Source organism: Amblyomma maculatum, chromosome 6, assembly GCF_055883805.1.
Source record: "Amblyomma maculatum isolate TAMU_Amacu chromosome 6, ASM5588380v1, whole genome shotgun sequence".
In the NCBI taxonomy this organism is placed as follows: Eukaryota; Metazoa; Arthropoda; class Arachnida; order Ixodida; family Ixodidae; genus Amblyomma; species Amblyomma maculatum.
In genome coordinates, this window is record NC_139349.1 from 19,293,104 (window position 1) to 19,437,282 (window position 144,179).

Consider the following 144,179-nt stretch of genomic DNA (forward strand, 5'->3'; position numbering starts at 1 on the left):
ACGTGAGCAGTCATCTGCTTTTCTTTAAAATTCTTTGAACTTCAAGGCCCTTGTCATGCAACTGATGACAATAGCAAGATAAGAAAAGATTGTACAGTATGATCGAGAAATTTCAGAGGACTAATGATGGCTGAATGCTCTATAACGAGTGAAATCACTAGTATGGCGTAGTTTAATTTGGTGTATAGGCGATATAACTGAAGTTGTCGCTGTCGTCTCGTGAGGCACACTTGTGAAGAGGACAAAAACGCTCAGCATCGAAGGGGTTAAACTTGGCGGCACAAACCACACTTTTTTGGGACAAAGGGAGAGGCTAATTTTTGTAGTATGACTACAGGCTCGCACATTGCGATAGACGACGAAAGAAAGCGTATGATTCGTTAACGGTGTGCTATTCGTCCATGATATCTCGGCTGTGTCGGTACTTGAAGCGCACACAGGAACGAACACATAATCGTGCACGCAGATGTCCACATACTGGCCAATAGAAAGCCTGCTCGGAATATATTGCACTTAGAACACTCCGACATACTGGATGAGATGTATAGCGTATAGGCCATGGGTTCCGCTAGGCACTATAATTGTTAAGTCGCAAGTATGCTAAACACGGAGGCAAACAATCTGCGGCCTGAAAAGAGCACCTGCAATATTATCCGAATTTCATTAGCAGCCTGAGAAAATTAGCGGAAGCTTAAAGGGATCGATATTTTGACGAAAGTGGAGGCAGCTAATCTTGACACAGCTAATTAGTCGGGGACCCGTATTTCTATATTTTGTTTGAAAACGGCTTGTGCCTAAAATACGTGGTTTCATCTTACACCAAACGAAACCTCCTGCGTGCGGAGTGTGGGCGACGCTATTTGTTCCACCGTCTGTCTTACAGGATTTAAAAGAAAGCCAGAGATAATTGAAAAAGTTGCTTGCTCGTTGGCAGCACGTGGTAAATTACATGAAGAAAAACCTTTGGCACTTTGACTAGAAAGACAGTGTAAGCATACATACCGAAGGCTTAACGCTCGTTTTCGTACTTAGCACCGTAAAAATGACAAAGTAAAATGAGGGGACAAGAAACCGATGTCAAAATAAATATTGTCTTTATTATCTTGTTAATTTCACAAATATATCAGAAACTATTTTTTTTTTCTTTGTTCCTTGGACCGTGTATAAGAGGAGTCCAAGGATAATGCTAAAAGCTTGACGAATTCTTGGTCCCTTGTACGAGGTTCACAGTAATGTACAAAACACACCGTTCCATCAGCAGTACCGGCACAGAAAACAGCTATCCAAAATACAGAGCGCAAAGTTGGATGACAATTTACATAAGACATATTGATCCAAGGTAGTAAAAACAAATTAAGACTTCCGGTAAATCTAGGTCAGTCAACATAGAGCAAAGGCAACAATATTCAACAGGTGCTAAACCAGCATAGCATGCATCAAAACAAAAAGCAGTATATTAAAGGTCTCACCTAAGAACTGAGAAAACAATTTTGGACCTGATGGCAAGCATTAAATGCTTTCCATGTGCACCTGCTGAAGTAGCAGATGTGGCTACAAAATTATACATGTCATTCAGTCATGAACAAAATGGTTGTATTAAACAGGCTATTTCTACATTTACCTCTAAAACACTGAAGTATTTGTTGAAGTTGAGAACCATTTCAGATGGATTCAATAGTTTAGTGCACTGAAACGTTAGCGTTTGTCGACCATAATTCGCTCGTATGACAGGTACTCTCCTCATAGTAGTGTGGATCTAGTATGTGCTCTGTTCTGTCTGTGTGGCATGCTGTTCAGTTTTATAAATCCGCTGCAGTAGCTTGAAAAAACAGACGCTGGTTTTTTTAGCATAATGCATTTATTAAAGTGGCCCGGTTGAGAAGTTGCGCCAGTCGCCTCTGTAATTCTCGCACAAGCGTGGTACCTTTTCTTGTGCGATTATTAATTTGATATTTGTTATAATTGTGGCCTGTCGTGGTTCCCCAAAATAATATTCCCTAGTTTAACCATAACTAAAAAAAACAAACCGTACATTTCCTGTTTCAGGCAGGTAGGTATCAGATTTCGGATTATACATATTCTTTCAGTGGCTTCTGCTAATTCGGCTTTGAAGTTATTCACATGCGTGGTCCATGAAAGCTGTTCGGTTACCGTATGCCCAAGAATGTTTGTTATTTTACCTGTTCGAAGAGAGTTTCATTTTAGGTAATATTTATGGCTGCATTCCCTCGCCTAATAATGGGCTTGAAAATTATGCATTTTGATTTATTTAAACACAAAATTTGTTATCCAAAAGCCAGTGCGGTAATGTCAGTAGATATTCATTCGCAGCTCTTTGCAAGCTTACTTTGGTATAGTGAAGAATACGTTGGCATCATCAGCATATAAATATATGATACCAGGACCACTTCCTGAAATAATATCATTAATATATACTAGGAATAAAAACGCCCCAAACATGAACCCCGGATGCACACCATAAAGAATTATTTTACTAGACAATACGCCTTTGATGCATACATACTGGTAGCGGTAATACTGATAATTTTCAATCAAACGAAATGCAATTCCTCGTACGCCATATATATTGTTTCGGAGCACACTCCGGTGTAGCCGCAACAGTTCGCCTTCAGGAACACACTCTTCTTCTTCTTCTCCCTCGTTATAATTGCACATAACCCACACTGGGGGATTGGCCAGAATTCAGTGTAGGTGACATAATATAATTGATAATGTCGATTTGACTGTATGATAGATAACCTAATAATTAGGGGTTAGTGTTGCTGAAATAATTTGAAAATTTGAGGCGATAGTAATAGAGAACCATAAATAAAGGATTAAAATTGTAAAATAATAAAAATAATAATAAAAAGAAAAAAGTACAATTCAGACAGATCAGCGCTAAGACACAAATGTTCCAGTAGCAATATTATAATTGTGAAGTAACTCACACACCGGTTTTAAGACATACCCTTCGACGGTTGCACCAAAGGAGAGGAGGACCGGAACTGTAAATGGCTATCCTAGGCGAGCAAGAGGTATTTCTAAATAATTTCTTCTCTGAGTAGCATACCTGCGGCAAAGGAGGATGTAATGTTCAATTGTATCCACGTCATCACATGACGCAGAAAAATTTGACGGCGTGAATCCGGAGTGACATAAATAAAGATTGAGGGAAGGAATTCCACAACGTATTGCATGAGCGTCATGGAGACCTCACATTGCCTCGAGGTACAACATCGGACATTCCAATAGAAATTTAAATGGTTAAAATACGTAGTCGCAAGGAGTAGCTCATGGCTCAATGAGTTTAACGTTTGAAACCGTCCAAAATGGGATATATTTAGCAAAATAATATTGGGTACAACATCGGCAACAAGCCCGTTGAGAGCCGAATTTGCTAAATAATCCGCTATTCCATTAGAAACGATGCCGCAGGACCAACAGAGCCTAGCTTCAGCATCGTCTTTGTTCACTGCTCCAGATCTTCGTCGTCGTCTCCGAGACTGCGTACTGTAAAAATACCCCCCCCCCCCCCCCCCCCCCGTCCTGAAGCATATACTACACAGGTGAACGCGAAATGTACGGTACAATATCAAGATATTTTAGCACAATATTTTGCGACAGAGTATTGCAGGCTATTCTTATGTCTAAAAATAAAGCAAAGGTGAAAAGTTTGCTATCGGAATTTTTCTCTATCTTTTCTTATATATTAATCTGGGACATTTATGCCGATTTCGTTTTTGGAACCCATATTGGGAGGGGTTTATATTATGATGTTTCGTTGAAATGGAAACCTGTCAGTCACTAATAACTCTTATGAACATTTTCGAAAAAATCAATATTTGTCAGTGTCAGCGTCGGTATAAGTAGATGCAAATGTCAACATGTCTCAGCAAAACTTGCAAATTCATACCTTTTATACAGGGAAGAAGACGTATTGGCAAAGTTTACCTGGAGGTATAATATTAAGGTGCTATTTTTGAACTACGGAATTTTGGGAAGTCTTAAGCCAAAATGTACTCACATGCGGCTGATTACAAGCGTTTGAGCTTTGCTCTGGGACTTAAGTGAGGATTTTTGTTTAATATAAACAAGTATTTCATGACGGATATAGATTCGTGCAGGGCAGGAAACTGTAACAGAAAGGTGATTGTCATCACGCTGGATAAGTTCGCTGCCTTCAAGTTTCAGAAATTATTGTATACCAAATCCAAGTAGTTGCCTCCTGTTTATATGGTACTCTGGTAGCTGCTCCTGGTCAAAGTGTTTCAGAAATGATGACAAACTGTAGCTTCATATCTTATCGCGCACATCTCTACTGAACGATTGTTCACTTACTTCGTGACCCCTGACAGCTTCTGCTAAACTTGTACTCAATGCAGTAGCAGCGAACTTAATGGTTTTTACAGTCGCAGCATGCCAGCGATTATGATGCATTTGTACTAAAACCCTTGTGTAAGGCAATGAAAGCAAGCGGACCGACTGGTACGCAGCGAAAGCGAGATAAATTCGCAGCTCCATGGTCGAAGAAACTAGGAATAAAAAGGAAAAAAAAAAGAGCAACGGCACTGATTCCGAAAATAGAAAAATCTACCAAAGAGGCTGCGATGCCAGGCCAGTAACCAATTACGGATGCCACTGTTACCGTGCACAGCGAATTGTTTGCGCAGACAGCCATGCAGGCAGCTGCCAAATGAACAGGAAACTGGCTCTCGGGAAAAGATAAGGTTATCAGAACAGCCATTAGGCGTTCGTTTCTCGTATTTACAGGGGAAAGGTTCAGCCAGAGATGCGACGCGGACGTGGGCACACTCGTAATTATGACTACGAATCGTTTTCATTTATTTGCGCCTGCTAATTTAGTTTCCAACTGGCAGGAAACGGGCGATGCGTGGAGCGCTGTTTGGCTTTCAGGAATGCTCGGAAATGCGCAGGCAATTAGCGATGCACGCGCCTAATGCGGCTAGGCGGGTGCTTTCAATTAGGCATGCATCCCGCCTGTGATGCTCATTAACGGCCCGGTAATGCCGGGAAAACCTGAACGCTTGCTCCCAATGAAATGATACTTGGAGCGACCGCGAATTGCCTGCTCGCGCGGCTTTCCCCGCTTTTTGGTTTCCTTGCGGTGCCTGTTGTGTCGATAGGACATCGCTTGCAGATGCAGATAATGGAGGCACTGCCTTGTAGCACCCTGTGGATTATTCAGGCCTTCATTGCAAACTCAATCAAGTAAATGAAGGAGTATGATGGTAACATGACCTCTTTCTAACATTTTTTTCTTGTCGTTTTTGTTAATTCTGCAGTTACCTCCAAATAATACCCAGGAGCATCCTGTGGCTGTTTAGTAACTTACATGCCTGCCTTGATGTTTAATTATCTCAGCTAATTTGTGAGCATCAAAAATGCACGTACGCAACGTTTCAATAATCTTAAACTTCGCCAATATGTTCAGGTATGGGTGCAGTACCGAGTGATAATATTCCTGACTCATTCAGAGCATACGCTGCTAAATTTTGTAATAACTGTTTATATTTGCCATTTGACTTGTCATGGCTCATTTAATTTTAAACACCCTTCTTAGTAACGCGACCCTGTTATACAGGCAGACGCATGGGTTGAATTAATGCATGAAACCTATCCAGGGCCTAAAACATGATTATTCGATAAACACTGTAGGGGGGTTTACAATGATCTCATTGTTGTTGATTATAAACTCGGAATTGCATTTGCTGCAACCATTCTTAAAAGGAGACGAGAACATATGAGATATTTTAGTTGAAGGCAAGAGTTCATATCGAAGGCACATGTTCTGCTGGCTTTTTACTGAAACCTCTTGTTGAATAGCTGCACAACTAAAGGTGAGAAATATGCTACTAATTTAATCCGTGGCCTTTTGACGCATATATATGTACCATAGTAACATCGGAGGTGTATATTCGCAACTGATGAAAATTTAGAAAATATCTCTGGCTTAAACGAAATGGCGGCAAAAACAGTCTATAGAAACAACATATCAATGTCAATTATTCGCGTTTTATTTTGGTGCTCATTCATTTTCATTTCAGTTCCTTATTGAGCGCTTTTATTAGCGTTATTTCCAGCACTAAATCAGAGCAGAAATGTTAGTTGGAAAGCGCTCTATTTAAGTGGGAAGCAATTATGCTTCAAAATTTTCATGTTCCATGGATCATTGTTGCCAAGCTCAATCGACTTATAAAAAGGCTCCGATTTCTTGTGCCAGAGTACAGCTTAACAAAAAATTAAAGCTGTTTGCTGTACATAATGCCTCCTATAATTTTTATCTACTTATTAAGTACAGTACCACAGCAATGCATTACCTGATGACTATGCATGAGCCTTAACACCCATGAGCACAGGCGTATCTAAAGAAGGAATCGTACGAGCCCTTCATTTCTAATTTTGTAAAAGGGTTTATAAAATTTAATAATAAGATTAAAAGTATTAAATATCTGCTACCTAGATATTGCCGCTTTGTTACAACATTCTAAAGACGTGAAAATAATATGTGAAGAAACGTCTCCCATGTTGTTAGTTTGACAAAAGCCAATTTTGTGCCAATAAATCTTAATGTAACAAAACTTGACAGAATTGTTATTGAAGGTGCAGGAACTCATGGAGCAAGAGGTGAGAAATATGCTCGAGTCACTTGAAGTTCTTAATGAGAACTTCTCAAGCAATTTAACTTTGGACTACTGTATAACTGAATCAGCAAACCGAGTAGAACCGTAGGTGGCATGCCTAAAAACACGCTACCAGACCGCTTAGAATGACTGTGTTTAACTTTACATGACTCGATTTGCTCATGTTATGCGTTGGGATCTTTTACCAAGAAAGAGATTAGGATAAGTTACTTTTCCTGTGAATAAATATCCGCGAACGCTCCATTTTACTGTCAGACTGCAGAACGTTTTCATAGGTACATTGTAACTGAGGTACACTGTTTTTATCAATATGGCATAACGCGGTTATTTTGCTTGCCCATGAGGAATAATACTCATTTCAAAATAACTATCTATCTTACGATTCAGCTGGAGTGAAGATTGCTGGAAAACGTATCTACAACCTTAGATATGCGGTTGATACCACTTTAATGGCAGAAAGTGAAGTGGAACTCAAGATACTTCTGATCCGCGTACAAGAAGAGAGTGAGAAGTTTGGGCTTAAACTGAACATTAAAAAGACAAAGATCATGGCATCTTGCCCTATCAAGTCCTGGAGCATCAATGGACAAGAAGTGGAAGCTGTGACAGATTTTCTGTTCTTGGGCTCCAAGATTACCTCGGAAGGAGACTGCAGCCATGAAATTAGGAGACGCCTGCTTCTGGGAAAGAGAGCAATGGTTAGCCTTGATCGCCTAGTAAAGAGCAGAGACATTAGTCTGCCAACCAAGATCCGTATAACTCGTGCTATGGTCTTCCCAGTTGTGATGTATGGATGCGAGAGTTGGACTGTGAAAAAGGCTGACCGCCGAAGAATTGACACGTTTGAATTGTGGTGCTGGCGAAGACTCTTGAGAGTTCCTTGGACTGCCAGAAGATCAAATCAGTCGATATTGTCGACCATAAACCCTGACTGCTCATTGGAGGGTCAAATTTTAAAGTTAAAGCTCAGCTACTTTGGTCATCTGATGAGAAGAGAGGAGTCGCTGGAGAAAGATCTGATGTTGGGAAAGGTTGAGGGTCGCCGGAGAAGGGGTAGGCAGCGAACGCGTTGGTTAGATGGCATCCTCGAGGCACTGCAGATGAAGTTATGTGATGTTAGGAAGATAGTGAGAGACCGGAAAGCGTGGCGTGACATGGTCCATAGGGTCACGAAGAGTCGGACACGACTGAACGACTAAACTGAACTGAATCTATCTTACAAGACAGAAAACGAAAGCCTCATAGGTGGTTTGTACCCGGAGCCCAAAGGAGCTGTATTCTAAAATTTATCGCTAACACTATTCAGACGCTATTAAAATCCAGGAAACAATTCTGATGAAGGCCATAACCGCCCCTTCCCACCAGAAAAAAATGCGAACGGATTTTATTTTTATTACATGTGATCTCATACGTGCCTCATATATTGTACTTTGATTTATTTCTGTTTTTTTTTTATTTACCAGTGTTCTCAGTCCGTACCTACACATTTCCATATTTCATGTACAAGCAATTTTCAGCTACTGAGGAACGAAATTTGTTTATCAGTATTAGTTGTACATGTATAGTTTCGAATTTCCTGTAAAATTGTTTTAATGGAGTGTGCAGGCGATAATTTCCAAATGAGAAACTTGGCGTACGCAGAAGCTCATGATGAGGAAACAGGTTCACATGGCCTATCAAAGCTGTCTTGGCAAGAATGTTTCACGAGGGTGTCTTCTTTTCTAAAAAAGAACAAGAGAAAAGAAAAGAGCGATGATACGTTGTTTGATTTTTATTTGATTGAAATCTCATTACGTTGTGACGAAACAAATTACCGAACTTGATTGCCTCCGCTTCTCTCTCGATTCCTCTGATGCTCTTGACGTATGAATGCAGGCTTCATCTCTACGCCATGGCCCTCGTTCTGTACAAGACAACAGATAATAAAGTTTATTGGGTTTCTGAAATGGTGTAAGCGGTCCCCCTTAGTCTAAATCTCCAAAGGCCTGGGCTGCATCTCGGGCTATCTTCCTCATGTGGCTCTACCTATCATTTTCTTCCTGACTTGAAGTATGCCATTACCTACCTGTTACGAGGGCTGTTCACGGCTGCTGGCATCCGGTGCAGGTGCCAGTATACAATTTACAAGATAAGGCTTGTCAGAATCAAAATATTACACCAAATGTTTAAATCAGAATTTTTTTAAGCCACCGCATGAACATTTATTTATTCTTTGATATATGATCTTAATACTGATGGGGGCAAATGGCGCATAGGAAAGGAAAGACTGAGTTTACTGTTCGTTAAAACCGAGGCGAAACTTTGTTTAAACATTTTGATTTTGCTACACTCACGAAGCTTATTGTAAAGTCTTGTTCCAACTCAAGAGAAGAAATAGTACATCCACTCGTGAAGCCACGTTGCTTCCTTATAATGTGTTGTTTGGCAAGTTTCGTACTACGCTGGAGGAACTAAAGCAGTGACGGTTAGTGCGATAATATTCTGCCATTTTCTATTTGGTTGGGCACAGAAAATTGTAAACGTCTGTCAGTGATATACTCATGCGTTGGTTGCTCTTATAGATATACAGAACAGTTTGCCACCCTAAGTTGCTTAATTCAGAACCGAAATATGCAATCATAATTGTGAATGCGTCTTTGTGATTAACGAGAATGATGACGTCGAACAGAAAGTCAGTGATGATGCAGGCTAGAATGTTACTGGCACTTAAGTGCTTTGTTTTGTTTTGGAATGCCGAAAGATGCATACAGTGTAAACAGAGCTTCTATTGCATCATTCTTTTGCCTCCTGGTTAAATGCACCGAACAGCATCTTCCACAGTGCTGAAAAAAATAAACTACACTGATAAACGAATTCTACATTCGCAAAATCTACGAAGTTTGAATCTTCTTTATATTCCAGCCAGGGCGGAACTTCATTGTAGCGGTGAATTCCCAACTTACACGCTCCAACGTTTCTCCAAGTAATAAAACACAGATTTAGAGCAAGAGGCATATTTAGCGTGTGTCCCTGTTCAAATCTAGCTTCTCTCATCTTGATTAAACGTGCACGAAAGCGCATCCAAGTAAAAAATAAAAATAAAGAAAAAACACCACAAGGAAACGCGAAAGTGCTCATTAACAGGACCAAACCTCCGCTGAAGAATATCTTTCCTTTCTTCCCTCCAGCCTCCTGGACTATAGCATATACTGCATAAATGTATCAGAAGAATATGATAATTTAATTACAAAAGCCGCGCACGAACCAATATTGGGGCACTCCGTCAGAGCCGCTGGCTGAAGTAAAAGTAAGCGTGACAGAAAAACAATTACGCTTAAAACTTCGCGCGCTTTAGAGCGCGCGCGCCTGCAGCTTAGGTTTGTCCGCTGCTAACTCAATCATGGCCTCTTTCACACACCAAATACGACCCTGATAAGTAGATTACAAATAGAGCTTTCGTTTTCGAGCCTAGCTTAAGCGACTAGACTGAATCTTAATGTCGTGGAAAGTCAGAAAAAGGAATATTATTTATTCAAAAGTAAAAAAAAAACAAGGCAAAAGCAGTAATTCTTTTCATTCATTCCTTTTTATTTCGCTTCAAGTAATGAGACGGCGGAAGGCTGATCTGATCTAAACATAAAAACAAAGTTCCAGCCTAGTCTGAAGTAACTCGAAATCTGCGCCGTAGCTTCTTGATTGAAGAGCGCTCTTTAAAATTAAAGATTAATTCTTGCTGTGTAGACGGAAGTTATAATCAAGGCGCGAAGGAAAAATGTGGATTTTGCATTTCTAAAATTTGGTAATCCTCTATGTCGCTAAGTTTTAAGCACCGCTTAACAAGCTGGGATTGTTCCATGTTATCTGCAATAAGTAAGGGTTTTCAATCTAAAAATTGTAGAAAGGGATTGAACTTTTGGTGAAGTCGTTATATATAAAATGTAGCCGGCGCAAAACTAGAGCAGTAAGATCAAGGCCTCTCAGGAAGCATCCACCCGATTGCTATATGTGAAAATAATAATTATTTTTGTTGTGCCTGGTATCATTTGAAGCAAGTGAATTTCTTCGAGGAAGCATTCTGTTTGTTTAACTGCAAAATAAAAAAAAAAAAGCAGAATACAAGCTTTGCACAAATGTCAAGCACGTTGTTGCAACGTAAATTGCTTAAATATATGCATTTGATAAAAGCAATACATTAGGCAACTTATCGCGCGAAGTCACTTTTTTGCTATAGAGGCTTAACAACACCAGCGCATTGTTAATCGAATGGTATTTCTTTACTTGGTCACAATGATTCGAATGATGCCTTAACTTATTATTTTCCGAATTACCTCCCCTACAAAAAATTATGGTTTATTTCGCGCAAATGAGTTTTCAAGGTTTATTTCAATCCCTAATCAATGACACATGTTTACATTATTTTAAATTAACACATAGTAAACCAGAAAGCCTGACACATAAACAAATGCCAAATACCACCTTAGCCTGGCTATGTTGATCAAGCTGCAGCTTATAGCTTTTAAGTTGCATTACCCACTTCAGATGATCATTTAAATTCTTGCCTCAAAGTACTGTGCTTGTATGCATCTAAGCGGGGCTCATTACTCTCAGGTCTTATATATACCGCAAGTAGTAAGGCGAAAGCCTTTAATGTTTCATCGTTGTCGACAGAAGGCTGTCAGCTGAAGTGTCATGCTTTCGAGAGCGAGAGTTAAAGATAAATAGTAAACCTTATCTTTACCGAGAAACGAACCTTCATTCTTTGGATCCCCAGCCTAGCGTTTACCAACTGCGCCACGCCTCGGATTTTTTTTTTCTTTATTGCGTGGGGAGTACTTCGAGTCCAATTAACCAGGTCGCGCCACGCAACCTGTCATACACAGTTACACTAGCATCGAGCTCTCACTTTGGCCACACATCAAAATTCCGGGAGACGTATACATGCATCTAGTAAAAGTAACCAGGCAGGAGGTCGATCCTGCGCAGCATATACTCCCCGCACCATAGCACATTGTTCTCTGAACAGACACTTCGATGAACATGGTGGCTCTGCGTGGCGATCGGTCATGCGCCTCTTCCACAGGCTAAAAAGTTCCATAAGCACAAAAAGGTCACATGGCGCCTCAGAAGCTTCCATTGTAGGCACAAATCGTATAGTATAGGGCGTAATATCGATGCCAGTTTTGAGAGTCTGTTGAAGAATGTCCCCCCCCCCCCCCCAAAAAAAAAAAAAAAAAAAAAAAAAAAACACTGCATCAAAGCAATACACAAACAATGATCTATAGTTTCTGGCTGCTGAAACAGGCGACCGCTAACGGCACAAAAGTTGTTTTTGCACGAATCCACGTTTTGACAGGTAAGGTTGATGTGTGAAGTTTAAAAAGAAAGTATTTGCGGCTGATTGTATATAGATCCGTTGAACCCGCTTTAATATACTGTTGTCTAGAAAGGGGAAGCAAGGAGGACAATACATCGGTGCAGGAAAGAATGTCTCAGTAAGAAATTTGTCATCTGTCTTCTGGATAGACTGTATAGGTATTCCAAGGAAAACCTTAGAGGGAGGAAATGGAATGTGTCGGCAACTTCCTTAAGAAAACACCACAAAGGACTCTCACTCCTATAACCAGTGGGCGCAAACAAATTAGACAAATGGGCACTTATACGTCTAATAAACACAGCTAGGAGGAAGGAATGGCTCGCTGTTTTAAAAAAGGAAAACCTTGAAACAAGCTGATGAACAAACAAGAGCTGAAGGCCAGCTCAAGCAGCCTCCAGAAGGAGAAACAAATTGTCTCGGCGCATAGGCTCCTATTGAGAGCGCCACACAAAAGTAGCAAAAATTCTATGCATGGACTGTACTTTTTTCATGTACAGTGCAACACCTGCAATGCATAGATATCTTCGAAATCAAGCAGACATTGCAAACTTGTGCCCTTGCAAATAGACAGCTTCCTACCTACCCATGCTTGGGTTTGTCGCCTAACTGATGAGACCTGAGAATTTCAGTGGGGCCCATTATTGCGACATTGATGCAAATGAACCCCGAAGTAATGTAAGTCTTCGGAGTCTCACCTGATGTCGGAAAAAATTAGGCTCTGTATCCCAGTGACCTAACCAGAGCCACCTTGATTTATCTAGGCAAAGAGACGCCCACGAACTATCACAAAAACTCTCAGTTACGCGCAAAACCACGATCCCGCTCTTTTTATCAGTGCAGAAAAGGGAAATGTCATCAGCGTATCACAAAATCTTAATTTAACTTGATCAAAATAGCTGTTTGGGCCAGTTGGCTCATACTAGCTCATAAAAAGATCAGCGCAAAACACGGGGACAAAGGAACAGAAAACGACAGGATGGGCGCCCATCCTGTGGTTTTCTGTTCCTTTGTCCCCGTGTGTTGCACTGGTCTTTTTATGAACCTAATTTCACACTGCGATAGTGAAAAGCCATTAAACACCTTGTTCTTTATTATACTAGGACATAGGGGTTCAAGATATAACGCGAATAACAAAGGCGCTAGCGGACAGCCCTGTCTAAGAGATGATTTAAGCGGAAAAGGTTTGGTAAAGTTTTGATTAACATTCAGTCTTGTAGTGGCCACTCTATAACATAGTGCAATGCCTTTAAGCAAGACATCACCAAATTTTGCACTCTCTAATACAGCAAACAAAAAATCTTGACACACCTTGCCAAAAGCTTTTGCCAGATCAATCTGAATTAGGGCCACTTGATTGACCTCATCTAACACTAGTGAAACGCTCTTCATAATTCCCCTTGTCTACCGTGAAGATGCTAGCGGCATTCCGTGAATGATAGATACTGTGTCTTCCCTTTCCTCTAAAATAATTACAGAAATGCAGGTTGTGTTCAACTAGGGGCGCGTGATGTACCGTCACGACAGGTCATGCCGTCACCAAGTGATTCAGGAACGGAAGTAAATTTCATAATTAGCGACAGCGAAATTGCCATATAAAATTTTGGTAAGGGTAGGATATCGCCGGAGGCAGTCAAAATCCTCACCCAAAGAAGGCTGAATAGGAAAATTCAGTTCATTTGGACAGCCGCTCAAGCTGCCGTCCCTGGAGCGGCTCACGAGCTAGCCAGAGCTCTCCATCCGGGGTAGCCGTCGAGCTCCCCGAACACTGGGCATACGAAGAGCGTCTACAAAATTACAGTGAAATCATCGACCATTATAAATTTGGGTGGGAATTGTTACTCCCGCCAGGTGTTAGTCTAAATAATAAAGAAGCTGTCGCGTGGAGGCGGCTACAAACTAATACCTTCATGAATCCGGTCTGGCCGTTTCATGCGCTACCAGCTGGACCATAGGGAAAATGATCAGTCCAAACACTGTGGGAAATAAAAGTTGTCCAACCAATGCATATACGAAGCCGACCCCGCCGGACATCTGATCCAGACGTCCGGGTGGCACCTTTCATTTGCCGCTTCCTCGAACGCCGCACCACACAGCAAACAGAAGCGGACCTAGATGTCTAAAAGGCGTTAGTACAGCAGGCATCAGCGGCGTGTGAAATTAGTTTACAGGATTGAAAAGGCACATTATCTGTCACACTTCTTCGCGGACATACGTACCACGCCGTAAAAGAAGGCAGGAAGGTGGCAGTGAAAGAAGGGAGGGAGATAGAGGTGCTGTAGTGGAGGGCAACGATCCATCGCGCTATAATGGCTTTCGCCTCATCGCACTTGTGGTCCAAAGTGCCCCCTAAAAGCTTTTTTTTTTTTTTTTTTTTTTTTTTTTTTTTTTTTTTTTTCAGTGTGCAACCAGGCAAATATTGCTGCTCTCTAGCATTGCGTAATGATTTCGAAAGAAAAATCTCGTGAACGAAAATTATAAACACGAGAAAGCGCATTATCAAACTATACGCCAGCCTTAGAGAAGTAAATAGTTTCAATACTCGCAATTGACAAGATGTGTTTAATAAGTTCAGAGGAATCATCAGAGGCCAGACGGAGTATGATAATAAATGCGCAAGAAATTTGTTATCAGCATTCACCCAAGCGCATCCATATGGCTGTCAAAGTAAACTACGCTACTTACGCAGAAATTTTGTAGTTGAAAAAATTGTCCTCATCCGAGGATCGAACCCAGGACCTTCACCTACCCGGGCAGTCGTTCTACCAACAGTTAATCAGAGCGGCTAGCATTTGTTAGCAATACGTCGAATCAAGGACTGAATGTTGGACAGCTAAAAAATAAATACTCCGTTATTTCAAATCGCACTCTACTTTGAGAAATTTTTTCTCAAAATAATTAACTAAAGGCCCTTCCCATTGTGGATTACTCAGACTACTAGCCGCCAATACTCAACACAAACACCAGTGGTGGCAGCCCTGGATAAGTCAGATAAGTTAATTGTAGACCCACTGCATTGGGCCCTAAGGTGGCGGGCAGTGGCTTCGCACTGGTATCCGAACGAAACTTAAAATTACTGCTTCGTGAAATCTATTTTCTTTGCAGCATGCTGATGCACTTTGGTGGATGCTAATAGATGAATTACTTCCTGATTTCGTATCACACAGTATGTCAATAATGTACATGATTTTATGAACACAAAGCTCCTTAACGAAATTATTCTGTATGATTACCTCTGCGAATAAATCTGCCCCACTACTACACACGCTAATCAAGGCCTACCCCCAATTAAAGCATAAGATAGCCCAAAACACCTAGTTAGTAATGACACGTGAAGCAAATCGTGATGTCTGAATAGATGAACAGAAGAAAAATGACTTGCTATAGTATTTGATGACAGTGACGAGAGAATCGAGAATACAATTCAATATTTCAAATTATTTTTCCAATCGATGAGGAAAGTGCTGCGCTGTCCAATGTTTGCATTCTGTAAAGATAAATGACTTCCACTCTTACTCTCAAACTGGACTGCAGTACAGAATGTAAGGCGCAGTGTCCAAGCTCGCCCAAATCCAAGACCCTCGAGATGCTGGGAACATAAAAGCGGAGAAACAAGCCAAGAGGGAAGAAACTGAACAACCATAGGAGGAGCATCGAGCCGTAAGCTGAGAGTGGCAAGCGAAGGATAAAGTTGATAAACAAATTTCGTTACGATGGGGCGAGGAGCACGGGGAGAGGTTCTAAAACGCAGCGGGACGGCAGGAGGCGCGTGGTAACAAAGACGCGTTCGACGGCGCCTGAAATCGCGGGCTCGCTGAGGAAAATGAGAAACAAACTAAAACTGCCTTACACGATCCTTGAAGCAAATACATACAAGATGCTCTGAAGTAACTGTCCTATATGCCTGCACTTGGCTTGGAAGCGTCGCCCCCGGCCGCATTTTCTTTACTTTTATTTTCGCCTTCTGTGCGGCGGCGTTCAAGGAAACACGCCAGCGCCGCACACAAGGCATGCTGTGGCAGACCGGGAAAAGCCGATTTCCCTCAAGGGCCATTTTCTTCCGACAGAGCGACTTTTATTGCATCATTGGCAGCCAGAACAAAAGAGTGGTTGTGGGGCTCTTTTTTTGTTTCCTTTTATGACAACGGTGCTTCAGCGACGGTCGTTTGCAAAAGCAAAGTAATCAAAGAAAGGAAATGAAACCGTAGTGTATATTGCGGAAGGAAGGAAGCAAAAATGCGCGAAAGGGTCGCTCTTAGGGCATTGGGGGTGCGACGGCAAGCCAGATGAATGAAAAAAAAAGAAAATAAAAGCAGGCTAGCGAAGCATTCTACCACTAGAGACAGGGGTGATTTCTCTTGTGCTCACTCATGCATGGCGATGTTCTGCACTTAAACAAAAAATGAAAAAAAAAGATACGTGAATGGAATCTAACTTGTAGGCTCCCGTTTTTCCTTTACTTCCAATCGTGTGCATACAAGTTGTTCGCTCTCACCACTTTAACATTTTTTTTTATTTCACTCTGCACACCATCGACATCAAGTAGGCAATGCGAACGCTAGCAATATGAATTGGACACTGTATAGACTGCAAAACTGCTTCAGTTGGGGCCTTTTTTATCCTCATAAAACTTAATATATTGTGATCTGCTTCCCTGAAAACATGTCTCAAGTACTTTTGTCTCAAACAGGGTGTGCTTGCTGAAACAGACGTCCTGGTGATGGAACTGTCAGACTGGTTTGAGCCACAACAACATGGTGAGAGATCGTTTTTGACAGGATACGGCGACCGACACAATGCTTATTAGATGTGCGGTATTCAGGTGCTATCACGTCAAGAATTCTTTACCACGGAGGCGTTAAGGTTAGGTGCATAGTAAAAAAACGAATGGATACCGGGTGTCCAAAGTCAATGTTTTAAGGGGTCTGTAACACTGTTACTCTTTCTTGTTTATAAACTTCGCCATCCATCCAGAGCGGCATACGTGGAACGTCCTTTGTACCGCGAGTGTCCATCCTCTCCTGTTGATCACGTTCCATGTGAAACTCGTAAGAGAAGAACCACACTATGGAAGACGGTGCAAGGAACTATCGCGGCGGGTATTGCCCACATCGGTTGACCAAGATATGAACAGCACTTTCTTTGGTTTTATTGCCGCCTGTAACCGAACCTTCGAGAGTGTTCACTAGTGCCACCCATCTACAGCGGCGGATGTGGAACGCCTTTTGTACCTGGAGTGCCCGCCCACCCTTCTTGATCCTGTTTCACGCGACACTCGAAGTATAAAGGATGTTCCAAGTTCGCCGCTATGGATGGGTGGCACTGGATTTATTTATTTATTGCAGTTTGTAGCAAAAATACAATTTTTGCCGTGGGACCGAGGCTAAAGGTGACGTACAAGTCACCTGACTGGGCCTTCGGCACCACAATTGACATGTGCAACACATCGCAGCAGGCACAGAGCAGCACAAAATAGTCAGTCATATGTGAGAATGTACTACAAACACAAACCAGGGGCAAAACACATAAAATTCAATCTTTAGCATACATCAAGATAACAGTGTCAACAGTAATTGGTATTACAAAACGGAAATAGGAAACAAATAATCACGTATGTTCCAAAAAGTACATCTTAATTTTTTTTTTAATGTTAACAAGGAGGATGATTCTTCAAGTAGATAAAATATGTCAGGATAGCAGTTCAAGAGGTTAGGGATTTGCTAGTGAATTAACTGCATACCATATCCGGTCCTTATGCGAGGTTTTATAAGGTTCCCATTTCTAAGGACGTAATGTGGATCTGTGTTGATAAACGTAGTTAAAAACGCATTACTGTCAGTTTTGTGTTGTCGATATATAAATTCGGATAATCGTTGTTTATAGAGGGCTTAATACTTAATATATTACTTAGTTTAAAGTATGCAGACGCAGAATCATATCTAGACAAGTTGTGAATAAACCGGAGGCCTTTCTATTGCAAAATATAAATCTTTTCCATGTTGATTTTTGTACCCACTCCCCATACCAACAGACAGTACTGAACACGAGACTGGACAGTGGAAAAATATAGTTGCTTCCTCAAGTGCATTGGCAGAAGCGGGCGAAATTTATTCAGTATGCCTATGTATCGGGCTGTTTTGCTGGATACAAAGTCTACATGATAAGACCAGCGGAGGTTTTCGTGAAATAGTACACCTAAATACTCATGCACTGAAACACGTTCTAAGGAGACAGATTGGAACGAAAGTGTGATATTTTTATTTATTGGTTTATTGACAGCGGAAAAAATTATATATTTTGTTTTATTAACATTTAACATCAGCTGGTTTGCACAAAGCCAACTCGACAGATCTTCAAGCCATTTGTTAGCTGCAGACACTAGAGAGGGTAAGCTTGGCGAGGAAAAAAAGGCGCTCGTGTCATCGGCATAGAGCAAGATTTTGGAAGTTCCAGGGATAGTAATTATATCATTTATATATAAAAGAAATAATAGAGGGCCTAGGATGGAACCTTGAGGAACACCGTATTTTATGAATTCAGGATCGGAGGCAAAATCATTTATAACGACAAACTGAGAACGGTTTGACAAGTAGCTTTGGAGCAGTTGAAGTGCGACGCCTCTTATTCCGTAGTGTGGCAGTTTTTCAAAAAAAGTATTTCATGCTTAATTGAGTGGAACACTCTCAAGGTTCGGTTATAGGCGACATTAATACCCGATAAAGTATTGTCTGTATCTTGGTCAACCAAGATGTGGACGATATCGGCAGCGGTAGTTCGTTGCACTGTCTTTACAATGTAGTTCTTCTCTCTTGCGACTTCAAATTCTTACTCCCGCCGGGGTGGCGTAGTGGTTACGGCGCTCGACTACTGTGCCCAAGGACGCGGGATCGAATCTCGACCTCTGTGGCCGCTTTTCGATTGAGTCGAAAAGCAAGGCGCCCGTGTGCTGTGCGATGTCAGTGCACGTTAAATAACCCCAGGTGGTCGAAATTTCCAGAGTCCTCCAGTAAGGCGTCCCTCATAGCCTGTGTTGCTTTAGGACGTTTAACCCACAAACCAAACCAAACCAGTTCCGTTCTTGCCCACATCCTAACAGATACACCGACAGTTAGAAAGAAAACATGAGCTAGGCTGTTCAACGCGTGGGGACCCAGCTGGAGTATACAAGAGGGGCTCCGACCTCTTACACAGAGAAGGTGGTACAGCCTCCTAAAGTTGTCCACACTGACCAACAGAAAACTGATATTGCTAAAACAAATAATTGCTTAGTCGGATCGGGGAATAGCAACGCCGTCGGAAACACAGTATCCGCATTGCGCGGTAAGACAGCACAGTGGTATTTTTTTTGTTTTGGCTCAACGTTACATGAATGGAGGTGCATCACGACTTATCCAAGATTGCGCTGGTGCCCCAACCTGCCCGGTAGGTGGCAACCGTAGTGCCAAAAATGAAGTTCGAAATTTCTAATTAAACCATTCTGCTTTTTGGGAGCCATTGAAGAACGGGACGTGCTGCTCTCAAACAGTGGGATTTCATATTGTCAGCTTCTATTGGGATCAGAGGCTCTTCGACTATGCAAAGCAAACCAATAGACGCCCGTCGAAGATGTTGGCATTCTTCATGCAAAGAAACACTGCACATTTTCGGGGAAACAGCTCTCAAATATACTCTCTAACATATTTATTACATCACAATGACATTAAAACTAGCTTAAGATTTTTTTTTCTCAGCGCGCTTCCATATTTTGCTGTTATTAAAAAAAAAACGTGCTCCATATGATGTTTGTGGTAGCCTAACATACCATTGCGAACTCACGGAAAATTCAGAAGCAAAGGTTTGGTATAACCATGAAAGCCTAGATTATTTTTATGAGTGTGTTTCTGAAGGCACATTACAATTTCTCATTGTTAAGTCACGGGTATTTAAACACGCATCCAATTCGTTTTCTATGGAAAGTCAAACTCGTTCTGAGGACAGAATGAACTTCAGAAGCGAAATTTCGCGACACATCTGAAGCTTAAACAATTTATGTAAAATATGACTTGAAATATTTCACAGCTGGTTCCATTATTTTGCGAATTGCAGCGTATTGCTGTTTTATAGCAACTCTAACTACCGGCTGTGAGAGCAGATAAACCGACAAAATCAAACGTTTGCACACAAATGAACCTTAGACCATTTCCATCTATGTGTACACAATACTATCTTGCAATATTTCACATTTGCCTTACAGTTAAAGGTTCTTCAAAATTCTGCACGCGGCAAGCTCTACATTCTGATTATAAAGTGGAATATAGAAGTTCCAGCGAGAACAACCGCCAAGTGAAGTTGATAAAGCGGTATCACTAGCCATCTTTGCATTCTGAGGTGGTCGAGCTTATATGCTCGCTCAGATATAACTCCTAGAACGGTTTTCATACTCTCTTCCAAGTACGCAACCCTTGCAAGCCGAGGCCCAACTATGGGACCCTTGAAAACATCCTGGCCGGTAAGTGACCTGGAGGATTAAAACAGTACAGATTAACTCAAGTCGAGTGAGGTTCTTTATCGTGCTCTAACTCACACAGTAGAGCTAGCGATGTACTTGAAGTTCGCTCCCACAGATGCTGCCGCTATGGCCCGGATTTCTTCATGCATATGTCGGCGCAGTAACCGACAGCTTTAGCCAATAAGCAAATGCGGTGGGCACAACACGTGTAGCTCTAATCAGTGTGATCTAATAAGCGTGCCGTCTTGCGCAGTTGCTGCCTGTTTAAAATAAACAACAAGTTTGTAGGCCCAACTAGACATAGTTCTTGATCTTCTGATTTAGACCTCATTTCTTATTATCGCGACAGCGATAAATTCATACAGAAAAAACATATGCGGTATCTTTCTGCGCCTAAGTACTCTCGTGGGATTGCGTTAAGCAGGACACGTTCCCGTCCATAAGAACAGGATTACTGATAGTGCGGCATTTGAAGGTAAGCCGATTACTTTTCCTTGCAATTAGCAGCCCGCTAAATATCCGCTTGAAGGCTTGCTTTTTTTTCTGCTTACGTCTATTCCATAACATTTGGACCTATCAGATTGCCAAGGCACATGAGCACGAACGCATAAGCAGGCTTATCGTGCTCGCATAGCTGAGTAAAATGGCGTCCTAGCTTTTTCTCGCTAATGCTTCATAACATCATGACTCTAATATCGCTTGCTGTCTTTGGGACCGTTGCAGGTTTAGCGGAAAGTGTCCAAATATTGGGAAATTCTGAAATTAGAGTTAGCATGCATAACAACCACGGCTACGGATCACATCACATCATCACATCACTTTATTTACCTTAAAGACCCCTTTTCGGGTCTTTGAATTGTCGTGAATGAAACGTTGAGGCCATATTCCGGGCCACTGAGTAATGTTTTCCGTCCCCAAGTTGCCCGTCAGACTCCTAAGGCGGTAGATGGCCTACATTCTCACCAAGGCGTTCACTCAAGAACAGCCGATATGTTCTGTTTTCTTTCGACGAAATGGGGCACGAATTTACACCGCTTGATATTTCAGGTATTGAAAGCTTCCATTTATTGCTTTCGAGGAGCTCAATCGGTATTAGATGAGCGGGAAATAAAAGTTAACCGGGTTCTTCCGAGTGGGTGATAATAAATGCTTGTTCGGTTGATGTTAAAGACTAGGTTTTGGTTAAAGTGTCTGCTCCTCAGCTAGTTGTTTACGCATGGTAAAACTGAAGAATCAAAGCGCTACGCTGCAAAATAAAAAGAGGATGGGTGACTATTCAGGCGCCTGTACCATCCTTTCTCTTCTTTTGTGTCAATATGAAGTGCCTGGACTAAATTTAATGTGTAGCAGCAGAGCCATCCAGCCGCGAAGCGAAAACGAGGAGCAACCGAACCTAGCTAGTGTCTCTCGTCAGTGTAACTATTACCTTCTTTCCAGCTGAAAGTAAGAGCACGCCCGCTGGCATAATGGCCGTTCAAAAGGTTGGTGTTCTTAATTTTTTTATCGGCATCTTATTACGGACGCCTCGAACAATTGAACTCGGACGGGATCCCGAACACCGCTCACGGCATGGATAGTGTAGCCCAAACGTTCGCTGACAAGCCTGATGCAATGCTCTCATTTGTCGATCTCCAACTATGGCTAGCTGAAGTCGCAAGTTGATCTAGCATTGCGGAAGTTACCTCGTAGACAGAAACGCTTCATTAGGTCACTGCTTACCTCCCACCGAAGACCGCCGCTGCTCTCCGTGACGTCATATTAGCTCTGCCAGTATCAGCCCCTTTTGGCCATCTAGTGGCTGAACAGGTCAAGGTGTGACATCAATGTACAGCCACTGACAAAAGCTCATGTTTGTCCAAACACTGGGGCCCCACATATCTAAAGATCGACTGCGGCGACAAGGCAGCCACTTTCGTCAAGGCCTTACCCAGCTAGTCTTTTCTTCAAAGCTCCTTATACTTGCTTTCCGTAGTGCTCGTTGTCACTTACGAATTGTTCTTGCGGATGACCCGAGGTTGGGGCGCCACAGAAGCTTTGCACGAACATAGGTATGCTTAATATGACCATTATTCCCTCAGTGATTTCTACCAATAGGCAGCTGAAAACGGGTGGCGAAATAAACACTATGTAATTCATATTCAGGCCCTATTTGGTTCTCTAGTGTTTTAAAACAAAACTAAATAACGATAGAAGAAGAGCACTTGAAACAGGCACTACCACATCCAGCTTTATGTTTTTGTTATTTTTTTGCCTTTTATGCACCTTCTGTCGTAGCTTTGTATCTGTTGGGCATGTAAAACATAAATTACGCCTTCTGAAGAAGGGGGGAGAATACTCACAATACGGTGCTGTGCAGACACGTTGGTATAGGCAAGACGACACTTCGATCGGATTAAAGCTAGCCGGTAATGGCAAGCAGCCGCCCACGCCTGCGTGGGCAGCAGCTCAGAGTGGAGTCGGGATCAATACTCATCAGCATCAGGGGTAACCGGCTGCTTTCTTCTCTGCGTGGTTCTTCTTCCACTTATTTCCCACACCCGAAGCAGCCAGAGCTATTAGGAGGGCGTGTAAAACGTAAACATTTGCAGTCATGTTTCCTTGTGGCGTAGTCATGACTGGTCAGTTGTGCCAAGCCCTATGTGAGGCCGTGGTCGCTTCATCTCCGAATCGGGCTTGAAAGACGAATTACGCGGGCGTAAACAGGGATGGAACTTGCCGAATGGGAAGCCGAAGAAAGGGCTGAGTATGGAACATGTACAGGGATCAGCTTTTGGAGTCCTCACGGCGCTCTCAATTCACTCATGGTTTAATCAAAAGAACCGAAAGAGGGAGCGAAACTTAAAGGCACACCGGAAAACAGCCTCGAGATTTCGTTCGTCCGTTTTTAAATGCGAAATATGAGATGAGAACTCTTAGAAAAAACGAGCGCGGAAAACACATGCGGCTACTATTGAGAAATGTTGCTGTAAATACGACACGTGTGGTTGCACGCTATCTTCAGGACTATGGGGTGTCTCGATGCCTTTGCCTCTGCTTTTAGGGCGATGCCACAGTTTGTAGCATCCCGCAACGCCGTTTACTCCTCGTGGAGGAATGTCTTGGCCCACTGAACAGTCGCGTGCAGCGAGTAGTGTGCGTCGTGGGCTCTCTGCGCTAGTCTTCCAACTACAATAACCCGACTGAACATGAAAAAGAGCGTGGATTTTGTTTTCTTAGTGGCAGTAATTTGGCCTGGAGGTTCGAGGTCTGTTTTGTGCGTAATTGAGCTGATGCGACTGGAATTAAATCGTCAAGGTATCGCGATTATATGTGCTCAAACGTGGGCTTGCTGCACTGAAAATTGACCACGGCTGTTTGAACATATAGGTCTCTGATGCGCATAGAATAAGGCTATACTTATTTTACGGTAGTGTAGTGTTCACGCAAAGTGATTCCCGTGGAGTATCATTAGCAGGAAATATTAGCAACAAATTAGAATCATTTTTCTGCGCTTATTGTGTACGATCTTTTTTAAATTTCTTTTTCGTACAAATAGCAAATACAATTCATTAGAGGTAGACTCATAATAGAATACGATGGTGCCTTCATCCTTCGTAACTAGCAGTCGTGTTACTCTAGCATAAATTCCATCTAGAGGTTATTTTTAATCACTCCTACGAAATAAAAACAAGGGGAAAATTATTACAAGCGACAGATGCACAGATAAAGTTGACGAAATCGTCGTACACTATGAAGAACAACAATTAGTTTTCTTCGATATTATGCGCTTTATAACTAAGGGTTGGATGTTTAGGTTGAAAAAAAAAGAAAGGCTATAAAATATAGTGGAATCTAGTTTTCCCTATTCGGTTATAATCAAGAAAGCTAAGTATTCTAGGAAAGCAAACAATAGCTAACTCAGTGCTTAGTGCGGCTCAACGCTCAGTGAACGTTGGAAATTAACAAAGCAAGCCAGATCTGTCAACTGGTCAGTAGGTTTATCAGCTGTATGTAGGCCATAATTATGAAATCGCAACGGGGTGTCAGGGAAAATGTGTCCTTGCTGACGTGATGATTGAGAGGTTCCATAACTGCCTTAAAAAGAGAAGTAGATCATGCGATACTGGCCTCCTACTCAATATAGCGTGGAAAGAAACACAACCACTTTTAATTACGATATAAATTTCTTCTACTAACAAAGGTTCAAGATCTATCATGTGCACCTTAAATACTAGTATATCAACTGTGAGCGTTAAAACACACACAAAAAAATACTCTGAGATAACCTTTGAAACAGAGAGGATCGCCGCACTAATTTGCTGAAAAGAGCCAGTAACGCAATAATCGAGGTATATAATGAAAAAGAAATGACGTTACTTTCTGTAATAAACATCTATAAAATTTGTGCAATTTACAGAAATAACCCCCAAAACTCCAACCGCTATTAGCCCAGTAAGTCCATGAGGGTGTAACAGAAAGCATTTCGTCCAAACCGGTTAGGTAGCCATACTTTATCCTAATGGTTCTGGAATTTTTTTGCCTCGCTTTCCTTGAAAACATGCCGTCGAGCTTTGTAAAATAACTCGCTTACCCATGTGGCGCAAATAGGGCAGGGCTGGGAAAATGCGGCTAATTAGTTTAACCTCACTCAAAGAAAAGCTAAACCATTATTGGCAACTATACGATGCTGATATCTTAGTATTTAACGGGTTTTTGTTGAAATATAAATATTTACAACGCTGCATATAGAAAACATCTTACGTAATTACGTGCCTGCTTTGAAAAATAAATAAAGAAAGAAAGTTTGAACAGCTAAGACCAGCATCCCAGCAAACGTCATAGCTGGTTACCAGTAAATTACGCAAAGAAACACCTAAACCAGTAAAGGCCGAGAATGATGTGCTACCCGAGGCCCCCCCTTTTGGGATATTCGCAAGCAGGTGCGTTAGAACATCAAATGGTATTTTTACTGCAAAAGAAGCGCCTTGCTAGCTTCCGACGAACAGCTAGCTTCCGGCATTGAGCATATACAGTGAGGTAAGCACAATTCCCAAAACGCTCCCAAATGCGTAATGCTTCCGGCATTGAGCATATACAGTGAGGTAAGCACAATTCCCAAAACGCTCCCAAATGCGTAATAAACAGTTCCTGTCGTATCAAAGAAACGTTTGGATTATGTTACAGGGGAGCCACTGATAAATGCTGTGTTTTAAACCGTAGGTATTTTTACTTAAGAAACTTGCGCATTGGAGTAATGCACACGTTATTCAGAAAAATACGACCCAAAAACAAACAGTGGCTGCACGGAAAAAGTGCGTCGCGGCTCATATTTTATACTACACGGGCAAATTACGTTCACGCAGCACAACAAACAACTTTCTAACAGCCTTCTCAGCTCAAGAAACACCAAAATTCATTCTACAGACAAGCGAAACGTTATCAGCAAAGCGAGACGGCGCGTTGAAAAGCACTGTGAGGTGGGCGTACCAGGTGGCACATGCCCGGCGCCACATCAGCGTTTATATGGAAACGAAACGCTTAGATGCTGCCCAGCGTGCATACGTATAATATGTTGTGTACCTATGTGGTGAAGTGGAAGCGCACATCGGCTCGCCGCCTCGCGGGTGGTCAGACCCTTATTTGCTCGGCCGCGAAACGGCTCTAGTGTCCGCTCTTTACGTAAGTATGTTTCTCTATGGTCTCCCCTCCGGCCTCTATGACTAACCCGTGGGTCACTGCTATATTCAGAGGTGTGAGGTCAGCAGGACACTCCTTTGAGCTGAAAAAAAGGTTTTCTGCATGCAAGGTGCGGGCTTGTTCAGAATGCTAAGTTTGGTGATACCAGTGAAATGCAAATTTAATGGGGGCGATTCGGTTTCATCGTCTGCAATGGATGCGGCGCAGTCTAGCTAGTCCGTAGAACTATTTCATAGCAAGCGAGTAGATATAGATGTGAAAACATTAGGGTCTTTGTCTTGGATGACACAGTCTGTAACTTAATTAATTGGAGAGGTCTGCTTCAGCCAGCTTTTCTGGCCAGCTACTACTGCTCATGTAGCAGTGGACAATTCCTTGAAGTGCATGGTGGGCTCTTGACGGCGTGACTTGTATTTTTATTTTGAGCACACACAACGTACTCACCATGATTTCAGACCTTGTAAAGCTTTCAGATCAAAACTAGAAGTAGCGCCGAGCTCAACTGCGCATATCTTGCATTGAGGCATTATTAAAGCATCTTGACAGACGCATAAATAACTTGCCGCTGCTCTTGCAGCGCCACGCCATCGTTATGTGCGACACAGAAATGCCCTAACACGGAGAAATGAAACAAGTAATGATATCTTTTTAACATGCAAAAATTATCCGTTCTCTGAGTAGCTAGCCAGGAGCCGCAAATGAAGTAAAAAAAGAAACGATTTAGAAATCTTGCTCGAAATGAGTAGAGATTGCTGTAAGCAGCAAGTAGAGCCTTTCTCAACTTCTCGCGCCCCAGGATTTCCTAAGCGTCTGTAAGGAAAGCGGCACTTAAGCGACTGGGATTTCCGTAGAGGTAATCATTGCGATTAAAAAACTAATTTTTGGTCTCTCCTGGTTGCATAAGTTAGAAAGGCCATTTCCCTGGGCAAAAACGCACGTGTTCCTTCTCCTCCTTGCCCTTCTCGTATGCGCCACATGTTAAGTGCAGCAAAAACTTATTATAATTAGCTTTAGAACCAAGTGGGTCTGATTCGGAGTCGACAATTTTTTTTTTATCCGGACGAAGAAAAAAATATTCGAGAAAAAAAGAAATGAACTAAGCAAGTACTCTCGAATACAACAGCAAGAAAGACGGGAAGAAGACAAGGAATTCAGTTCGTGCTCGCGGACACCTGCTACCGGAAAAATTCAGATTCGTTTCGGCTTACAAGCAGCTGCCGCACGTGAACGCCTCGTTTCTGTCCACAAGCAGCAAAGATAAAAGTTGAAAGTGAGACTACTTCTTTCTCGCTCACAAGTAATTCGTTGCCGGAAATGAAAGTTCTGTTTTTAGTTTTTCCGCAGTAAGTATGCATGCCACATGCCGTCGAGCAATCAATAATGCAAATATCTTGATCCAGGCGCTCAAGTTTTCCTTCGCCTGTATGTGAACGCTAGAAGTTAAGGCTCGTTTACTATTGCTTATAGTTTGAGCAGCTATACTTACTCGGGCTGATTATAGTTAATTTTCCCATAATTCTAGTGAAATCAATAATAATTATGAATGCTGGAGAGCAGGCGGCACTTCTATATTTAGCCCCTGGCAAAGTCACTGTCACAAAAAACTGGAGAGATCGTTGTTATATACCTGAAACACTTCTGTTCCGACATGTTATCTTCTTTAGTGCCGACCATAAGCACGCAGATGAGGGAGTGCGTTCAATTTAGCCTCGATACTTCTGGCTTGGCTTCATTTGCTATTGTAACAGTCGCCGCGAAGTTCCCAACAGCCCCCCCTCCATTCTCTTTATTTTTTATTTTCTTTTTTTTGCACCTGCCGCACTTCGAGGCTTTTGAACAGTGGGATTACTCCCCTTTAAGAATCACTGTGGAGCGTCAGAAGAGCCCCATTATGGCTCGGCGAAATTTCGCCAATAATTAAGCGTAACTAATATCCCTTGAAGGTAACACTGCATTTCCGCGGAGTGAAAAGTGCAGTGCGGCATGCTACTTTGGGCAGCTTTACCTAGATAACCAGCTTTTAGCACCATTTTGTGTATTTATGGGGGTAGCATGGATATGGACATGATCATCCTTTTTGTCAAGAATTTGTTTATAGCCTCTGGCACTCCGCTAATAACTGATGGTTTTCTTCGAGCTGCTAAGAAGCAAAAAAAAAAAAAAAACAACAACAACACCATAATTTCATAACAAGCAGCCGTTTTGTGGTTGAGTCCACGTCTAGTTTTAGTTTTACCAACAGCGCCGGTTCATAGCCAAACTGCTTTCCACCTTTCTTTTTTCACCATGGTAATTTATTGATTATTTTACAGTATTCTTCTCAATTATCCGCTTTGAACGAATCTGAGTTATAATACTAGTTCATGCGTGTTTTACTTGACAAAAGTGATACACAGGGATAAAAGTAAGTAGCACGATTAATGATTGAAAATAATTGGCTGTGAAAAAAACAAAACGCTGGACTTATTGCATAGACACCACAACACTGATGGATTATGTGTAGACAGTCAAAAATGTACCACAATAAGAAAGCCATACAATTACACACAGCAACTAACAACATAATTCTGAGGGAACACCAGGAATGAAATGATGCAAGGACGACGCGCAAGTTACAGATCAGACTAAGGGGTATATATTTGTGTCGAGAAAAAAGACAGTTCATGGTTATTTGAAAAAAGTATCAGTAGCATAAAGGTGGCTAAACCAGCGCAAGAGCAATTGACTACAAAGAACGTAGAAAAACCCAACAATACAAACGAAAAGAAATCACACAGGAAGCATGCTCTCAACCGTCTTGCCCAAAGCGTTCATGACACCGTCGTTTAAACTGAAGTGCCGACCTATTTACAAGTTGTGCCGAGTCGGCTTACCAATGCGCTGGATCCTGCTGGTCTAGCGTGCGCTGGCACCCAGTGACAACAAAGCGGAGCGTTCTTCTTATCGAAAGCATTATTTACGATCGCGTGTAGAAATTTGCAGCCGTGCCCGATATGCAAACCTTGCGTTTTCACTAGATCGTGAGAATCGCTCGGTCTATTGCTTTTCGCAGAGACCAAGGACGAATGGCAAGATCTTAACCAGACTGCACGGCTTAGCGTTTTGAATGAGGGTAGGTACTCGGAATCGTTAGGTCGTGATTGAATAAAAAAATAGCCAAAAAAGACAAAGCTAGGAAGGACGGAGACAAACGGTGCCACAGATAAAGCTTTTGTGCGCTTGGGAAGGCGCCAGCAAAGCGGCGTGGACACTTACCTTGAGTATGTATGCGCGCATGTGGTAAGCTGGGGCGCGCATAGCTACCGTTTGAAGAATTCTTTGCTACTCGTAACCGTTGCGTCTAAATTTCAAACGTTACCTTTTTTTTTTTTCATTTCATACCACCTGTTTCTGGCAGCTTAGAAAGGAGAGAATCATTTCTTGGTGAGAATCACCGTTGCTTCAGAGTTCTTATATCTGGCGATATATTCTCCAAATAGGATGGACTGTGAAAGTATGCCCATGAGCAAGCATAACTCTCACATCTCGTTGAAACATTCATCATAATAGATAACATTCATCAAGCTCAGATATGTCCGCGTAAGCTAAGGAGCACCCCATTAAATAGTCCCGCCTTACGCACCTGAGACGTGGACTTTTATAGCATATAACATATTTCTGCTGGCTTTGTAGAGCAAATTTAATGCTTAACATATTTGCAATCCTGTCCTATTCGACTGGTTTCGATATCTTTTAGATTGTGGTTATTATTAAGAAGTATGAGCGCAAGAAGGCCGGTTTTCGATCTTCGTGTTCTCGTGCTCGAATGTCGGGAAGAATTTGAAAGTGAAGCAAATGATTGTGCTAATATTTAGACACTCTTATATTCTATAAAGAATTACACGGTTCCATTTGAGCCCCTAGTAACCTACTGATGCTTACACTGTGAGCCTCCACCACTTGTTAGCCTCTGCTTGAACAGACTGGAATTTGGCGATTGAAGCTTCGATCAGAGGCGAGCGATGACGACCATGGGTATATACAGGTGAAAGAGGCGACAAATCGCGCACTACGCTCACAGTCTTATTTATTTATAATTGGAGGGACAAAACGGCACAAACCGTTCCATCTCCAATGCTTTTGAAAAATGCAGCCAGAGGACATTGAGCGATTGCATGCGCTGAATTGAGAGCCGCAAAATAAGGTTTCTGATAAAGTACCCCCATGGAAATCGAATGTATTGCGGGCGCAGCTACAGCTAGCACATTGGACTTCAGACCGTTCTGTGCACACCTTTGACGGGCTATATTCAGTTATGCAGTAGTATATGAGAGGGAGGCAGGTATTGAAGCACCAGTTACCGTTCATCCTTATGGCACCAGCTATTTGAATATTGGCGAAAGGAGAGCGCTATTTATTCTCTACTGTATACGGTTCTTCTTGCAGGCGTGTTCTGTAAAGCGTTCTTTCCTGTACGAGGGCGTTGGCTTTAATTCTACTAATGGGCCAGGAAGTTAGCGAAATCAATATCTAGCTTGCGGCGTGTCCCGTCTCATTCTACTTGCATAGCACAATGCAGTGACTAATCTCGACGTTTCCTTCCGGCACTTACGCAAATTGGATTTATCCGTAGTAATACCATTTTTAAGAAACGCAGAAACAGATACGAGTTGTTGTTGCTAATGAAAATTTAATAAGAAAAAGGTGTCTCATCAAGTATTTGCAATACTAACTGCAGGGTAGGTCGAGGAGGCGGGCGCCGCTTTCACTTGAAAATATTATTATATTTGTCATGAGTTCTGTTGCCGTCTCAGTTTTTTCATTTAATTTATTCACTCAGCATTTTTCGAAACTTATTTTCATTTTTTTGCACTTTAAGCCGTTTTCGTATGAGGTGCCACCACCCTCGTTTTTGCGAAACAAATTTCTGAATTAGTCTACCTTGTAATTTGTATGAGGGTGATAATTAGCCTCTTGCGCTCGCATAAATTAGGGGTCAGGAATACCGAAAGCGAGCACTTTGTACTTCACAGAAAAGAACATGTTGCTTGCCATTGGTCTATTCCTCGTGAAAGAAAAAAAAGACACAGTATAATTTTTTATCAATTTGCGATAACAAACAGAAGCATATTCTTTTCGAGTTCAGGATTTTTTTTTTTTTGTCATCTCGGAAGATTGTTTAAGGTCGAAAGAACTACTGAATAACATTGTAGCTGTTGTCCCGGCAGTAAAGGAAGATAATAGCCTTTCACCGATTTTTCTTTCTTGCGACGCGACGGATGTCCACGAAAAAATTCCCTATACGAACATAAATCAAACTGGGGTAGTACTGAAGAAAACAGAAGGAGAGAAAGAAATGGAGTTAACCAGAGGAACATCCAGTATGCCATTCAGAGAGAGTATACACATTGATAGCATAGACAGGAAATAAAGCAAACATACGGTGCACTCCTGAAGCCTACAGCTTTTCTGAAATACCTGTAAAAGGGGGAAAGCTATGCAGATGTGTATGCGACCGCAGAAGATATGCGCTGTTGTTTTTGCAATGACGCGCACGAAACGGAACACCGCCACAGTCTTTATTACGATGCAGAGTAGTATGAGCGGTGTTAGTTTTGCCACACGAGAAGAGATACACGTAGCGCTGACCGCAGCGCAAGAAGGGCCGCCCTGGCCCGCGGCGGACTCATTCATTCGCACCACCGAGCACGTAACTGCTCGGGCCGCGGGGGCGACGGAGCGTTTCTTCTTCCGCATGTCGCCTGGTACGCGTCGTCGCGTTTGCCTCCGCTTGCCCTGACGATACAATGTGGTACACACGCACAAACACATCTTCAAATCAAGCAACACATTAAAGCAGGCCTAGCCAGTTTGCCTTACACGCCAGAATCCGAACATCTGCCACACGAGTGATTGAGAGAGGGAGCAGTATTGAGATAGAATGACACGAAGCCATTCGCGGCATTGGCTTGGCTTCGGGAAACGACCGCTAAGGGGCGTTACAAAGAACCTATTTTAGTTGAATGCAGAGAAGAAAAATCAGTATTGAGGAATTTAAAGTTGTAAACTTTTTTGAATAGAGATGACACCCGTCAGAAGGAGTACCCTGAGGACGCACACCCGCTCTGTATAGTGCATGAATATACTACTATTACTTTCTCGCGTACCTGAGATGGGCGTTCACATCCCTTGCTATTGAAGCCGTTGGTCAATGATGACATTGAAGCGAAAGCAGAAACAAAGTCAGATCGTATGCAACGGAGACTGGAAAGGCTGCCTTCGAAGCTCTTTTCTCAGCATGGTGGGGTTGAAGAACACAATCTAGAAAAATTTCTTTGAACAAGGGGGTGTCTCTCCAAACACCTTATGACGGCTGAATTATCCTCGGAGGTTATATAAATGTGGACTTGTTGACGTTACTACTTCATTTAGGAACTATCGAGAACCCTAGTGATTACTTGCGTCTGTTCTAAATGCGTTGTTAATTTAGCACATCGGTACGCACAGACCTGCGAGAGCGTCATACGTGAAAAAGATGCTTCTTGTTCTGAGTTCTGTCAGTGGAGCAGAGCCTCACGTGAAAGCTAGAGAAGTGAACGCAACTTCAACAACAAGAAGGTTCTTGGTCGAAATCGAGGCTGAAACCGTATGCGGTGCTCACTGGGCGTAACCTATAGATAGGATTATTTGTTTTCAGGTTCTATATTTTTGAAATGGGGGGGGGGGGGGGGAGAGGAAATATGGCGTTATTTTTCGACCTAATAATAGGGGGGAAATCGGGTTTTTCGCAGAGGCATTCCGCGATTAGGGTTTTATCGGGTTACATTTACGAAATAATATGTTATTCGATTTCTTGTAATGGGTGGATAACTATTAGGGCTATGTTTTGGATTGCTTTCAAGAAAGAATATCATAAATTGGCGTTTCTGTCGTAATTATTACTTTAAGTGATGTGCAAAGGACAGTATTTGGACAAGAAACATTTTATTCACGTGAGCTGGTCATCGACGTTTTATACACCTTTGTTAACATGCATAATCATCTGTAATTCGCAACATTTCGGTTTTCATCCGACACCTGTCTAGTCTTTGAAGGTATCTTAGCTGAGAGAACGTTCGCTCAACGTCACAGCTGTCATTAGCAAAACCATGTAAACGCTGCATTTGCTAGCCTGGGGTAGCGCACAGTTGCGTCGTTCCAATATTTCATCACTTCAACACTTTCATTTGTGGGGCTTGCTTCCAGCAAGTACTGGCTAACTCCTCGTGAAACGAGCCTACGTTGCCCGTCGTGGAAGTAAGGAGAGGTTGGTAGTCATCAAACGACCGACTTTCCGGCCGCTCCTGGAATGGATTGAGTATAAGGCACCCAGTTTCCACATTGTTAACTGATTTTGTTCTTTGTCTGAGACGTTGGGTTTCAGAGTGCAGCCTCATTTTGAGGAGGTTTTCGCGCAAAACGCTTTACAAGTTTTTATAATGTGGCACTGCTCTTAGGTAACATAGAGAAAAACACCTTTTGCCCGATCTCTTTTACCTGTCATAGTGGGAAACTCGCTGACAGTCTGCTGTAGTTTTGCGTTTACGAGGTGTTAGAAGCTTGGCATCAAGAGTTTTCCGCTTTCCAGCGTTTTCTGGACATCTAAAAGTGGCTCGAGCGCATCTCTCATTAAGACTGCCTTCGCATAAACAACCTCTTCTATCAGAAAGTATCGCTCGAAAACTTCCGTTTTGGTGCTTTCATGCGAGTTTTCAACACGTTCCGTGGGCATAGTCGCCCCAGTAACCGGAAAAAGTTGGGTTTTACCCAATATTTTAGGAACATGTTCGGGGTGCAAAAACGGTTTAATATAGGGTTTCACCCGAAAACGAATACACCTAGCTATAGACACAACGCTATGGTTGCAGAAGGAAAACAAATTTAGCCCTCCTGATTTCTGATCATTTCATATTGTCTGATACGACTCTTAAATAAGACGTCTTTTTGAGTCATACTAACTCGTAGTGGCTCAGGTTAAGGCTGGACTGCGTAAGCGGGGCAAATAAGTAAAGTGGTATTTTAGCAAGCATACATTGCCTCACCTGAACCCATACAATTGTTGGCTCACATTACGGCCGCAGATCCCTCGCTCAAAGGTTCGTTATAACAGCTTTAAGGCGAGGTGTATGGCAAGGAAAGCTTCGGATAAGATTGAAGGCCAGCCAGCTCCAGTAAGCTATTCTTTGAGGCAGTAGTTTCTTGGAAGTTTTTTTTTTTTTTTTTGTTTTGCTCTATTTTAGCCTTGCGTTTTATCTGGGCAATATAACCCGCCCCAGTACCTTCCGATAACAGCTCACCTCTTGAAAGTCTGCTGACACAGACATTGATTATTTGTTTGTTTATTATTCAGCGCAGCTAAAAACTATTAAGGCATGACTGTTCAAAAGCGTTTCATAATTGGCAAAAACACAAAGCGATTTTACTAGTATTTTAAACAGGCAATTATTATAGTTTTAGTAACGATAGGCAAAGCGGTATTCGTTACCTAGAAATTCACCCCATTCTAATTAGGAAACGGGCGTGTAATAACAACGTGATGAAGGCCTGAAACAATTTTCAAAGGCATTTTTTTTATTCAATACCTGAGAAAAGGCGTGCTTTCGCTACACCCCCTTGCAATTTCGCATGCAAAGAATGCTTTGCTAACTTTCATAATCGCAAGATATTTCTTCCAGTTTGAAAACCTAATTACCATCAACACGATCTACCGTTACGGTTAACTTCGTGCTGTTGCAATAAACGTTCGTGTTTTACTCACTGATGCAAAAACGCCCGTTCTTACGCCCGTAGAAAATCAATGCATATGAGCGGATGGTGCATGCCGTACATGTATAATCTTGTTTCCATTGTGTAACCTGATTTCGTGACAAACTTACGCAGCCGAAACTACTACGCAAAGCATGGCAAGGGCTTCTGTACACAACATGGAGGCTTATGTTCACCTTCTACATATATTGCAAGAAAAAAGCTTAAGCGTAAACTTTCCGCTTCGACGCCGAAGAGGTAAAAGCAGCAAAAGCAGAGGAAACCCGGCCTCGCGGAGCTCGCATTAAGTGCCGAACCGATCGAACGATATAGAATCACTTCGCTCCAAGCACAGCGGATGTCCGTGGGATTGCGCGCAACGGGGTGGAAGGGGTGTTTGCCGCGTACAACTCGCGAAGCCCGGACGTGTCAACACGCAAGAACAGCATCAACGGCCTTGTCGGGGCCACCACGGGCTTCAAGACATGAAGACCGGCGCATGAAAAACGAATGCATACAAAGGCCTCGAACTGCGACCAAGTGGCGGCGAACAAAGGAAGACGCCGCGTCTGGTGTAATTCGCAGGGCACACAGAGCTTTTCCACCATCTGAACAGCGGAGCGTAACGATCAATAATGCGCTTTCATCACTGGCAGGAGGGACTACCGTCTGCGAGCCTCATTGTTGTGCATAACGTGCAGAAACCCGACAGCCACGTGCCTATCCTATCGACAAGTGTAAAGTGGAACAAGCATAGGGAAGGGGGGAGCGGGTGTTTGAGCATCGGAAAAGCATGGCACTGGGCCGTTGCATGAAGCGGCTACCCGCTACGCCCAAAGCCTAGACTGTGGTGCTGTGAAACGTGCCATAACATCGGACTCCAGATGAAGCCTTTTCCTTAACTGAAATTTCTTACCGTGCTTTTGAATCATAATTCTGTGAGCCCGTAAGGGGCCTTGTGTCATGTAACAAAAGTAGCGATTTACGACGCAGGTCTCCCTTCCTGCGCAGCGAACGGCAATCAACCGTTATGTCAATAATTTACCACGACAGCGTTGAAGGCTCCGTTTTCCAAAAAATCCCACATCGGCGTTGCCGTTTTGAACTTTGGCTTCACCGTTGTGAAGGAGGAATCGCGCGCACTTCTCTGGCAGGTGGCAGGTGACATGGCCACGCCCTGCTGAACACTCATTGGTCGGCGGGATCACGAGACTACGATCACGAATGACCTACTCGTGTAACTATTTAAGATGAGAGGGGGAGATATCAATCCAAGCCGGTATCCTTGAATCCTTAGTCAGACACTCGACCCGTGGGACGGCAAGCACGCTAGTACGGCTTGATTGTCTAGTGGGGTAGCCTTTCGCATAATGTGGTTGGTTACGATTCGATGATAATAGGTTTCTGTAAAATTAAATAGTCAAAAATTAGACGATTAGCGATTAAGCATGTAGCGAAGAGAATGTACGCGAACGAAGGTCCGCAATTGGTGCTGCAGAAGGGAGAAATTAGAGATAACGCGTCATAGCCTTAAATCCTTAGCAAGTGGTCCCCGATGCTTTTGTAGGCGCACAGTGGGAGCTTTTTTTTTTTTCTTTCTTTTTTGAAGCGGAAGCTTCACTACGCCAGCCAGCTAGAGCCTTCAGTGCCAGTATCGATTTACCCTTGAGCAACTTGAAGGTCAAGCCTTAGAGCGAAGTCACGTAGGCCATAGATGTAACTATGGTTGACACTTAATAGGCCAAAGGTCAACCAGAAAGTCAAAGGTCAAGTTAAAAGTCACCTACTGGGTTTGCGGCGCCGATAATTGAACAAGGTTTAACAATGGGAAGGGACTACATACACAAGTTGATCGATAGTGCCCTGACGTCATGATTGCCGCCAGGAGAAGAATATAAGCGAGTAGAAAAATATGACCGGGCCAGAATCACGAGCCTGGCGTCGGCATGCGGTAGTTGGCAGCTGACATGACCTAGCACTATCTGTACGTCGGGTTGTCAGAGTTGTCAGGAGCTGCTAACTGCGACCTACACCCTTTCACTTGGAAGAGTGATATCAGAATGGGCCTGCCAGGACTCTTGAATTCACGTTACCCTTAGGCCAAGCAGGCACATTCATAAGGCTTTGTTAGAGCCGAGCTTTATATGCGGGCTGGTAGCCTATGCTATCGCGTCATACTCTTAAGGCCGCTGCTTAAGTGCCGCCATAATTTTGAAGAGGAAGATTCACGAAACCACAAATTAAGCCACTGCTTAATCGTGTGTTTAATCAAAAGTTCGACCACAGGCGTAGCCAGGCAAAAGAAGCTTCCGCTTCCATCCAGGTTTAACCAGGGCTAAACCGCAGCTAAGTTTTTGTGCGCCCATAGGTGCGTGTGTGCGTGCGTGTGCTTATCAAGCTTGATACTTCCTAACTGTGACAGATGAAGGGTAGTCGTGTGTGGCTTCACATTCCAGCCGTGGGACAGAATTGTCTGTGCGGTAGCCGCTTTCAAATAGAGAGGAAATGCCACAAAAAAGGGGGAGGGGAGTTCCTTGACATATATTGACAGCTGTTAAGATTCTTTGCGGTAAAAAAAAATAATCTTGTGAACCCCTAGTTTAAAGAATTATGGCTTCATTACATAACATGCCTCGTGGTATGCAAACTTACTTGGGAATATATTTCAACGCTACCGAATTCTCCGCGCGACTAACGGGAGAGTTGCTGACTTCATCTGAATGTTTTTCAGATAATAGCTAGATTTCCTCGTAGGGAAAACGAAGTGCGCTGGTGTCATGATTAGAGAGCCCCAACTGCTTTCGGAAACTTTCACCACGCCGTCTGCACCCATCCAAACAATTAAGGTTTGCCTAATCTTTCATCAGAATGCAGTTGTTCTCCACCCGCTCAGAGCTTCGCGGCCTTCGTCGATCCGCGCTCCTCCACGGGGACTAATTCTCGTTTCCAGGGAAACTCAATTGACTCAGGAAGTCGTCGCAGGGCTATTGGAACGAGGCAGTTAGGCCCCACGACCGTGTCGGTATACTTCCAGACTTTGATGACGGAGAGGAAATTGGAGCCGTTTCCGATTGCGAAAGTTTGTAGTTGTTGGGTAACTGAAGCAACCATGTTCATGCATTCCTGTCTAGTAAAGACTGCGTAATTTTCACTTGCATTGGAATACCTAAATATGCGTGTTTCACTTGACCAGCTGGCAGACCATCTTCTTCCCCAAGGCAGATATATGGGGCTGAGAGCCAAAGGCATAGGATGGTTTCTTTCCTCTGCCTCGTTGTTTTTGCATTAATGTTGTTAAAGTGTTGTTCGCACCGCACAGACTAAAGAGGAGGGTAGGAATATGAGGGCATGCAACGACCAAATACTGCAACTAACATTTGTAGGGTTTACTGGTTCCTGGAGCAGGTGGATGTTGCCATGACGTTTTGCGTCGTCGTCGCCATCGGCGTCGCCGCTGTCCCTCGTAACCAGCTCCGTAGCTACTTGAGGGGACCAGATTGTCCAAACAAATTGTTTTGAAGTTGGACGCCGATATGCTTATCTCCTCTTCTAGAGTGCCAACCGTCACAACTACATAAGATCTTCTGGGGACGCTTTGGGTTACAGGCTATGCAGTATTCTTCTCTTTTTTTTTTTTTTTTGAGGGCGAGGAGAAAGGGCGAGGGAGGGGCATGGACGCCTAAGACGAACAACTGAACGCTTCTCGTGGTTTGAAGCAATGCCAACATTACTCTTCTGCTCGTCTGCACCGCATACGAAAGCGAGAAGGAACTAGAGAAAAAAAAGCAGCACATTTACGTTGCAAAGAAAAACAAAACTGACTGTTTACCCCACCTCGAAACAACCGTAAACAAAGTAGACAAAGAATAGAAAATAAGTCGAGTTTAATGCCTTGCCGTTCGTCGCCTAAAAAACATCACTGTAGCATTGGCAGTTCTTCGACAGTGTCTTGAAGAGCTGCTTTGTACGGGTGTATACTTCAGCGAAACATTTTCATCCCGCATAAAAGTAAATAGAGAGGAGAAAATACGTGTTCTTAATAAAAAAGTGCGTGTTTGATATGCAAATACTTCAGCACCCTTTGGAAACCGTGCATGCTTTCAGGCTCACTTCAGTCTTTCCAGCTGCAGACTGCGGCCAGGCCTTCTCTGCTGAATCTCGCTGTCAAATGTTAAGCTTAATCCCGGCAGATGTCCAACGTGATCGGAGTACTGGTTACGAAACCAGCAGAGCCTGCGGTGCTGTTGAGAAGCAGTGCACGCTCGCTGCCGATGCTTGGAAGGCGCGAAGAAAGACGATAGTTGAAGAGATTGGCAGAAAAGAAACCTCTGTGATTTTCGTCCTCTTTTTCGCCTTTCTTCAGACGCCGCTAAGAGCCCAAACTTTCGTGCCACAGCGCTCGCGCTTTTACTAGTTGAAAGAAGACCCTAAAGCAAGGAATTGGGAGGAAGACGTCGCGTTTGAGTTATTCCGTCACGTCGTCGCGAACAGATGGAGTATCTTTGGGTCTCTGCTTGAAAGGACAACTTCAGCAACAGAAGCTTGATGTGCATTGCCAAATAGAAAGCGAAACTTTTCCTTTATTTATTAAGTACAGTTATTGTGCTATAGTTTCGTTTTGTAGCATATACGAATATTGCATGAAACACACCTCTGAACCTTGTTGAGGCAATAGATGTACACTAACACAGTGGGAGAAATAATTGGTGGCAAATGTAATTTGGCCATACTCCCTTTGAAAGAGGATTGATGCAGTGACTATGTATGCACCAAACCATGAAATGGTTTTGCGGCGTCCACGCACCGCAAGTCAAACTATGCAGGAAACATGACACTATAATATAGACCCAAGTGATGCACTGTATCAGAATAGTTTTGGTATTTTTTGTCTTTGTAGAGAATTCAAGGTGTCGCTCATCGACCTAATTTCGCCTAACTTGCAAGAGCAATGGATGGTTTAAGGTTCCAGATAATTCTTTTGTGGAGTCTTAATTTCACGATCTTATCAGATGACCTCGAATGATTTTGAAGATGTGCTTTATGGGAATACTTTCAGAGATGCACTGTGGCGTGTGTCAGTAGCGACCTCGCGGTTTTGTAACCAGCGCTCTTCCAATGCAATGAAGGACGTTAAATTAAGCACAAAAAGGAAGAAACGAACTGACAGTCATGCAACAATTAATGTCTTGGATTCCATTTTTTTTTAGTTGCATATTTCAACGTTACACGGATTGTGCTAACAAACTGAATGCAAGCTGCGCACCATTCACAACATTTGCGATTACAAAGCTAGCGATCTTAGTGCCGAACGTGCATGCAGTCAATTTCTGGCAAATGAGAGGGGAGCGTTAGCTGTGCCGGCTCATAGTGCTTCAAAGCCGCGGCCATATAATTACGTATCTCTTTGTTTGGAAGAATTGCTTCTACAGAAGCTCCCTGCTTGCTTATTATTTTGAAGCAGAGATTTGTGAAATAGTTAATTTGGCATCAAATTCGTTAGTAGACGGGTGTATATGGGCTACTCATCACTGCTTACAATTAACCCGCTGTGCCGAGTGAGAGTACAGGCGCGAGCTCAAGAGCGCGTGTCCTGACTGGCCGCTGTTTGTGCGAGGCTGCACAACTGCATATGTGTAAGGCACCCCTAGGAAGGCTACTTAAAGTTACTTTCACTTTGTTATACAACAAGTGTCGGTACATCCATAGTGCATAGTCGTGCTTGAACCCCTTTTCAAGAGTGTAAATTGCTTTTAATTCAAATTCTTTATTATGCGTTGTAAGCATTATTGAACCCTTTTTAACGCACGCCGCCTCTCAAGAGAGCGCCTCGTTGTTAATCGAGCCACGGCAACAGTGAATCTTTAGTGGCTTGTCCTCACGTTCGCTCCAGGATATTTTTGTTGTTCTTCATGCCCCTTTTTTTGAACGATATTACACCGTCTCTGAGCCTCTGATTTCTTTATAAAGCAAAGTCGGTAGCTGAGAGGTGAGAGTAATGTAGGCTTAAAGGAAATCGTCTTCATTGGAGCCAAAGGTTAAATACAAAATGTTAAGTACATTTACCAATAATAAATTATTGAAGCGCCTTCAAACACCTGAGGAGTCCAGAACCAGCTCCATCCTTTTGTTTCATAATCCCATCAGCTTATGCAGAATCGGCGACCTCATAAGTTTGTGCAGCATATGACTGCCGTCATGTTCGTCAAACATGCCCATCCTGCTCGGCAAACGTGTTGCCACACAATGTTTACCGCCTGCCTTGTGCTACAGTCAAGATTACATAATGTTCTTGGTTCATCATATTTTAATTACCAATATTGTAGCGACCAGGAAATAACTCTGACAGGTGAGGAATCAAACTATTATGCTTAACTACAATAAAGTAAGCCATGCCAGGCTCACTGCATAATTTCTTTATTGACTTGAACGCTTACGTCCCACAAAATGCATAAGGAAAATAAGGCTTAGCAGGCCATCACCTCAATTTCGTTGCTTTCAGCATTCTAAGGTCAAGCTACTGGTAACGAAAACTAATTAGGTACGTACTCGAGAAATGCGCATCTCCTTTCTAAATAATTAAGGGCGTCTTTGCACTTGTATGTGTGCACATGCAACAGTTCGAATTTCTGCTTGCCTTGCATCTCTCCTATATTTTGGTACTAATGCCAACTTCGAGTATCGAATCCCGGCCGACGCTGCGATGTTTCGATGGAAGCGAAATAAATGAACACGGTTGTGATGTGGACGACATCCGCGAGCGTTGCAAGATTTTAGGTGATGCAAATAATGAGGTGCGCTGCTGTCGCGAAATCGGCAAATATTTTCGTTGAGTCAGCGCAGTGCGAAGGAAGCGTGCTCGTGATGTCGCGTGGAGGGTTCTAGAATACAGAAGAAACGTCTCCTTTTCCATCCAAGGAGAGCTTGTAGCCTTACGCTCACCGGCGTCACCCCCTTCTTAGCACTTGGCGGCAACGGTAATTCAACCGGCCCGAGAAGCAACCGGATTTCTCTAGAAGGTTCACTCGAAGCTGACCAATGACGACGCTCGTTTTGGCGGGAGGGAGAACGCTTGCAGAGTGAAGGCTACATGTACGTGCGCGCGCACCTCCATTGGCGCGTTGTAACAGAGAAACGCGACGCGCTATTTATTGTTTTCGCGTCGCCTCGGCAGGTTAGTCAATATTAGAGGCATTGCAGAGAGTGTTGCGCTGATTCGTCAAGTGCTACCGTTCGGCTCCCGGGGTTGATCCGCTGTTCGGCAAGCGCGAGATAGCGGCGCTCGTCCACAGGACGGCCACATCGTGAATCTCCAGACGTCGGTCTGCGACAGTGCCCGGTGAGCAATTCGGTGTTGATTTTTCCTGACTCTCTCGTGCATTGCTATTGGTTTGAAGCCTCTGTATTTATTATTAGAGCCCCTTTAGTTGCATGCTTTGCATTCCTTTTCTGCGAACCTCTTGTCTGTGTATTCTTATTAGGGTGAGTTGCTCTGTATCGTCTCTTGCTGTTTAAAGTTTCTTTTTTCCTTGCTCAACGTGGACGCTGATCCTGCGCCTTCTTCTCTGCGATATATGCGTGCTGTTCATTTGGCTCCAGCGAGACGGAGAGAGAAACAATCATAGTCCCTTCTGCATCAGTAACGGCACGCGTATCTTCGGCTCGCCGGGTTAGCCACCTCTAAGCACGCAAGCTCATGCTCTGTTTGAGCAATCGCGTGCTCAATATTCCTGTCTGGCGGGTTGCGGAGAATCAGACGGGCCATTAATCAGCGTCTCGGCCCCCGCCTCACGGGTCGTCTCTTCTGGTTCTTTTTCTCACGCACTATTCTATTCTTTCGTTCTGAGGGACTTCTTACTTGTTACTTTGCGGATTGACCGCGATAATGTTTTTCTTTTGGCTTCTCATTTTATTAGCTTGGTCTTCTAGTGGAATCACCCTGCTGGGATAAGGCTCTTGGCTGGTCTTCTAGCCTAATGTTCGCACAGATGAAATGCAGAGATACTGATGTGCTAAAATTTCGGACACGGCTGTAACTCGAGGGGGTGAAAATAAGTACGCACTTCACAGCTACAGCGTGAGTAGCACCCCCTGCTGTAAATTACACACTCTGAAATTAATTTATTTTATCGACACGTAAGAACATTGTGATAATCCGCTTCCAATGTCACTGCTCAGCGCTTGTCGCACACACGGGACACACCGATAAGGCAGGTGTGTCCCGCCAGTCCACTACACGATACCAGGCTATTACTGCCTACAATAGGATATTTGGAATATAAGTGCAAATGGTTAGCAGATACTGACATGCCCAAAAGGACATACCGAATGAACTTCGGCCGCACAGTGTATGTTTGCTTCTCCCTCTCGCTCCATTTCAGCATTACTTTAAGCAGAATAAACATTCCCAGGGTTATCATACTCGATCTGAGTTGGTGCTCCTGCTCAGCTACCACAAGTGCAGTCAGCCTAAACGCTACAGGACCACGGCAAACGTTTTCAGTATGCGCTGATATCTAGTCCTTTGTATTCGCATTCACGTACGTTGGGTACCCCCTACACTTTAAATCGGACAGGGCAGTGGGCTCACTGCCTCCTGAGCTCTAACGGGATCCTCAGAATGTCAGCGTGGACACAACCAAACGGGCGACGAAATAAAGAACCTCAGTTTATATGATAAACGTTTCTCTCTGCACGTAACAACCAGGTTAACGAGGCATGCGTAGCCCTTCGTACGCAATTGTTTTACACAGGACATATTTAAAGGGAGTCGATCGTTTTTAAAAATTATGCTGGTAACTTGACGGAAACCTGTTCTTCAATCGCGAACTGCTGCGAAAAAAGCCGCTGTAAGCAAACAAGATTGCCGATAGGCGTACGTGTTGGTTCGCTTGTGTTTTATTTTCTATTTTCTTTTTGCTGTCGAACCCTACTTATTGACACTGTAGTTGTTATAACTAAAGAATAAGGGCTCTGCGCAAGTATCGATCTCACCTAGCTATTTGGAGTTTACGGTAAAGAACGTCTTCCACCATCCTTCCTATGGGGTCTCTTCTCAAGACGAATAAATGATAACAAACAATGAATAAGAACTATACCCCTCCGTAGCAACCGCATCTCGTTTGTTGACCGAATGATTTTACCAATCAACGTATATTAACTCACTAATACGGCGATAGCAAAAAAAAGACTCTGACCACGCCTTAGTGCGGACGCGCGCCTTTGCGGCAGGGCTCGTCTCTCCACAACTACTTACCCCCCCCCCCCCCCCCCCCCCCGACAGATTAGCAGCACTGTGGAAGCTGTGGCGCACATTTTTATTGCATGTATATTGTGTGTCGTGTTTGTCGCTTCAGGAAGAGAGTGCTTATTTGGCAGCCAGGCGACAAAAGAGATCGCCATGTTCGCCCGTCGTCGGAGTCCTGTATGTTCGTGATGGTGACAGTGGTGCTTGAGAGCATACGCATGGCCCTTACTTGGGAAACTTGTGTAAAGTACTTCAGGGCTTTTAATGGCGTTTTGACCTCTTTTTTATTGTATTTCTTTATCTTTTATCTTTATATTGTTACGGTGAAATAACAAAGGGGCATTTAGAGTGCTGCTGGAAGCGGGACAAGGTGAGGCCTACTAGCTCTAAACACCACCGCCTCTTTCTTCTCTTGCGCTACCTAATACGTCGCCGTCGTCACTAGCGTTAAATATCCCCCTAATCATCCCAAGCACACGGAGCGTGTTCATGAGTCGTGCGAGGCTGACACGGCGTGAAACAGGTAAATGAGGCACAGTTCGGCTTTCGCCGACCTACAACCCGATGCGGTCAGGCGATGCGGCGGGCTATATCATAAGTCAAATCACTGATCTGTTTGGCCACTACATATGGAACGTCATAGTGGGCCAAGTGTTCTTGATGTTGGCCGTGGCGCCCAACTGGGCGCCACCCCTAGACTAAATCTCCTGTTGGGTTGTGACACGCCAGTGACTGGCATCATAACGTGCTTTGAAGCGTTCCGGTGAAGCACCAGGCCATAAGTGGCCAATTCTCCGAGCTTCTTTGAGAAGGAAGAGGATCTCAGACAGGCAGGGAGGTTCACAGTTTGAGAAGGGCGCGACGGTATCATGGGAGAAGTGTGGGAGTGTGGCATACAGCAGAAAAAATGGGCTGTATGTAGCCAGTCGTCTCATGCGTGGTGGTATTATACCCCTCTCAGATGGGCAGTTTCAATCTCCACTGAGTCGATGGAAATGGAATTCAATGGGGACCGGCCACTGACATACGGCGATTTTCAATGACGATTGAACTCGGTAGGCACTGACTCAGTGAGGTTCGCAAACGACTATTGGAATACCTAGACGCATTAAAAGCAGCCCTGCATTCACCATAAGGTGAAACGCAAGACGTAAACTTAATGGAAACAAACAGGGTTCTGGATTAAATTATTTAGAAAACATTAAATTGCTCGTACCCCGCTTTGCGACAATTGAGACCAAGAAGAGCCTCGCATGTGCTTCTTACATAGCAACTACGAACGCAACGAAGACTACTGCCGAGCTGTGGCAGCATCGCTGGCGCGGATGGGGCTGGGGCAGGTAGGCCTGCCACCGAATTTTTATCTGTTGTGGGCCGTCGTTGCACCCGCAGCCGCTTCGGTGGTGGACGACAGCTGTTGTTGCGGCGCGCGTCTTTTTCTCTCTCTTCCTTTTCGTTCTTTTCTACTTTCTCTTTTGTCTGCACGAGGCAGCGGAGGTCGCTCGGCTGCAAAGCCAGTGGCGGGCCCATGCATTTTCTTTTTCTTCTTCCTACAGCCACAACAACAACAAAATCGCTGGCGCATAACCAATGCGGATATTGCACATCGTTCGTTGTCGCTCCGCCGTCCTAGCCTGTGGTGCCCCTGGGTTATGCTGAGCTGTGAGGTATTTGAATACGCGAGCGGACTTTCATCTAAATATAGCATTAAGTGCGATATCCTCCTCGTGTTATCCTTTTTCACTCCATATTTTTCTGGATGATGATGATGTCCTGGGTCATATCGTTTGAAACGGGTCGTCACTAGAACTGGCGCAAAGGCCAAAACTGAAATAGGAGATAAGAAAAGTTACAGAAAAATTTTACCCGTGACGCGATCTGTCGGATCACGCGCTCACTATTTCAATGGTCATTGAAATTTGCCGTGTGGCAGTGGTGCACCTCGATGACACTCGAAAATTTTAATGGACGTTTATTCAATGGACATTCAGATTGCCCGTGTGAGAGAGGTATTAAACACATATGTAATGAAGGGTAGTATGGTGTCCAGTTTTTAAGCCCTGCATCCCCATACATGGCTAACCTGTTGGTAAAAGTTTTGTTAATGCGCTTTGTGAAGTCATTTTTATCAGGATAATATGGGCGTAATGCCATAGCGTTAAAGGCTCCGCTCTTCAAAAACTCCGGCATCGGCCGGCGTTGGCGGTCTGAGAAAAGAATTACAGGAATGGCTCTGACAGAGGGCTAGTTGGCAGTTGACATGGACGTGCGCTGAACTGTCATCGGTTTGTATAACGCCTGTTTAGCAGAGGCTACAAATTCAGGCTTCCCATTTGAGACGGGCCGGGAGGCGGGGGGGGGGGGGGGGGGGGGGAAGGGGTAGATTACAACTTTCCAGGTCCCTTAATTGGACCGAGTTCGAAACGTGGGATCTAGTCGCGTAGGCACGTTCGTGTGGCTTGAATAAGGCAGGGATGTGAATCGAAGTCGGGGTTTTTCTCGTATAATGTATGAAAGCTTAATAGTCGTGCAAAGGTTTTGCAAAAGAGTGGTGTCGCGTAACTTGATTCCCACCCTTGGTGACTAATGGTGTTAGCAGGTTTTGTGAATGCGTTTTCTTTAATGTCCTGCTTTATTGCGATTAAATAAAGAAATTCTTAGATTATTCAATAACTCATCTGGCTCACATTAGCCATAGAATGCGCTTCATGATGGCCGTAATTTCGTTCCTGCTTCTTTTTTGCTTTGGTGCAATGATGAAGCAATAGCATTCTGCGATGTGATTCGTTATAGCCTTGAGTGTTTATCAGGCTGCAGTTGAGAAAGAGGTGAATTTGATTTGAAGAGTAAAAGCAGGTTTATGTCAAGAAACGTACTTTCTTTGACAAAAAAAAAATGATGAAGCAACGGGGTTTAGTTCGTCATGAAAAATAGCGCAAGACGTACACGAAGGACGGATAGACGACAAGGACAAGCGCCACCCTAGCCACGTAATGAAGCATTTGAGCCATTCTGGCAGCTGAATGTAGGTGTACTGTAATGCTGTCGGTTGACATCACCTTTCGATCTCTTTTCTTAGTCTTTCGGGATACCATAATAGCTGCATTAGAGAAGCAAACCCCTCTGCTTCTGTCTGGCTACGTTTGACACAGGACATGATAAGTCCCAATTGACCGCGTAACGATGTTTAAGAACGTTCAGCGACTGCCGCCGGCCAACGGCTTCTTCTGCCTTCCGAATTTCAGCTACTGTGCATGCAAAAGAAAAACAAAGTACTGGGGAGACACTTATAACCTCAGGTTATGTGTGGCAGCGTGATATTATAGAACCTCGTTGTGCGTTCCCATGCATTATACTAAACCACACATTGTACTGATACACTTCACTCATTTCATTGAACCTAAAAGCATAGCTCTACGTCGGCTCCACGTTTAGCTGGTTTCACTTCAGCTGCACTTCTCATCTCGGTGTCGGTTTGCGATTTCAATAGTTTTGCTTCCTCCTCGTTGTCTATCATTTCAGCGCTGCTTTGTCGCTTTAACCGTTTGGCTTCAGCTTCATTGGTGAGCATTTCTGACTTCCACGTGAGCGGAGCTTTCGCTCCGCAGCACCAGCGCTTTCCTTTTCTTCATGGGACATGGACGGAATAAAGTTTAGCGGAGTCTACATAATCTGAGACGCACGACGGGCCTTCCGCCTTGTCGGTGCTTTTGGCAGCCGACTCCAATTTTTTCAGACACATATGGACGCAAACAAGCGCAGCTACCAACAATTCTAATATACAGCCAACTGATGCTGAATCCGCCACCGCACTCGGCCATGCGATGTGCCCAGTGCACTTGTAAACAGAATATTGCCATGCCAGCCGTGTTCGACGATGTCATAACGTCCCATACCTAGTTATCTAATCAGTGCTCAGCTGTAGCGCGGTCTCATGGCGTCGGAGGCAGACAACGTCAGAGCAGGCTGGCCGGGTATCTGCTAAAACGACGCTTCCATGCTGAGGTTATGCACTCAACGGCGAACCCTTCACCTTTCCCTTTTGTAGGCAAAAAGGCGTAAAAGACATTGCAATTTGAGATCGCCTACAGGACCTCAAGTGGAGGAAAATTGCGTCACCGGCTGCCAGAGAAGTGCAACATGGTGCGAATGCCCCTTAGACGTAGCGGTTTGGAATTTGCTGCGCGGTACAGTGTCTTTGCGGTGGTTAAAGTCTAGCTGTTTGGGCAGTAAAAATGCTAAGCGAAGTACTTTTCGCTTTCTCGGCTTAGCTCGCCGCGAGGTGTTCTTACTTCCGACGGTGCCAGAAGGCGCCCTTATCTGCATTCATGAAGGACGAGCCCTTCATTTCTTTGCCGTTATCTGCTCAACAGCATAAAATTAGCTCAGTGTTGCATTTGCTTCTGTTGCAGTCTGACAACGACCACGTAACTTTGAAAGTGCGCTACCACGGCAGCCCAACTAAATGAATTAATCAGGAGGCCTCACAAGAAAGTGCCTCTTTGAAATAACACTTCCCTGGCCCTAATAGGAAATCATGACTTGTTTCGAAAGCATCCGCTGAAACAAAGGCACTGCGTCGAGCATATTTTAGAGTTTTCGTCATAGAATTCGTCAACAACCGTATAATTTAGGAAAATACATGTATGCGTAAAGCCATTACATGTCACAACAAAGTAAAAATATCCCTTCTCTTCGCCATACTCTTAGAAGTAAAGAATAAAATTCTGTAAAAGTGAGCGGAATGACGAAATAAGACATCGTGTCGTTGCTGAAACAAGAATCAAATTTTCCCGTTTGGTGGTTAAGGCCACTGCTTGTGTTGAAAGCTCGCGCTTTTCAGAACTAGCCCATGCGCTCACTGGAGCAAGCTTGCACTTTTGTCTGTTCATTGCGCTGACTCGTTTCACTGAGCCTGTTTTCTTTCAGTGACAAATGGGAACATAACAATAAACTAGATTCTTTGTGATCTTGGCCGACCAAAAAACCGGCGTTGTCTAACTTTGGGGGACGCGCCTGCTAAGGCGATATTGACGGTTTTCGCTTAGAAAAAAAAAAAAACTGCAGCTTCAGAGAAATTGAATTATACCGGTAGCCGAGCTTTTGTTTCGCAACCTCACGTTCTCGTTTCACGATGTCGAACACCCAGGCGCGCGCTACAGACTCCCGCAAAACGTCAACTCAAGTGAGGCTAGGTACGTGACTCTGGAACCGTTTCATATCAGTTAAGCGCCCGTTTTTGTGTTCCACATTGGAGTAGAAGTAGAAGCAGTAGTAATCGGTGCAATCGGAGGGTGGTTATGACTAATGACAGAGTGTGTATTGAAAGGGGATGAATGCATAAAAAGATTCCGGTTACCGTCGGAAGACGGTAACAGCGTAAAAAGGGACGCCCATAGAATGGTCGCTATGGGAACCAGCCGGAGGGTAGTTTACCGTGGAAGAAGGAGAAGGGGCACTAAGGTGAGAGCATAGAAGTGCTCTGAAATTTCTACCTTAAACGTATTGAGTAGTTTCTTAATTTTGTGTCTTGCTCATGAGTAGTCAAATTTCTTTCAATATATATAACATTCATTTATTGCCTATATTTCTCCAGCTAATTTGTAACTTCACTCTTTTCACGAGCATAATACCATGTGACGCATGCAGCTCTGTGGGGAGCAAGGATTATATGCTACTGCGTCACTTATGGCGTGTGCTGCTTTGACACCTTGACTCTTTTGCCCCAGCCATGAAAGTCTGGTGTCTCGATTCTTTTACTATATCGTATGTTTTCTTTAACAGCACTTTGCAAAACAGTCTGCGTGCTCTACGCTTGCAGCGGTCCTTAACTGAACAGCTACCATCCTCGCCTTCTGTATCAGTATCTTCTGTCTTCAACGGCCACACAAGACCCACTGAGAGCAATAACTCCGCAGCGGCAAAGGACATTGGCACCGCCTGCGGTCAGAGGCACCCAAGGCGCGTTCATCATCACCATGCCTTCTATTCTGAGACTGGCCGTAGGAGCGGCGAGTTGGCCGAACGATGCCGATTGATCGCCACGTGAAGAACGATGGATTTCCTTGCTGGGCTGCGTTGCACCCTGGCGAAGCATCCCGGAAAAAAGAGCAAAACACATTCCAGTGCTGAAGTGAGACGAGGAGAAAAAGAAGGAGGGGAAGGTCTACCTGACAGGTCGTGGACCGGCAGTACACGCGTGTATGCTCCTAAGCGAGCAAAGAGGATTGACCGCGCCGTCTTCATACCGCTGTCATTTCCGCTTGGCCAAGCGTAAACGTCGATAACACCACTGCCTAGCTTCGCAGGCTATCCGGTGTATTGGCCGCGGAGTGTTGCCATTAACAGGTATCAGGGGGAAGATGAGGAATGGCAGCGCGAAAGCTGTTGCTAGAGTCCGCGGTGGAAATCTTGCGGCTAGTAGAAATTCTCGATTAAGAATAATTAATATGCGGACAACGCAGGAAGACTGCGCCATTACTGCTTCTTGCGTGATTTGACAAATTATCTCGATCAGCAGCTGTCTAATTTTTTTGGAGGCTATTAGCATGCGCATGCCTGTTATAGGCTTGCGAAGCTGATAACATTGGTGATTACGTTTCCTGCAGAGCTTAACGGATACCACTGCATCCTGCATGGACCATGAAAGTTTGAATAATAGACGACTTCTTCGCGGAATTCCAAATAAAAAACAAACGCCAGAATAATTTATCTCAGCAACAAACTTTCTTGTAAAACAAAGTATAATTTGATACGAAATTACTTTAGGCAGGAATTTCTAATAAAGCCTTGTTGGTAGCATTACTGATGTGTCGAATCTACAATGACGAAAAATCTTTTTCTTCGCTCTTCGAAATGTCCCATGTGTCTCCTAGCTGAATTTAAGAATTCTCGTGGTCGCTGGTGATCTTATAGCTGGGGAGGTCATATATGAGAAGCGCATTTAATAATATTCTGGCGATACGAACCCTTGTCTGTACTAGGGGCGCATAGTTTGCTTTGCGTACTTGCTCAAAGGGCTCAAAATGTTTGGGAGGTGTATTGACGGGAACCTGCCGATCAGCAACGGTGTAATTATTCTATGAGATATCGTAATACGCCTTGCTGAAATTCACCAGTACGCCTTTCTCGATTCAAAAAGGACAAATTGCTATGCTTTAACGTAGTTTAGCCAAGTAGGACGTGCGAAAGCTTGTGTGCATAGATGGAAGTTGATAGAAACGGTGACGTGTAGAGCACAGTGCAGGATTGTATTGTATGCAGTGTGCACGCAGGGCGATGGACTTAGTTCGTGTTTTCAGTAACGAGGAAAGAATTGCACAAAGATTTATCTTATAGGTTTCTTTTTCCCCCGCAGATGTACTGCTCTTTGTATATTCGTGTACCGTGACATGGCACATATCTAAGTGCACGTAAATGTTGTCTCTCTCCATGTTCGCACATTGTTTTTCTAAACCTTCAAACTGATGTATTGCCAGTTAAAAAATGGTTATACAGAAAAGACAGCTTTGTGCGTACAGTAAAGTTCCGCCTCTGTGATGCTCCGGAAACAAGTTAGCATCTCTTCATTAAATGCAAAGATGTGATACTGTCCTAGGATATCTTGCAACACACATTGAGAAAGAGGCTTCATTTGATACCACATACTATAAGGAATTTCACTACACTGCTATTCGTTGATGATAATTTGGACATTTTCTTTTTAATTGATGTACATAGTCTTTGGAAAACGCTCATGATGGACCGAAATTACGAATATGTTATATCTGCCCAAGATTATTTCACTCCAATAAATTCGATGTTGGGGCCCGTTGGTATTGATGCATCTTGAAAAACGTTCGCAGCACGAAACAAAAAAAAAAAAAAACAAAAACAAAACGTGTGTGTTCCTTCGTGTCCTCATTTGTTTCACGCTGCGAATGTTTTACAAGATGGACCCTTTCAGTAGGATGATTAGCTGTTTAAGGGAATTTTATGCCCAGACTTAGTTGAAACTCACATTCTACTCCCTCTTAGAACTGTGCTCAGCATTGCATAGTCTTTTAGAGTGTTATTTGTCTGACTCTCATTGTGCACCGGGATGATTTGACACTCAGAGTTAGTTGAAACCGAAATTGTAATCCCTCATAAAGCTGTACTCAGCATTGCATAGTCTTTTAGTGTGTTGTTACTTCGCTGACTCTCATTATGCAACTGTATGATTTGACATTGCGGTTCTTGTGTCTGGTACAAATTTCACGTATACAGAGCTTTGTTTCACCGTAAATTTTAAAAAGCACCTTAAAAAATAACAATAATGTTTCGTGCTCGCTTCCCACGACCTGTTCCCGAGATTGAATCTGCTTCAACGTTATTTTGTTTTAATGTGAACGCCATGCAAGTGGACATACATGCACTATACAATTTTTCTATGATCTCAACCTTAAGATTAATTCGTTCGTGCTAAAACGTTTAGGTGCTATCTGCATCAGACAGAATATAGGAACCATGCATGGGAAGCCAGACAGTGCGCATTCTTTCGATTTGCTTTATATTCGAATTGTACGAGGAGGACTTAGCTGCCTGTTCGTTTCTTTGCACTAATTATGCTACCCTCTTGTTTCGTGCCGGCAATGAGGGTTTTATCGAAAAGACATTATGCTTGTCAACGCGGCCACAAATGTACAGGAGGTAAAAAACTGCAGTGATGGGTAGCCATGTTGCTAGTTGTCATAAAACAAAAAGGCCTAAATGGCAGTGCGAAATGGTTCCCATTTGCGACGCACAGAAGCAAATGCGGCTCCTCAGCGCCCACTCAGTGCCGTGATGTTGACATAAGCGTTACTCTTCGAAGACCGCCATAGACACATTGAGACAGCGCGAATAGGTGTCGTGATCAAATCCATCAATGACCATGCGATCAGTAGTGCATCCTTTCTGTTTTCCACATATCCAATCCAGTAACCACGTAATGTTGTTTGACGTGACGTGCCACGCCTTCGCACTCCTCATCTCTTGGCTCTGATTAGTGACCACGGCTTTCCTCTCTTCACCCGAAGCCAATCCACACCCTTCCAACCTCTCTCCCTCTTTTTTCATGTTTTCCTAATCATTTCTTTTCTTCTCTGAAAAGAAGAGAGGATTTTCTTCTGTCTTATTGCCTCCCCTCTGCCAAAGCTTCGCACAGTCGTCAATGCCGGACACTTGTTGGCATGATGCGTTCTAACGTTATAATGCTAATCTAATAAAAACGAGGATGAGAAATCGGGGTCACGGCTGCTTTATTTTTTAGTGAAGCCTAACTTCGCATTACCCTTTGAAGCTATTCTGAAGAAAATCTGCAAAGCAATGGGAGAAACAATATCGAGTCACGCACAATTATTATAACCAAGTTGTTGTTCACACAAAAACGCCCAAGTAGAAGGGAGCGCAGCACACAAAGCTCTCTCCATCGCTCGCAGCCCCGGGTTAATCGTAGCATGACCGCGGCCGACCCATGGGTGCGATAAATTTCGGCCCACGTCCGCCAGCAGCGAGCCTCGAGGGCTGAAGGTGACAGCGCTTCCAAACGTGGCCCGAGAATCGACGAGGTATCCCCCCTACTTCGCTGGTACACACGCCTATAGCTTCCGGCCACCGGTTAAGGCACGAACGCGCGCGTTGCAGAGTTTTGATGCCTTAGATGGTTGTGACGTTCAGGATATCCTACGGCCGGTTGTCGGTGTGCTACCATCTTTTTAGTGGCCCGGTCCTGACGGCACTTAAAAGAAATGCGGTAGTTGATTTAAGCATATAATGAATAAAGAAGTAATTTAAACGAAGTAACTTATGCTACTCTCGATTACTGTAATCATAGAAGCTAATTACATGGCTACAAAAAGAAATAAAACAATGCCGGTTTTAGGGAGAATTAACGTGCGTTCAGAGAATAATTAACAAATTTTCGATATCCTACATCCAAAACACGTAGCCACAAACCGGATGTAAAAACGTGATGAAAACACCATGCAGGTATTCCAGTCCTCCTTTCGCCTAGCAGTTCTCAACATTGATATCATAGGAAATAATAACACGTTAGAATCAATATTTATGTTTGGACTCATGCACATTAAAGCCAGGCCCGGTGAATTTTACGTATTGACATAAATAAAATTTAGTAGCTCTGGTAGCACTTAATTATTTCTCTTCTCTTCTTTCTTTCTTTCTTTCTTTCTTTCTTTCTTTCTTTCTTTCTTTCTTTCTTTCTTTCTTTCTTTCTTTCTTTCTTTCTTTCTTTCTTTCTTTCTTTCTTTCTTTCTTTCTTTCTTTCTTTCTTTCTTTCTTTCTTTCTTTCTTTCTTTCTTTCTTTCTTTCTTTCTTTCTTTCTTTCTTTCTCTTTCAAAAAAATGAAAGACGGAACTGCGACAAAAGGCGGTTAGGCCTGACGGGGTCACAGTTCCCCATACAGTTCACAGCAGCGCGCAACGCCGAAAACAAACGATAACAGAGCGTTACAGCAAACGTGGTAATTAAACATACTGGAGTAAAACCTAAAAAAAGGACTGTCCTTCACACTCTATAGCTAACACAATGGCGTCGCCACTAAAGTGAAATCACAGATGGGCATGCGGTGCATTCAGAAGTATGCAGAGCGCAATTATATTTCGACCTTGGTGCATATTGATGAGCACTGCTGTAACTTGCTTGGAAGAATCGAAATCTGGCTCCAGTCATGGGACGGCCTTGGAGCCGTAGCTCAATGAAGACGAAATACAAAAATGCCTTTCTGCTAAGCGACGTCCGCGCACACTATAGAATTCCAGGTCGTCTCAATCAAACTGGAACCATTCATTATAACGTCCTTCTAGCTCCCGTCCCTCTTCAATACGTTTAATCTCTCATTTAACAATGCCGTACAACAATATTTGAGAAGCTTCGCAGGGGAAGAATATGCCCTGTAGTCTATAGGGATTAAGCACGGAGCAGGGATTCAGCCAATCACGGTGCAGTCCGAGATAATCAAGGTGGCTAGCAGAATGTAGGATGAGGCTTAATTAAATCGCGGGTCAAGGAGGCTACTCTTTTAGTTCAGTGCATCGGAATGAATATTTCCTCTTTTGATCTGCCTTTAGGTATTGAAAGGCAGCGTAATATGTTTTTTCTGCAGACATTCGTGCAAATGAATGTCTATATTAAGCAAAGAATCAATTCCAGAGATTGTATGTGTCCTTAAGTTGAAGAAAAGTATTTCACTTCGCCTAATTATGATGAAACTAGCAAGCGCCTACTGAGTGACTTTAAGAAAATGTGATGGAAACTTAAGCTCCGCCTTTACTATTATCACACGACAGTATTAATGTCTCTTTTTAACAGCTTTCGTTACGGATCCCCGCTTGCGTACGTGCACATATCTACAGTCATAATTACAAATCCCTTAATTTGAGCCTCATTTTGCTCTAGATAGAACTAATCCGGAGGATCAAGGCCTAGGAAAACTGTCTAACGCTTGTATACAGCCGGAGCCGATTCGTGTAGGTGTTCACTAAAGACTCCTAGTTCACTTTTGTTTGGTTTATAGAGTTTAACGCTGCAAAACGAGTTAAGCTATGATCGAAAGGAATAAAAACGTGATAGCGCTCTTATAGCGTCATGTTTTTCCTAATAAACATTCTCCACTATTGCAACTACCATAGCAGATTGACACCTTTAGATGATGCCTTGAAAAAACTCAGGAGTTCAAGGGGGAGAATCTGAAAAAGTATATAAACAGTGTTTACCTTAGCCATTTCGCGAGTTATGCAACTAAAGTTAACCCGGTCATGACTTCGCGTTTTGCCTTTGAGCTTAATCTCCTAACCAGAGATGCCTCTAGGGAATGGATTCGGTGGGGGCAAAACTCTTAGCTCGTTTGATCGAAGTATTTATAGATCTTTCCCTCTCTCACAACTTTTATATCCACTGACCCATTTCCCCCAGTGCAGGGTAGCAAGCCGGTTTCTTTTACGGGTTAACCTCCTTACCTTTCCTCCTCATCTTCCTCCTCCTCCTTATAGATCTTTCACTGAGCAAAAGAAGGGTTATGGACAAAGCAAGTTTTACCATTTCGGCGCAAGTTGGGTCAATTATTAATGCACGTATTTTATACACCCTACTTCTACATGTAGCTGTTATCCGTTGCTCGCTCCCTTCGTTCATTTCGGTACCTTATCTATACCAGCGTATCTGTTGCTGCTGTTGTGGGCTCTCGTTTGTAGGCGACCTTCACCGCCGTCTGTTGCGATTCCGTCCTTGGAAGTCGGCTTTTGTTTGCCCACGCCGTGATGGCTCAGTGGCTAAGGCGACTGACAAGTAAGCCCGCGCCCGGGTTGAAGACCCGCCGTCGTCTGTCTTTTTAAAGTAATGGAAAAGCTAGGCGGCTGAGCACTGTGCGATGCCAGTGTACTTTAAAGGACCTCTGGGGTAGACATCCACTGCCCTCTACTACGATGTCTATCGTAACCTTAGTTGCTCTAGACTTACACGAAACAGTTTTTGTGTCTCAGTCGCTACAAAAGTCGTAGTCTAGGTGCTCGTACGTAGCTGCTGCTACTGTGACCGAGTGAAGGAAGAATATAAAAATACCCATGCTTGCCATCTTGCTCCAATGGAGCGAATATCATGGCCTCGCCACCTCGTGCAGACTGACGGTAGGATTGAATGAAAGAAAAACCTGACTGTCGCTGATCATTCGCGCATGGTGCGGACGCCTTGGCTGTTGTCGGTATGTTTCCGGAGCTCGCTTTATTCAGAGTTTCTTTATGCCGGTATCGCTGTCACAAAACATTGTTGCTTTCTCTGTTGGAGTCCTTATGCATGATCGTCTCGTGCTCCGCTGCAGCCGTGTTTCTCGAAATCTTGCACTTACACAGCCAAGTCATTGATTCTTTCAACGTCTATACAGTGACAGAGGGCGAATGTATATCACATAGGCAGCACTATAGTTCTTGTTTCGCTTTCAATTAAGTTACCAGTGCCTTAAAGATAACTGAGTAGCGTGCAGTAAATTACGTTGGCAGTGTGAGCGGTTGGAGTTGGGAAAATCATGTTCGCTTAAAACCAGACTCTCTTCTATTTAACAGAAAAGGAATAATCTTTTGCTTCTGCTAGATAAGAAAAAGCCTATTTAGGCTGCTAAACCGACTTATTGAGCATGCACATATTTAGAGAAAGAAAAGCATAATGATTGTGGCTGAATACAAAAAATGCATGCACCGCGATCTTTCAAAGAACCCCTTGAAATCGCTAGAAGTTGAATTTTGACAACGCAGGACAGTGCTTTAACTGCACGGTTTCTACCGCCTTTTATTTTATTCAATGTACCCCACCAGCCTCGACAACAGCACAGTGCGGACGGCATTGCAATGGAGTGTTAGGGTGTGCTAAGAAACTTTAAATTCCATCATTCGAATTTACACTTGTTTTGTTCGAATCCAGCTTTTGTTATTAAAATTCGGGCATTATGACCGCGGCCCGCGATCACATAAGTAAGTTAACTTCGTTTATTCACTAGATAAGAGTGTGCGACCAGCGTCGGCCGAGGCGTAGGCCGAACTGCCGGGCGAAGAACGGAGGGAACGGAGGCCGGAGATAGGGATGGGGCTTGTTTCCCAGAACTAGAGAAGAGTGAGGGAGCCCGCTGGGGGGAGGGGGGGGGGGGGGGGGGGGGGAGTCCCGCTGAGCGCAGGCAGGCGGCGAGTTCTCCCGGCGAAGCGCGAAGAGGGGTGCCGGCCTGTTCATTAGCGCGCACTGCTCCAGTCACAACAGAACGGACGAGCACAGCACTTGGAACACAACAGTTACCGCATTGGCCCGCTGGTATTATAGCGATTCGTGATAGGAACATGATTTTAGGCCGAATTCATCTTTCCAATGTTTGCATACAGAAAAACCACGAAGAATACCGCTACCTTAATTTTGCTGTGATAAGGCTTTTGGGATCATTTGTGATCATATGATCTTGGCAACGTTCACTATGCCGTGGTGTCACATGAAGCGGCCACCGAGTTGGTGTCCATTGATAGCTGAGACACTTTATATTTCGCCTCAAAAAGCACCTGCCTTTCAATAAAACGGATGCTACTGGCCTTTATTTTTTATTATGCTTCTTTCGCGAATCAAAGAAGATATAAGCCATGTCATCACTTCTCACGGAGCATAAATACTGCTGCCGCGCTAAGCGTCCCTCACAATGGCTCGCAAATGAGCACATCAAGAAGCAGCCAGCAAGTTCACTTGCACATCTAGCATCCAATGACAGACGCACTGGAAACTTGCAATGGGACCGAATCACATCGCTCCTTCGGCGACATAGAGGAGGGAGTACAATAGGGCTTATTTCTGCTTTCCTCCATGTTATTGTCGTCTGTAATTTCTTTCATACGATAATAAAGGCTGTTTTAGCATATGACGCCCTTTGTATGAAGAGAAGGGGAAAGGGAGTGGGAGGGGGGTTGGGGTGACATTGAGTCGTACAAACTGTCCGAATCATAGTCCATTACTTGAGACGTCTCGGAACTTAGGCCAGTTTCATAGGGCGGACGCCCTTGAGGCCTATATTAACGTCCGTCTTCAGAGACATGTACGCGAAGCGGTGTATGAATTGTAAAAGCATTAATGGCCGATGTTGTTTCTTGCAGACGCGGAAGCGGGAATCGGATTTTGAAAACGTTACTCTTCATGCTTCAAGAGCTTGTGTCGACGATAGTTCTTTATTGATCTGGCACACAAACGTCTCAAGTGCGCATAAATTCCACAATGTCTCCTTTTCTCTCAAATCACATTCTGAAATTTGAAAAAAGATCTGGAAGAGGGTTTTAGAACGCATTGTTTTCCCCACAATTCCAAAATTGTACAAGGGCACCATAACAACAATTTGACAATAACTAAAGCCTAAACGCCTGTCGGTGGCGTTGATTTTATTACCACCAGCAGGATTCTAGGCTTTTGCTATTATAAAAAAAAACTAAACCCATCAGTTCTCAATGACAGTCTTATTTACTCACTGTGAGAACATGACAAACACCATAAGCAAACTTTTGAAACGCAGTGCAACCTTGGGCACTTTATATTAACGTGTTCAAAAATGTATCGCAGAATATCCCGCTTTGCTCGCATTTATGTTGAAAACTGCAGCCCATTTTCAATGCATGATTTAGCTATACGACATTGGCGTAGGAAAAACTTAAAAAAAAGTATTGGTCACGCTCCAGAAGCTTAGACCGTTCCCATCAACAAGTTACTAATGATATATTATAATACCAAGCAGTTGCCACACAATTAAGAAACGTCAAATAAAGCTTTGCTTCTGCCTAATAGACTGCCGTACAACTTATGCAATGAGTAACTTACGTAACTTATATATTGGGCGCATAATAGACGCGCTCTTCTCAGTTTTCATTTTAGGCGTAGGAGAGTTTTCATTTAGAAGCTTTAGTTTGCAGCAGTGCATTCAGAATAAACTAGCGAAAATGATGCTGTGAACCTTTCGTCATGAGTGTTTTCCTAGTATCACATGATTTGAGCACTACTTTGCTGTATGAAAGGATGAGAGCACCAAGTTCCAGCTTTTTGTACTGTCTGCTTTGTTCACGCCATCTGAGAAACATCGTTTTATTTTAATTTTTTTCCATCAGCAGTTCTTTAGTGACCTCTCTTGAGCGCTCAGCAGCATCTCGTTTTATTTTCTTATATTCGCCGCAAGTGTTTTCGACAGCATACTTAGGCTTCTTGTTTTCTGTACAGTACTAAAATGAGGAATCTATAGAAACATGCTGAAGCCCACCATAGACTGTGGCGCTCCGGCAGTAGGGATATATTGCTCTCTTGTATAACACAAGCGATGTATTCTACTCTGATCGCTATGTATCGGAGCATCAAGCCGCTCCACTCCCAGGTTCAGAAGATAAACGCAGCCTCGTTAATACGACGTCCAGAGCTGGCGGGCCTGCTCAGCTAAACGAATAGACGTGACAGAAAAGAAAAACTAAAAATAAAAGCGAAGCAATGCTTTATTACGGGCGTACGTTGGTGCAGACTCAACCATGGAACATTAATAATTCTGCTGCAGAAAGCGAGCAAAATTCAACAAGAACTTTCATTAATTAGTGCCACACGTTCCGTATACATCGCCTGCATTCTAGTCTACTTCGATTCGATCTCTTATACGTAGTTCTCATCCGAGGACTTTAGTGCAAAAGCCCAGCGGTTTTTTTTTTTTTTAAACTTCGCTTCATTTAACAAAAAATTAGAACAGCTTTTCATCCCTCTCTCTTTTGTATTACTCACCGTATCTCAGTAATTTTGGGGCGTCCTTAATTGCAAAAAGTTTCGCCTTTTATTTTTACACTCGTTCAGCGATGGAAGAACCGCTGGACGCGCGGACACACCGCACGTGTTCTTTTGGGGTATGAGTAAATCATTTAGGCTCGGCCCTTCATGGAACCCTGGTCGATAAGCAATTACGAGAGATGCACGTGTACATGTCTTGTAAAAAAATCGCTCTTTCTGAAACGAAAGCAAAAAGAAACTATTCCGGTCTGTACGGTGACGTTTTTCAAATGATGTGAGCAGGCACCCGGTGCCATTGCTCCGGTACAACGTCTCACGATCCCCCAGAGGTGGCAACGACGGTAGTGTGCGCTTAGTTCGGAGAGTATCTCAGAGCACCCGATTCCGAGCAAAAACTCCCGTTTCGCGGGCAACATTAAGCGAACTGCCAAGCCAAATACGAAAGCTCACCTTCCCACAGTCGATGAAGAGCTTCTTAAGAAACTCGCATAGGCCGCGGTATCATGTTTTCCTCTAGGAAAAAATAAGAATATCTGTGCACTCGGATTTGCACGAGCTTTAGCACGTGCGCCAAGTCAGCTCCACTGCAATGTCGAGGTGTCCTGGACTCAGCGTCTCCTGACACTCATTCTGGGACTGCGAGCTGACCAAGGCAGCGTGACACAACTATTCAACATCTATTTGCTTCAAGTTTGCATCTGACAGGCCATTGTCGCAAGAAGGACGTACGAAGCCTGCTCGAACTAACGTACAATAATAGGTTGGGCTCCCGTCTCGTTTCCTGCAGGTATAAGGAGTTCTGATTCTTCTATGCAGTAATTTTCGCCTAACATGTTCATCTATTGTAGTTAGTTTAAAGCTAAAAAAGAAAAGAACATGAAAAGGACATGGTTCTGTAGAGACAAATGCTGCGGTAAATATCAGTAGCAATAGTGTACATTGAAATTTACCCATCTTTGCGCATATATGTAGTGTGAATGCGAACATGTGCAGTGCGTGTGCGTGTGCATTCGATCTTCTCCATTTTGGTTCTGATTCCCCGTGCAGGCTAAATTCTCATGGCGAGTGGTTTCCATGTAAACTTAAGCTAACAGGAAAGAAGCCGCGCTCTGTGTGGACGCCGCAGCCAAGCCGCGAGGGCCGGGAGAGTCAGGGTGAATGGATAAAAAGAGGCAAAAATAGCGTTAAAGATCAAGCACTTTCCGGGATGCTCATGGGTGACTTTTAAGCCTATCTCATTTCGTACCTTTCCAATTTGTCTCCACTGTCAGGTACTGCGGCCTTTCCTTTGATGGCAAGCGTAGGCGTCGACAGTATTGAGGCCTAATTCCTTAGCGATATCTCCAGGGCCACCTCTGATGCTGCATCTGTTTTCCTCCCCTCCCCTTTCATCCCCTCCCCTTTCATCCCCTCCCTCGCGGTTACTATGCGAAAGGCACAGGCTGGGATTGGATCGATCCGATGCCATCTGCAGCCTATATAGAAGGGACCAGTGAACAGTAAAATTATTGCTGGGCCAGAATCGAAGTTGGAAGCAAGCAGATGGCGAAAAAATGCTGTCATATTTATTGAAGCACTTTCACATTCTTTTGGCGATAAGATGTCGAAATGAATGGCACAGTAGAACCAGAAAAGTATAGCAGCAGGAAAAACTGGCACTGCAAAGAAGCTAGGAGTTAGTTCACAAAGCAAGTGTGCCTTCAGGTGACTTATTGTGCATCGACGAAGACGTATTTCGAGGTGCTCATACTCCCGAGCAGCCGGAGGCTCTTTTGGGAGCAGAAGGGGTACGGCTGCGTCGGAGCACAACGCCAACCTAATATTGTTAGGACACAAGCATACATAGAACGACGCGAAAAAGAAAATAGTGGAGTGGTCGGAGGCACTAGTCTCGTGACCAGAATCTTTGGTAACAAGATTATGAAGCAACGAAAACAAGCAGGAGGGACAGGATATGTCTTCGTGTGCTTTATTATCCCTACATGCTTGGGCCGTTGCTGTCGTCTATGAGCATGAGAAAGGCATGCTGGACGCGAAACGACGCTCAGAATTGCATTATGTTCTGGGCTGGATGTGACAGCAGACGAGGAGGAATGTCACTTTCGCTGCCCGGAGGCACTCACGCACATGGTTAGGGCCCACAAAATGCAACAACACATCCGCAAAAGCAAAAGAGGCCCACCATGAGGACTCGAGCTCTGAAATGGCCCTGTGCGGAAACACATGCAAAACATAGTCATAGGGTGCATGTGTTGCTAGAGGGAGCACTACTAGTATGTCGGCTTCAGCGACATCGCCGCACAGCCTGACATATAACGAAGGAACATTGTAGAAAAATAGCTACGCTTTGCGCCACCCCAAAGAGTTGTAGACAGCAAATAACGTTACTGCCTAGTAGTGTTTCAAAATAAACGAGAGGCTCCAATGTGCTTAGCTGGCTGACTGAAAAAAACAAAAAAAGAAATTCATTTTGTTTCAGTGCTTCTGAAGGTCCTGTAATCTGTTTAGATGTGCCAAAGGTAGAAATGAGATATGTAGAAATTGACGATAGAGAAATAAATGTTCACTGAGTTTCCAGTGTAATTATTCTTTCCTTTTTCGGAATGCATCTAACTGAATTTTACAAATGAAATGGGTATACATGGTAAGTACTTATTTCAACACAACTGCAAGAACAAAACTCTAAGCCATTTTCGAAAAAGATGCAGCAATATAAAAACGAGTGAACGCCTGCGGGTGCTTCATCCTTTCTAAGACAAGAATTTAAAACCTGTGCGGGACTCTTAAGCTTACCGTCTTTAAGGGTTTCACGCGATACCACTGATGACTTCCCTTGAAATTCCTCGTTCGCCTAAACATGTCTGCGTTCACGAATTTGCCAAACCCATCATTTGTACCTCTAATGTCATACACATTTTTATTAGCATAAACTCTTAAGCTATCCACGTTATCCGGGTAGCGGACGTAAGCGATCCCGCAACAATAATATGAAGCTCCGCTTTAAGCAAGTCGTACGACCATGCCAACGTAATCTATGAGTTGGGTGCATGATACGGCAATTAAAGATCTCCGCAAGCTTTATTGTGTCCCGCCCTGTCAACTCAAAAAAGCAACCTTGTTGGCACTTTCTCACGGGGAAAAGTAAGCGCAAAAAAAGACAAACACAAGAGAGGAGACATGACAACGCGCTATTGTCTCCTCTCTTGTGTTTGTCTTTTTTTGCGCTTACTTTTCCCCGTACGATCATGAACCAACTAGCCCAGCAACAAGTTTTACTTTATCCGCATCTTGTGATAGCATATCATCTCATTGGGTCACACATTACGACGACCATGCAGCCAGTGCTCGACCACGTGACTTGCCCACTACCACCTGCCCAGATTGATGCCCGTGATTCTTGGCTCACAACGCCTACAACGGTGGATTTTCTGCAGAAAGGCGTTTTTAACGCACTCAAGTTTAAATGAAATTAATAGCTATCGAATCCCGTTAATTTAGTCCTAACAGATGCCCTAAAACGTACAGCTTGATGACAGCGATTTATTTATTTATTTGACTATTTATTTATTTACTTATCGGACACATACTGCTAGCTTCTTTCCGGAGGCTTGTGCAGGGTAGCGACGTTAGAAAAAAAAGGCTGCATTATATTCCTCGTGAGGAAACCCAGACCGGAGTAGCTCACGTTGCGCTATAAAGTCTCATGCTTGTTGCAGGACCAGTTGCAGAATTAGTAAGTGTTTAATAGCGAAATCTTAGTCTCGGCTTTATCCTTAACAAACATAAAATCAGGTAAACTATTCCTCGTAGACCGGATCTTTTGTCACCATGTGCAGAATATCAAAGAAGCGCGCTTCGGGCTTAATAATAATGGAGTTATGTCAGCTCTTTAGCTACTGTTTGTTTTCATAATTATCGTAATGCACCGTCAAAAGTATAAGTATTCAGCCTAACAACCCCAGATTCAGAGTAAATGCCTTGATGTTACACATATATCGCTGGCAGTGTAGGAAATGCAGTGCATGTTCAAGGCGCACACTCGTCCGGTATTTGATATCCATACAGTTTAGTAAACAATTTCAGATTTGTGTATGACCCTACTTACCTCACTCTTCGTTCAAAGTGGCTCGTTTGGTAAGTTAGGTTGGTACGCCGAAGCGACCTCGGGAAAGAAAACTACAGGTATGTCCTGCGTCATTACATAAGTATACCCGCCTTCTGTTTGCTGCTAGTTTTGCTAGTTCGTCTGTTTCATTTCAGTTCATAATTACCGTAAATCTGAAGTTACTACTCAAATCCGTTGAGGTTAGTTTCCTTGACTTTGCTATCATGTTTCTCTTCTTTTCATCCTCGGGCTCCTCGCCAGAGAAATTGTAGGCTCGCATCAAGGGAGGAACACTGAGCATTTTGCGCAAAAAAGTAGCAGTGTTTTCAGCTCGTTCACCCGCTTAGCATGCTCAAACAAATCATATAAGCAATGTGACCAGTGAGGCAAGATAGAGGGTTGTACAGTGTATTTTGGTCGGCTAAACACAACAGAGCCCACAATCAGAGCCCTGCCTTGCCACTTGTCAACTAGATCCACCGGTAAAACTCGTGACATCTCATACCTACGTCTCCTTGACCGCTAACCATCCACACCACAATCTCGTCCTTCCCCATCCCACTAGCTTCAACCACCCACCTAATCCTCAGATTGCATTCCTACACAATTTATCTAGCCACCTTCACTCTCCACAGACTTCCTATCTCCGGATGGCTACGCACAAAATGAAGGAGAATGCAACGAAAAAATAAATTCAAAGAAGCAGTGGGAAGGCGGGTTATGCAACGTGAAAGGTAAAGCCAGTACTGCTGACGCGTGTTTGTGGCACCGCACCATATGATTTTTATTGCGTTTTAACGCTAGAGAGTGGAAGGCCCAATTTCCTGGCGGATCCGACTTTGTCGGCGTTGTGAACGAGAAATCTCGAGCGGGCCTTCTGGCTAGTGGCAGTTGGGAGGCATCGAGGCCGAGTGCTGAGTGTTCGGTGGGTTGCGTGACACCACGGAGCTACATGACATGACCGATTTTTCAGCAGCTGCCAACGCGACCAGTTCCTTTCGGATGAGAGAACGCAATAAGAGTTTAAGCCTCGACGACCCTTGGATCTCCAGCATTCTCTAGTTACATACACTGTTTCTAGAGCCCATAGGCACGTTTTTAAGAGATTGGATAAGGCGGGGCTCCATACCTATGTTAGGTGGCCTTTCACAAAACCTTTAATATCGACACTGTATATTTGTGAGATACTACAGGCAGACATTGTGAGATTAGCGATGAAGCGAGTTGCAAAGTCGCCCGGAACTCGCAGCCTCGCCTGAAATAGTTCTTGAAAGCACCTAATTTGATTACAGCTTTATGTCTGTTGTACAGTATATGCTGCAGGGAACCTACCTCCTTCTATTAAACTGCGTACTTGGGAGAGCTCACGGCGGCATCGGAAAAGTGCTCCTTTGAGAGCCCAGAGTATAGCAGTTCAAGGAGTCAAGATCAGGGAAGTCAGTTTCACTAACTGAATTCGTAACGCCAAAGCCCAAATCACGTTCCTTGTGTCCAAAGTTGGGAAGATTCTCTGCAGTGCTTTGTGTGAACAACACTTGAAGGGACCCTAAATGTCCTTTCTTTGAAGCTGAGGTTGCTACGCTTCCGAAGTTGTAACTATGAATGCCTACGTGGGCGTTCCCATGTTGGAAACCAGGGGGATCTGCTTTGAGTGCCACATGCAGGGATACTGAGATGAGGTCAGTGTGGCATCACAAGGCTCCGTTAACAACATTTTCCTTCTTCTTGCGTGTAGGGAAGCCTGCCAGCGGTCGTACGTATTCTCTTTTGGTTGCATGAACAGGAAAATAATGATATGAACAATGGCAGGGCTGAGAGGTCTAAATTTTTTATTTTATTCTTCATTATTTTAGATGGCGGCACGCCGCAACGTATAAATTCGGAAGCGTTAACGCTGCGATTAATTTACACTGGAATCAGTATTAGTTCATTTATGGTATCACATGCCAGGAAGCATCTTCTGAAAGCTTCAACGTGTTTCGCAGGCGCACCTTCATGAATTGTATTTTTTTTGTGTGACTCATCCATTTGATAGCTTTGACCAGTATTTCATATGAATAGAGGCTTAGCCAGGCTACGGTTCTGGGGATTACTTCCTCATACCCCCTTCTCTAGAGGACGTTTTAAAGGAAATGTGTGTGAATCTTCCTTTAACTGGCTACGCTCTGGATCCATAACACGTTATTTGATTCGAGGTCCAAACTAGTCAAGCTTGCTTGCCTGCACGTACACATCGGAGTGCTATTGTATACCTTAACTGTTTATACACATTCCAAAAAATAATAAATTTGAAAAATAAACAAGCACAAGGGCAACATAATGCGCTGAACCTAAGCTGAGATACGTTGCCGATCCAAATCGCCGCCGGTGGTCTTATGCCCGAAAGAAGGAACTCTGCCGGTAGCAAAGGCTGCCCGCAAGTCAGTCTTGATTTATTGTAGTCCCGCTTCCGAGCAGTTTCTTTTTGCCGACCTCGAAGTGAGTAACGACCGGAAAGGTGCTCTGCCAGTGACAGTATTGAAATAAATGAGCCACACCACTCCCGGTATACATTGCGTCTACGTGTATCGGTTGCGCGCCTAGAGTGTGCTCCATCTCTTACTATCTTTCTCTGATGTCGGTTCTGTGATGTAACTTTCCTTATGAGACTTTAAAATGAAGCTCATATTTCGGCGACATGCCAACTTGCCAATTTATTGTAGTGTGACACAAAAAACTCGCTCAAGTTTTCGCAGAAAAAGCTCCGTGAAAGCATGGTCCTTTGGAAGAACTTTGAAATTATAAGTTCTTTATATATTGAATCACATCTTCAGGTTCTGGTTTTCTTATCCCTGCTGCACTTCACTGACCGAAACATTCCGGCGGAGGTGTATTCATGACCTCAGTGAAGTTTATTGTGTAATGGCTGCTTTTCTCGCGACAAAAAAATCGATGGAGGCCAAACGAAGTGGCGTCCGTGTGCTGTGCGATGTTAGCACATGTTAAAGATCACCGGGTGGTCAAAATTACTCCGTAGTCCTCCACTACGGCTCCCCTTCCTCTCTTTCTACTTTCACTTCCCCCTTCCTCCCTTTCTACTTTCACTTCCCCCTTCCTCCCTTACTTTACGGCGCGGTTCAGGTGTCCACAGAGCAAGTGTGACAGATACTGCGCCTTTCCGCTCCTGTGAACCAATAAAAAAAAACTAAAAAAGAAACATACCGCTTCGCCTAATACTTAAGATCCTCCTGCCTTTTCGCGGATTAAACTATTCCCAAGGATCGCTATGTTGAATTTCTTCGTGCCCTGGCAGCTTTTTTAGTTATCATTACTTTCGTAACGTTTGCAATGGAAGGTCATTTTAGAACTTCACTGTTTTCTACGACAAAGACAGGACATTTCATGTAAGAATATTTTTGTTTTGTTGTATTTCTTTGGGCACATTTTAGAAGACAAGAACTGCATGACTTCACGCAGCTGCCTGGACGGACGGAATAGCGACTATTTTCATGACTCTGTTAGGCAACCCAAGCTCACAATGAACGCAGTGCTATCCTTGTTTTGCGAAATCTTGGTGACCTGCGAATTTCGTGAAGATAGATGTCAAATCTCAATATTTTATTATTACAGATATACTCTTATGAAATATGATTTCTCGCTGTTCTACTATTGGCTGTGAGCTTCGTAAATGGTAATTCAGAGGCGAGCGTGTGGTCAGGGTAAAATGTATCTTTCTGTAATTTGGCCACATTCGTAATTTTTTCTAACTGGCCAAAGTATTTAAAGAAAAGCAACTTAACATTGAAGGCCTTTACATTATGCTCTCGGAGATACACTGTGGTAGAACAACGGCGCGCAACATTGCAATATCCCCTTTATAAAAAAGAAAAGAACCATGCATACCAGCCTATCTCAAGGCTAAGTGCGCTTTTAATAGCTTTAATGGTCTGGGAAATACTGCACCATCTAATTCGGAGACGATATATTCTAAACTAGTCTATACGTACAGAGCCTTGATGGTAAGTACATGACCATATATATATATATATATATATATATATATATATATATATATATATATATATATATATATATATATATATATATATATATATATATATATATATATATAATTTTTATGGCATATTTATTAACTGAAACCAAACGAAAAAGATAATGCATACGTTCTTTACAGGGTATTAATTTGTTTTTCATTGCATTCTCGAACAACGACGTTCATGCACGTCATAATAAAGTCTGTCACTGTTTTTTTTGTTCATCACCTTAGACTACTTCTCTAGAATTTTTTTTTTTTTGTAGCGTGATATTTAACATCAGAAACATTGGCTTACAACTCTGAGCATTTTGCACCTTTGTAGTCTCCTTTTTCTATTGTTTCATCGTTTTCATTATATCACTTAATTGATCAAGTACGCAATATAAATTTCCTATTCAGAATTATCAAGCAACCGATTTCCATTCTGAACATTTGCAACCTTTGACTTTTATCTTAACATCTTCCATTCTTCAATTATTTAAAAATTGGCGCTATAATTATTTTCATTAACATCATCAAACATTGGCTTTTCATCTTGACTCGCTGTGCATTTTCAATTTTTGATTATTTCAACGTATTATTTGATCAATTACTTGACTACATTTTCTTAATTAACATCCGCAAGCATTGCCATTTCGTTCGGAGCGATTTGACATCTTTGAAGTCCTCTTTTTCCAAGTTTTAATTTCTTCAGTTATTGCAATTATGTATTAATAAATTACACACTCTAAATTTTTTTCATTGGCATTATTACGCATCGGCTTTTGACACCATTGAACCACTTTTTTTCAAAATTTTGTTGAATGTTTATTTTTTAAATTTATATAATAATCAATTCAGTACAAATGTTTGACTATAGCTTGCGATTGGCTATCACACACCAATCAATCATCAATCACTAGACCGACAATTACCATGGAAGTTTTTTGCGCAGGCCCGATGATTTTCGACACGCGGTGGCGACAACTCCTACAACTACTAGTACGTTTGTCCGAACGAGCTGCATATGCTGTCGCTTAAATTCGTTTCTTTACTACGGGCGAGAGGGCGGGACGGCTAGCCACGAAGCATTTATTTGGCCTACAGACGGGGTTTCCGCCGTGCGTCGCTCCTGGAAGATGCGACGGTGGAAGAAAAAAAGAAAAAGCCGTCACTTCTGGAATGCAATCTTGTATTTGCACTCATTTGTTGCCGTGTACGCTATGCTGCATCGTCGTTACGTTGTTCCATGGCTTCTCAGAGTGGCTGTTCGTTGTTTATCTGCGGCTGCACAAGTCATTAACGCCCTGAACGCGTGCCAGACACCTTTTCCCTAACGAGGTTGGTAAGACACATAGGTTTCCAGAAACGAAAACTCGCCGACAACGCGAGCCGCCTGGCAGTGGCAGCCGTTCGTAGCGCTGCTATCAAGGTCCCAATATGGCCTCCGGGAGTTCTCCTGCCTGTAGGCTGCGTACAAAGCTGTTCGTATACGGGGTAAGTCAATATCAAAATTTCGTTACATGACGCGTGCAACTGAAAGCAACGCTTAACGTCAGCAACGAATGAAATTCTGTGAAGAGAACTGAAAGCGCCATAACAAAAAAACAAAAGCAAAAAAAAAAACGACAGTGGATTACCGTAGCTAAATCACGTAAGATGCGTGAAAGCATGGGTTTATCAAGCTTTGAGCAGTAAGTATTGCAGACGACTTTTATTCGTTCAATTGCAGAGTTCACAATCAAATGCTGGTTTGGTTGGTTTGGTTTGTGGGGTTTAACGTCCCAAAGCTACTCAGGCTATGAGAGACGCTGTAGTGGAGGACTCCGGAAATTTCGACCGCCTGGGGTTCTTTAACGTGCACTGACATCCCACAGCACACGGACGCCTCTTCGTTTCGCCTCCATCAAAACGCAGCCGCCGTGGTCGGGTTCGAACCCAGGTACTCCGCCACAGTAGTCGGGCGTCTTACCACTGTACCACCCCGGCGGGGCTACATGATGTCAAAAATTACAACCAAGGGTTAAAGTCATGACAAGGGCGAAGGTCGAAGTAATGGCAGCAATCAAAGATCAAGAGTCGGTCATGATGGCCAATAGTTAGTCACGTTAAGTCATTGTGTATGAAATGTATATTATCGCATGTCTTGGTTTAACATTGAACTCAGCTGTTGCTATGCTAAGAATCGAAATGTTTGGAGGAGGAAGAAAGCATAAATATGAGTTCAGATTTATCCCCTGTGAAACATTGTTATTGCGCTAAAATACATAAAAATATTTGCTCCTGGAGTGAAAATAAGCGCAAGTTTGAAAAGCACTTCTACAAGACTGTTCGCTTCCTCAAAGTGAATTTAACCTGTTATAGTGTTTAGTTTCCTCTCGCTAACATTATCTCTTTTTCTGTTCGCGTTTCACTTGTTCCTGCTGGCACTGCAGGCACCTAGATGGTACAGACGAGTACAGGGGGCACTCGGATGATATTACAGCAATATACTTACGCAGGCAAAAAAAGTTTTGGAATCTAACTTGATCACTTCTCTAGTCTGAAATTTGCGTGTTACTCTCGTGGACACCTATTGCACTCGAGAATTTAGTTTAGTTGGTAGGTAGTCGGCTACGCCCTTATAATTATTACTATTGTGAGCACTGTGTGGCGCTTCTTCTTCCACACGGCTGAACGTGCTGCAGCCACCGTAGTGCTGCTTCATCTTCATCCTGCTCCCTCTTGTAGATACCCATCGTCATCGCGGAGTGTGTTTGGCTGCAGTGTGCGACCAAGGCTTCAGGTCTGCAATAAAGCCTGATTCCCCAAGTCCGACCTTCGCGTTACCTTACACGTGGTGGAGGTGCGCCTTGATTTCCCCGCTGCTTCGTCACCTGCATCCACCTGGAGCTTCGTTCTGGCCGCCGTTTGACCCCGACCACCATCGTCATGACTCAAGAGGGCCACTCCGCTACTTCGGCTTCTACCAACTCGACTCCAGCTCCCCTTGCCACTTGGACTGTCAGCAGCCGTCAGCGCGACCCGCAGATGTTCGCCGGTCTCCGAGGCGACGACGCTGATGACTGGCTCGACAGCTACGACCGGGTCAGTGCTTTCAACCGGTGGGAATCGCTCGTACTGCGTCATGGGGCCCCTCAAGTGCTTCTCAGCGATCGTGGTCGGACATTTCTGTCGACGATTGTAGCCGAAGTTATTGAGGCCTCAACCACACATCACAAATTGACCTCCAGCTATCACCCGCAGACCAATGGGTTGACTGAGCGGTTCCACCGCACGCTTTCTGACATGTTGTCTATGTACGTCGACCAGGACCACCGAAACTGGGACGTAATACTTCCTTTTGTTACGTTCGCCTACAATACGGCTGTACAGCGGACCACAGGTTACACCCCGTTTTTCCTCGTTTACGGCCGTTCTCCTGCTACCTTTCTTGACGCCTCTTTCCTTTCTACACATGCCAGTTCCTCGCCCTCTCTTCCTGACCAGTTCCTTTCCCGAGTGGCCAAATCTCGCCGGCTTGCTCGCGTCAACACGGAAGCCAGCCAGGAAGACCGCAAATGCCGCTATGATGCAACCCATCGCCAAGTTTCGTTCCGTCCCGGCGACGAGGTGTTACTTTGGACCCCATTACGCACTCCTGGTCTTTCTGACAAGTTACAGCACCGTTACATTGGTCCTTACACAGTTCTTGCAAAAACCTCCCCGGTCAACTATCGCGTCTCTCCTCTTCACCCTCCTCCGGACAGTCGTTACCGTGGCACTGAAGTTGTCCACGTTTCACGTATGAAACCTTTTATTCGGCGCAATCCTGCGGACTAACTGCGGCCAGGCTGGCCGCTTCAACTGCGCGGCCACGACGGCATACCTAACTCCTTATTCCGCAACTTGGAAGGGACTGCTTTGCAGGCCCTGCTTGATGCATTCAATGACGTGTGGCATTCTGGTGTCATGCCGGACGAGTGGAAGCATTCTATTGTTGTTCCAATACCGAAGTCAGGTCATCCTCCAGTTTCTCTCTCGGCCCTTCGTCCAATTTCCCTGACGCCAACAATCTGCAAGCTTTACGAAAACATTCTCGCCACTCGCTTATCGTGGTGGTTGGAATCCCATGATTGTTATCCAGAATCCCAAATTGGCTTCCGCCCGCAAATAGGAACGGAGGACGGTCTTGCTACTTTGGCTGCTGACGTGCTTCACCACTCTCCGCACAGTCATCTTGTTAGAACTGTGATCGCTACAGATATAACAAAGGCATATGATAACATCCTTCACTCAGCCATTCTTGCCTCCCTAGAAACTCTTGGTATTCCTCACAGGTTTCTCCTCGCCATTCACGCCTTTCTAACAAATAGAACATTCAGTGTGCGTGTCCATGGAAAGCCCTTTGGTCACTTCCCCTCAAACAGAGGAGTGCCCCAGGGCTCCGTTCTCGCCCCTACTTTATTTAATGTGGCCTTCATTCCACTTATTCGAGCCCTAGAGGCCATCCCTTCTATACGGGTGCTTGCGTATGCCGATGATATAACCTTATGGTGCTGTCACCCAGATACGTCTGTCCATCAGGCGGCCCTCCAGCATGCGCTGGATATATTGACATTTCGCCTCCCTCCTTTGGGCCTAACTCTTTCGCATACAAAATCCTGTTTCATTCGAATTGGAAATAAAGCTGGCTTACGGAAAGCTCCCAATATAAATTTTATGATAGATAATACCCCAATTCCTCAGGTACAAACCGTTCGCATTCTTGGTCTTCTTCTACATTCCTCTGGGACTGGCACACCGTGGCTGACAGCCATCCGTAAGACCGCTCACGCTACTTTAGGCCTCATTCGTCGCATAGCTATGCGCTCTGGCGGCGCGCGTGCTCACACGGCCCGCCAGCTTGTTCGCTCTGTCCTCCAGCCACGTATAATATACCAGGCACAGTTTCAACGTCTCACCCGCAGACAGTGGGACTCCCTTGAGGCCATCAATCGTGAGGCTATGCGTGCAATAACGTACCTCCCCCGCCTAACACCCATACCAGTACTTCAGGAGTATGCCCAGCTAAATACGCTCACTGAACTCGTTGATCAGCGGACGGCAAACAGAGCTCGCAAACAGTCTTTACAACTACATCATTTAAAGACACTACCTCCATGGTCGTACTGCCAGCTCACGGACAATCGCCCCACTGCTTCCCCGTCGGTATCATCCGCACATCTGCCTGAAGGGTGCATATTATATACCGATGCATCACATACTGCAGAGCGAGGAGTTACTGCCGTGTATAGTCCCTCTCATCCGCATCTCAACACTCACGTGACATATACCGCGGATACGTGCACCCCTCTGGCACTGGAACTCCAAGCAATTTACAATGCTATACATTCCCTCCCACCAGTTCCTACATTCAATGCAGTTCATCTTTACACAGACTCTCTCACTGCCCTTAAACAGCTTAAGGCCGTTCGACGCACATTCCAAATAACACAGTCCATACATTTGCTATGTTCAAAGTACCCATGTCCTATTCGCATACACTGGATTCGCGGCCATGCTCGCGATCCCCATAACATACAAGCAGATGCTATGACGCATATAAATACATCAGACGATCCACCACCTTCCCCTCTTCCCCCAGATCCGTTCCTGTCCCACGTTTCCGATTCGCAAGTTCTGCGCCACCGAACACGCGCTCTCATTCCTCCGTGTTCGCACCCTCTCCCCCGTAGTCTTACTCGGCAGGAGGAGGTGACAGTGCGCCGGATCCGGGCAGGGGCGGCTCTGACCCCATCTGTTCGACATCGATGGCGGGAAAAAGACCTACCAGTGACTGACAGGTGCCCTCACTGTGACACTCCACCTGACGTCTGCGATGTGCGCCACTTGTTGTGGACGTGTCCATCAACAACGCACATCAGGCAACGGATAATCATGAAGGTGGGCCTGCGGTGGAATCGCGATAGTGATTATGACAAATGGACAATGGACAATCGCTATACTGCCAACCTTCTCGAATTCATAAGCACAACTGGACTACACTCCTTCTTTTAACTTTCTATCTCCTGCATCCCATTCCCCCTTTCTCAACTTATGCCTTGTGGCAAACGCTTCGAAAAAAAAAAAAAAAAAAAAAAAAAAAAAAAAACTGCGCGGGCGAAATAGTGTGAGCACTGTGTGGCGCTTCTTCTTCCACACGGCTGAACGTGCTGCAGCCACCGTAGTGCTGCTTCATCTTCATCCTGCTCCCTCTTGTAGATACCCATCGTCATCGCGGAGTGTGTTTGGCTGCAGTGTGCGACCAAGGCTTCAGGTCTGCAATAAAGCCTGATTCCCCAAGTCCGACCTTCGCGTTACCTTACACTATGTATTATTTTACTTCATGCTACAAGCCTACTATAGGTTACTGAAAAACAGCTGGAAAATTGCTTCGTTGAAGTGGCGCTGACACTATTGAGGATAAGCCAATCGCACCGAACGCATGGGTTGCGTCTGACACTCGCCCTCTATGCGAGAAACGTGGGCAGCATGATATTGTTGCGCATGCACTCAACAAATGCCTGCACCCCGCCGGGGTGGCGCAGTGGTTACGGCGCTCGACTGCTGTTCCCAGGGACGCGGGATCGAATCCTGGCCTCGGCGGCCGCTTTTCGATGGAGGTGAAAAGCAAGGCGCCCGTGTGCTGTGCGATGTCAGTGCACGTTAAAGAACCCCAGGTGGTCACAATTTCCGGAGTCCTCCACTACGGCACCTCTCATAGCCTGAGTTGCTTTGGGACGGTAAACCCCACAAACCAAACCAAATGCACCTGCTTGTGAGAAGGTCCTTTATCATAGACAAGCGGGCGCCGTAGCCATACACGGTGAGAATTGAAGCGGAAGCTTCACTACTGCAGCCAACTAAAGCCTTCAACGTCAGTGTGGGTGAGTGCCTGAAGAGAGCCAACTCGGGCCTTTCCTTTCATGTTGGAGGGTGACATGAGAATCAGCTTGCCAGACATTTGAATTCACGTTACCCCTATGCCACGGGCAGGGGCTGCCAACTCAGGTCTCTCCTTCCAAATGGCAGAGTGATACCAGAGCCCTTTGCATTCATGTTTCCCTTAGGACACGCAGGCACGTGCATACGGCTTGGTCAAAGCGGGACTTTATATGTGGGCAGGTAGCTTACGCTCTCGCGTCTAACCTTAAAGGCTGAGCTTACATGTCCCCAAAAATGTAGTGCCCTACACTGATAGGGCGTGATAGAGGAACAAGGTAGCAGGCAAAAGAAGCTTCCGCTTCCATGCAGGTTTAACCAGAGCTAAACCAAAGGTTATTTGTCCTCATTCCTTTGCTCACGGCAAGCCCTGCAACTTTCTTCAATTTAAACATATTACCTCTTTCTTCACACAGAGGAACCACATCGTTTTGTGTCTATCATTTTTAGATTTCCCAGTATATTTCAAGCCATATAGAGTGGACATTTTCCATTTCTGCATTAGCAGCGTTTCCTGACTTTTTGCCATTTTACATAGTAACCATTCAATGTTACCCTCTGACGCTCTTTGTCCTCAGATGCCCTTGTGCCAATAAACGTTACTAATCTATAGATAGATCGATCGATACGTCACTTGAACATCTTAGCCAAGGGACGAAATTACGAGAACCCTTCCGAGAGCCGTGGCCTAATGCAACTCTATTAAGAATGAATTGCTTTTAGTTTCTATTATTGGCAACTATAGGGGACTGTGAAGTCTGACCTGATGTTCAGCTTGAATTCCGAAGCGGCACATAAATATCCAGCCCCACCTACGTGAAAAATGTCTGACCGTTTCCATGGAAATGCGGTCCAACAGAACCAAATCTTCAGCCCTACCGGGATACGAACGACCTCCAATGTGAACGGAGAAGCTTCACTTGCCGATGCTTTGAGCTTCCTTCCTACCCAACAGCCCTCATTTTTTACACGAGAACTCTCGTGCTCCTCTTTTCTTTCTTACTTCGTTCTCTCTCCAACATAGCTTTCCTTGCAAACGTCGTTAGCGTGAGTACACAGTCAATCTCCACCAGCTGTTGATGTTAACCTGATTATCTAGTGTCCGCTTTTACTCCGCAGGTCTCGGCCAAGCTGTTTTCTGGACGTAAACTGATTTTTGTTGACTTTACGCAAGTCATGCTCGTTTATCATTTATTTGTCGGGTTTTCTATCCATCTATCGATCTCGGATTTAAGCCACGCGTAGAAAGAAACACAACGCGGAGGTAACGTGTCGCCCTTGCATTTCGCATAGAAGGCGCACACGTATTGCGGATTTGAGACAGCAGCACGTGCTGGTAACCGAAAACTGGGATGAAAGTAAAGTCAGCCATAAGAGAAATGCAGCAGCTGTGGACTGCAGAAAAGGACACCGCCTGTGAAGGGGCATTGCGGATCGATCCCCCATCAGGATGTAGTGCCAACGACGCTGGTTTAAGAAAATCCCGTTGAGCGTGGTAGAGGGTTACTCATTACCGCTGTTCACTTGAGGCAACGTAAGCACGCTTTTCCGCGAATGAGCATGCTAGGACTCATGTTTCCTTAATTATTTGTGCATGATTGCATTTCACATGATTGCATTCTGAAACGCACCAAGTAGGAAAACGTAATAGCTCGTCAGAGTTGATTTCTTGGTGCTCCGAGAGGCACGTGTTTAGGACCGCACCAGCGAAACTGAGGAGAGCAAGTTGCAGAGACATGCATGACGAATGGTCATTGTGACGTTCGAAGTGCTCCCCCTATAGAGGCACGGCTTTTTTAAGGAGCTCGAAACACTGAAGCAGCGGATGTGGTCGTGACCCTTAGTTCCAACGGGGAGTGGAATGATGCGCGTCACAGAACCTGCATTGTTCGCACTGTTTTACACTGTGTATTTAGAGCGACTGTGTGACGCCGCAATTTGGTACGCTGTTTTTTCGGTCTTTACGAATAATGTTTTATGAATTTAACAAAAATAGTACGCCTGTTTAGAATTTTAATCGCAATGCTAAACTATGCTCACGCGATAAACTGCAGACTATTGCCATGTGCTACGAAACTTGGTTCCGTTTGTCTACTTCAGCCACGTTTCTAGTGCCAGGCAACCACATGCTTCCGAAGTATCAGAATGGTGAGTTGGAAATGATAAACTCACATTAGCAATCAGTAGAGTTTCGTATATGTTCCGTTGAGCTTTCAGTGCACCTGCTCTTCGAATTGCCGGAAATGTTGCAGATATCTCTCTACCGCTTCCAATATGCTGACTCAAACACGCGCAGATAGCACCATTCAGAAGCTCTGTACCGGATCGTCCACGCCTGTTGGGTACAGACGAAGGAGTCGCCTCCAGTCCTTGTCACGTGTGTTGCAAGCCGCGCACGTTTATTATAAGGCTCTTGGCTCAAGTGGCGTCATCTGATTCTGTGCGCAGAAAGTGTGGGCAGAAAGTGTCCACCGTAGGGACACTTAAAGAAAAAAATGTCTATACCGGGAGTCAAACCCCTATTCCTCCGAACCTCAGCCAAGTGCGCAAACCACTACTCAACGCCGGACTTTACCTTTTTTAATCTATCGCCTTATTTCTCAGCGGGATTGTGGGAGACAGGTCGTAATTCTCCTTGTCTCAGCGTAATAATGAAAATAGGCATAATAATGACGGTGAAGATAGTGATAAAGACAATGGTGATAGTAGTGATGACAATGACGATTCACTTAAAGAAAACTTCTGTAAAGTGGCTTCCGCCATTTCCGCTTTTCTGCAGACTTAAGCGCAGTCTTGTCATTTTTTTTTTCACAGTGAGGCATGCAATTGAAATATGTAATGGAGTGGAGTTGTACTTGCCTGTAGTAAACGTGACGTGAACAGAAGAATTGTACCAGCTGTCTGAAATGCTAGAGCCAACTTTAGCAGAGGCAGAAAAAAGTAAGAAAGTGGCAGTATAGCAGCGTGGTCGGTCTTGTGGCCCCACACAAAGTGCTACCTGTCACGTAACACATTATGCTGTAATTACTATTCTCCCGAAGCAGCGGCCATGTGTATGCTCGCAGCTTTAATGGTCTTCTACCGCTAGCCTAGCGGAAAACTACATGTACGGTCGCTGAATACATCACCTACAAGCAACATTTTTTTTGTACTCTGAGGGAGCAAAGTGCAGTGGTCGTGGGAGCTTCCGCGAAAAATGTATCATTCGCGGCGCTATATTTTTCTACCGCCTCGTCTGCTCCTGCTTGCAGGAGTGGTCATTTAAGAATACTCCCGGAGCAGGGTTTCAATATTTCAGGACGAAGAAAAATTGGCAAAGAGCGGAAACTGCCTTTGGGCCCAGAGGTACAATTGACTGTAGCGCACTAAGTAGCTGGCGGTCAATAACTTACGTTCTCGGTTTAACTGCGCTAGCCGCAGCGCGTTTAGCGAACGCCGAAGTTTGGCCTTCACTCGACCTTCAGATGTGTGCCTCGCGGCATGCGGCCTGCTTGCCACCCGCTTCTTCGCGGTTGTTGTGCACGGAGCGGGTGGCGCTCCATTTTTCTGCTGTTGCTCCGCTTTTTCTACCTCGCACGCCTACTTCTTTTTCACACTACTGGGAAACTTCATTCGTACCAGTACATATCGCCGCACTCAGTGGAGCTTCGCGCGTGACGTAGTCACCTAGCTATGCACCTCACTGCGCATGCGCGGTGCTCTTGCTGCGCCGCAGCTGCGGATATAAGCCCTGGAGCAGCCGCTCACTTGCGAAGGCGTATACAGACGCTGGGAGTTGCGCCGCGTCTGTGGTGCCATGCCGTGAATGTGGCAACAACGCTTAGTGCGAGCACTAGCTACGCCCGCCTACAAGCTTTATCTAATAATTCAGCCGGAGTTGCTCGCAGTGAAGAAACAGGACTTAGGAAAAATGAAGCTGGAAGGGCTGAACGAGCGGTGAAAACATCCGAGGAGCGAGAAGAGAGACTTACGAAGCGATGACGCAAGGCGGCAGAGAAGAAGCCACGACAAGAACAACCGAGAAACGATTCGGTACCTATTTATGCTCTCACTTTGTATATCCAGGCTTAGCTGAGTTAAGCCACTGCTATTTTTTTTTCTATTTATTATGAGCACTGCAAAAAGAAAATTAGACTTCCTTTGCGCTTGAGCGGCCATCAAAAAGCTGCATCACAGATTCTGCCAGAGCATGTCAGGTGTGCCAGGTACATTGTGAAATGAACATTCATTTTGCTTCATATAAACACAAACCAATGCGATTCTCTTACCATTTTGTTCGTCGTAAACAAAGCGGAGATAGTGCTAAAACGTGCGATACATCAGCCGATGTATGCGTTTGCAAAAAATGTCAATACTACCAAATGCATAAATATAGAGAAATAGCATGACGTAGGACCAAGGGATAACGTGAATGCAAGGGTCTTGGCAGGCTCTCCTTTGATCAGACATCAAAGGAGAGGCCGTAGTTGGCAGCTCCTGCCAAACGTAATGCCAGGAAGCCCTACGTCCAGTCAGTGCTCCACATGCTTTATACCACCTCCCACTGATATGGTTGGGTTTCGGTGGCCTAGGCTTCACCGCAGTGCAATCATGACGAGCCGAGACGACGGAGCATCGAGGCAGAAGACACCCAGAGAGGAGAGACAAAGAAAAGCTTTTTATGCAACTTTTTACATGGTGGGACATATATAGGTAGTAAGAAGAAAACAGAACTCTCGATGGAGACAATTTTCACCGCTTAAATACGATCAGTTTTCCCCACTTCCCTAACTGGAGAAACCAAATTCACTCGGTGCAACCCAATCAGTGAGGCACATGAGATCACTCAGTGTGCCACCCACTGGCGATGGTGGTGCTCGAACCTCCTCTCACATCTTTCGGTAGTGAGGACAGACTTTTCCGATGTCGATGACGATCTTGTGCTGGTGGTGGAAATCCTGCACCAAGGCGAAACAGCTAGCGAAGTCGCCTGCTAGCGGTGGTCATTTCACCCAGGTAATTCCAAGGTCACCCTACTGCTTCGAGAATTCGCCGAGCGGGGTCAATGCTGGTAGTGATGCGCCTCTGGTTCATTCAGCTCAAGGACAGGTTCCCTGCTATCGCTGCCTTGGACGCCAAGGGGGATTAAGACCCGAAAGGCAGCCCGTCTCCGTCCCGAAGTGGGGGAGGCGGGGAGGGTTGGCCGCCGCAGCAGTAGACAAATGATCACTCCCCCACCGTCGCCGTCACATCAACGCATTTGGCAGCGGTCGCACGCCGGCGTCCGCTAGACCTGTCTCTGTCCTCAGCTGCTGGAGAATGTGCTCCAAACTTCAGCCGTAGCCCCAGACAAAACACCACGCAACGAAAGCGTTACGGACGGACAGACACGATCCGCGAGAATGAGTCATTAAAGGCTATCGCCCTAATATCCGACTACTGTACTGGAGTACCCAGTTTCGAATCCGAGCTCCGACGGCTGCGTTCTGTAGGAAGCGAAGCGGAGGGAGATCCGCGTGATGTGGGATGTTAGTGCATGTTAAAGACTTCCTGGGGTCGAAATTATTCCGAAACCCTCCACTACGGCACCCCTTCTCTCTTTCGGTTTTCACTGTGATCTTCCTCGCTAACTTTGCGGCGCGATTCAGACGTCCACGAAACAAGTGTGACAGATAATGTGCCTTTCTTTTCCAGTGAACCAATGTTTTGCCTGGCTCGCTTTGGAACATTAAAACATACAAACCAACATACCTCAGTATGCAAAATTATCACATAGCGAATTTACTCGAACTGCTATTCTTATCTCATTAACAAGATCAGTAACATTGATTTCATACCCGTGAAGACATTGGTGAGGGTGATCAAAAGTTGCATCGCTCTAGAATAGTGTAAAAATTCTTAGCGAAAAGTGGAAGTTCAAGAAACTTGTTTAGCCTTGGGATACAAAGATTATTTCAGGCATCTAGCACATACGCTGCAGTCGTTGCACCACTTCAGAAAGTTGTTGTTGTTGAAAACCTTTATTTCCACCGAGAAGAAGCTCCGTTTCGGACTCCCCGGCACGCAGGCCTGATGGAGCTTTACTCAAGAGCCTCGCGAACTAAGGTCTGGTGAATATGCATTGTTGCTTCACGGCCTCAGCCGCCAGGCGGATGGCTTGCTGCTGTTGAGCGGGGTCCTCGCTTCGCAGCAGGGTCTTCCAGGCGTCTCTATCTATATTTTCTGTAGCTCCTGGGCTGTTGTTACATTCCCAAATAATATGATCTAGAGCGCCCCATCTCCCACGTGTTATGCAATGTAGACCCTTTCATCTTTTGAAATTGTTGCATATACCCAAAAGGGACTAATATGATTGCCCCCTTGTAGTCTCCTCCATGCAATTGCCTCCTCGTTTCCGAGGGAACGGTCTGGCGGCGGGTAGACCCTTCTGCTTAGTTTATAGTGCTCTGTAACCTCTTTATACGAGATTAGGCTATCTTTTATATCCATGCAAGAGGGCTGCTCGGCATCCGCCCGGTGATAGAGAGCTCGGGCAAACTCGTGAGCAGCCTCATTCCCTGCGATGGATTCATGTGCTGGTATCCATATAATTTCCACGTTGCGCTCAAGCGGCCTCGATTCGAGGACTCGTTTAGCTTCTTCTGATATTCATCCCTTCCCAAAATGTCTGACCGCATTTTTGCTATCGCATAGTATTAATTTAGCCTTGGTACCGACACAAGCGAGCGCTACTGCCAATTCCTCCGCCGCGTTGGCGTCTCTCGTGCAGCATGAAGCCGATACTACAGGTGCTCCTGTTCCGTCGACTACTGCGGATACGGCTGCTCCTTGCCGTCCACATGCAGCATCTACGTAGGCCACTTATTCTGCTGGTTGTTCTCCCATTCTTTTCTCGTATGCTCTCACTCTACGCCCGCGCCTCTCTTTGTTATATTCGGGGTGCATATTTTTTGGCGTAGGCGGGACGTGCATCCTGGCTCTTATCTCTTCCGGGATATCCACTGTCTTATAAGCAGTGTATCCCGGTTGGATGTCTATCCTTTCTAGTATTTTTCTTCCTGTTTCAAATTGGCTAAGTCGCTCCAGCTGAGCTATTCTAACTCCCTCAGCTAGCTCGGCCCATCTGTTGTGGATACCCATTTTCTCAAGACGTTCCGTTGATGTGGATATGGGAAGTCCCAGAGCCCTCTTGGCACATTTCCTCAGTATCCTGTCTAGTTTATCTATGTTCTCTTTGTTCATATTTAAGTACGGCGTTGCATAGCAGACTCTGCTTGTTATGTACGCCTGTGATATTCTCAGGAGGCTTCTCTCTTTTAGGCCTCTCCCTTTTACTGTTATCCTTCTGAATATGCCTTGCACTTGATCCGCATATGTTGCTAATTTCTTTATGGTATTGGTATTGTTGCCTTTATGATTGATAACCATACCCAGGACCCTCATCTCCTCGACCTTCGGCACCTCTAGGCCCTGTACTACCACTTTGATGTTTATTGGCTTTTTGTATCTGCTGTTGGTGCTGTACCTAAAGAGCTCCGACTTCTGCGGTGAGCATGCTAGTCCTCTGTCGGCTGTATACTTCACCACGGCGTCTGCAGCTCTCTGCAGGCTCCACTCAATTTCTGCATCACTTCTATTGTTCATCCAGATGTTAATATCGTCAGCATACATGCTGAACTTTATTCCAGAGATCTCATTCAGCTTAGCTGGGAGGCCTCTCATTGCTATGTTGTATAGAAATGGAGATAACACGGCACCTTGAGGGGTTCCTTTGCTTCCTAGCCTTATGCTGGGAGACTCTGCGTCCTGAAATTTAATCACCGCCCTTCTGCCCTGAAGAAAGTTCTTAATGTATCTGTATGTTCTTTTGCCTACGTTTACTTCCTCAAGACCTTTTAATACCGCGTCATGTATGATATTATCGAAGGCCTTCGTGAGGTCTAGGCCTAGGATCACCTTAGTGTCTAGCCCTTTCTTGTCTATGATATCATGTCTTAGTCTGGAAAACCTAAATGAGCACGTAAGCCGGCGAGCATGCACTCTGTCATGTTTCAAATGCTACGGATAATACTCCGTAGGTGTACTTTTTTGTATACATGGTTTTGAGCGTTTAATATTGTTGGCCAACTTCAGTGCAATCAGGGGTTATCGGCTGCGGCGTCATAGGCGGACCTGGAAAGGGGCGAAAACACTCAATAATTAGAGGAAAGAATGATCATAAAGTTCAAATTTCTGTAGGTTATGCGAGACAAAAACATTTGAGCCTCCTAACAACGAATCATTGTACCCTTGTAAAATCTGAATTTCCCACCGTTCAACATCACTGAGACGAAAAAAAAATCACTTCAGTTCCTCTCAGTTCAGAAATAGCACGATCAGGACAAAATCATCTTAGGACTACGTCTATTGCAACCCTCAGCATTCGTTGCCTCGATAAACTTTCGCAAGGCGCTGACTCGAGACATTAGGGAAACGGACTGGGACCGCTAAGCTTCGGCACGGCCTGGGAGAGCGCGCTTGAAAGTCGTTATGTCCTGGATAGCTTTCATTCGCGTGAGCTGAGTGGGCATACAGAACGTTGCGTCCTCGGCGTGTAATTTGCTGCCAGCTGCCATTCCAGCATCCCCGATTTCCCCTCGCTCGCACGAGGAACGTCGCGACGGCCTTAACCTCCCCCGCGTTTCGCGTATTGTAAGTGCGTTGCGATACGATTTCCGTCCTTGTCCACAACAAATTACGGCCGAAGGAAGTTAGCCCGTCCAGACGGGTTCATTAGTGTCTCCAGTTCCCAGATGACCCTCTGTTGGTATAAACTGACGGCGTTTCGTAGCAAACAGTGAGCGACTAAATCGTAACCTTTCTAAATCAATCCAAGTTATGGGAGTTTTGAGAACGTTACATTCAGGTTTATTTCGGGGTTGTTCGTTGATGAATGCAGTCTAATAGGAAGGCGAAAGCCTTTGGGACAGGATTTGTGTGTCTGCGGAGGGTATCACACCGCCAATGTCGACAAAGGAATTGATTGAGTAAAAAAATGGTTGTATGAAGTAAACGATGAAAAAAAAAGGTGTTTGTGTGCTGTTTGTCGATATGGAGTAATTAATTAATTAGTGTTAGCCATAAAGGCCGAGTAGATGTCGAAATAGCTAAGGACGTCTATATAGTGTGCATATGTTAAAACAGTCATGTCGAAATTGTGCAAAATATGTCAAAACTGTATAAAAAACGTGGGAAAAAGAGAAAATAGGCAAACAAAAAGAAAAAGAAAGAGAGAAAAAAAGTAAGTGGAAGAGCGACAGATGAGTGAAAAGAATCGCAGGAAACCGCTTTTAATGTAAATGCTTCCAACGAATTTTTTGTATCCTTACGGGAAAGCTCAGAGGCGTACCCGAGTGCAGTGTTCTTTCATCAAGTGAGTTCATGTAACTCACGTGCGCAATTGCTCAACTGGCCAGCCCGCCCGCCCACTCGCCCGCCCGCCCACTCGCTCGCTCGCTCGCTCACTCACTCACTCACTCACTCACTCACTCACTCACTCACTCACTCACTCACTCACTCACTCACTCACTCACTCACTCACTCACTCACTCACTCACTCACTCACTCACTGTTTTCTTTGTTGCCATGACTTCATCCTTGCCCCTGTTTAGTCGGTCCCCCTCTTTGTGTGCATTCGCGGTTCTATTGGTTTTCTTACTCGTCTTATTGGTGGTGTATAACACGGTTGGTTGGTCGGTTGGTTGGTTGGTTGGTTGGTTTCGGTCGGTCGGTCGGTTGGTTGGTTGGTTTCGGTCGGTCGGTCGGTCGGTCGGTCGGTCGGTTGGTTGGTTGGTTGGTTGGTTGGTTGGTTTCGGTCGGTCGGTCGGTTGGTTGGTTGGTTGGTTTCGGTCGGTCGGTCGGTCGGTCGGTCGGTCGGTCGGTCGGTCGGTCGGTTGGTTGGTTGGTTGGTTTGTTGGTTGGTTTCGGTCGGTAGGTCGGTCGGTCGGTCGGTCGGTCGGTCGGTCGGTCGGTCAGTCGGTTGGTTGGTTGGTTGGTTTCGGTCGGTCGGTCGGTCGGTCGGTCGGTCGGTCGGTTGGTTGGTTGGTTTCGGTCGGTCGGTCGGTCGGTCGGTTGGTCGGTCGGTCGGTCGGTCGGTCGGTCGGTCGGTCGGTCGGTCGGTCGGTCGGTCGGTCGGTCGGTCGGTCGGTCGGTCGGTCGGTCGGACGGTTGGTTGGTTGGTTGGTTGGTTGGTCGGTCGGTCGGTCGGTTGGTCGGTTGGTTGGTTGGTTGGTTGGTTGGTTGGTTGGTTTCGGTCGGTCGGTCGGTTGGTTCGTTGGTTTCGGTCGGTCGGTCGGTCGGTCGGTTGGTTGGTTGGTTGGTCGGTCGGTCGGTCGGTCGGTCGGTCGGTCGGTCGGTCGGTCGGCCGGTCGGTCGGTCGGTCGGTCGGTCGATCGGTCGGTCGGTTGGTTGGTTGATTCACAGGAAGGGAAAGGCGCATTATCTGTTACACTTGTTTCTGTGGACACCTGAACCATGCCGTAAGGGAAGGGAAGAAGGTGGGAGTGAAAGTGGAAAGAGAAAAAGAGGAGCCATAGTGGAGGGCTACGGAGTAATTTCGACCACTTGGAGATCTTTAACGTGCGCTGACATCGCACAGCACACGGACGCCTCTCCGTTTCGCCTCCATCGAAACGCAGCCGCCGAGGTCGGGTTCGCTCATATGCTTTTTTTCTTTCGCTGCTGCATATATAATGCTGAGTACGATGGGAGCAACGAATTTCGGCGAACGACGCCGGTAAACCTGAGCTGGAGGAGGTCGCCTTTCCCGTCGACAAACCCGTTCCGCAGCTTGCTACGGTGCATACCCAGCCAGCACGCTATGCTTGCAAGAAGCACGTGCAAGCGCTTTGTTGATTCAGTGTAAAGACATGAACAAAGATCGAATCGATCTTGTCACACGCAGCATGTTTGCAGTATTTTTCAATGGACCATCTATGAACGCAAAGACGTAAATGCGCAATCAGCTAAAAGCAAGCCACTGTATTGTAATGCGGAACAATGTACAGTTTTAGCATTTTAAAACGAGCCGAACTGCGCATCGTGTGAGTGTTGATTTCACTGGATGCATATAATTGAAACACTCCCCATTCTGAAACGCCAATCTGCTGCTCCCGAAAGTGGCGCGCCATAATATTTGTTCTTATTTTCACTACGCATTCATGCAGGCTCCCCTTTGCATGGCCTTTTTAATTCCGCTAATGCGGCTGGTGTCGGCGTAGCAGGACGGTAGCAAGAAAAGGAAGCGTTGGTGGGCGAGCACGTAGACGGAGGTGGGGCTTCTCTCTCTCTGCATATATATATATATATATATATATATACATATATATAATAGTAACTCTTCACGGGATGGAAAACTGACAGGCTTAATATGTGCTACTGGACACGTGCACTTTGATAAATTGAGCGAGTCCTAATGAAGGGCGCTTAGGAAAATAGTCAAACTGTCCTGAAGGCACTTCGATGACGAAGAACACGCAGGCTTCGTGAGCTGTGAATAAAATTGACAGGCGAGCCTCACTCGTTCGTTCTTTTTTTTTATTGCATTCACGAATGCCTACTTTTCGGCTTATCACCTTGTACCTTCTGTCCGCATAAACAGTGCTCGAGCGTATTGAAGCTAGCGCGAATGCAAATGGAAATAAGTTTGGCCGGTGGTTGCTACATAGCGAGTTTATTGCTCTTTAGGTTTGGTTTGTATTCCACAGACCTGCGCGAGTAAATGTTTACCAGTGCCCACTGAAAATTGCCACTGAAAATTGCTTTTTTGTCAATTTTCTCAATTTCACTGCTGTTTGCAATGGGATTCTATCAGTGCAGTACACCAGACTACGTCTTCGGCAGCCATGGAAAACACCTTGGTATTTTCCCGTGTTAGCGTGAAAATATACCCAACTCTCTTTGCAGCAGAGAAAAAAATTATTCTCTCACATATAGAAATTAGCGAAACACGAATTAATGGGCGAACATATGCGGAAATGTGTGAAAAATAAAATAAACAAATTTACATTGAGTTACTTGAATTTTATTTTCACACCTTGCTATGGTTCTATATCTAGGAGCTGTTACGGCGTAACACAGTGACTTGTTGGGATCATTTTGTAGCGGTAAAAACACGGACACAAAGAACACGAAACACAAGGTCCGTGTTTTTACTGCTACAAAATGATTTCAACAAGAAATTACCAACTAGCCAAACTTGACGTTTTAACACAATGACTTGGTCTCCTCAGGATCACTACGCTTAGAACTTAAACAATATTGGCAGCGTGAAAAGAGCGCTTACTGTGAATGCTGTGCTTGACAAAGCAGCCGGACTTGCCCAGGACTGCATTCATTTTCTAAAAAGTGAATTTCATTAGGGACAGTTAAACATTTACGTCGACTGAGATAAATTAGTTAGAACTCACGAGTTTTCAATTTTATGCCATGAACACACGTGAACACAATAACAAGAATCCCTTTTGAAAGCTGAGCTGTTAAATTGGATTTGCCGTCGAAAGAATCGCAAATCCTTACCGAAGTGCATAGCCCTGGGACGCCCTGGTGCCAAACCAGGGAACTCCTCTACCTTTTTTAAATGGTAGGTGTCCGTTCGTGGGCTTCAAAAAAGCCACTAGAATCCGCTAAACTTAACGGGCCTTAGTTGATGCGAATAAAGAAGGTATTCTTGATCGGATTCCATTTTATTGTCTAGCATATTTCCCCCTTACTGAAACGAACCCTTGGAAAGTAAGAACACCCAGCAAGTGATGTGGCTCATCTCTGAATGTATGAGCACAAAATGTCCTACGTGACAGTAGTCACCGGTGGTGGACATTCTTCGCCGCCACAACCTTAATATAATTCTCGGAAAACATAAAATCAATGACGAGAAAACTCTCTTCCGCGTGTGCACCGGTGGCCACACAAGAATGCTGCCACTTAAACTTGTTTTGAGAAGAATGCCGCGGTATCGTCGTTTCAACGGCTGCCTAATGTGCGTCGCTATCTTTTTGCAAATATTGGCGTTTTGTTCATTTTGAAAGAACAGATGCAAACAGCTGCATGCATTCGCCGGGGTGCTATTTTTTGTAGATGAAATCATAGAGGCACTTTCCATGTGCATAGAGGCACATGGAAAGTCACAAGAATAGATGGATGATAGGAGCGTGGTTTCTTTTTAGCGACGCGGTGGCGGATGGCACCATGCTCGGCATTTCTTTTTCTTTATACTTTCCTAACCAGTCTATTCAAGGGCCCAAGAAAGGTTGTTTACTAAAGCTAAAAACCCCGCTATGTAGTGTTTCTGATGCTCCTCCTCCCTCTCAACTGAGCGCACGTCGGTGCACAACGAAAAAAAAAATCAAGAAAACAAGCCAAGTCGAAGCCCCACCACGCCCCATCCCGACCGGGTCGCTTTGGAGCGTTCGATAATTGGGCGCGCGCAGCAAGCTTGACTTGATCGGGGAGGGAGCGTGGGAAAGGGTGACCGCAATCGGTCGCGAATGGTCGCCAGGAACACTTTTTAAAAATTATTTGTAAATTATACGCTCTATATAAAACATTTAGATGTGAGTCGGGTACTCACAAAGAGCAGCTTATGGATTTCTTGCTTTAGAATATTACCACAAATAGCCATTAAGGGTACCTTTAATCTTAACATTAATACCTATAGATCGCTATTTTAATTGACATTTAAAGACTATACACTTTTATATTTACTAAATTTTAATCCCCAACTTACTTGTGTTTTCAGGTCAACTCTCTGCTCTTCAGCCATCAATCTTTCAATCGCCTTCTATTAATGACTGCATCATATCTAAAATTATGGTATTTGCCAGCTGGAGCTCTTATATGCCTCAGGGAGTATGACTGTGCCAGAATCGATGCCTGGACGGCTACTGCCCCCATCCAGTAAAATATGTTAATTCTTTCCCCAGGTGATGCACACGTGTAATCTTCTTGGTTAAATTTCATTTTTCTATCTACGCGTTTTGAGACACCCTAAAAGAACTTGCGGTTGGGCTCGTTGTTTACACTGCATTCGTAAATATTTAAGGGCACAGAAACACAGGGCGACCACGAAGAAGACAAGGCGCTTCGTCCTGGCTTAGTCCTGTCACCTTCGTGGTCGTCCTGCGTGTTTGCTCTTTTGAATATATAAGACACCCTGATTTTGCTTCAGTGTATAGGGCGCTGCGTTTTGAGTTATCAGTTGTTTCCTGGCTTGCTTTTTTTTTTTTTTTCATTTCTATACAGGTCAAGAGTTTGCTTATCTTGCAGTCGAAATAATTCATTTCTTACCCTCTGCGTTTTCACCCTCACGCTTAAACCTCTTTAATTCTTAGTTGTGGTTTCCTGCGCACTTATTTCCGCGGAAAGTGTCATTTGACGAGCACGGAGCAACAACGCGGAATGTTGAGAGATCTGAACAATGCCATCAGGATAACAAATACGCACAATTGCGCACGCCCGCACGCACGAACACACACACGCACACGCGCGCGCGCAAACACACACACACACACACAAACACACACACACACACACACACACGCACGCACACGCGCGCGCGCACACACACACACACACACGCACACGCACACGCACACGCACACACGCACACACGCACACACGCACACACGCACACGCACACGCACACGCACACGCACACACACACACACACACACACACACACACACACACACACACACACACACACACACACACACACACACACACACACACACACACACACACACACACACACACACACACACACACACACACACACACACACACACACACACACACACACACACACACACACACACACACACGCACTTTATATGCTTCACTGTATAAAGTTCGGCCTTTTTTCGGCAGTTGCTAGGCTTATCTCCGTTGGGTACCGAAGGTTCAGGGCCCGGTGGAAGATAGGTGCTCCTACGGCGCGGCCGCGTTGCATCGAGCGCGCGGCCGCTCAGTATGAACGGAAGAGAGGGCCGCCGCCAGGCGCAGCACATGTTCTAGGGGCCATCTCTCCGCTGGTTCTGCTGGTGTGCCTGTGGAGCAACGACGCTAGCGCTGATAATTTCCCACTTAAATCAGCACTGAAAGGCCTTAACCCTTAGATACTTCTTTTTCAATATTTGCTCCCTGACTTCTGAGCTGGTAGAAGCTTTCGTAACGCTGACTAAACAAACAACTTCATTTCCGAGTAAACAGAGACGCGTCGTCTGCTCGAGCAAACGACGGGCTGCGCTCGCTGCTCCGGAGCGGGTTGTTGCCTCATCTGGCCAAATAAATAGCAGCTTCATGACGTCATGCCGCCGGTGCAATGCCTCTTGGGTATCTGTTCAAGGCATGTGCGATGGAGCTTCGTTCGCACCGCAACCAGACGCCGATAACACGGTGGTGAAGAGCAAGATCAAAGCGCTGTCAGCGAGGTTTGAGCTCCCGCTTCACCCTCGCGGGTGCGTGCAGCCGTTGCCACATGAGAAACTGTTGCGCCATAATAGAATGAACATGGCGTTCCATTGACAAAGCCGAGTATGGAACACAAAAAAGCAATTCTATCTGAAGCTGGAAGCCCGTGCCACCTAAGACGATGGCATCCACACGGTCAGACTGGTTCATTTTGCCGCGCGCTCGATCTTAGGCTCACACTTCATGCAGGCACGCATAGCCTGGACTGCATGAAAAAAACAAAGAAACTGTGCACAGAGATGAAGGTAATGTGCGTATTCGAATGAATAAAATAAAAGATTGCAACCAAGAAACATTGTTTTTATGAAGCAGTTGTCTATGAACCTCACAATTTCTTCATGTCACTTATAATATTTGGAATGCGTTGCTTGCTTATTCAACTTTATTGTTTTTTTTTTGTGCAATCCATGTTTTTGTGAAGGTAAAATTCGAAAAACATCTCTGTGCTGCCCGATGCCACAAGCGCATCAGGAACACCACGCGTACAAATTCCAGAGTCATTCACTACGACGTCTTCCAGCTAATTTGCAACGTCGAGGCATAAATGACTAAATACAATATTATGCCGCAGTTGAAAAATAGTGTGCGATTCACAAATGTCGTAGAATTTTGAAACCTGCGTCATGCGCTGAGACTTGCTCAAGGGCGCTCGTCCTGTGTGCCTCTCCTGTCCTTGCTTGTTCCGCACTAAGCCTCCCACTTATCATTTATTACCAACTAGCCCAGAACTCTACTTTCCTCAAGGGCTTTGTTGGAGTGGCCGTAATTACTAGCGCAACGAAATTATGGAATGTGTTTTCAATGAATTCGAAAGTTGAAGGGAAGAAGAATAGATGGACAAAGTTTAAGAAATGTAAAAAAAGTAGCTTCAGAATTTTTCCTTGCTCGCGGTTTTCGTGAAATTAGCGCGATTGTACGTCTGTATTGAAACATATATAAATATAAGCTTTCGCAGTTTGGCAGATAAATATGCTGAGAACATAGTGCGGAAGTATTGCCGCTCTACCACAAACGTTTTTTCAGACAAAAACCTGCAAAATAGGCAAAATTTCATTTCCTGTGCCGATTTCGCCCCGCTGTGGTTGTGCAGTGGTTAAGTAGCCCGACTACTGTGCCGGAGTACCCGGGTTGGATCCCGACCACCGGTGGCTGCGCTTCGATGGAGGCGAAAAGAAAAGCCGTGCGGGTGCTGTGCGATGTCAGTGCACGTTAAAGATCCTCGGGTGGTCGAAATTGCTCCTCAGCCCTCCACTACGGCACCCCTTTCTCTCGTTCCACTTTCACTCCCACCTTCCTCCTTCCCTTAGGACGCGCTCGGGTGAGCTGTCCACAAAATATTTGTGACAGATACTGGCCCTTAAATCCTTTCCGGTGAACCTATTATACATTACCAATTTTTGGAAAAAGGACCCGGTGTTTCTTTTAAATTAGATGGAAAGAAGTAATTAGCGATATTGTGCGTCTGTATTGAAACGTTACATAAATATGAGCTTTCGCAGTTTGGTAGATAAATATGCTGCGAACATAGTGCGGAAGTATTGCCGCTGTACCACAAACTTGTTTTGAGACAAAGCTAAATAGGCAAACTTTCATTATATGTGTTGGGTGCTATTGATATACTGCTGTGGTTTACGACTATATTCTAATTACTATGCGACAAAAGCAGTAATTAAGGAATGTGGTGAATAAGCGGCTAGCAAAGTGCTGGTATGCTAATTCCGCAAGGGGACTCTAAGAACCTCGAGTTTTGTTTATCAATATCAATACCACGTTAATTGTTGCTTTTTGCGAATCTTTCAGGTACTCTCAATCCACCAAACCGGTCCAGTCCCACACCCAACCAAAGCGCTGTTCCTCCATCAAATCTTTCTACTCAAAACTACGCTCAGCACTCTTCACATGGACAACAAGGTAAGTTGTTACTCGCGCATGCTTTATGAGCGTGCTGATCTATTGGGGTAACAAAACAAAATTAATGTGAACAAGTCTACGCTGGATTATTTACATAATGCACCACTTTTACACGCACGTCTCCTACATCCCGAGAAGCTGCCAAGATCTTTTGAGCAGGCCGGGGTGTACCTGTTGGGCTCTTCCTTTCCCAAGTCTCATGATTGCAACCGCTGGATTGTTATCTGCACTGATTATCGCACGCGTAGAACCGTGGCGGGTTAATTATTGTGAGGAAATCTACAAATACAACCTGGAAGAAGTGTTGTTTGGCTTTTCTTGCTTTTTGTTTAAAGTCTAAAATAACGCTTGTTAGCGTGGTTCAGGGGAAGGTTGAGCGAGCCAGTAGCGGGCCGGAAACGCAGAAGCAATTGCAACCCACATCGCGGCACGATAGTGCTACACTCTGCTGCATGCACTGTCATCAGTGGAGGCACGCCAGGGAGCTTAAGTGGAAATAGTTACCGTGGTGCGGAAATCGAACACGGTGTCAGCAATCTTTTTCAGCTTTGGGCCCTAGGTTAGGCGCGCGCGTAATGATCCGCACCACGCTGGAGTCGTTTCACGCGCGCCATTGAACACAGGGCTGCTTCAACCGCAGACACGCAGACCCCCCCCCCCCCCCCCCCCCCCCACCCTCCCCTTCACTTTTTTTGTTTTGTTTTTTCTTCTTGTGCAGTCGTCGTTCACGAACTTGGTAGGAAATGAGCTTCAGTGATGAGGAAATAAAGAGCTAATTCCTGCGATAACCACACAGGCATGATGCGAGGTACCCACGCGAACACAGAAGTTCGGGAAGGTTTCGTTATTGTTGGCATGGAATGAAGTGGGAAACGTTCTCGATTAGTTGGCCTCGGCATTTCCTAACTTACTGCCTGGATGTGCGCCTGCATGTGTTGCAACTTTGATTTTGGCTGATGCTGTGCTGTTTTATTGCGATGACTGTGATGATTATGTGGTGAGAGCAGGTGTGCTTCCTGGGCACAGACCGCACAGGAAACACGTTGTTGCTGCGTAGTTTAGGCTTGCAATGATCGAATAATTTACACAAGACCACCTTAGAAGTATACCGCCTGTTTAGCTTTTTGTTGACTGCGTAAATACGTCTTTCCTACGTGAACGAAAGGGGAAGTGAACTGAAAAATTTTGCACTAACGCCCTAAACTGCCCTCCAGTACAATAAATAATTGCAAGCCTAGGGCATTGCTTCATCGTCACTGTGCAGAATTAGAGCAGGTTTAATCAAGCACACTCAGCTGTTAGATACGCTGCGCTAAACTTCTAGGTTGGAATAGGAGAGGGGGGGGGGGGGGGGGGCGGTAGTGAGTGGAAGGGGGAGCAGTTTTAAAAAACAAACTTGACTATTCTTTGCTAACCGCTGTTGTTATGTCCATAGCTGCAGGAGATGGAATGAATGTATGTCCCGATTTTATACTCCACATAATTTCCCAAGCAACAAAAGATAAATAGGTGAGAAGGAACCATGTTAAGAGGTAGTCAACTACAATTAAAAGCAATAGCTCTAAATCACGAATCTACTGTCACGCCATATCATACTCTTTCGTATCTATCCATTAGCCCTAAACGCTGCACACGAATGCGCTCACGTCCTCTCGTACTGTAAGCTGACTAAGACATCTTCCATGAAAAGCTGAACTGCGGCGGAGAAACACTGACTGGAAACGCAAAGGATGCAACTATTTGAGTCGCCCGCTAGCTACTAGAAAGTCGTTGGGCGGGAACAGTTTATCAAGCCAAAGCTTACTTTTATTTAATGTACAGGATGTCTCATGCCGGCGCAAGACCTTCATTAAACGTAAAAAAATAAAACAAAAAAAACAAGTCACCAGGAACTATAGTGTATATTTGCTGGCCATGGGCCTAAATTAAACTCACTAAAATATGATAAGAAAAAATTAAAGAGCACTGCAAAATCTGCATTGGAATAATGCGAAAGCATAGATGCTGTTGTTTTCTGCTTCTGGTTGCTTCTAGCTGCTTAATTCCCTTCTTGTTTACCCATTTTATTCATTGGTACTTTCAAATTTCGCGCCAATCTCTTCCTATGCCCTTTCATGGCTCTACTTCTGGTTGCATGACATTAGACCTTTGACGTCACCTTAATTGACTGACGGAATTAACTATTTTAGTCTTTAATACTTTCAAATTGCGCGCCAATCCCTTCCTATGCCCTTTTTTGGCTCGACGTCAGGTTGCGGGACGTCACATCCTTGACGTCACCTTAATTGACTGATTTAATTAACTAATTTAGTAATTGAGACATTCCAATGTGGCACCAAGCCATTGCCTAATGAGACCATTTTCGGAAGGTCGGAGTGAAAGTGGAAAAAAGCGGAGCAATCACGGTGGAAATTGGTGCCACAGCGAAATCGCTGTATCACGGCCAATGAAGCTCTCGCTTCAAAACAGCGCAGTTGCATGCAGCACCCCCTTGTCAATGTATTTATTTTTGTTAATTGATCAATCAATCAAATATCATCTTTGTTCAGATTTGCTTTCGTTTGACGAGAGAAAAAAAGTTAGCTGGGGTTTAGCTTTAGTTAAACTCGGTAGGTTGCGTAAGCAAAGCCGACGTAGCTTCTCTTTCTGTTCTTTCTTCTTTTTCTTCTGCGGCGCGGCGTGGCTACCGACCGGGTTTAAGCGACGGGCTGAAACCTGGCGTAGTAAAAGAATGCGAGGGTAGGAACGAAAAGCTACTAACGCAGTACTTTGACGAAGTTCCCATGAATGTTGCCCATCTTTAGAGCTTCAGGCCCATCGCGGATGTTTCACATGTTTGACCACTTGTCAAAGTTGATAAAGAAGTGTTTATTGATGCAATCATAAGAGAAGAAAAACCAAACAACAGTGAATACGAGAAAAGTGAAAAAAAGATTAAGATGAGCAACTAATATAAAGTAAGCAGATCCGATATTACTGCATGTTATATGGTGCAATATCTGCTTTTCTTCGATTCAAAATGTGCACCTAACGTGCCTCCCTCGATCATAAGGACGCATTATTTGCTTAGGGGGTCCTTATCATCTCAGGGAAATTTTCTTACTGCGCCAATACTGGCTATTCTGATGGCCAGAGAGTATGAAAGATGGAGCCGCTACCGTTCTTATCTCGCCTCGGGCACGTTAGCCTTGCAGCACGCATAACTCCCCCGTCGTTCATCACTCCAACAGGGACGGCTGGAGGAACTAGATATAGGATGCGCCGGCTTCCTTCCGTCGTCGCAACTCTGGGGAAGCAATAAAAGTTATTGTCGGCGCGGAACCTTATCACGCCCTGAACCGCTCTCGTTGCAGGCAACTCATTGACGTCACGCTCCCACTGAACACAGCAGGAGGCTCTTAGACGTTTTCACGGAGATTGTTACGGCACACTTCCGTCGGTGTGTTATAAACTACGGCTGCTCGTAGCGCCCTCTGTCTCCAGTCATAAACGAACAGTGAACTTCCGCACTCGTTGCCCCCCCTCCTCCATCTCCCCTCCCCTCCCCCTCCTTGCTCTTGCCGGCACGTGCAGTGCTTTATGACACGTCTTTGTGTTCACGGAACATGAATCTCGTCGTTCATAGAAGCTTTCACCCTTTATTCTCCTCTTCGTACCATCCTCTATATCCTATGCTATTAACATTTGTTCGCAGCGCGGTTGGCAGCGTTAGCAGAAGCCGCGCACCAAACAAGCCCAGAGCAAGCTCGGTTCAATTGTTCTTCATGCACTGCATTTTCAAGTCAATGACACTCTCCGACGTAACTTAAGGGCGCACTTTTATTCAAGTCCAACCCCTCCCTTAGTCCCAACCGTTTCCGCTGTTTTAATTTTCTGCCAGGCTGGATGTACTCAGCGCTGTTTCCCACTTAAATGCAATTTTGGTTATGTGAGCCTGCTCTGCTACATCTCGTGGTAGTGATAGTTCGTTCATAATCAGAAGCTTAATTAGCGCGAGGACTGTAAATCAGAGTAAAATGCTTCAGAGTGTTCTATACGAAATGTGCATTAGCAGCAAATGCATCAACGTTCATGCTTTGAAGCTGGTGCTTTTCGGGAAGTTTCTTGACGAAGTAACACCCAAGCAAACCAGACCTTCGTTGAAACACCTTGAAGTCTGGCGGGCTTTGCTACTAAAAATTTATGCAATGCGTTTGAGTAAAACTAAATCTTATGTGCCTCTAATTATAAGTATCAGAGCGGAAGCGAAAAAATAGCTTGGGGAAAGAAACTTGAAATAAAATGTTTAGGATTGCGGAAGGCTCTAATGAAAGCAGCGTAAATGCTCTTAGTGTATAATGTACTAAAAGGGTGATGCTATCAGCCTGTTTGTTGAGTGGCCGCTATGGATGGAAGGTTTTTCTCTTAACTGGTCACAGTTTCACTTTTGTGCAAAGGTGAGAGCAAAATAATCGCGCAGGGTAGAGTGCAGCGTACATTTAAAGAGCCGCGGCAACAATACCACAAAACGAATATTACGGGCAGTGCTTAATTTTGTCGAACGCTAAACGTATTGACAAATCGTGCTTGATCGTAAAAAAAAAAAAAAAAAAAAAAAAAAGAATTCTAAGAGTTAGGGAGGCGCGTGTTTCGTAGGAGCGAAACGTAGGAGAAACCACAGGACGCGTGAACTATGGTGCGAGTGTTGTTCAGTGTACGCGTTCTAAGGTAAACGAAGATGTCAAAATCTAGGGAAGGCCTGCAGCGCTGTCGACATCGCGGCAGCCATCTGGGCAGAGGCAGCGCGTACAGAAACATTTTTGCGAGGATAAATTATAACGGGGCGCGCGCCTGAAGCAGCAAACGAAGAAAGCTTCTTTTGATTGTTATGCGCCGAGCGCACAGTACTTGTCTCCAGCGAAAAATTGAACGAGAGGAAATATATATATATATATATATATATATATATATATATATATATATATATATATATATATATATATATATATATATATATATATATATATATATATATATATATATATAGGTAGATAGATATATATGTATGTGTATTTGTTTTTGTCGAAGAAACTACAGTGCTAGATTGGCCATGTCAATCGCACACTGTCTTGTCTGCAATAATCGAACTGGTGAACCTATAATTTAGCAGAGTTGCAGTAATGTGGAAATGGGGCGTTATTCATATGCGAGTTCGTTTGAAATGAAGGCTATCACATGCCTGTGAAACAATTTGCCTTTTTTGTTTCAGTACATTGCCATCAAGAAAAGCGCGAATTTTCGTCGTCCACTTTCGCTACACTTATTATGGGAGTTAGAGGGCAAGTTTTCTTTCGTTCGGCTTGAATTTTCGCCCAAAATGAGCGTGTATTTTCACAGCTCCTTCATGCAGTGTCCTACTACCAACCCTGGACAGGTCTGGCTTCGCATAAAAGCACTTCACTGGTACATTTCGTTTCGTAGATGTACAGTTGTAAATGAATTCAACTGCAGCGCGCATGGCAACACCAGTTCAAGAAGTTAGATATGAAGCTTTAACCTTTATCTGGGTTGACTTGGCCGGCATAGTCACAGACCCCGCGGAACTGGCTACATTAACTGAGCCGTCTGTGTAGGCATGTATGCGATTTTGATGTTTGAAGTGCTGATTATCCTTTGTCAATTGTTTAATAGCAGGTGATGACATTCCGGCTTTCTCCGTAATTCATAATTGTAGATAAAGTAGTAACTAGTAAGGTCATTTTGAGTACAGGAATGCAAGCTGTAGAGCCCAGTGTGTTACTGGTTTAGTGCTCTTGGGATTTCTAGATGCAATTAAAAACAAAAGCAAGCCTTTTATTCGCCACATCACCGCGAAAATTTAGCAGACATGGTGCCTATAATTTTGGTATACTAAGGATTGAAACAACCATGGGCAAACCAGTCTTTTTGAACCCACATACCCGTGTTTCAACGACCACACAATCAGACGTTTCGCCAGTAACGAACGACGAGGTTGAGATAGAATTAGGAGCTATGAAAAGAGGGAAGGCAGCGGGGGGGTTAAGGTAACGACAGATTTTTTGAAGGACGAAGAGGGTAGGGGGGGGGGGGGGGGGGTATATTATGCTAGAAAAACTGGCCACCCTGTATACGCAATGCCTGGAGACATCGATAGTACAGGAACCATGACAGAACGCAAACATCCTAATTCCTAAAAACGGAGACGCAAGGAACTAGAAAACTTATACATCAATCAGCCTACTATAATTTAGGTACAAGCTAATCACCAAGGTAATTGCTAATAGAATCAAGGTAACCTTAGACTTTCATCAACCAAACGATCAAGCAGGGTTTCGGAAAAGGTACTTTACCATCGATCATATCCACACTATTACCCAGGTGATAGAGAAAAGTGCTCTGAATATAACCAACTCCTATACATAGCGTTCATTGACTACAAGAAAGTATTTGATTCGGTCGAAACCTCAGCGGTCATGCTGGCATTGCGAGATCAGGGTGTAGGTGAGCCATATGTGAAAGTACTGGAAGGTATCTATAGTGGCTGCAAAGCAATCATAGTTCTGCGTAAAGAAAATACCAAATTCCTGTATAGCAAGGTGTTAGGCAGGGAGACACGATGGCCACAGTACTGTTCACAGCTTGCTTAGAGGAAGTATTCGGGAAAATAGAATGGGAGCAGTTAGGGATAAGGGTTGATCGAGAATACCTCAGTAATCTCTGATGACGTTACTTTGCTTCGCAAGACAGGGGAGGACTTGAAAATAATGATTGGTGTCCTAGACAGGAATAGCAGAAAGGTAGGTTTTAAAATATGGGAAAGACTAAGATAATGTCCAACAGCCTAGGGAAGGAACAACAGTTTACAATAGGCAACGAAACACTGCAAGTGGTAGGCGAATATGTATAGTTAGAGGAGGTAGTAACAGCAGATCTGGACAATGAAATGAAAATAAGGACAATCTTCTCGGTGAAATTAAGATAGAGCGCATTTGGCAAGTACTCACAGGTTATGACTAGCAGCTTACTGGTGTCAATCAAGAGTAAAGCTTATAACAATGGCGTCTTACCTGTCCTCACCTATGGGACTGGAACGTGAAGGTTAACGAAATGGGTTCTACTTAAGTTCAGGGCAACGCAGAGGGGTATGGAACGAAAAATGGTAGGGGTAACGTTAAGACATAGGAAGAGTGCAGAGAGGATCAGATAAATAAACCGAGTGGAAATCATGAAGAAATGGGCATGGGAAGGGCATGTAGGGAGAAGAGAACGCAACTAACGGTTGCGAAGGGTAACAAATCGGATTCAAAGGGAAAGAAAGCGTAGCAGGGGGAGGCAGAACGTTAGGTGGACGGATGAGGTTGAGAAGTTCGCAGGGGTCGAGTGAATGTAGGCAGCACAGGATCGTGTTATCTGGAGTACTATGGCAGGTTTCTTCGCCCTGCAGTTGCTATTATTCGACTGATGATAATGATGATGATGATGACGACGAGGACCCTTGTTTCTCACACAGTGACAACAATTTTCTTCATAATAATGCATCCTTTCTGGTTTTTCTGTTATCTGCAGCTCACATCAGATATACAACCATAACCGTCAGTCGCTCTCCCAATAAGGTGACAGCATTCCGGATAGCTTCTGTCAAAGACGTTGCTCTGCTCTCTCGCTGAGAGTCAGTTTCATGGGATCCTGAGTTGCTTCAGACAGTTCACTTTGAGCGCACCTATATATATATATATATATATATATATATATATATATATATATATATATATATATATATATATATATATATATATATATATATATATGAGTGTGTGTGTGTGTGTGTGTGTGTGTGTGTGTGTGTGTGTGTGTGTGTGTGTGTGTGTGTGTGTGTGTGTGTGTGTGTGTGTGTGCGTGCGTGCGTGCGTGCGTGTGCGTGCGTGTGTGTGTGTGTGTGTGTGCGTGCGTGCGTGCGTGCGTGTGTGTGTGCGTGCGTGCGTGCGTGCGTGCGCGTGTGCGTGCGTGCGTGCGTGCGTGCGTGCGTGTGTGTGTGTGTGTGTGTGTGTGTGTGTGTGTGTGTGTGTGTGTGTGTGTGTGTGTGTGTGTGTGTGTGTGTGTGTGTGTGTGTGTGTGTGTGTGTGTGTGTGTGTGTGTGTGTGCGCGTGCGCGTGTGCGTGTGCGTGTGCGTGTGCGTGTGCGTGTGCGTGTGCGTGCGCGCGCGCGCGCGCGAGGCCATCTATATGCGGAGGATTGCTGCTACTTTGAAGCAATCTCGCACTTTCGCATTCCTGTGACCCCGTTTCAGATTTTGACTCGCAAATTTGGAAGCTTGAAATTTTCCCCGCCTCACTTCTGATTATGGCGGGAAGATTTCTCTTTGGATCAGGGATAAAAACAGACAAATCACGGTGCTTGTCAGTCGAGAGAAGCACACAAACCAGCCGGGAAAAGCGCTTGAATTTCTTCTTTTTTCAGAATTTTCGGTGGAAGCAAGCTCGCACAAAATATCTGCCAAAACGGTCAGACACGGGCGCAGTTACTGAACGCTATTCTGTCTAACGTCGAGAATTTACCAAATATTGGAGTAGCCGAAGTCGACATTACAAACCACCATCCTATTTCATTTATTTTGACTTACATCGCATATCGCAAGCTAACCATATAAAGACGAAATTCGATTTATAGGCTTAATGCGATAGAATAGCACGGGCAGATTTCTCGGCGCTTTTCGGAAGTTCAGACGCTGAGCATATCGTGTCAGGTGCAGTTACGTCATCTACTCAGCACGCAACAACCAAAAGATATTATGGTGCACCACTGGCTGTAATGGGTTTATCCTGGCCTTCTAGAATCCACGAGAAAAAAAAAGGACTTTTACAAAAAAAAAAAAAAAAAAAAATTGCAACCATTCAATCCGCGTCTTTTCCGTCGTTTCAAGCTGGTGTCCCAAAAATTAAACCAGGCTTTCAGAAAGGCTAAAAAAAGCTATTCTTTTTAGAAACAAGCTTATTGAATGTAGCTATGATGCAAATGAAAAATAGAAATTTATTATTCAATTCCAAAACAAACCAACCAATGACTACTCCATTAACACTATCAAAAGAGAAAATATTGTTCTTCCAGAACTCTTAGCAATATCCAATGCTTTTTGTGAACTTTTGTTCACCCGCTGAAACACTTCCGAAAGTTAAAGTCTCAGTTTTCTCCGGTGAGCCACAGTTTTTTTTTTTTAAAGAGCATCTACGCCTTATGATTATTAGAGGTTATCCGTTTTCGAAACAATACAGGTGCTGGATTAGATCAAATATTTTCGTTCCACAATAAGTGCGTAAAAAATAAAAATAATAATTTTCAGAACCTCTCGCTCACGTTATAGACCTAATTTTTGAGACAGAAGGTTTCTCCAGTCAAATAAAATTGGCTGAGGTAGCTCCGATATCTGAAAAAGGAGACGGATAATAATGCGCGACATTACCGACCTATTTCTATTCTACCTTTCCTAAGGAAGGTCATTGAAAAACTGCTGGATATACAAATACGCACCTATTATGACAAGTTAATTGATTAATTGGCTCTAATAATTAACTAGCGACACGACATGGAGATAATTTGGCCTTTCCAACATTTTTTCATCCTGTGCCGACTACACTTTTCGAACTTTTCCTATAGGCTCTCACTTCGACACAATCCTGCCGACAAAATTCTGGTGAAAAACTCCTCAAACATAACCACTTAATGCGCACGCATTAATAAAGGAGTTCCTCAAGGTTGAATTCTCCGGCCTCTCCATTCTTTAACAAATATAAATAATCTTCAGTCTTTTTAAAATATAACTCAGTGCCTCTCGTACGCTGACAATACAACCATAAATGGCATCTACCAGCACACCTTCTTATTACTTGCGAGACTTGACTCAATGCTGCGAACCTTAAAGCAGTAGAGCCATGTAAACTACATTCAAATCAAACCCTGAAAATTAATTTAGTAATATTTCACGCCCCCCCCCCCCCCTTCAAAAAATATTTACATCAGATCTATCAATGCACATTAATAATCTATATCTCAAACACATATGCGATCGTCGATTCGAACTTGAGCTTTAATTACCACGTTACTTCTATTCTTGATAAATTTGGCGTTTTAATACGAGCACTCATCAGAACACGACAAGTTTTCAATATAGACACATTACTGTCTATATATTACGCATCCGTATATTCCCATATCAATTATTGTACCACTTCATGGGGTAGCGCGTACAGAACTCACCTTCCTAAATTTATTGCTTTGCAAAAACAACCGCTTAGAATAATCGCCTTTTTGTCTTTCAACAACTCATCTGAAACTTTGTTCCAGTCATTGCATATTTTTTTCCTCGAAATATTGCACAAATTTCAGGTCCTGGTACTTCTTTTCAATGATGTCCATGTAAAATATGTCTATTGAGTTCTTCCACGGAAATGTAATTAGAAATAAGAATATAACACACTTTGCTCTGTCAAGCAACTTCCTGTTACCGAAAGTAAGCATAATTACGAAAGGGAAGAGACTTCTTTCTTTGCCATGACAGCTTGCAATAACTGAAGTCCTTCCCTGAAGTCATGAATATGATTGTACGCATTAAAAAAATGTTAAGACAGCGCATTTTTGAATCTTGAGATCTTTAATATTGTTTTTGCTTAGTCTGTACCTTAACCTACTGCTGTATGCTTGTGTACAGTCTGCTGCTTGTTTATTTTTTTCGCTCTGTGTATAAAAAGTATTGTGCCTTGGATTGTTGTGTATGCTATCGTCTGTAGCACATTGTTTTATGTAATTGTAAGAATCTATATTTCAGTCCCGACATTCAGGCCTCCTGCTATATAATAAAGAGACCAATAAAGGCTACTCAGTGATAAAAAAATGCGAGAAAAACTCAGATATAAATGTTCTTAGGAACGTTTTGTTTGAAAGTTGTATGCAAGGGACTTAAAATAGTTTTACTTTGGGAAGAACAGCCAGTGAAGTGCGATGGAAAAGGGCGTTTCGGACAAATTCACATTGCATGCATTGGCGCACTTTTCACGCCCATCAACTGTGCGTGAAGCCGGAAAACAACCCTAAATCGCGACTATCTAGACCTTTACATTTTTCTCCGTGGATACGCACAGCCTACCATTTCGAAGAGAAAATGCGAGCTGGATGCTAGTGAACCGACGCATAGCAGTTGTCTTTGTCTCGACAAACGAATCGCGTAAAACGAACTCATCAAAAAAAGAGCAGAACATGTAAACACAAACGATAACCAAGACACAAATAACTATTACTTAATCTAAGTACTAAATATATTTTTCTTTTCTCTTGGCTCATTTCTAAGCCCTGCAGGTGTCAAACTTGGGAAAAGTATTTTTTCATCATTCTGCAAGGCGAGAACCTCAGCATTTAGCTCTTTCGTCACGTCGTAGCTCAAGAGATCGAGTGCTTTCAGAGTCCTAAGAAATGAAGCCCTCGGCAATGCTATAGCGGGCGACTGAAGGCCGCGGCGAAAAGTAAATGTCGCTACTTAAGCTGCTTCGGTGCCCGCCTTTTTATGGGAACTCGCATTGCATTCGATAGAATCGACTGGCTGACGACAAGCGATCTAGCATCTTATTACGCAACGGAGGCAAGCAGATCAATACTCCATCGTATTACAGCGGCCTCAACTTGCGAAACAGAAGTGCACGCGTTGCTTCATCTCGTGTTGAAGATATATTCGCTCGGACCGAGACGCCGAGAAGTCTTTCGCCACATATAGCCTAAGCATAACAGAACACTCGATCGAGCTCTATTCGAAATGTGTTCTCTGAGCATGTCCCCAAAGCTCGAATATTTAGAGTTCTCTCTAATACTTGCGTCACAAGCCCGAACACTATCGCGGCTTTACTTAAACATAGAAGAACGAGTAGGAAAAAAAAAGAAAAGAAAAAAAAATAGAAAAAAGAAGATGCAAAGAAAAAGTAGAAAGAGAAAAGAAAAAGAAAGAAGAAAAAAAAATATGCTTCGAGGAACTGGGGACATATTTAGTTTCGGGGAAAAGGCGCGTTACTTTTACTTTATATTATATTTATATTTACTTAATACTCTATTTACATTCCCTGCTGCAAACTGCCTAAAGAACGCATTCTGTGTCATGAGAACACTAGGAGGCTCTTTTTATCCAAACAAGAATAAGAAAACATGTCTACACGAGCGCGTAGATTAATCTGAAGCCTTATTTCAGGCCGCCGAAGTTTCTGTGTAGCAAATTTCACAGCTCACAGTACGTGTGCCTGAAATTTATTATACGCCACGGTATGGCAGACCGTAACAATAAATGTGCCCTGCCAAAGATTTAGGAAGGGAATATATGTAATGGCACTCACTCAGAAAAGGAACGAAAGGCTCCTCGTATAAGCGATGATTGCGGCGCACTTAATTAAGAGAGCGGACGTCAGGAGAAATTTACTGCACATTCCTCAGTAGGTTATGGATAAGTTGCAGGGACACAGATAATATAAGTAGTAACGTCCGGGAGCGACTCAGACTGCCTGGTAGGCCGTAGTAGAGGGCTCCGAGTGAAGTGCAGCCAGCTGAGATTTTAACAAGACAGCGTTAGGGACTCCATGCTACAGAAATAATGGTGTCGGCGTTATGGCTATAACGCAAAAAATTCAAGAAAACAAGCAATATACGTTCCGTGCTGTCGAACACGATTGCTTCGCAATTGGAGGCGATCTACAGAACCGTTTTTTCTTTACTGCCTTCTCAGACATTTATTACAATAATACAGACACTGCTAAAACACGCCAGTACATGCAGGCCTGGCGTAGTTAATTTTTAAAAGTTTAACCAATTCTACAAAAACAGCCATCCATTGCGGATACTCTGTTTGTGCGCGAATACACCTCTGCAACGTATGTTACACTCTCAATAAAATTTTCACGGGCAGAATGAACAATGATGTCGGAACCTCTCACTGCCATCCTTGTCCTCCACCAGCTGTGGAGGCCCAGGAGCATCAAAATATCATACGATGTATCACCTTCGCTCTCAAATCAGATTAAATCAAATCAAATTTATTTTCCGACAAGTGGATGGTCACCTAGGCTAAACGTTGTACAAATAACTTGAAAAACTTGTGTAGTTAAAAACCTGATACATTGGTTTTCTCCGAATAAAGGTTGACCTAATGTATGCATTGCCTTATGTTGTCAGGTGCGTCATTAGAAACAAGCTAATTACAGAAGTAATAATTAAGGGAGTAGCAAAGAAAATTCCTTCGATTGTATGGTGCGGCCGCAACATCGTCTTCAAAGCATTAAGGTTTTAACGCTATCTCGTTGAACTCTCAATGGCGATGCTCCTTTGCTTTCATCAAACGTGTTGGGCTGTATTAAAAACCATGCAAGTTTTTAATCTTTTCTTTGGACAAAATAAAAAAGTATTCCTAAAGGAGTTTTATCCAACTCTTCCATTCATTTAGAAGTATAGCACGTGCTGCACATGTATACCTCCCCGAGCACAGACGCTCGTGGGTGAGCTGGCTTTATTCGCATGAACACGAGCGCGTAGGAAGGGTGAGCGCGGTCGCTCCGCCCAAAGGTGTTAACATGGGGCTTCCATAATCGATACCGGTAGAAGCAGCTTGGCCACCGCTTTCTATGTTGTCAAGAACAGTGAAAACATGGCAGCCTTGGTTGAAAGGGGGGGTGGGGGGATAAGTGCGTTATATCTTTAACCAGGCAAGTCACTGCTTCCTACTTAGCATTGATATATTACCCTAGCAAGTATATGATGCAGCAATGTTTGTTTTTGTATTCTCGTTAAAAAGTGCAGATGTCCAGGATTTTTCGTAGACAGACATTGTAATGTGCAGTCACTTAGGAGGACAATATTGAATGTAAGTAATAATTTGCGTATCGAAACAATTTTAGTGCCGCTGGCGCTATTTATTAGGGTACTGAGAGAAAACCGATGAAGCAGTCATAATTCGCTAAACTATCAGTAGACCGTATTGACTGCTCTGATAATGGCTTGTCAAAGAACTATGATCGGTGAGCATTCAGTGTTTTGTGAATAAATTTTACTCCAAGAAACTAACTCTCTAATACCCTCCGCTGAAGTAATAGCCGCGCAAGGGTAATGGGAATTGGAATTTGTATATTTATTTCAGCACCAGTATTCAACTGAACTCTCAACTTAACTTTGTGAGTAAATATCAATATGGAACGAATATACAGAGGCTAAAAATTCATCGCAGACAACACGGGCAGAAAGAGAAAACATTTAGAGCTATGAATCTGCAACCTGGTATTCATGAGGGAGCACGACTACTGCTAGAACAACTGCATCAGGCTATGGAATGATTTTTCCGCACAAAACTTTGGTCTCGATTGTGCGATGCGCGGACAGTGGTCTCCGTGGTGCGAGATTATATGGGAAAATGGAAACAAAGGAGTACAATTGTCTTTCAAGCTTTCAAACAATAGCTACTTGCACACATATATAAAACGCAATGTACAACTCGTCCGTGCTGCTTGGCGATAAACATATCTTGAACTCGAGGCATATGCAGGAGCAAATCAAGGTTCCGGTCTGGTGGGTATCCTTTTCGTGAATGGCTTGCGAAGGAACTATGCCTTATAAGTTGCCGCATAAGCCCGCATTGCGATCAGCACCGACGCCCTTCAAGAAACATGGTATTTAGCCGCGTCCGTCACAGTCCAGAGATCTGCAAGAGCATACGTCGTCTGGCGGCTCGTATCCACCAATAATTTCGATTTGACTTAGTATGCCATGACGCGATCGGTTCACAAAACTTTGTAGGATCTGCAACCCGAGAACCTGCCCACATAAACGCCTCTGTTCTTAAGATCCTGAACTTAACTCCTGCTGTCACTCGAACGTGGCCTTAATTTATTAATATAAATTCCCGCTTCTGGTGTCCTGTCTGGAACTCTTGAAATACCGAGTGAGATATCCAACGCACGTTGTGAGTTTCTCGGATGTTGAGGACAAAGGCTAACAAGAATACGAAACATGGAAGCAGCGAGTCCCGTGCCGAAGAACCTTTCTACATATGTTACCTATGCACAAGAGAAACATCAACGCTTCTTTCTCGAGTTCGCTAGATTGGCAAACGTTTTTCATTAATATTTAAATACCCACTTTTTTCTTTTAAAAGCACCCTTGTGTACTGAGGCAATAACAAAACGTTTAAAAAAAAAGTCTGACTTTTCGAAGCTCTTTGGAACGCGTGTTGGCCCTGCACAAGTAAAGGCCGAAACAATTAAGAAGTAGGTTTTTCTGACATCAAGTTCACTGGCAGTTTTACATTTTAGGTGCAGTATTTGCAAGGAAACTGTGATACTATTTGCATGGGGCGTACATTAGGCAGGAGAAGGGAGTGCCTTTGGAAAGGTTGTCTGAAATAGAAAAGTCGGCTATGTCGCTTTAGAAACTTTCGCCATGCTTTCCTTTCTCAACTGATGCTTACAAAAACGACCAAGCAGAATTAATAATTATTGCCGTAATGTAGAGCTAAAGGAAATATATTCAATAGATGGTCAGACCAAAATGCTGCCAATGAATATTCGCCTAAAAGCAAGAAAACGGTTCTCCATTTTTTTTTTTGCTCCATCACTTACACTCACTTGCCAGCGTTCAGGATAATGTTAAAACGAGTTCTCGTTTTATTATAGGACTGTTGCTTTTATGTCGCTTTCTTCAGCAAAACTTTAGTCCGGCGTATCCGAGATTTAAAACTTTACGCTTGCATATGCTGTAAGGACTCATAACCAACCACCTTATGTTGGCCCCATGTGGATATATCTTAACTGGATTTGTTCGTTTTGAAATGCTCTTCTGCTAAAAAGGAAGGACTCACTCTTCCGGTCTCCAATGTTGTATCTCTTTAGGCCTATCAGATTCTTGCATGCTAAGCACGCCAGCTACATCTTCGTGAGTGTGGTGAGCGCCTCAGGTTCCTACGCTCTGTAAACCAAGGCAAAAAGTTTTGAAAGATGAGAAAAGATAACTTTGGCTCGCATGTCAATTACTGTGCGCGTAACGTCTTATGACAGTCACTGAAACAGTCGTAGTTTTCTTTGGGAAGTAGATCTGAGCGAAACGTGACGAAATACTTTAATGGCGAAGTCTGCCGGCAGCTTGACGCCTCCGGAATTCCAACCGGCTTTCTTCGAAGCACAGAGCGACACACGGCCTGAAGCAACGGCACAACACACCGACTGCTATTCAGCGTTGAGGGCCACGGACCACTGTGCTTCATTGCGTTCTTTGTTGTCTTAATTTTTTTGCCTTCTCGTGTATTTTTCATTGAGCCATCAATATTTGAGAGGGAACGTGCGACGATTGCCGATGGGGTAACGGCTTCTTCACGCAATTGAGCTAGCTCCCCGCTCATGCGGATCTCGTTTTTTCAAGAGGTGCTCGGAAACGCCTCTCTGAGTCATGTTTACAGCCTTAGGTTCAAGTAGAAATAAAGGAATCAGCCAAGAAAAGCAACTGCGTTTGTTTACTCAGACGAAGACAGTCTGCCTTTTTCGGAGCATCCGTCTGATCACGTCACGCCCCGAAACAGTGTTTCAACTTTCCCTGTGCGGCTGCCAGGAGCGAAACTCATTATCGATGTGACGGCTTCGTTAAGTACATTAATCAGTGTGCTTCCTGAGTGTGCTAATTGAAACTGACCTTTGTACCTTGTATTTTTTACCTTTTTACTTTATGTACCCTTATACCTTGGAAATTAGAAAACCCTCCAACAATTGTCGCAATTTTACAGCATTATTGAATTTTGCATCTGTTAGGCTTATTACTTTCCCTGAATGACTGCTGAAGTGCACTCAATGCTTGACAGTCTGTGTGCACCGGAAACTGGGATATATTTTGCGCGGTACGACCAATGACACTTTAGCTCATTGAACTAAATCAGCAGATACGATCGTATTGTTACGTGTCGATAAGCGAGAAGATGGCACAACATGGCGACATTTGCGAACGATGATTTAATGGCTGACCTAGGGGGATGGCTCCTTTTGCGCCACTGCCGATCTTCTTCGCAATATTTCCCGGGGCCACAGAGCGATTGTCCTGGTTGGTACGCTGAAGTCGAAAGAATGATAGAACAGAATAATTTCCTTGCCACCACGATGACTGATACTTGGGCCTGGGTGGTCCGCATTTCGCCACTTAACCATCTGCCATCAAATCATCCATAGGGCCAATGGCTCGAGGTGCCATCGGACGGCTTGGGCGGGGGTTGCGTGTTCGTGTCCTTCGGGTCATTCCGGTCTTTGGCCTAGTCTCGGCTCTGATCTGCTGGTCTCTGGGACTTGTGTTCAGACCCGGGCTGAGGGCTGTGCGGCGGTAGTTGCGACTGGTCGGGACTGGGCAGCAAGAGCTGGGGTGGAGCTGCGTGGCGACAGCGACGGGCTTTCGACCGATGGTCCCGGCTTACGGATGGCGTCGATGCTCCAAGGTGAGGATGAGGAGGATGTACCCCGCACCTTCACCAAAATGTTATGTGGCGACAAGCGCGAAGACAGTAGAACATGACGAAAGGGTGGATTATGATTTAATGGCTGACCTACCTCGAGGGCTCCTCCTGCGCCACTGCCGATCATCTTCTTCGCAACAATATATTACAGAAGCGAAGTATGCAGTGTTTATAAAACAGAATAATCGAGCATAATGAGGACTTCCTTTATACAGGAATCTTAGAGTCCGCAATTAGTTTGGCAATTCATCTTTTACTCGGAGCAGGGCGTTTTTGTTATTGCACTGGACTTGAAGTTTTCCGTGGCCTGCTGTTATGCACAGGGTATCTTATATTATCCTTCGTGTGGAATAACTACTTTGAGGCTTTCAAATCACAAGCATTGAGCACATTCGAAATATTCTCAAGGCTGCCACAGATTATCAACATCATCATCATCGGCCTGATTATACCCACTGCAGGGCGAAGGCCTCTCCCATATCTCTCCACTTAACCCGGTTCTGTGCTAGCTGCATCCACTTGACCCCTGCGAACTTCTTAATCTCATCCGCCCACCTAACTTTCTGCCGCCCCCTGCTACGCTTTCCTTCCCTTGGAATCCAGTTTGTTACCCTCAGCGACCATCGGTTATCCTCTCTTCGCACTACATGTCCTGCCCATGTCCATTTCTTCTTCATAATTTCCACTAGAATGTCGTTAACTTGAGTTATTTCTCTGACCCACTCTGCACGCTTTCTATCTCTTAATGTTACCCCTACCATATTTCGTTCCATAGCCCTCTGGGTTGTCCTCAACTTAAGTAGAACTCTCTTGGTTAGCCTCCACGTTTCAGCCCCATAGGTGAGTACAGGCAAGATGCAACTGTTGTATACTTTCCTCTTGAGCGATACCGGTAAGCTGCTAGTCATAATCTGCGAGTACTTGCCAAATGCGCTCCATCCCAATCTTATTCTTCTTGTTATTTCCTTTTCATGGTCCGGATCTGCGGTTACTACCTGTCCTAAGTAGATATATTCGCCTACTACTTCCAGTATTTCGCTACCTAATGTAAACTCCTGTTCCTTCCCGAGGCTGTTGAACATTACCTTAGTCTTCTGCATATTGATTTTCAAGCCTACCTTTCTACTTTTCCTGTCTAGGTCATCAATCATTATTTGCAGTTCATCTCCCGAGTTGCTTAGCAAGGCAATGTCATCAGCAAATCGCAGATTACTGAGGTATTCTCCATCAAGCCTTATCCCTAACTGCTCCCATTCCAAGTCTCTGAATACTTCCTCTAAACAAGCTGTGAATAGTACTGGGGAGATTGTGTCTCCTTGCCTAACACCTTTCTTTATGGGAATTTTGTTGCTTTCTTTATGCAGAACTATGGTTGCTGTGCAGCCACTATATATATCTTCCAGCACTTTCACGTACGGCTCGTCTACCCCCTGATTTCGCAATGCGTGCATCACCGCCGAGGTTTCAACTGAGTCAAATGCTTTTTCGTAATCAATGAATGCTATGTATAAGGGCTGGTTATATTCCGAGCATTTTTCTATCACCTGATTGATGGTATGGATATGATCGATAGTAGAGTACCGTTTCCGAAACCCTGCTTGATCCTTTGCTTGATTGCAGTCTAAGGTTGTCCTTATTTTATTAGCGATTACCTTAGTAAATACCTTATACGTAACAGACAGTAAGCTGATTGGTCTGTAATTTTTAAGGTCCTTAGAGTCCCCTTTCTTGTGAATGAGGATAATGTTTGCATTCTTCCATGGTTCCGGTACCGTCGATGACACCAGGCACTGCGTATACAGGGTGGCCAGTTTTTCTAGCACGATATCCCCCCCGTCCTTCAGCAAATCTGTAGTTATCTGATCCTCTCCAGCTGATTTCCCCCTTTTCATAGTTTCTAGTGCTTTCTTGACCTCGTCCTTCGTCACTGGTGGAACGTCTGACTGTTTTTCCCTACCGCCAATCTCATTACGGTCCTGACTACTTTGGCTACTGTAGAGATCTGTATAGAACTCCTCGGCTACTTTGACTATCTTGTCCATATTAGTGATGACGTTGCCCGCCTTGTCCCTTATCGCATACATCTGGTTTTTGCCTATGCCCAATTTCTTCTTTACCGCTTTAAGGCTTCCCCCGTTCTTTACAGCATGCTCAATTTTCTCCATGTTATACTTCCTTATATCGGCCACCTTGCGCTTATTGATTAGCTTTGATATCTCGGCCAATTCGATCTCGTCTGTTGGATTGGAAGCTTTCATACTCTGGCGTTTCTTAATCAAATCTTTCGTCTCCTTAGACAGCTTACCGGTATCCTCTCTAACTATCCTACCGCCTACTTCTACCGCGCACTCAGTAATGATATCTCTGAAATTATTGTTCCTTGCCTCCAGGGTAATGTCGCCATCCTCAGTTAGAGCTGAACACCTATTCTGTAGCGAGATCCTGAACTCTTCTGCCCTCCCCCTCACCGCTAATTCGTTGATGGGTTTCTTTCTTACTAATCTATTGCGTTCCTTCTTCAGATTTAGGCTAATTCGGGACCTCACCATCCTGTGGTCACTACATCGAACTTTCCCGATTACCTCTACATCCTGCACAATGGCGGGGGTTGAACACATTATGAAGTCGATTTCATTTTTAGTCTCTCCGTTAGGACTTTTCCATGTCCATTTTCGGTTCTTCCGTTTGCTGAAGAAGGTATTCATGATTCGTAAGTTATTGCGCTCTGCAAACTCAACTAGTAACTCCCCCCTGCTATTCCTAGAGCCAATGCCATAGTCACCTACTGCCTTGCCTCCTGCCTGTTTTTTCCCTACCTTGGCACTGAAGTCGCCCATTAGTACAGTATACTGCGTCTTTACTTTTCGCATTGCCGATTCTACATCTTCATAGAAGCTTTCAACTGCCTGGTCATCATAACTACATGTAGGTGCATAGGCCTGTACAACCTTCAGTTTATACCGCTTATTAAGCCTAATTACGATGCCTGCAACCCTCTCATTAATACTATAGAATTCATCTATATTACCCGCTGTATACTTATTGACAAGGAAACCTACTCCTAGTTGTCGCCTCTCTGGTAAACCTCGATAACACAGTACATGCCCATCCTTCAGTACAGTATATGCCTCATTCGGCCTCCTAACCTCACTAAGCCCTATGACATCCCATTTCATGCCCTCTAGTTCCTCTAACAGCACTGCTAAACTAGCTTCACTAGCTAGGGTTCTAGCATTAAACGTTGCCAGGGTCAGTTTCCAATGGCGGCCTGTCCAGCGGAGCCAGGCTTTCTTAGCACCCCCTGCTGCGTCATAGGTCTGACCGCCGCCGTGGTCAGTTGTTCCGCAGCCGCTGGTGACTGAGGGCCGGGGTTTTATGGAGCTTATCATAGGAGGTTGTGGCCAATTACTGCACCAGGGTGGCCAACTCCTGTTCTGGTGAGGGAGTGCGTTGCCGGAGGTGTTCACCGGCATCAGGTCGCACCCCAAACCTGTATATGCAATTCCATCGACACGCGGATTTTTTTTTTCTTTTTTTTTTGTCATCCGGTGGAGAATTGCGCGGCACCGGGATTTGAACCCCGGTCCTCTTGCATGCGAGGCGGATGTTCTACTGCTACGCCACCGCTGCAGCTGATTGTCAACATATTCTCTTTCTGTTCTCTTTCTGTTCTTCTGCACTTTCATTTTGTCCTCGACGCAGGTTACCAACGCAAGCAAAAAAACTGCCATTGGTTGTCCCTGTTTGGAAGACAGGTAAGCCACTGGCAGTTAAGAGTAATCGTTCACCTATTCGCGACATCTCATTTCTTTGAAATACTTCTTTATTGATTTTGGAGCGCTTAGGAAGCACTGTCTACTCCCACTGATGGAGTTAAATATCACACTAGTGCCACTACAAACTAATCTTTTTACACAAATGTCTATTATGATCATGCTAAGTATTTTAAGCCTAAAATAGATCTTAGCAACTCAATAAGATTTAGGCTACTATTGATACGGTGGCTGTATTGATTAGGGTGAAATTGATGTGTTATTGCTGGTGTGAAATACTTGACGTTACTGCGCCGCCTAGCTAAAACTCAGGAATGACTTTATTGCTCGAATGCTAAGGCGCCACTTCTCTCTCATCCCATTCCCCTTTAGTCGTAATCGTCCATTTGGGTGGCAAATGGTCACAAAAAGCAGGTATGTTGGGGCCCCGAAACTCAGAAATGTAATTGCTGTTCTAAAGGATATGGTATTCGATGTTATCAGGTGGTCCAGGTCGCCAGGTGAAACGCCATAGGGCGGAGCGAAAGTCTCGAGCGGCAGTGGCTGACTGCGTCCGAGTTATGGTAATGATGGACGTAATAGTCTATGAAGCGTAACTACCGGAAGCATGTAATGACGGGATACGCATAAGGACGACGAGGGTACTAGTAGTAGATGCCGCTAGGAGGAAAAAGGCGTTTGAGAAGCAAATGATGCACAGAAAGCTTCGCCCTTGCACGTACAGTGGTGGTGGTGAGGTGGGCAAGATCTCATGGAAAGGACACATGCGTCTGCGACGCATTACGAAACGTTGCTTCATGTAGCAGAGGCCTTGAATCAGGTTATGAAGTCACGAACGGTGCTGGCCGTCTATCTGGGTCCAGCTCAAGCAACTGAAGCAATTTTGAGCCGACACGGGCGTAAAAAGCTGGGCCGCATCGATTAAGAGATCAGTGTTGTGGCACCCGCGCTTGTCGTGCATTTCCTGCGCCGTCCAAGGCACTCTATGCAGAGACTAGCAGGCTGTGTGGAGGCACTGTTGCTGAAAATGGTTTCTCTCATAGATTGCGCCTGAAGGCTGCGTAGCACGATAAGATGTGTATGAAAACAAGTTTGCGCAAAACAGGACGCACAGAAGAGAGGCAGACCGGACGAAGTGCGTCTTCCTGTCTGCCTTTTTTGTGTCGATCTTGTATGGCGCTAATCGGTTTTCATACAGTACGCAACAACTAGCCAATCAGCAAGCTTTGTTTCGATAGGAGGTGCACGGTAGGAACTAGAGTAGGACCTATACAAGTCCGCTGGCATCCTCGATTAGCTGTATTATATATGACCCAGTCGAGTCGCTGCTTATGCCTACCAAGAGCGAATCAAATATCTTTCTTCCTATTCGTAGAAAGTGTGCGCCACCAGAATCCCGCTAAACAAATCATTCTAAAATGAACAATGTTCTCAAGCTTTTAAATACTTTGGTTAACCGGTACGAAGCCGTAGTTTCATTGCTTGACAACTTTAAAAATTGGACTCACTGCGTCTCCGCTCAGCATGCTGCCTCGAGCGACCAGGACGAGATTAAAAGTGCAGCGCCGCGGCCTACTTTGGCCCATCGCTGCATTTATATGGCTGCTCAAAAATGGAGTGCAGGGATGATCTCGGCTAATCTTGGCTAATCACGGAGGCCATATGGATCCCACATAGCCTTTACCCTTCTCCTCTGCTTGGGTGCAGTTCTAGATTTTGTTTTGCCCATAAGTAGCTAGAGGCAAATTTTTCCTGAAACATGACTCAAAGATCATGAGTTGATATACTAACCCTGTAAACTGTTGTAGGGAAAAACCCCAAGATAGATTACACTTGTAATAAGAGACTAATTACTGATAAACATGAGTGTTTATCTTATAGCGAGTTTGTTCTACCTTCGGTTATTTACGCTGAAACATTGATCAAACGCTATTCCTGTCTGGAGTTGATTAATTCCCTCTCGCCCTACAATACGATTTGTATTTTTCTTCAGCGGCAAAATTTATGTGAAAGCTGTAGCCTTTGTTTATAGGCGTATAGCTGCGCTCGGTTAGATCCTAAACACTGGCGCTGTGCTGCGAACTGGGCGCCTATTACTGTGAGTACATAAACTGTAACTCCGTTTAGGGCAGCGGCGCCTTCGCTTGTGCTTTAATGTTGTGCAGAATGATGTGTTTTGTGTAAATATATCAGGCACACAATTGCCATCCGCAAACGTTTTCTGCGCGTAGTTCTTATCTGACATTTAAAAACAGAGTATTTAAAAACAGAGTATATATGTTTATAGTCCTTATAGATTATTCACCCTCCCTAAGGCTTTGCATAGTACCCATCTCGCATCCCTACTTTTCCCATTGTTAGAAATAGGCTCATATCTTTTTCTAGAACGTTGACACTTTCGGCACGAATATGTGAGCTTCAGAAAGGTTAGCTCAGCAACGTACCTTCACCGTTTCACCAAAGCATACGGATGGAACAGCCTCCGCGTTTCCAAAGCGACAAGAGAGCCACGCATTCTTGACAGCTACTCCAAGTCTACGGTACAGTTTTTCTAGAAATGTAAGAACCGAACATAACCTGGAAATCTCCGTGGCAACGCAGTGGCGTACTTCATTTCGGAAGCAAATTACTGCTGCATGTTTCGGAGAAAATATTCCGGGAAATCCTTCGCGCGAGTTTCGCGGTGATGAACGATGAGTTATTTTACCTGAATCCTAACTTCTTGAAAAAGCAGAAATTTTGACAGGTGCACAGGCACATTAATGCTAAGGCACTTGTAATATGTAAGACAAAGTACACATATATGCGACGAAAAAAGATACCCGAGGCCTTTAGAGAATCACAATACGAGCTCAGACACTGCTTCTTTCTTTATGTTTAGAATCTGTAGTGTGTGCGATGCCTTTCAGCTGCTGGGTTATATGCCGTAACCTCCATACGCATTTGCTTCACGTTTGAGTCGTCTAATAAACGTTTTTCTTTTTTTTTTTTTATTGCAGTTCCGCCGTAGTCTCACTCGAATGATGAAAGGGATATCGAAAAGATCAAACAAAGAGAACATTTGCAAAGTGATCTTTTGTATTCCTTGAAATAAGAACTTTCACAACGAATGATTCATGAGCCTGCGTCCGGGAATCGCATTCACACTGTTCCGGCTAAGCAGCGATTCTTTCTTCTTTCTTTCAAACGAAGGTTGTTTCTCAAGCCCAGCACACTCTTCTTTATCTGATATAATTTACTGTTTCGTCCTCGTTCAGTTTGTTTGTTGCTTTTTTTTCGGGTATTGAGGATATTACCTCCAGCCTGCATGACTACACATTGTTTTGTTACTTTCCTTTATGCGGCAAAGTTCCCTGCGGAATATAGAGCGCCGTGTGTCTTGCCTCTATACAAAGAAACGAGAACAACTACACAGTAGTACTCGAGACTCAAGAAATATGACGAGAAAACGCTATTCGGGTCAATTTACAATAACTTAACCCTTCCGGGTGAGAATTCCTCATGGAAGTGGTCTTTTTCTTTTTGGCAGACATTTACATAGGCTTATGGTAAAATACTGCGTTCGAAGTTTGAATGCTTTTACTCTGCAGTCTCTTTCTGGTTGCCATGTTGAAATACAATTTAACCGTGATTCCAAGCACTCTACCAATGAAAAGATTAACGGACGCATGATTAGTGGGGTAATAGGCCTCTTTATGTTCTTGGCTATGCTTTTATTTTCACGTTCGAATTCTGAACGTAAGACTGTATACGTTCCTTGCCTTTGTATATTTTCGTACAAATTTGTAAGTCTTAATATTGTTACGGACGACAAGGAAGAAGAAGCGGGCAGTGGCGCGGGCAGGAGCGCTCGCGCTAGGCCTGCGAACATTCATTAAACGTCATCTACCATCGTCATCGGTAATGTTCTGCCTCCTGTCTTCATCGGCTTGCCGCTTCGTAACATTTGGTTGGAGGTGCGGCGTACGACATCCCCATCCTCGCCTTGGAGCATCGAGGCCATCTTCAAGCCGGGACCATCACCGAGGGCCCAGGGACATCGCCGAGCAGCTTCGCCCCAGCCCTTCAAGCCCAGACCTGAACAACTACCACCGCCCAGCCCCCAGCCCGGACCTGAAGACAAGGAGAACAGACATACCAATCAGAACCGAGATGAAGGACCCGAATGACCCAAAGGAACCGATGGACACGAACACGCAACCCCCGCCCAAGCTGCCCGACGTGACCTCGAGCCATCAGTCCCATGGACTCTGGTGACGGATGGTTGACAGCTCCAAGGGAGGCGGATCACCCACGCATCAGACATCGTACCGGCAAGCCATTCTATTCTTACTTCTTCCTCTTCTTCTTCAAGCATCCAGACACGCCCATCATCATGCCATAAAATCATTAACATCGCTAAACTTCCTCGTCCACGATCGGGACGATCGCTCGGTGGCCCCGGGTCATGTTACGGACGACAAGGAAGAAGAAGCGGACAGTGGCGCGGGCAGGAGCGCTCGCGCTATGCCCGCGAACATTCATTAAACGTCATCTACCATCGTCATCGGTCATGTTCCGTCTCCTATCTTCATCGGCTTGCCGCTTCGTAACAATATTATTCTTAAATATTCGACTAAATTTCTGGGAACACACCTAATTGTGAATAATGAGGAAATAACTTAGGGTTTTGCAATGGGGACCAAACGGCTACAAAGGAAAGCTATACAGGCATAACTTTCCTATTTTGCCGAACGGCGGAGCTTAGATGGATGGCAATGAGTAGTTCCTCCTTTACTGCTAACCCACTCTACCTTGGGAAATTCCCCTATATATTTGACAAATTCAAGGTACGGATGCTGTGTGATAAAAATGTAGCAGGATCGTGCGATGACCGTATGACATGTGCCAAAACAATGTGAAGGGAAATCTTTCCTGTCAAATATAAATGGCTTTAAATGTATAATGCTCGCGTTGAAATTATTTACCTTATTTAACCGTATAAGTTCGCGTGAAGTGACGTCACTTGTCACCACCGACTACTGTGTGCCCGGCCATGTCACCGGCCAATTACCAGTGCCAAGAGACACTCTCGGGTGGAAGACGATGATGCATGCTTTCGAAGTTGATAGGATTGACATAGATATAAAGCCCTGATTTAAACAAGCTGTGCGAACGTGCTTTTGTGGCCTAGGGCCAGTTTGTCTAAATCGCGACCACAGTGTTCAGAAAGGCTTGATTTCGATATTACCACTTCTCCTGTTTATAGACCAAGACTAATTTGACAACGGCTGTCAATTCGGTATCACACGTTGTTTTGTAACGTCACAGAAACCGCCGACCAATGAGTACCCGGCCATGTAACCTCCCAACTACAACCTGTCAGACGCATAATCAAAGGTCAAAGGTCAAGGTTTCAGGCATACTTCCCGTTTTCCTTACCTTATCCCATGAAGTAATGCTTTTGCTGTAAATAAACATTGCTGTTAAGATCTCCAAAGTTACTTCTACATTTAGCAAGATCGTCCTGCAGGCTTGCGACAGGCGTCTTAAACACTTCAATATTTATTTGAATTCGTATTTTATAGTCTAAGCAAGTACGTTGATCATATTTATGTTTTAATAGCTGCATGGGTTTTTAAGTAGTGCTTGTGCTTCGTTTTTGTCCTTTGGTTTTAAAAGCGCGTTCTATCGCATGCGTTCTACATCATGATTAATCAAAGAATGAATTGCTAACGCTGTGCGAGCTGTCAGCAACTCCGCTTCCATAATCTTATGTCACGTAACTTATAAATATTCGATTCTATGCGGAAGTTCTAAAGCAATATGTGCTGCCATATGCAGTGCTGCCGATAACGCATGTCAGGGGTGAACGTGATTCTCGTGTTTGGGGAGGAAAATGTGCTCTTCATGCATCGCTGAGTTTCCAACACCCTTTGTGCAATCTGAGTCACCTCTAACGAGGCCTTTCCAAGATTGATGGTCCTTTTGACGCTAGGATGATACGCCGTGGGCCTCGGTTCTCAGATTCCTGGTTTGCTGGGTGTTGAAAGCGACAGCACGGAGTCCCTGCGTGCGACATTACACTCGACAGCGTGCACAGAAGCAAGGAAAAGCAATCTTCCTAAGAAGGCCCTTTTCAGTCTCACGCTCTGCAATTGGGATTATTTTTACAAAAACGGTTGTACAGTGTTCTCGCTTGGATGACATCGCCGTCGGCTTTCTATTTTGTATTTGCTAAGCGAAGATATCAGAGCTCATTTTATGACCGAGGGTGACGTCACCATGGCAAATGTGGTCGATAGGGCCCACATTGCCTCGCTAGACCGCGAAGGGTAACTGAAAACAATATGTTATCGTGTGTTTTCTCGTTCCTCAGCTCGGCAGCGTTTCATCCAGCGAGGAGAAGCTAGACATACTATTTTGGAGCTCGGACCATCTCACTAAATTGTTTAGTGTATATTTCATTCGTTTAATGTGGTAGCATTAATAGCCGTGCTTTGCAGAAATGTTGCGCTGTCGGCGCTGCTGGCGTCCACTTTGTCTGCGTTGCGAAGAAAATATCAGATTCATGGCTTTGGCAGGTGGTAGTTGCCAGGTTGCATATCAGATTCATGACTTTGGCAGGTGGTAGTTGCCAGGTTGCATGACCAAGCAATAAGTGGTTGGCAGGTTTTGTGGCGTCGAAACAATATGCGGCATACAAAGAGCTTCCAACTCGATCTCGGGCTTGTCTCCTGGAATGCGTGGTTAAAATTGGACTTGAACCCACTTGAGCTATATATGGTCTCGAGTTAGTCGCTTTTTCTAAGCCACAAAGGCACGTTCGTGCCCCTTGGTTAAAACATTTCGTTATGTCTGCATTGTGTGGACTTTCACGTCTTAGAACTCTACAATAATTTGTATGTGTGAGACAATAGAGGCATAAACTCATCGATAAGTGATTTGTTTATTGTACAATGCACTTTGCAGTCTTGCTTACTTCCTGTGTTGCTCTCACGAATAAAAATTGTCTAAAAGGATTTCAGTGCCATTCTGGGGAGAAAGAAATTGTTAAATCGGAACTAGCCAACGTCCCGTTAATTACATGGTGAGAACTATACCCTCTCTATCGCTAGTGGGTTTCACTTATTTCTTAATCAAGCGGTTTATTATGTGTACGTTATGATTAGTCTACATGGACGCGCATTCGTATAAAGGTGTTTAACGGTCGTTGTTGTTGCTTTTCTCCTCTAACTAATGGTTTCTTCAAGGCTGAGGCACTACATGCAGTGGTCAGCGTAGTGTTAATCTGGGTGCTGACGGGCATCCTAGTCTACACAGCCATAGAGCGCATCTACCACAACGACTATGCCATCGATGCCGATGTCATGCTCACTGTCTCCGGAACGGGGGTGGCCATGAACATCATGTAAGCTAACCAACATTTACGTGTCCTCTCTGGAAATAAGAATGCTAAAGCGCCTGGCGGACTGAAGTGGAAAAAAACTGTTTGCCGTAGATAACATTAAAAGTTTTGCATGATAGGTTTATTGCAATCCATAAAAGGTGGCGTAAAGTAGTGCCCTATTTCACCTTTTGAAATTAGTCTTTTGGGTCCGCTTTTGTAGAGGCGTTTACCTTGTGCCGTGGCACTCTGGCGTTATCATCCCTTGCTTCATGAAAGTTCATCATCAAATTGCGTAGCAGTTTTCAGGCAAATGCACCGCTGAGAAGGGACTCGGAATTGAGTGCATGACATCAGAGAATAGAAAAATTTAGGGGCCGTCCTATACCCTACCTTTAAAGGTATGCTGCGACAGTGTTCGTGACTCCAGTTTGATGATTCTCCATGTGGTTCATCTTTCGCCGTTATTCCCTTTGCTGCTCGCTTAATCGGTTGTGTTTCATTTGTGCCTCTATTGTTTATCAAGTGCACATTATATGGGATCGGAAAATGAACATACATTGTCAGCCATAAAATATAAAGAGTAGGAAGGATAGTTCGAGTTTGAAGACGGTGAAAACAATAAAAGTAGCACTTTAAAGCTATCTCCAACATACAATACTATTCACATGTTACACCAGAGTAAAGAGGAGGGTCGCTTTCTGCTGGAGGAAATGTTTAACTGTCACGCTTAGCCAACGCTTACCGAGGGGCATTCACTTGACTTTGCTTTCGTCTACTGCGTTTTCGTCTAAATAACAGCAATCTTAGTTATCTTTGTCGATGGGTGGTGTCTGCTGGTAGTTAAATATATATATTTTTTTATTTTTGTTCGTGACGTGTTTGCCTAGTTTCGCAAGCATGCTCAGCAACGTATCGTATTGTCTTAAAGATAGCCTGTGGCGCACAATATGCGCAACGCGTAAGAAATAAAATTAAAATAGGGTAAAACCCACTAGGGTACACGTATGAAGACTAAGTTCGAAGGAAGCGATTTCGGAATGAACTGCATTGCTAAAGGTGTAACGACCGGTGGACATTAAAACTTGAGAGCAACGCTTTGTATGCTCGTCACTTTTGCAGGGCACGCGCGCGCGTCACGTGACATACAAACATTTGGTAACAATTGTCATTGCTAAAGGAAGCGTTATAAAGGCGCACTGCCTGATCGTACATCTGTATTTTCAGTGCGATTTTGTTAGTGGATTCTTAACAGGTCCTTGTTGATACTGCTTTTGCTAAGTTACTTTCCGCAAGGAGCCAATTGTTTTCTGCTTCCTACAAACCGCACCTTATTCCCGTACGCGCGGCCTTTGGCAGTATTCATCACTTTTATTCTAGTGTTTAGGAAATGCTATAACAAGATAATATGCCTTTAAGTCTTATAAATTAAGCCAACCTCAGCAGGAGCAGATGCGTGCTTAGCGAGATATTCATGGCTCGTGTTTACAGATTTCTTATTTTATGCTGGGAACAAACGAACTAGCTTAAATGCCCATCAAAAAGTTTTGTAGCCAAGAGCATGATGTCATGCCTTTTTTTTCCTTGGGAGGAGGGAGTAGAGGGCAGAAGGAAAGGGGATTATATGTTATGTGTTTTACAGCTATCCATAGCATAGGGGCTCACGTCACTGCAGGTCAACCGGCGCATTTCTTTAGTCATGTGTATTTACTTGTTGTGAAATAGCAAATGGAGGTGCGCTTTCATTGGTGAAGCTAAAAAGAAAAATACTGCTTTGAGCCAGAATGTCCTCATACTCAATTCGCTGCTCCCATCTGGGAAAGGTGACGGGCCGAGAGCACAGGATGGACGCACCCCTGCGAGATGCGCGATTATAGGCGTTGCTAGTTCTGATTCTGGCCTCGTGGTTTCTTTTTTGTTGCCTGCTATATTAACATTTCTTCCGCTAGAAAGAAAACAAAAGTGGGATTGTAAAGATTCTGAAAATCGCCATGCATATTGTTTACGGTCGGGCTAAAGTCTTTTAAAAAAAGATAAAGAGCCTAGCCGTAATAAGCCGAAAGTAACTATTCGTTATTAGTTAACCAGCCGGCTCATGCTAAGTTTAAAGAAAGCAAACTTCTAACTCAATACCCTATTAAATATGTTTTAGAGTCTTATGTGTAACACCCTTTATAATTGCTTCAACCTAATTCCTTTAAGCTTGAACGCATAGAAGCTCATTCAGGCCTTCGCTAACTTTTTTGAAATTGAAAATAAAAATATTTTGCACATTCCACGGGGGAACCCTTAATATACCCAGCGCTGAACGACCTTTACTTCATTAAGCCAGTTGGCCTTGAAACAATTGCTTGCTGGGTAGTTTTGTTTTGTGCTTTCAAAGTGCACAAACCCTTTCTGTTGACAGATAGTCCCGTCGTGCGAAGAGGTCAGTGATGTCAAAATTTATTTTCTCATCAAAAACTATCGTTTCTACTTCGCTCGTTGCTGAGTAACTCAACCCTGCCAGAAGGGGCTAAACCATTCGCTGGATCGTATCGAAACAATGTGCCATTGCAATTACGCAGACTAAAAGCTCCGGTAGGAGTGTCATAGAAACCAAATTTATTTTCTGCAGAAGCTTTAAACCAAGCTGTAACCTGAGCTTGCATGTACCTTTCTGTCAACGGCTAAGCGCGGTCGCGTGCGCGGCGTCCATTACTGCAGCGACCTGTTTTCCAAGTAGTCAGCGTGGTTTTTCTCAGGGAACCTGCATTGTCCTCTACTGACGCGCTGCACGGAATCTCGCGTGAGTAATCCAGCACCCGCCATTTAATATTGCTGTTATTAAAGGAGGAAAAAAGAAAACTTCACGCTGTTTTTTTTTTTTTTTCCCATGTGGCACATCATGGGGCTCCGCATGGCTGTGCTTATGCAGGGGTCCTATTAGAAAAGAAGTGAAACTCGTTTGCTCTAGAGGCCTTTCCCATCGAGCAGTCGTGCTCCGCAAAACCCGGACAAAAATATGCAGATACAGACACCAATTTTGCGAGGTCGTTCAAAGGCGCACGCGAGGCATCAGGACCGGTATCACGGCTCGGCTATGGGTTTCGTTGCAAGCGACTATGCCAGCCGTTCCCATCATTTGTCAATTCCCTCTTAGGTTTCTCACGGAGTTGAAATGCACGATCGGCGCACTTCTTCCTGACTGCATCACGGCCGGAATGTTCAGAATTCAGAACTCGCAATGGTTCTTTTGGCATGCATGCACGGCAAGTTGAAAGGAAGGTATTTCAGGCAGACAATATATTGGTGCAGGAGGCGGCGGCCAATTACATCAGGGCAATTAAACCATCTTTTGGCAAGGAGGGGTTCACAGCAGCAATACGCGCGATCAGGCCGAAGCGGAAACATAAGTATGTAATTCCATCGACAACCGCTTTTGCGTTATTCCGGTGAATAAATGTATGTTACAGAATTGAGATAAAACAAGCCGTGGTCGCTTGGTTAAATGAATGAATTTCAAGAGAAAGTAGCAGGAGGCTACAGCAAGTTATATCGATGGATTTAGGAACTTTGAGTGGATTAGCTGTAGAAGGAAGGCGTTAATTTGGGGGATACGGGAGGGAATTTTCTTCTGCAGTAAGTGTAAAGATGTGCTTGTTATTGATGACTATTATCATAATTTCGGGACAAATCCTCCATGAACCGTTAGCTTGCGGGCGGTGCTTCTAGCTATACATGTTAAAAGTGGAGATGGTACGATATATCGAGCCAATATGCAGGTGAGGGCAGGGAACACTTCCACCCACATTGCCCGCCTATTTACTTTTAACTTACCACCTTACGCCTCCATTTTCTCCCTTCCCTCTCCGGCCTTCATTCGCCAGTATCTCCTGTAAACTAGAAATCGATGATTTCATTTTTCTTTATCTAATTATCATATTAAGAGAATCGGTTTCGCACCAAATTTTATTTTGAATTTAACAATGTACCTAGAGTAAACAATAAATTTTTATTTCAGGTACATTTTCTGCAGAATTGTGTTTTTTTTTTATTTAAAGCCTGCTAGAAAGTGCACAAATTAGAGTAACGATATAAGATGTTATTAATCAGCAAACTGTGGATTTAACCTTGCTAGCCTTCATATTCTAAGGTGAGCTAGTGTTATGCATAATGATACTAAATGGAAATATAGCTCAAGCAGTGAAGGGTACCACGTTGACAACTACTCCTTCAAACATGTTGGTGGGTAACATATACAAATTAGCTTATTAAAATGTTCCAACACCTTGAAATGCTGCTAGTCCTCACGGAATTCCTCCAGCACGGCGTTATCATCTTTTGCAGAGAGAGACAGACAGAAGGAGAGAGACATTTCTGGCCTAATATCTGGTTCTCAGGTCGTACTCCAGTTTTAAAGCCATTAACAATGTCCTTGACAGCTCAAAGTAAATTTTTGTTAACTGGAAAAAAAAAAAAAAAAACTTTGGAGCTGCTTACTGAAAGAACAAGGTTTGCCTATGTCACTTCTTGTTCTTTTTAGAAAAGAGATAAAATTGTTCAAATCTGGTAGAATAAAGCGAGAAGGCGCGATGGCAGATGTTTTTTTCGAGGAAGAAAAAAATGAAGACAGTGTGCAAGATAGAATGATTGATTTTCCGAGGCAATGTCGATTTGTGTTGTAGGCTCTTTCGTACGGTTTTCGGCTGCTTTTCCGCCTTTATCTCATAATGCGCTAAAATAATCCTTTGGTAGAGATTGCGAGCTTCAGGAAAAAGCGCGACGCGGGAGAATGGCTCGCAGAATTAGTTCTGACGACGCTTGTCGTTGCTCCGCCGCTTTGACGACAACTGGATGCTATGTTCCAGATGGAGCGCTGCGATCGATCAGAGTTGTCAGTGAAAAAAGCGCTGAACGAAGAATTATACTCTATAAAAGGAAGATAACAAGGAAGTTTGCTATCTCTTGGAACGAAGGGAGGTTGCGAAAAGAAAACATTGCCATATCGCAAAGTTAGAATGAGTCTGAATGAAAGCATTGAAAGGAATGAAAGCGTCAGTGCGCTATCATGGACGGCGAGCTTGCTGTCACGGCGCGTGGTAATCGCTTGTCATTACTAAGTCACTTTGGAATGACCATGCTGTAGCATAAGATACAGTAAATCTTCAAAGCGGTTTCACTTAGGCTGTTTTGCATATCGTTTCTTAGCTGTGTAAAAAGACGTGGAACTGGACTGCCGGGCAAGGGTTCTCTTTATTCCCATTGAGCCTTACTCGAAACCTTCAGTAAATATTGGATAAGCTCATCAGCAATGCGTCTGCTGCGCTTAATGCCATTGGATGGAGCAAAGTGGACTGACGCACGAACGTAGCACGGACGAAACTAAGACTAAGGAAGAAAGACAAGAACAAATTAAGCCGAAGGCTAAATATCAAGATGCACGTCGTACTTTTCTCAAGAGTGAGGAAGTAGCGTTGTGCCAAACCAACCCACATTCTTTAACTATGTCACCTGAGTCCGCTTCAGAAAATGCAACTGAATAAATCCACCCACATGCCTTCCTATGTATGTTACTTGAGGTGGCTTATGAAAATAGCTAGGCCCCAGGGCCAGCTATCGCACTTATCGGAAACTGGGAAACTGCGTATTACTTTCACAGTGCCGCCGTCATATATATATATATATATATATATATATATATAGGGGAAATGAGGGTGCTCGTTATAATACATGAAGGAAAGAAGCCAAAAGTCGGCGAGGCCAAGGAAAAACGTTGGGGATGGTACTTTATGTGTTTTTTTAAATGTTTACTTGGATAATCACAGAAATTAGTAATGTAATCTGTTTAGTGAAAAGATAATTAAACACAAAGTAGAAGAAAAAACAACGTGCCGATGGTGGGAACCGAACCCACGACCTCCGAATATCCCGTCCGGTGCTCTTCCAACTGAGCTACATCGGCCGCTGTCCACCCTGCTACTTGCTTGGGTATTTATGTTGTCTTTATACGAACCTTGAGAGTGTTCACCAGCGCCACTCTCAACCATAGCGCTGGTGAACAATTCCAAGCTGCACTTGGAATTTTTAGTTCTGCTTCAACACCTTCCCCGTGTCGGCAATTTGGGCCTGCCACGATCTATTATGAGAAAAAGAACAACAGCGAGACATCCCATTTAAGTAATTCCATCTTCTTTACTTCAATGACTTTCAATGCAGTGACGCGCAAAGTAGAGACAGATTCCTTGTTTTAACCAGCGTCACTCATAGTTCGCTTCGCCGTACTTGTCTTCTTTGTACTTGCTCCCATTGTTTAACGTATGAGAAGTACGTGCGATATTAAGAAGTCTTGGGGATTTTACATGCAATTATCTTCCACCCGCTCTTTCGATTTGACTGAATATCCAAAGGAGGTGGTAGACCATTACGTAGTGGCCATCATGTGCGTTTATTTTGCTTATTTTAGGACGTGAGAATAATACCGGTAATATTGGCAGTGTCGTTAAATAAATAAATAAATTTAAATAAAAAAGTGGACAGCAGAATAGTTTTTTGAGCACCAAGCCGCATTACGGACCAACTATACTTTGAAGAACTTTCAAATAAACAAACACTTTTGCAGTTCAGAAAACCTTTGCCGTTCACTGATCCGAACCGATGTAAGCAGTACAGGGACGAAGTAGACTTTGCTGCTCCGAACGTGGTGACGTTGGGTTTGAAATGTTGACAAGCATGTGTCACGGTTCGCTCAAGTCGGAGTTTGAACTTTCAGTGGCGACCGCGCTGTTTGTAAAAAAAGTTCTCTACGCCAGCTGTATGGATAACGACTTCAAGAACAAAAAACGTATTCAGTACAACCGAGTAGTGCCAAACCTCGAAAGAGAACAACAAGCGCTTATCGTGAGGTGACAGCTTCATGACAGGCATACACCACGGAGAAAGATTTTGAAGGAACTGAGCAAGCTATACTGATTTTCTAGATCCTGAATAAAATTTAAGCAAGTAAAAAAGACAGCAAATGTCTACACTTGAATCGTATTAATCTTGAGATCCTGTCGACTCATTTAACGAAGACATCTGCTAACATGTCAGAGACTTTCAGCCGGGCAGCGCCGTACTTTAAAGTTTTCAGGCGCAGCGCCGACGACGCTGGTTGCGTCTTTTATGATACATCTATATTATCCTAAGATAAACACCACATTGCGCCTCTCTTCTCGAAATGCCGATCTCTCGCAAGTAGTAGCAAAATAGTATTTTCTGCTTTCACTAAAAGAACTGCCTGTTTGCGAGGGCTCCGAATGCAGCGAGTTTTGAAACTAATTCAAATAGATTGCTTGAGCAAACGCCGGGCTTCGAGTTTTAATTCAACTTCACAACAAAAGAACGATGCTCCGGGCGGAGACCCTTCAATATGAGGCTGATATATAATATTCATCTGAGTAAATATAGAGGGCACTGAGGACCGCACGATGTTCTTCACATATTTACCCTGAATTATTTCATGCTAAGACGACTTGGCGCACTCATAATGTCGCTTCAATACTTCTTTGAACTTGCGCTAGTTTTTTTTCTCTTTTTTTTTTCTTAGCTGACAGGAAAAAGAGAGAATCACCTGTGTCACTAAGAAACTAAGCTTTCACCAGTTAAAGAAGAAATTGACTTCGCTTTTTTTTCTGCCGCCGACACTGGTATGCAGGAATTGCGCTTATCGAGCATCCCAAACGGAGTTTCCAATCACGAGTCACACTATACATTGCCATCAACCGCTTCCATTTACCGAGGATTTGCGTCAGGAACCGAGTAGCAGCTAAAGCTCGGCTGCCTTTTCTGATTTACATATCTACGCGCGCTAAAAAAACAACAGTAAACAATGATTATACTCGTTTCTCCTGTTCCAGCTAGAGCGCCTGATTGGCGTTAAAATTAGGTTAGTTAGAGAAAACCAAGTACTGACTGTAAATCTGTTATGATAGGATTTAACCTAAAACCAAATCAGTCTTGCGCTTAATGTATCATACTTATGCAGCACTCTCCTTTTTTTCTGCCCCGTTTCGCTGTTTCCATTTTGGGGCAAATTGAAATGTGTATGGTAAACAGTCGAATTTGCGCAGGCTTCACTTCGTGTAGTAAGAATAAGACTCAATTTTTTTTTGCACGCACCGATGATAAAGGGCGAGTCGCTTCATTTCCACAAGAATTGGCCCTCGTCTGCCAGACGCGCCCCCTACGCTATGCACGCGAGGATGACAAAGAAAAGGTTCATCTTCAAAAATTGGAAGATGAAGAAAAAATTAATGTAATCTTTGGGCAATAGGCACTGCGACCTGTAATAAGGTTCGTACAGCCGGAAGTATAATTTTGAAGTTCCACGCGAAGCTCTTTAAAGTTGGATTCCAAAGCCGCAGTTTCAAAATTCAATAATGAAAAGCTGGGAGTGGAAGACGTAGTTTGAACGAATTGGCAAATGGTATGCAGCAAGTCCCGAGCCATAAAAAATGGGAGAATAATGTTTTGTGCGCGGCCATCTCCTCATGGCTTGGAGAAAGCACATGTATAAAGAGAAACATAACGGAAGGGATCAAGTCTGAAAAATGCCTAAAAACTCTTCTAACCCAGGTTGCACAAAGTGGGCTATGAAGGAAGGGGGGGGGGGGGGGAGGGGGGTGGTAGTGGGTTCGATGCTGGCAATGCAGGACACCCCCGGTGAGCTCAATGTGGATGCTGCAAGGGGAGCCGACCTAGGGCTGTCGACAAAACCCCGATGAGCCCTTGCTGGGCTGCCCGCATTTCTCCCAGATTGCCAGAAGTGCACATCCCGCCAACTCCCCCCGATGGTCCTTCTTTTAACAGATTCGAACAGCCGCTCTGGATGAACATTCATTTTTTTATTTCGGTCAGCCCCTCACATATTGTCATAGGACCGATGAGGATTCTAAAGCGCGAGCCACACTTGAGTTTTCCCGCATTATTCTCATAGGGGGTCCGACGCAGATAATTGATAGGAAGCCCTAGTCGGTCAGCCCTTCAGATAATGACATAGGACCGATGCGGGTTCCATAGCGCAAGCCGCACTTGGGCTTGCCCACATTATTTTCATAGAGGTGCGACGCAGATGACTGATGATTCTCATAGGGGTCCGACGCAGATAATTGATGGGAACTTCTAGTCGGTCAGACCCTCAAATAATGAGATAGGACCGGTGCGGGCTCTATAGTGCAAGATGCATTTGACCTTGCCCACATTATTCTCATAAAGGTCCGACGCAGATAATTGATGGGAATCCCTAGTCCAAGTTCTTCCAATGAATATTTATGGACATAATTAGGCAATTATTTTATGCATGGCTGCCCTTCTTAATAAGCCACACTAATAAATTTCACAATAATTCATAACATGAATCTAGCCTAAATGACTCCATTCCACCTTGTTCAGGCTGTGGAGATGTTTGTTCTGAACAGTAATATCGTTGTTGTTGCAACTGTAGGAAAAAGGAAAAGAAAACGCGCGGGAGTGCTACTGGCTCTTTAGTTAAGCCACCTCCACTGCCTCGTGCGGACAGAAGAAAAAAATAGAGATGAAAGAAAAAGGAGAGGAAGAGAAAGACGCACGTCACAGCAGCCGTCGTCCACCACCGAAGCGGTGGCGGGTGCAAGGGCTGCCTACAACAGATAAACATTCGGTGACAGGCTAGCCGCCACCGCAAGCAGCGGTGACTTACAGTCCCAGCCCCGTAGGGCCAGGAGCAGCCACCCCTAATATTTAATATCGTAATATAACGCGAAGCATTACTATGTTATGTTGACAGATTTCTGTCCGTAGACCGTGTCCATATACCACGTCCGAAAACTCGTATGCGCAGCAGTTGCGGGTTATTGAGAAGTGTTAGAGGTTAATGAGTGATGTGAATCAATATAGGGTGACGTAATGTTGCTATAAAAATAATTAGGCCAATACGGTGATTAGTTAATTAATTACAGGCAAAAAATGTAAAAGTTGTCCGCAGCAGTTGTGAGTTTTTGAAAAGCGGTAGCGGTTAACCAGTGGTGTCAGTCGTTAGAGGGTGACGTAATGTGATCTCCGAAATAATAATTTGGCCAATAGGATAATTAGGCAATAATTAGGTGAAGAACACGCAAACTTGTGTCTGCAACAGTTGTGAGTAATTGAAAAGCAGTAGAGGTTAATGAGTGGCGTCAATCGATAGAGCGTGACGTAATGTTGTGTATGAAAAAATAATTAGGCCAATAAGTTATTTAGGTTAATCATTAGATGCAAAAAATGACAAAGAAAAGGCGAAAATGGCCTCATTGGCCAATGGCTTGGCGCCACATTTGAATGTATCAAATACCAAATAGTTCATTAAATCAGTAAATTAAGGTGACGTCAAGGATGTGACGTCACGCACCCTGAAGTAGAGCCGAAAAAGGGCATAGGAAGCGATTCGCGCAATTTGGAGGTACCAAAAACTAAATTGAATAAACAAGAAGTGATATAATGTGACGTCACGCAACCGGAAGTAGAGTCGGAAAAGGGCATAAGAAGGTATTAGCGCGCAATATGCAAAATAGTGTCTGCAGCAGTTGTGAGTAATTGAGAAGTCGTAGAGGTTAATGAGTGATGTCAATCCATAAAGGGCGACCTAATGTGTGCAAAAAAAAAATTAGGCCAATAAGTAAATTAGTTAGTTATCAGACTAAAAATGAAAAAGTAAAGGAGAAAATGGTCTATTTAGTGAATGGCTTGGTGTCACATTTGAATGCATCAGACACTAAGACAGTTAATTAAATCAGTCAGTTAGGGTGATGTCAAGCATGTGACATCACGCAGCCGGAAGTAGAGCCGAAAATGGGCATAGAGAGAGATTGGTGCGGAATTTGAAAGTACCAAAGAATAAAATGCATAAACAAGAAGTGAAGTAATGGGACGTAGAGGATGTGACATCACGCAACCGGAAGTGGAGCCGAAAAAGGGCATCGGAGTTGATTGGCGCGCAATTTGAAAGTATCAACGATTAAAATTAATAAACAAGAAGTGAATTAATGTGACTTAGAGGATGTGACGACACGCAACTGAAAGTAGAGCCGAAAAAGGACATAGGAAGGGATTGGCGCGAAATTTGAAAGTAGCAAAATCTAAAAACGGTGAACAAGAAGTGTATTAAGCAACTATAGAAGCAACCAGAAGCAACCAACAGCAGCATCCGTGCTTTCGCATTACTCCAATGCAGATTGTACAGTGCGGTTTACTTTTTGTTGTTATTGTTTCTGTTGTCGCGACTGTAGGAAAAAGGAAAAGCAAATGCACGGGTCTGACTCTGTAGCTGAGCAACGTCTGCTGCGTCGTGCGAACAGAAGAGAAAACTGAGAAGAAAGAATAAGGGAGAGTGAAAGAGAGAGAGAGAGAGAAAGATGCGCGTCGCAACAGCCGTCGTCCCCCACAGAAACGGTGGCGGTTCAATGACGGCCTACAATAGATAAAAATTTGATTGCAGGCTAGCCCCTGCAGCAAGCGGCGCTGACATACCAGTCCCAGGCCCGTATGGTCAGAAACAGCCACCCTCCTGCTGCGAGTTGCAGGCTGTCTACGGTAACCACATCAGTTAGCAATCAGTATGTTTCAGTAGTTTTAGCGCAATTTGTATGAGCGCGAGAACTAAGGCCTTGTAATACTTCTAGCCGACTAAAATGCCGAGACTTATTATACAAATTATCTATATTAGAAAAAGTCTAATGCAATGAATTGATGGAAAGAATGCTTCCACAATAGTGTGCGGAAACGCCGTTGTGTTCAGCCCCACTAAGGCCAATATAGAGTCCACAGCGGCATTAGTTCGGCAGCATCATTGGGCTAGAACTATTTCTTGCGACACGAACCCGCTTTTACGTGTCGTCAGCAATCATTCTTATCAAATGTGACGAACATACGAAAGCTAAAGTTTCTATCCCCGCCAAGGCATACATGGGACCTAAGTGGTTTTGTGTAGGCAGCCCCAATTGAGCTTGGTGTAGTTTTTGAGCCTAGAGCCCAGTTGCTTATTGCGCGTGCCTACAAATTCCTAACAAGAGACCGATTTTAGAATCATGCAGACCCGCCCGCCTTCCAGCCTCATTACGGCAGATGTGGGACCTAAAACGGTTTTGTGTGGACAGCCCCAATTTGGCACCTGCTGTTGTATGGGCTTTCATGTTCCCCACAAGAGACCGATTTTAGTACCGTGCGGGCACTCCCGCCTTCCAGCCCCAATACGGCCGATGTGGGACCTAAAGCGGTTAGCTAAAGCAGCATCATTTGGACTTCACGAACGCTGGCCCAAATTGAGCTCTTATTCATATTCCACCTACCATCACGTAACTTACAAGGGGCCGAGTGGGACAGCATGTAAGCATTTCCGTTTTTTTTTTTTTTTTTGCCCCACTACGGCCGATGTAGGTCCCACAAAAAATGAATTTGGGCATCCTCATTTCGGATCTATGAGGGCTTTCCCATAAAGGGCCCACAGTTAGGTTGGATTGCCCTCAAATATCCGACAAGGGACCCTTATAGTCTGGATGCAGAATGTGCTCTGCATTAGCCCGAGCAACGCCGTTATGGGACCCATGAAGCAGAAATAAAAGCAAGCCTAAATGGGGCTTGCCCACTTTTTCCCCATCGGGGACCGATGCAGGTTTTATGAGGGTTGCCTTAACCTCATTTGTCTACATAGGACCTACTACCCCCCCCCCCCCCCCCCCCACCTCCTATCATATGCTACCCCAGAAACAATAAATATCGTGAAGGGGTGCTTCGTCCTAGTGCGTAGGTCGTAGCACTGCATTTTTTTTTTCGAAAATGCGGAAAAATAAATAAAATTACTATAGCTGGCAGCAGTGGCTAATAGCTGATAATTTGAAATTATTTAGAGTCATGAGAAAAAAAACAACATTTGGCACCTGTTACAACACAAAAGTAAAAAAGACAATATATTTGCGCATTTCTTGAAATGATGGCAAAAAGTTCGCAAGACAGTGACGATGAATTTGAATCTCAGAATTCAGAGTTCAAGTTTTGCGTGCACGTGGAAAGAAAGCCAGGCCGGACAAAATAGTTGCGCCCTCGTGAACTTTCTTCGTCTTTTCAGTTCATCCAGGCTTGCATTTTAGGAAAACCTCAGCGCATTATTTGATGCCCATCCAAAACTGTATGAGCGACCTTCAATTCAAATGGAGGGTTCTTTGCCAACACAGACTTGAAGCACGACATTATTTCGGCGAACAGTTTTGCGGTGTCTGTCTGCATGAAAAGTGTCCCCTTTTTGTGCTTTGGATACTCTTACCATGGACGGATATTGGGGAGAATAACGTTCGCGTAAACATGCGGAAGGGCGGAAAACCAAAAAATCGAGAGGGCGTGAAGGCACCGGCTTCTTGAATAAAGTGAATTGAAGTTACAGAGAAGCGACTGTCATCCTTCCTTCTGCCTGCTGCTATTAGTCGTTGCCATATACGCAGCATCCGTGGCCCTGCCTTAGGCCATTTACCGCCAGATGTAATATTCCCGCCATACACACGTACCCCTCTACGGCAGCAAAAGGGGGCCTCACGCAACTGTATTGAGATATTAGGTGAGGGCGTATGAGCTTACATTGAAGAATAATGTGATAAAGACAGTCAGAAAACAGAATATACTTGAAAACGACATTTGGTGGCGAGGCTTTGCTTGTAAATCGTGCGTACGGAGCGCTTCTAGAAGAAATGACCTGCAGACTGCGACAGGTTTGGACCTCGTTGCAGCCGGAAGCACTTTAAAGTGAGCAGGAGTGGAATAATATAGCGATTCCATTCCATCGAAAACAATTCCATGTCATCACAACCTCTGCGATTGCTCGGAGAAATTTTAAATATCTGCTTAATAAGGTTGCATTGCACGACGTCATAGGAATTTATTATACATCTTACTGCTACTATCTTCTTAGAAAATGAAGTTTCTTCAAAAATAAACTCGTTTTATATGCATTTGTTAAAAAAAAAAAGCAAGGCAAAGCGTTTGGGCGTGCCTTTTACTACCTCATTGGCTCTTTTCGTAAAACGTCGCCTTGACGTCATGATACGCAATTTTGACGTCATCCCCGGTGGAATGAAATCAATTTTGGCATCATTATATTATTCCACCCCAGATACCAGAAAGAAAGGGAGTAAAATGTATTTTGGCGCATGCTAGTCTAATTCACGTTTTTAAACTTGATCAGGACTTTTACGCATAAAACTCCCGCTCTTAAGGGTAGGCTCTAGCTACATATCTACGGAGCTTCAAAGCGCAAAAATGTTAGACGTTGTTCAATGGGTTGGGTGTGCGAAGGTTTTATATTTCTGCTTATTGGGGGGGGGGGGGGTGTTGACCTGACAGTCGTGTTGACCTGACAGTCGTTTCCTAATAGTCTGTAGATCACGTATACAGAATGCTGTTTTAGTGTAATAAATACCACTTCGAATAAAAAAGCCGCCATAGCATGGCGCTCTCGTGAGTGAGCCAGGGGAGCAGATATTTTCGTTCTGGCGTTTTTCTCACTAATGAATTTTCATTCTTAACGCGATAGCATCAAGTGCCCCATGTCTCAGAAAAGCTGGTGTAGTGTTTGTGGTTGTAACGAGAAAATCAGAAGAAATTAAAAGAACAACGAAGGTTTCGGGAAACCAGCGGAGTCGAACACTGTTCCTTCGCAGTGATATGATCTGATGACCGGGGCCCATAGGGCTTCAACGCAAAGCGTTGAGGAGGGCAGCAGACATCAATAGTTAATTAGGAGAAGAGTCAACTGAATATGTATTTTACATATTTACAAAACACAAACGTGCGAGCCCGTGAAAGGGAGCGAGGTACCTCTTAATGAACTTAGAGCACTGGCGAGTCACACTGAAGCAGCCCTCGGAGGCTGCCTAAATTCCTTTCCAGTCCAGCTGTGGAAGCCGCAGCTTCCCAAACGTCCAATGGGCGCTGAGCCGCTTCTTTTGGCTCCACCCATGGCTTCTTTGGCTCCGCCCAATTTTTCCACCAGCACCTCATGCACAAACGCGCACACATACACACACCTCCTCGAACTTGTACAGGGGTTGCTGTAGACCGCTGCAGAATAGCCAGGCCGTCCCCGTTGGTCTCTATGATGCGGCGACATCCCATCCGGTTCCAGGCATCTTCAATGGCGCCGGCCAGGCGATGGTGCACACATCCTCTGCAGCACAAAGCCTGGTTTTAATGGCTATCGAGCGGCACTTGTAGCATCTCCTTTGAGTTCACCGCTGCCTCCCTAAGATCAATTAAGGTAGCAAGCTTCCGCAGTGAAATCACAATACGATAAGTGCAGCTGCTCCATTTCGCCCCGCCAACCCGGTTCATTGTTGAGAAAGTTCCAGCCACAAACCTAGTCTTGCTGCAAAGGCAACCAACTCCCCACCACCAAACTGCAGCCTGAGAGAACTACACCGGGGTCCAAGCCAGCATGTCTTAATAATCACGTGTTGACACAAGCAGCATCTTTGAGTCAAAAGGAGCCATCTCCCGCTGCTGGGTCACAACACGACTGCGTGGCGCGGCTCCTGGTTCGCCCCGCCGCCGTGGTCCATTGTTCAGAGGAGGGGTGTCTGAGATCAAAGGACGCCCGTTCCGGTTGCTGAAGAAAGCGCTTGACTTCAATTTACCCGTAGAAGACACGCCTTTCTACGTCGGGAAGATAAGGATCCGTGCTCCTTTGTCGTAATGTCCCCCGTCAACACGCGTCGGCCCGCTGCCGCATTCTCGAAAAACCACATCCGGTTCTCTAGCGGCGCTCTCCGAATGCGCGGACGCTTACCGGGACGATTTATGGCCGATTTCTCGGGCATAACAGCCGTGCGAGGCGAGCACACAACCTTTCCGCCACAGATGATTTGTGTTCGTAATGGATTTAAGGACACAAATCATTTCCTCGGGGTCGTGTCCAACCTTGAAATTCCGACGAAAAGCTTTTTAGTCACAATGAACGTATCATCCCTATACACAAATATCCCCCATTCAGACGGCATACGCGCGGCAGTGGATGCATACCTAAGGACGGACCACTCGGTGAACCTGGATGAAGCAACCCTCTTCACTATTCTTAGCCTGTTGCTTACTCACAATAACTTCGAATTTGAGAGAAGGCACTACCTTCAAGTTATTGGTACGGCGATGGGAACTAAGATGGCACCGGCCTGTGCCAATATATTAATGGCGGCCCACGAGAAGCAATTCCTGGACACTCAGTCTCTGAAACCCCTCCTCCATAAACCTTTTCTTCATGATATTTTCCTCTTTTAGACACAGACGAAGCCAGCCTGTTAAGATTTATACAAAATTACAATTCATTTCACCCATTCATATCGTTCACCCACAGCTTTTCTAAATCCTTAATTAACTTCTTGGACGTTACAATACAGACAAAAAGGAAACGTGCTTAAGACTACCCTATACCGGAAATCTACCGCAATGATCAAAAACCAGGAATGATCGCAAAATATGTCTGTCCCACGGATGGGAAGCTATACTCGCAGAAAAGCTGAGAGAAAGTTCAGCAGGCATCGACAAAATTTTGATGATCTTGTGACCCGGCCAGGCTTTACAGGTCAACCGAAGATGGCTTTGGAGGCGGCAGTGAGATGCGCTACCAGAAAAAGCTCTATCTGTCTATTGTTTCCCACTTTGCTTCTTCCCTGCTCGCTTTGACATATACGTACTACAGCTAGAAATAGACGTCATATTGTCCTCTGCATTTCGGGAGTGGGAGGAGAACTGAAGCTTCATCAGCCTCCCGCTAGCTACGTGTCTGCCATTATGGCCTGAATATCTCAGTTTCCTGCACATTCAAGTCCGATTGAGAAGGGGCCGACCTTTCCTGAAACAACGCGCTGAGCGACGAACTACGGGACAAAAACAAGGCTAAGCGAAAAGACGTGGCAGCCTCCGTCAGAGTATTTTATCCACGAAACAAATGCAGGTGAAGTGCAGTGGAGAAGCTGCTCTCCCAAAGGAATCACGTGGACCTCTTTGGTCTCGAAAAGTAAGCCCACTTTTTTTTTTTCTTTATTTTCACATAACATATACAAAACGTTTGCAAAAACTGCTGGGCCAATAGCCGAAGCTAGTATAGGCCCATTGTACACATTTGTTATAACAGCAACAGAAGACACCAACATAAGACTCGGTTATAAATGATCAGTGAACAAAGTAATAGCGAGCAACACTCAACAGCAGATATAAAAAGATCAACAAACATAATTCTCAATCATCGAGAAGTAGAAGCGCTTAACTGAAAACAGGAAATTGTTAGCCATTTTAATTTCGAGTGGTACACTATTCCATATTTTCGCCCCGCAGTATTGAATTAGGCGCTGACCATAGGCATTGCGGGTTACCGGGTAATTAAAGTTAATATTGCTAGCATTTCTAGTGCTCCTGATAGGCAACACAAAAATATTAATTGAAAGCGGGTAGTTATTTTGTATAATGTTATTTACTAACATTGCGATTCTCATTTCATATAACAATGGAAACTGCAAAACCTGTAACCTATTGAACAAAGGAGCACTGGACTGATACCTATTAGAGTATGTTAATATTCTTAGTGCTCTTTTCTGCAAAGAGATAACTTGATGAATGTAAGATCTGTATGTGCTAGCCCATGACTCGCAGCAATACGTCAAATGGCAGTGAAAAAGAGAAAAATAGATTATCTTCAGCACAGATATGTCTAGCAGCCCCCGTGTTCTATATAGAATGTAACAAGCTGAAGCAAGCTTGGAACACAGGCTATCAATATGTTCATGCCAATTAAGGTTCTTATCTAGGGTTACGCCGAGGTATTTAATGGTGTCAACTTGCTCGATTAAAACATTGTCGAGGTAAATATGTAATCGCGTATCTGTGATATGTTTGTGCCTTGACCTAAACAGGATGTACTTTGTTTTCACAGCATTTAATGTCATTTTATTTGCCTTAAACCATGCAGAGATGTTTCTTAAATCGCGTGTCTTAGCCTCAATTTCAGTTAGAGTTTTGCCTGTAAAAACTATTGCAGTGTCATCAGCGTACATCACCGTTTTTGAATTCTGCAAACAGAGAGGAAAGTCGTTGACATAAATAGAAAACAGCACAGGGCCTAAAACTGACCCCTGGGGCACTCCAGCACAGACAGCTTGTCGAGATGATTTGAAGTGTTTTAGATGAACAAATTGTTTTCTGTTGGTAAGGTAGCTAGTAAAGAAATCAAGAGTGGAATCCCTAAAACCATAGTGCTCTAGCTTCTGAATTAAAATGTTATGATTAACAGTATCAAATGCTTTCTTTACGTCTAGGAACAAGGCTATGGACATTTCATTATTATGCAAAGATGAACATAGCTCCTGAGACAATGCCATTACTGCTGTAGATGTAGACCTGTTACTCCTGAAGCCATGTTGACAGTGAGATATGATTCTAGTTTTCTCCAAGTAGTCATTTAGTTGCTTTGCGATAAGTTTTTCGAACACAGTGTTAATGATACTCAAAACCGAGATTGGACGGTAACTGCCTGGATCATTACAATCCCCTTTTTTGTAAACTGGTGTAACTCTAGCGATCTTCAAAATATTCGGATAAATACCTTCGTAAATTGCGTGATTCATTAGTGTTGCCAGGAATGGTGCAAGATGGTGAATGTTGTCTTTTAACGCTCTCACTGTAATCCCGTCATGTCCTGTTGCCTTGTTTGCGGCGAGAGTTTTCACGATTGCTGTGATTTCACAATCGTCAATGGCTTGCAGTAAGAAAGTGCCATGAACACGCGGGTCATTAACAGAGCACGATAGATTAGGGATATTAGCTGCAAGCTCTGGGCCGATGTTTGTGAAGTAATTATTAAACCTATCAACTGTGTTTTCATCAATGTGTTCAGGAACTACGTGCTGTTTTAATTGTCTACCGATCACATTGTTGACTACGTCCCACATTTTCCGGCTGTTTCCTTGTGCTCTCTTTATTAGCATAGAGTTGTATTCTTTCTTTCTAATCCGTATTAATGCCACTACATGGTTTCTGGAGGATTTGAACTTTTTTGAATAGTAAACGTTTTATTTCTGACGCTTCCATTTATGATACCATTTATCCTTCTCTTTTATAGCCTCAAGTATGTTCTCATTCATCCACGGGCACAAAGGTTGTTCGTACCTGCGGGTAGTGCATGATGTGCATTGCGATATGGCAGACTCAAGAGCCTCAACAAAATTTTCAAATTCAGTGTGTACATTTGTATGATACACGTTGTTGAAATCTAAATTGTATATTTTCTCCTGCAATAGTTGATAATCAATTCGCGCAATTGGTGCAGACCTGTTTCGAATGGGAGTGTTCATATTCATGGGCAGCAGGCAGAAGATTGGCGAGTGATCTGTTATAGTGGTATTGTACACCCCTGCTAAGACATTGTCCGTACCATTGCATATTAAGTGATCAATTACAGTTGCTGATGTAGCGGTGATCCTTGTTGGATCAGAAATTAAATTCTCAAAGTTATATGATTTCAACAAAAATGCGTAGTCGCTGCATATGCTAGAAGATACGTCGATGTTCATGTCGCCCGTGATTAAAACAGAGCCCATTGGTTTGTCCGCTATATCGCTCAGTATACTCTCCATGAAGTCTAAAAACTGGGTCATGTCAGAGTTTGGGGGTCTATATATGACACCAACCGATATTCCTCCAGACAATGTAATGAATAGTGAATCAACATTTATATTCCTGGTCCCACATTCAGGTATAATGTTAAACAATATAGTAGATTTAACTAACAGTCCCACCCCTCCACCACGTCGGTTATCTTCTCTAGGGCTAGATACAAAGTTGTATCCAGGAATAGAAAGTTCATCACCCTTTCTCAGCCAGGTTTCTGATAGAGCTATAACATCAAATTTAAACTCGTGTTCAGATACAAATGCTAGAAGTAAGTCAAGGTTTTTTTGAACACTACGGACGTTACAATGAAGTAAGGAAAAGCGTGAGCCTTTTGTAAATACATTGTTTACTTGTTCAACCGTGAAAGCCATGGTTGTTAGATGAAGTTATAAAATAAAATTGGTAAACCACTTTCAGACAACTACAGCTAAGTCCTCTTCGCAAGCTATATGAAAAACATGGGAGTTTTCACTTTTCCGCATTAGAATCTTGCCTTGTGACACCCAGGCAAACTTCCAGCCCTTGTCTTTTTTCTGTTGTACCGCTTTACCAAGGAGAATCTTGTACTCCGGGCATAGGTGTTCATTCAGGAAGAGTGGATTCCCCTCCTCGAACCCTAAGACTGAAGTAGAGTGAAGTGAAATTTGTAAGGCTATTGTATAGGAACGTTCACGGAGAAAATGCGGAGAAATTTGTAAGGCTATACTTAAGTTAATGAACTCTTGGCCTGACCAGGCCAAATAGGTTATTTGGCTTTGCGCCCGCTGATGGGGCGTGATACTTAAAAAGTGTCCATTTGACTTCTCAACTTTATTTTTTCTTACTTTGACCGATACACCAATGTGTTGCAATCAATCAGCGGTATATTATTTGTGCTGTTTCTTGGTAAGTGGGGAGGGGCTAGATCTCTTACAACGGTCCTGCTCGACTTCTTAGCACTAAACAGTGAATAGTTTTTACGTTTCATCTTGCATTCGAATTGAGTCTCTTGGGCTCCACAAGGGTGTCAAATGAGCCTCGACCTAATTCGGAAGAAAGTACTAGGCTGTAGTTATTATTTTCGTAATATGAACCAGACAAAAGAATCCCATTATGCAGGGTACCCCGCCAACGTCTTTCACGCTACTCTTCCATTAGCCTTACGAATTTCGGAAGGCAGAATAATATAGCGACGCGCAATAAGTAGGGGAGTGGTTGCTACTGTGCGAACAATACCACGAAGAGCTCATTAGCCCAGGCAATGGCATTGTGTAACGTCTCAGTCTTGAGAGCGTGGTCTGTAGTCGCTGGCTGTGTGCTTGTAGCGAGAACGGGAAACCTAAACACGCCTACATTGAACACCTCGCAATCACGTGCTTTATTTTATTAAAAATACCGCGCATGCACTATACAACTAAACACAAAAGGGTAATTTATTATTAGGTCTCGAAATAGGTGCCCAACTGCAGTTAGACCTCTTCAACCGGACAGCATCTCTCTACTGCAAATCGTTACGAGCATTAGTGTCAGTCCCTCACTTCGCTTTGCCTGCATAACGTTTGAGCCAAAACTTTCGCCAGGTTTCTATAAGGCATGCGTTGGGAAATCAGCTTAGGCTATGAGGAACGCTGTAGGGGAGGGCCAGAAAAATGTTTACCACCGAGAGTTCTTTAACATGCACTGACATCACACAGTATACTGGATCCTCGAGTTTCACCTTCATCGAGTGGCCGCCATGTCCGGCATTGAAGGTATACGTTCTTGATTTCAGCAGTCGAGGGAGCCACGGAGCCAACATCGCCGGTATGAGCCACAGTGCCTTCATATTTTGTTATTCCATGCGTTTTAGAAGCAGAATATTGAAACCGGTCGACAGTTGTTTTATTTTGTTAGTACTGTAAGATGAAGAAGACCTTATTAAGATGAGGATCCTTAGGAGATTTTGAGCGCTCTCTTGAGTGGCGTCACTATCGATGCGCGTGAATGGGCTGTTCCCGTCGCTGTTTTTTTATTTTTTATTTTTGTCCCAATACCTCAAATAAGCCCTCATGTGACATTTGGTGGAGGTTCTGGGTGGAAACCATGGTCTTGGAGCTCCGTAGGTACACTCTTCCCAAACCTGCAATGCAATGCCAAGCCATTTAAGCGGGCTCAGCTGTCACCTGCGCCGGCTCCCTTCGCCAGCGGGACCATGCGTCCGGTTAGGCCAAGGTGGCACTTTTAAAAGAAAATCATCAAGCGATCAGCTGAAAGAGCCTATCCTCTGCCCAGTGCAGATGCATAGCTGTACCAGACGAAATTCGTTGTCTGAAATGCACCTTGCGACGTTCCAATGTCCAGAATGCTACGACCTTGTTTTAAATTCCGAGATAATGCATCATATGGATAAATACTTTTATGAACGTGTTGATGGGAATGTATAAGCTTCCTATGAGTAGTGAAAATTGGTGTTTGAATTTTCTCCTTCGCTTGCATCGACTAGTAAAAATTGTAATTGAAAACCAATTGTCTGTCTTTCTCACAATAAATTGAAGCAACTGCAGAATACTTTAAGAAACGTTTATGAACTTACTGTTACGGGGGAGGGGGGAGGAGGAGGCAAGCCGATGCAAGCAGAGAACAGACAGAGAAGATGGCCGATGACTGAGAGATGATTTAATGAATCGCGACGGACCTGGTGCGAGCGCTCCTGCCCGCGCCACTGCGCGCTTCTTCATCGCCCGTAGCATTACCCGGGGCCACCGAGCGATCGTTCCCATCGTGGACGAGGAAGGTTGCCGATGTCGATACGACCCATGGCATGACGATTGGCATGACTAGATGGCTGAAGAAGGAAGACAACTGCTTGTCGACACGATCATCACCGATGAAGCCTGGCCCAGGACGCTTTCGGGTCATAGTTCGCCAAAAGCCGGTATCGGAAGCCCAGGCACGCAAAGC

At 44.3% G+C, this 144,179-nt stretch overlaps 1 long non-coding RNA gene and 1 other non-coding gene across 2 annotated transcripts; one reads left to right on the top strand and one right to left on the bottom strand.

The window, feature by feature from the left end:
* The first annotated feature begins 26,039 nt into the window (after positions 1–26,039).
* On the top strand, positions 26,040–117,598 carry LOC146185189 (uncharacterized). Its single transcript, XR_014707777.1, has 5 exons — positions 26,040–26,161; positions 92,840–92,950; positions 110,294–110,429; positions 114,150–114,202; positions 117,220–117,598. It is a non-coding gene; the product is annotated as an uncharacterized LOC146185189 (long non-coding RNA).
* A 9,859-nt stretch (positions 117,599–127,457) lies between these two features.
* TRNAS-GGA (transfer RNA serine (anticodon GGA)) lies at positions 127,458–127,530 on the bottom strand. Its single transcript has one exon. It is a non-coding gene; the product is annotated as a tRNA-Ser (tRNA).
* Positions 127,531–144,179: the final 16,649 nt, after the last annotated feature.